Source organism: Idiotropiscis lumnitzeri, chromosome 12 (assembly GCF_059441095.1).
Source record: "Idiotropiscis lumnitzeri isolate Australia: NSW breed Sydney's pygmy pipehorse chromosome 12, RoL_Ilum_1.0, whole genome shotgun sequence".
NCBI classification, from domain to species: Eukaryota; Metazoa; Chordata; class Actinopteri; order Syngnathiformes; family Syngnathidae; genus Idiotropiscis; species Idiotropiscis lumnitzeri.
In genome coordinates this window covers 8,595,156-8,710,799 of record NC_142402.1, presented here as the reverse complement: position 1 = coordinate 8,710,799, position 115,644 = coordinate 8,595,156, and the positions used below count along the sequence as shown (strand labels likewise).

Here is a 115,644-nt window from a genome sequence, read left to right as displayed (position 1 = left end):
ACTACAACAACACCTAATTTAAGAATGCAGCTGAACTTTCCACGTTCTAAATCAAGACAGTATCTCAAGGCTGCTTCGAACAGAGAACAGAAATAAATCTCAATTCTAACCACTCTTTAGTTATTGTGGGGAAATTCTTGATGTATTAAATTAAATCAAATTACATTTCGATGAGGTCCAAAAAGCATTTGGCTGATTAAAGAGCTGTTGGGATTTTTGCCTTTACGTGCCACCACAATGGATGAGAACAAGCAGGATGGAATTGAACTGCAATCTACAATCTATAAATGCCAAGACGATTTACGACGAGTGTAAACCACTGGTTTCATTCAAGAGCAGGAAAACCAGAACACGTCACCACCAATGTGCTGGAATCAGATTCAAGCCTTTATGGGGCCGTAAGCAAAATTTGATTTTGTCTTTCATTGTCCAAATACTTAAACCAAGCTGCATTTGATGGGTGAACTGTACTGCCCAGCCGGAAAAAACGAGTGATGATTTCAAGCGACAGCTGTGGGAAAATGATTCAAACGTGGGCCGTAGACCACCCGGCTAGATTGCACAAAGTACATCTTGGCAGCTTGGCACCGAGTGAAAACATCCAGTGCAATGGTGGAACCCAAAGCTTTCCTTTCCCTGTGAGCATTTTGATAAATACTAAATTGTGGCAATGACAGAGATAGAGAATGTTTAAAAAAAAAGTGTTCACAACAATTAATTAATAATTTACCATCAGTGGCGACTGCTTTGCCACTGCCCACCAAACGTATCCAATCAGGGTGGTGAGTGATTTGCCATCCCTGTCTGCATGAGCAGCCCTCACTCAATATTGGTCACTTTCTTAACTGCTGGCACACTCTGTGTGTGTTTGTGTTATTTTCCTACAGACAGTCCTTCTACAAAACATTTGACTAGATGTACCAGAACAAAGGGTGCTGAATTCCAAGCAATATTTTTGAAGCGACACTGTAGCAATAAACATATTCAGTGTTTTTTTTTTTCTTTCATTGAAAAGATGAGGTAGTGGAAAAAAGTCTACACCTCTGACTTAGTCAGCAGCCCGAAGAGCGCATTAAATATAACTACACTTCCTCTTGTTCCTTCTCTTAAAGATGATATTTTCACAGCTGCAGCAAAACTCAACTCTTTTCCGTGGATTCTGGCTTGCCCCGTATTTTGATTCACGTTTCAAAGGTGAAGCACTCTTTTGTCCATTTGAACCCATTCTAATGCATTCATTGGAATCAATCTCAGAAGTTTTTTACAAGTAACATTGATTTGACAAATCTTTGGAATCATTATATCCTGTTTGTTATGATGACAGTATAGCGCATTTTAAAATGTCTATTTGATGATAACATTTTCATGATTACATTATATTTCAAACTAATGTATCGACTTTTTGAGGGCCTAAATATTCCCCAATTTTTGCAAACATGCATACGAGTGGCTTCTAGATCAAGACTCCCCAAACTAACTCAGTAAAATCTCATGGAAGCGATTGTGGAGCGATCGTGGAGTTAAAAAGAGTTAGGCCCGCACAGCTTTCACCAAACGACACAAAATCGGGTGGACATGTCTATCTATGACACCATAACCATCTTTGAGCGGGAAGTTGGGCGTTTTCGTGAAAGTTCAATGTTAAGGGAAATTGGAACGAGCCCCAACTTGAATTTTGTATATTAAACAGATGGGCAAAAGTAAATTGCAAAAATGTTTTGCCCACGTCATGTTGGAGCATTTTGTCTGAGATCATTTGGAAGATTTGCCATTAAAAAGGCTGTGTGAGAGCCAGTTCACTGCTAAAGCATTTATTCATTTTAGCGCCATTCGTAGCTTATTAGTTCACATTGCTGACTTTTGTAAAAGTGGCTCATAATTCTCAGTCAATTATTCCCACGGTCTTGAGAGACTCATTCACTGACATCCCAGTGACTTCTTCTACTGTGTATATAAAGAAAGTGCCATTTTGATGTATTGATAAGTAGTCAGCTGCAGCCTCTCGATGAGTTTTTGTCAAGAATGCTGACCCCCATTTTTCGCGGAAAACATTTAGCTCTTAGTAAGGGAATTTTGAGCTGTTGTGACGAGAAAAGTTTGGCGATCATTTGCGACATTGAATGAACCCTGATCAACTCCGTGGTGAAGGCACATTTTTCTACCTTTGCCACCAGTCGTAAATGGTCGCCACTCAGTGGGATAGGGGTTTAAAAACTCGGTCATTCGGTTTTAATCGACTCAGTCGTCAATTTTAAATTTAGACTCGACTTGGTTCGGTACTCATGAGAGTACAATACTTGAACATGAATGCGTTACAATGACCTGACAAGACTTGTCTGGTCTTGTCTTTGAAAAAGTGCTTTTTCCAAGTATTGTATCACAGGTTTTGTTTTTGAAAAATGTTATTTATTGTGGAGTGTGTGCAAACTTGCCACCCACCGATGGCAGAGCGCACTTTATGAAGCAAGCTTCATGGCGAGAGTTCTGAAAATTATTGAATTTGGATTCAAGATTGGATTCTGTCAGGCTGCCGCCTCAGCACCCTGAGGTGTGCGTGTGTGAGTGTGTGTGTGTGTGTGTGTGTTCCTTGATATGTTGCAGGTTTGGTCTGTTGGTGTTGCCAGCAGCTAAATTCCATCTTTCTAACCACTGCAACTTTTTAAGACAACACATCGCCAGATTGTCTATGCTCGTTACCAAATCCGTTGTTGCCATCACTGAGTCCATGAACCTTGACTGACTGACTGACTGAACTGCCTGCCTCTTTACTTGATCCTCCCTCCTGTGACCCGCTTGCCGCCTCTGTTGTACTGGACTTCCAAATAAACATTGTTTTGACCGCCAACCCACACTTCTCAGTTTCTGCATTTGGGTTCTCGCTCAATCACAAAAAATACCTGACAACATTCAAGGATTATAATTGTGATAAAATTGGTAAAATTAGAACTGCAACATTGCAATCATCTTATGTCCAAACCCAGAAGACAAGTGAGCAGTGATGTTCACAATGGCTCTTTGACGTCAATTTCTGTGGACAGCAGGTGGCAGTAGAATGTCAAAAGAGCTGCCTTTAATTGAGGAAAATCGGTGGATGATTCTGATTAATTCTTAATCCACCAATGCAATATTAATCAGTTCACTGAAAACCTTTTACTAGTGGGGGCACATAGAACATACTGAAAATATTATCTTTCCCTTTTCACCCAAAGCGTCATCTGAATCCCAACAATGCTACTGTGGCAAAAGTCAAGCAACACGCGCACATTTTATTGAAAGTATTTTTGCACTTCAAACCTATTGTAGGTACACTTTTGACTTGCACATGTGAAAAAGCCCAACCGTTGCAATACACGCAATATGTTGTATTTGTTCTTCCCAAAAGGCAAGCAGAAGGGTCTTGTTAAAGGTCTAAGTAAAGTCTCACACACCCACACACACACGCGCACGCACACACGCCCACGCACTCTCTCTCTCTCTATGCGTCCCACCCCCACTGGCCTCAGTGTAACCAGATATAAGCAGAGGCCATCGAGCTGAAGGACACACGGCTAACGCACAACTTCAGCTAGAAGGAGAACCGTCGTGGTGCCGAAAGTACCAGTGACCATTCGATCTGTTTTAAAGACAAGGTAGGATTTTTATCGATAGAGCTTATGAAGTAAGAATTTAGTCAATAATATGGGTCAAAATAACGGGCATAAACTGCTAGTTTAGGTTGTATCACTATATATTAGGTGTACCGCATATATTGACATTTCGTATTTAATGCCGATAAATGATATCGTAGTAATGTCCTGTTTCTTCGCACACCTGTCTACGAGCGCACCGACGCTCAAGTCTAAACGCACAAATTCAGATGATTCGAGAACTTTGTTATTGAAATGTGAACAATAGGTAGTATCCGCGCATGACGTTGCCGAAGCAACTAAACTGCCATCGCGTGCAAGCCCGGTTGTCATGTTCCCGACGAACTACGACTTGGGCGAATCTGGGTGCCTGCCCGTTAGCGACCCTCGTGCGACCTTCCAGCTTCTAGGTAACTGTGTCACTGGGGAAAGCCATTACACTATCAATTGGATGTCTCCTGACCTTGCTGCTAGATAAGATATCTTCACTATCTTTCCTTTAGTAACTTGCAGACCATAAGCAAGAAGGCAAAGCAGGTGTTTGTTTTCTCAACTTGGCCATGTGAAGGAGACTGGGGGTGCTTTAGTCGGAGGTCGTTGTTCAGACAAGCAGCAGGTGAACTTGACGAGTTTGTTGTGGTAAAATATGGAGAGGAGGAACTAGACTGGGCTTCATGTCATGTGGAGTGTAAAGAGCAGACTTGAGGAGAATCAATAATTATTTGCATTGTCCCAATTGTGCTATGTCCTCCAAGGTCATTGGTGTCTCTGACACCCCAAAAGGGGCCCTCAGGTCATTGCCCGAGCCTTCTGTCCACTAATTTCAGCTTGGACCATTCCCCAAAGATGGGATTTGCCTGCCTCACTGTCTTACTTTTTTTCTTGTTACTTTCTCATGCTTTCCCCCAATGTGACTCTCACATGATTTACCCCTGCACAATGACTGCATCTCCCCTAACCCCCATTCCCACCGTGCTCTTCGGCTTCTTCTGTAATTGCTGTTTTCTCAACATCTCTGTCACTTCAACACCACATTTTTCATACAGTCAAACTTGGATTCACAAATGATCCTGTTCACAAAACTGATCATGTGGGTATTTATGCATTATGTCTTCATAATCAAATGGTTTCATTTATTTCTATACCATTCTCGATAGCATTCTCTATCTATTTACTAAACCCATAAAAATAAGGTAAATGACTTTGTTCTGGGGCTGGAACTTGTTATTCCTATTCATTTTCAAGGTGGGGAATTTAAGTTAAAAAAAACAAACTTTTAGGAATCTTGGAGTGAATTAAGTGCGTAATCAGAGGTTCCACTGAAGTTCTATTTCTACAGTGCCACTTATATTATTGCTTGGAAGAAATATATCAGGGACTGATTCCATTTTTGTTACGATTCAAGATGATTATATTTAAAGAAAACAAAACAAAACAACTAATGTTACAATTGACAAAACATTTTCGTTAGCGAAATAAAATCTAGCATAAAAAAAGAAAATGCTTTTATAAAGAAACTAATTCAAATTACAGCTCATGTTTTTAAAACTAACACAACAAACTATAATTAGAATAAAAATGTTCTTTGTTTTCATCTTTGTCAATCCTTGTCACGCATGATTTTCAGGATTTATTTTAAAATGATTAGAAATTACAGAAGAAGGAATGTCAAACAGTCATTCAAGGATTGTACTAGTTTACATTGTTATGCAATGCTTGGCTAGAATAAAAACTCAACTAAAACAACATAAATAGATAAATAAATGATATAACTGCTCTAAAAACGAATCAAAGATTTGGTTCTGACTTGTAATGTTTTGAGGTGTTGAAATGGCATCCATTAAAGTAGCTGACATGGCAACACAGATAATAGCGACTGATCTGGATAATCGCAAAAAAAACAAAACTAAATCGGTTATGATCACGTCTATATTGGTAATTCAATATTATGGATGGTAACAAGTTTAGAAAAAAAAACTTTTTTTTTTGTTTTAACATAAAAACACCAAAATACAGCTTGATCTTGTTTCTTACCTGCAACAAAGGGAAGTTTTATCGACAATTTTTATTTCTAAAACTTAAATAGTATAGGCACTAAACAGCAATGAACAAAACATGAGCCTATATTTGTTTTGGATTATTTTACTCTAATTAAAAGAACACGGTTCTGCTGGAATCGTTTGGACAGTGAAGTTCGGTCGGGGGAGCTCTGCAACTGCAGGTCTTTGGCTCATTTGTTGCAGCCGGTGGTCCATTGGGTGAAGGGTCGGTCGGTTGTTCAAATCCCGGCTCCAAATGTCTCTTGTCGAATGACCCTTGGGCAAGACACTGAACCGGATATTAGTTCTCGGGGCGCATGGCAGCACCTGCTGGTTATGTGAATGTGTACTTCTGTAAAGCATTTGGCCTCCATGATGTAGTTCATTTTTAATGATATACAGTAAGTTTGACTTTGCCATTTTAATGCCTCAACAAACTTGCTGTATTGTTGGTTTTCTGAAAAGTAATAGTTTTGGAGATGTTCCCCAGAGTGGGTGGTGTTTCTATCTTTTTTTTTTAAAACTCTCCCCGGCTTGCTTTTTCATCCTCTGCTACAGTGCATATGAAATTATAAATATAGTTAAGCATTATTGTAAAATACAATATAGAGTCCACTTTATTAGTCTGGTTTGAGAATGGCGGTTGGCTAAATCGTGCTTACACCCAGAAAAGTTTATTTTGGCTGAAAGTTTACATAAGTGGTTCTCAAACTTTTTAGTAAGTATGAAGTGAAAAATGCATCACGTGATGACCAAAGTTATAATACAGGAGCGTAGTAAGCCCAAGTCTTCATTTAAAATGTGACAGAGGCTCTGATGTTACGATGCCAGAATCAGAACCAATTTGAGTCATATTAGGGCAACAAGCACCTGAAGCAAAAAGAACATTAAGGATGGTACGTAACACAGTGGTCCCCAACCATAGGGGTGTGGGCCACTTTGGACCAGGCTTCAGCGGGCTGCACAGATGAAAGAAAAAAAAAACTTGCAGCGCATTGTGAAAGTTTTTGTTTACTGCTATTGTGAAACGCGCTGTTTAAATAAAGTTGTATTGTATTGATGATTTGAGGCTGAAAAATATTTTATTTTGAAAAGTGACCAACTTCTCTCTCACGAACTGTTGAGGCATGTCAATATGCAAATTCCCTCGGTCTCATTACAATAATATCAAAACCACAAGCTAGCAAAATGTATACAAAACCACGTACGAAGCCTGCTCTGCACAAGATGCGGCCAGCACCGGCAAATGTATAAGGAAGAATCTTTTGAACTTGATGGTCGAAACGAGACGCATTCCCCCCCCTTTTTTTTTTTTTTAATTCTGGGCATCCTCCGAATAGGTCACAGTGAACCTGTTGTGCACTCTGACCACCCCTAAGAGTATTTATTTATTTATTTATTTTTTGGCCGGACTTCATTCACTGTTTGTTGTGTCTTTGTCAGTTGTTTGGTATGTTTCTGATGCTCCTTAGTATTTTTTTGTTTCACTACCGAATATTGACATAAATGTTCCTTAAGTTTAATCTCAGGGCCTGGTTGTGTACCAAGAACATTACACTTGTTCCTGGAAACATTCAAACTGTCTTCTGAGGTGAGCTCGATGAAGAGCAGCAACGAATACTTTGTAATGTAACTTACAAAAGATGGTACGAATGTAACGTGGGCTCACCGTGCTTGGTGACAGTTTTCAAACGGCCCCGTTTGCCCAATAGCCCAACTAATGTACAGCCTGCTTCTAGTTTGACCAACCTACAAGTTTTGCTCCCACAAGGGCGTGACACAATTTGGCCTACTATCTCCGATTGACACACGTGAGTTGAAAACTCACTAAACATAGATACAGCGCCTGCCTCACCAGACTGAAGCGGTCTGATGATTACGTCAATGGGCAGCTCATGAGAGGAGACTTTAAGCGCTGGGTTGAAAGTAGTTTGTGCCCGTTATTTTCATTTCTTTGTCTGTTTATAGTGTTTATTAGCAATGGCAGCATGCCTGTCAACTGAAAGTGAAAGAACAGCTTATCTGATTAAAGTATTAGCTTGGTTAAAGCGCGGTATGTTTGGCACGTAAGATTAAAGACATTTCTCAACCCACCAAAAAGTGACCAATTAGCTTTATAAAGCAGGTGGTTTTTCTTTAATGCCACTTTTTAAAGTGCGTAGATTCCAAATTCATTGCTCTGAATGGCAAAGGGGAGTATTTGTTGACATTTATTCCGTGTGATGTTTTTAATGGCTTTGTGTGACAAGTCAAGGTTCGAGTCAAGGGACTACTATGGCAATGATCTAAATTTAACAAAATGTCGCAGCAGGTCAAAATGTTCTCTAAACAATTGTGTGGTACAAGAAAATTGCTTGTGTGCCCCTTTGACTTGATTTATTATATTAGAGCAATATGCATGTAAATAAATGTTTGGTCTTGGAAACACACAGTTGGAGTTTGCGCAGTCATTCGTGGCCCCTTGGCATTTGCCCACACAAGCTCTCCTCACGCAATGTCCAGTTTCCAGTGGAGCTCGTAAATTGGACTGTAGAGGTCATTAAGTCTCTGTGCCATTTAGCTTTGGAGCACACACACCTCACCGGGCCACTTTGAATTCAGAAATGTCGTTTGAAGCGCTTTGTTGAGACGAAATGTCATGTACTGTGAGTCTCACGTCCAAGGTTTTGATTAGTCCAAGGCTCTTGGCTAGGTTTTGGCTTTTCCTCAGGGTCAGATCAGGGCAATGTCTATTCTACTCACTACAAGTCAGAATCAAAGTTCAACTGTTGGTTAACCACTGACTTTAGGGAGAGATTCAAAAAAGCGAGAAACAAGCAAATTTTCATTGAGCTACTGTATATGAGAGGAAATGTTTGGAAATTCTTTGAAATCATTGATCGATTTTGGGAATAGTGTCACGGTGACGGAATTAATCAACTATTCACGGGGCTCGACACTAACTTTTCAACTGGTAGATCAACTTTCTTGGCACATGATTTCTTCGCATGTTCATGCTGATGACATTGTTGGTACACCCAGTTTAAGTGAAGCAAACAAAGACTGACAGTGACTCAAGTTATAGCTGCAAAATATTTGATTGTGAATATTGTATTTTCTGTTTCAACAATCAGCGGCTGACAAAATAGGTAATTTATTTGACGTAATTTCTGAAGAAAACAACAAAAGTAAAAGCAATGACATGACACCACGTGCGTGTTAATATGTATTTCTGTTTAAAAAAACTAAATCAACAAACTTTTCATAATTAAAGGAACTTTCTAATTAATAGCATTTTTTTTTTGCCGGTTAACCAAGTACCCGAAGCAAGTATTTTCACGAAACAATAACAATATGACAATGAACTGGGTTAGTAGAAGGAAACAAAACCCGCAGCTATTGAATATCACAGTGTTGGAGTATGAACTATATTTTTACTTAATACATTTCACTTTAACAATTATTTCGCTTTTTTATATAAGCAACAGTTTTCTTTCATAAATTCAAATTGTGCAATGTAGTAAACTGCATTTTCTTGTTCAGAAGTATTTTCAGTGAGACAATTTCAAACACAAATATCAATTGATGTTCACACTTAACATTTCTAATATCCAAAAATAAGGCATCACATAAAAAAGGCATTTTTCGTTTTTTATAATACAGTCGGTTCACAGGCATAGCTATTTACAGAATTATTACTGTGCCTACACTGAGGAAAACATCCTGTGTGACTCTTCATCACCAATATGGGAATATAAAAGCAGTTGAAAAAACCTATATGTCTTGTATATGTAATGGTTTTATGTTTATTCTTTACATCAATTCCAGAAACGCGTTTAAATGATTTACTGGTTATATATTCCCCATGAAGGGTTTTAAGGAGGCGGCGAGGTGGTAGACTGTTTAGCACGATGGCCTCACAGTTCAGATGAGCAGGGTTCGATTCCGGTTCCAGCCTTCCTGTGTGGTGTTTGCATGTTCTCCCCGTACTCCGGTTTCCTCCCACATTCCAAAAACATGCATGGCAAGTTGATTGGACACTCTAAATTGCCCCTAGGTATGAGTGTAAGAACGGATGATTGTTCGTCTTTGTGTGCCGTGCTATTGGCTGGCAACCTGTCCAGGGTGTGCCCTGCCGACTTCCCGAAGACAGCTGGGATAGGCTCCAGCCCGCGACATTTGTGAGGAAAAGTGGCTCAGTTGATGGATGGATTTAAAGGGCTTTATCTAGTTCAGGAAATGTATTTTTTCTCAAATTCAAACATTTTAGTCCATGATAAACATTAATATTTAAAAAAGTACTTATTATCTTTGGATTTAGAAAAAAATAATGCAAATGAAAATCATGTATTCCAAATTGCCACAATCTTAAAACATTTTGGAACGCTGGCAGTATTCTATGCCACATCTTTCTCAACAATCAAACAAGTAAAAAAAAAAAATACATAAAATGAAAAGAGAACTAACTACAGTGATGAATCACAATCACTCTACATAAAAGAAATAGATAAAAAAAAAATAAAGTCATGCTTTACTGATTGTGCTATTTAGCTCTTTGGCCGCATGTTGAAGGGCTTGTTCGAATGTACAGATCTGTTCTCATTGGATGAGCAAGTGGGGGATCTATTAAAAGCGATCTTTAAAACTGGGACTGGCTTTATTTTGGTTACGTTCCACTTCCTCATTTTGTGTCTTTGCCACTGGCTTGATAAGGACTGACAGCTGGTACTCCCTTTTTTTTTTTTTTTGGTGAACAAAAAAACTTTTATTTGGGTCTAATTTGAATGTAAGGCACATCTGTTGGTAACAACTTAGACACATTGAATAGAGCTCCTCGCTGCTATATTAGCTTCTCCCATTAGCATCTAGCTAACCAGCCACCGACTGATTGACTGCTGATAAGCTGCCATATGCCTGTCACTTGTCAGAAAAAATGTTTTGTAAGTGCAGTTACTGTCGTTAATAATAATTAAAAAGTTCAAATGTTACTTCAAAACATTATAATTGAACTCTATGTTTAAAAATAATGAGCAAATCTAACAACAACCCACTCTGTAATTCTGGTGGCGTTCTCACAGTTATTACAGTTACCTCTAAAGGGCTGCAGTCTGCATTTAAGAATTAGCTTTGCTTTCATATGACTGTTCTGAGAAAATCATTTCCTGGGAGAAGCACCTACTCCTCTCAGGTGATCACTGGCAAGTCCGTTATTTCATTGGTGTGCAACTGGGAAATAAGTGTAAATATACATACGTGTTGCATTTCAATTCTTGCTGTTTTGTTAAATTTGAACCTTTCTTTGCGTGGCTTCTAGTGAGCGGGGAGCCGGTGATTGAGCTGTTGTATCATTCTGGCTTTGTAGTTCCCATGGAGCCTGTGGTGAACAATGTTCAAAACCCACTGTCGTCTTTTGTGTGCTGACACAACTCATCCTTTTTAGTAAGCTGCAGAGGAAACTGAAAGATTTCTTTGGGGAGGTGGGATGTGAGTGCCAGAAATGAAAAAGTTACAGCGTACTACACTTACATACTGTATTTGAAGTTAGATTTCACATGTAATATATTTGAATTATTAAATGTTGTATTTCACGTTTAAAAACCATGAGCCATTCTTGTCCCTTTACTTGCAACTGTCGTTGTGACTCCTTCGTGAGAAGTTGTTTACTCAAGGGGTCTTGGTCTTGCCCTTGTATTCTTACAAAGCGCAGTTTTTCTCCTGTATGCACAAATGTATGCCGTATTCGATTTGCTAACCCATTTGTTGTCCATAGTTTTGGACACTCTGGTTTATTATTAATATTATTCTATGTTAGCTAATACCTTTTTTGTTGTCTAAGCCAAGCTTTTACTGGGAAATGAATGTTTATTTTACTTTTTTTAGGGTTCTGTCAAGGAACAATGGACCAGGCGAGGTCGACAATAACAAAAATTGTGAGTATTTGTGCATTCATTGTTATTCATTGTTTTTGTTGTTGTTCATTTTCCTATGTATGGAAACCTGTGGCCCACCCTGTAGAACATGAAGATCACAGTTGATCCCTAATCAAGTCCACAAATGTTTTATTCATAATCCTGATCTAAATTGTGCAAGATTGCATACCCCCCAAAATGATTGTATAAAATACCAATGCTCAAATGTAACACTAATTCTTATACTAGTCTGTTGTGTTTTTTCCTTTACAGCCAGAAAATATCCATCAAAGAATAAATTATCACTAACTCAAAATTTGGCCTGGTTATGATTAATGTTGATCCTTAATATATTTCTGTTCATCTGTTTAATTTATCTGGCTGTAGTTAAATGAAATAGAATCTATAGATTGACTATATATCAAACGCAAATCTACATTTGTTGTCGTGTGAATTGGATACACTAAGACAAGAATACTTGTTGACACGTGACTCGGATCAACAAAGGGTAGGTGTCATAGTGTCGATCACATCACTAACCCATCAGACTTCAAAGAATTATCTGAAATCATCGGCTTTAGTACAGTGAATGTACCAGTTGGCTAATTTATATTCTTCTCCTTCTGCTGTAGTTTAATGGAGAACCACATTCGTACACGCGTTTCAACTTGACGCAGAACATGGAAGGTGACAACAGTCACGTGGAGATGAAGCTTTCGTCTGACATGGATGAAGAAGTCGGCGGAAATGGAGTGGGGGCCCACCTCAATCATAACTCCAACCACAAATCCTGCATGACTTCCAAATTTGGACGCACACCGAAGAACCTTTGCTTTATGGTTGCTACTATCCTCCTCATTTTTATCATCGGTAAGATGGGATTGGTGACGAGATCAGGTTTTTTTTTTTTTGAACATTTTGAAAAATCTGTGATGCATTATGCAGCACAAAATTTTGAGCAACTTAAGTCATACATCAGACATGTATGGAAAAGAAATCCACTTACAAAGCTACAACAACTGTCCTCAGTTTCCAAACATTTATGAGTGTTGTTAAATGGAAAGTTGCAAATGAAAATCACTGTATTTGTATTCTATTTCTATTTACGTTTTACACACCAACTTATTTGAAATTGGGATTTGTTCACAATTTCCCCAATTGTTAGTTTGTAATCACAAATATGCAAAACTCATGCGCTATTTCTTCTTATTTGAATTATTTATTGAAGCAATCTTTTTACAATGAGGTGTTTGGTTTTTTTTATTGAAATGTAATGCAGTACTTGCAATTTTTAAAGTCCCGATGTGGTCTGCATGGCAAACTATTGTACTGACTGCAGTTTGTAATTCAGTGCTGAGATTCAGTTTTCTAATTTTCAACTACTGGAACTTTCAGGGTACTTGTTTGGATACTTGGTCCATCGCAAAAGAGATTTGCCGTCCATCTGTGAAGCCTCTGTGCAATTGCCTGATAATCCCGTCGTGCACGAAACGGGAGCTGCTCCCATCATGGCCTGGAGTGATGTCAAGGACGCATTTGCCCAAAAATTGAGTACATCTAATTTCCAAATTGCCTTCAGGTGAATTTAAACCTCATAACTTACTCATGAGAGTTGCTGCAAGATGGTTCCCAATAATGGCAAAATCTATATCAGAAATTCACACACCTATGAATGCACGCATGCACCATATATATATATATATATATATATATATATATATATATATATATTTATAAAAGCTCAGCTCAGTTTGTTTTTCTTCAAAAATCACCACTGGGCCTTGCAAACTAACACTGCTGGAGTGTGGTGCTTGTGGGCAGCTTTGAGAAATCGTATCCAAAAAGCAAAAAAAGCCATTTTTTAAATTAAATATACTGGTAAATTTGCATTAATTCCAATTTATTATTCAAGTAAATAATATGTTACAAGCTTCAAGAAAAATGGTCGTTGAAAAACTTTATTAATTGCAATTAATCATGGAAATTCTTTTGGGATTAATTTGTTAAAAAAAATGTAATCACTTGACAGCACTAATATACACATACACAAACAAATATTTTCTTCCTGTCAGTTTTCTAAACAATTGTTGTCCATTTCTTAGTGATGTGTCAAGTGGCAGCCATCGAGCTGGTTCCTCAGGTGATGATGCTTTGGCAGACAAGGTGATCAAGAAGTTTAAACAGTACGGCATGAAAACCTGGACCGACGAGCACTTCATTAAAGTTCAGGATCGCCAACTGTCTGACTCCAACAAAGTTAATTTCAAGAATAGCACAAGAGAGAATCCAGAAGGTTTTCTGTCCTATAGTGCTAATGGAAATGTAAAGGTAATAAAAAAACTTGAAAGCTACTGTAGTTAATGTAATGTCTGTAATGCAACCAAAGATGAATGTATTTTTGTCTCACCCAGGGAGCTGTCCTGTTTGCCTACTATGGACAAGAAAGTGACTTCAGATTGCTTCGGTTCAGAAAAATCGACATGATCGGCAGAGTTATGTTGATCCGAGCTGGAAAGATCAGCTTTGCGGAAAAGGTGGGTTGGTGCTAGTTTTTTTTTTTTTGTAAACGCTCTTCAAACCTTGAAATTGTGTTTTATGATTGACTGTCATCCTGTAGCGTGTCACTAACTGCTTTCATTTCCATTCCCAGGTAGCCAATGCTGCCAAAATGAAGGCATCTGCCGTACTGATCTACCAAGATCCTGCTGATTATCCTTCTGAAGCGACCACTCAGCTCTTTGGACATGTGAGTTAGGCGTGTCCCCGTCACACTTTTTTGGCACCCGAGTCCAAGTCCAAGTCTTTGGTTTTAAGGATCTGCGGATATCGTGTCCCGATCCGATACCTTGGTAATACACTTAAAAAGTAAGAGAGCACCTACAAATGGTTTCAAATTAATATAGAAATGTGTGTACATAGATACATGTATATACATACATTTTTATGTTATTTATATATATTTAAATTTACATTTTATGGGCCAACCACCGAATCAGCACCAATTGCTTTCACTCTCTTTACTCTTTTTTTTAAGCTCTTAATTTGATGATACACATATTGCGCAAAATTTCAGACAATATCACACTTACATGAAACACAAGCTTGATGGCAAAACCTTGTATCTCCAAAATAGCCTCTTTCAAGAAACCCCAAAAATGGCACATTTTATCAATTACCCATGAATATTGCATTTTCAACACTTTAGACTGGTAAATAATTTGTAAAAATAAAACTCATTCATGTGGAATGACCTTTAAAAAAAAATTGAAATTCACTAAATTGTGACTCGTTTCATCCCGACATCAGCGAATTGCAACTGTGCCACACTATCACGTGCACACATTGCGTCTACTTGTGAAGTTCAGTGCTTGCAAAAAATAATGACAAGTCAAAGGTGTATATGAAGCTATGTGATGTCTTAACCTTGTTTACTCTCTCAGGTCCATTTGGGTTCTGGGGATCCCTATACACCCGGCTTCCCCTCGTTTAATCACACCCAATTTCCACCTGCCGAGTCGTCAGGTCTGCCAAGTATCTTGGCTCAAACCATTACAGCAAGCACAGCCATCAGCATTCTTGGGTAAGGTTTACAAAGCTGCTGGCAAATATAATTAGAACAATAAAGCATCCATAATTTATTATTACTATTTTTTATTTTGCCACTTGCTCTCCACTGGAAATGACATCACAGAGCCGAATTGTCTTGACGATGGGAAATGTTGTTTTAATATATTAACTGTGAATTGTAAAGTTTTTGCTTGTCTTGAAAAGCTAAAAAAAGCAATGTATTATTTTTAGTAGTCGTACTTGTGTTTGGGTATTGCGACAACTCCACTTTTTCGACACCCACACTTTTTTTTGAATAGCATGAAACTACGTCAAATGTTATCTTGAGTACAGCTCAGAGGCTACTATAAATTGGACAGCGGATCACACTTTGGATCTACTATCCCATTGATGATTAGTGTACATTGTACGAACAAATCCATTTTCTTCTTTCCCACAGACAGTTGGGGGGTGAGAATGCACCAGAAGAATGGGGAGTTTACAACAAACTCGGTAATGACAGTGATATCATCACTGTGGAGGTGAACAACGTTCTTTCTGAGAAAAAGATCAACAATGTCTTTGGTGTCATCGAGGGCTTTGTGGATGCAGGTGTTCATGACATTTTCTTCACCAAGAGAGAGAGAAATACTGAACATAATTCTGAGAGCTAATGTCTTCACATTTGCATATTCCAAATTAATCACACGCCTGTGTTTTGACGATAGATCGATATTTGGTTATCGGTGCCCAGAGGGATGCTTGGGGTCCAGGTTTTGCTGCATCAACTGTCGGTACCGGTGTTTTGTTGGAAATAGCTCGTTCAATCTCAGACATGCTAAAGAAGGGTAAGATGTTTGCGACTGCTGCCTTTTAGTTCACTTTAATGTATTACTGCTGAAACCCTTGTGCCATATTAGTCACACTATCTGTCTCCCGTTTTATTCTCAGACGGGTTCAAGCCAAGGAGGAGCATCGTGTTTGCAAGTTGGAGTGCTGGAGAATATGGAAGCATTGGTGCCACTGAGTGGCTAGAGGTGGGTATTACGCAATAACTATTCCTTCTCCAGCAACGTCTCTGTCACGATAATGAAACAGTTGTACAGAGCTCATGAATGTGTATTCGATGATCTGTTTCTTGTTGGCAGGGCTATCTTTCGTCTCTTAGTACAAAAGCCTTCTCTTACATCAACCTTGATGGCATTGTAGCTGGTATGTACCATTTGAATTTTTATCACAAACATTCCTTTCAAATCTTTCATTTGGTTTATGAATACTGGATATTTACATTTTTCCGAATGAATGAATGAATAAATAAACCCCTTTGCAGGTCACAATGCTTTTAAAGTAGCAGCAAGTCCCATGATGTACAGCTTGATTGAACGCACTCTCAAAGAGGTAAATCATTAATTGCAGTATATTTTAGTAGTGGTCAACATAATATTAAAATTGTGTCTGTTTAGTGTCGGTCTCTTCTTCATTTTATTCATTTCTTATTTTAGGTGGGCCTCCAGAATCATGCTGGTTCCCTCTTTTCGGAATTTGGAAAGGGCAGCTGGGAATCTAACGTGTATGTTTCTTTCCTTTATGGACAGTACATCTGTGTACTATCACAGTATTACTTGCAATATGTCTGTCTTGATCTCCAATTTGAAAAAAAAATCTTTGTCTATTTAGGTTGGAACCTCTGCAGCTAGATAATGCTGCTTATCCTTTCATTGCTTTTACTGGCATTCCGTCCCTGTCATTTCGGTTCACTTCCGGCAAGTTAGTAAGTAATCTCGTGCTTTAACGTACAGTCACTATATCTACTCTACTGCAATATCTAAAAAGTCCAAGGCATCCTTTCTTATTTTATTTTCTCAATTTGGCTGGTTCGCTAGGATTATCCATATTTTGGCACATTGCTGGATACACAGGAAAAGTTGATTGTTGCCACGTCCAACCAGCACCTGCAACTGGCTGAAGCAGCTGCCAAGTTTGCAGGTCACATCGTGCTGAGGTTGGTCCATGACCATCTGCTGCAGATGGACCTGTTAAAGTATGACAAGATTATTCGCACTCATGTGGCTCAGATTAACAAGAAAGTCAACACTGTACAGAGGGTAGGTGTCCATTTGATCAGTTTCCTAATTGGAATGAAGTTGTTCTAGTATATGAATACAGTCGACCCATACTACTAGCAGGGGATAGGGTTTGAATTGTGAAAATCCGACAATGGAAATGCATTAGTGGGAGGGGAAAAAAAAGTTTTCTTTTTTGCAAAGCCTAAAAATTATTTAACAAAAACTGATAAACATTCAAAACTTGAAAATGGGGATACTGTGAAAAAAATAAAGCAAAAATATTTTAGAATATATGCAAATCGGCACGTGCTGAACCACGACAATGCAGGGTCGACTGTAATATACCATTTACGTTTAATAGTAACTTTTGGCTCCATGATGACTTCTTCTGGCCATTTGAAATCTACATTTTTAATTCCTTGATTACCCGCACTGTAAAAAATGGGAGTGATATTTACTTGAAAAATCCTGTGAACATTTTTTGCACTCAGAAATTCTAAGTAAATTTTACAAGAAGAGTTTTTGAGTTCATTAAATTTAAAAAGCCACTCCAAGGTTGAACCCAGTTTAGGTTTTTGTACCCACATTTCATACATCAAGGAGCTCGACGCCATAACCGCGACATTGGGAGACGGCCACTCTACACTTGAGCAATGCCACTGCTACGGTCTGTTAGTATATTATTGGTGTCAGGTGCAAACCACGAAATCCTACCAAAGCGTTTTGGAGAATATACTTGTGAGAGTATGTAAATAGTTTGTGTATTTTTAATCATGTTTTTTATACACTATTTGTATCAATGATAATTACTCACACACTCACAGACACGCACATCATTGCTTCAGCACACATGCGCACACCCACACGCTTGTTTGGGTTTCACTTTCCATAGGTTTCGTTTTTCTTTGAATAAAGTCCAGAGGGATGGGCGAAGAAGTCAGTGAGAGTGCGGGAGAGTGAACTGGCAAGACGTAGACTTCACTTCCTGGCTTCTCCTCCCATCCGCGATGGAGAAAAGACAAAACCTTCCCTGGTTATTCCTCTGGTTCTCTGCATTTAATTCAGTCTAATGAAGGCGTCAGGACCTTTTAAACCTGACAATACTCACCCCAAGTCGCAGAGCCTTTTCTCTGGTGCGGAGCAGGCCCCTCCAAATCTGGAGGCTGTATGTTCGGTCCTCAATCACAATAACCTTGTGTATGAAATGAGCTATGTGAAAAAGTAAAAGCTAACTTCCCTTTTTGGCTTTTTTAAATTCAATAAACGAGTGAAATTTACTCCAAAACTCTTCTTGTACAATTTACTTAGATTGTCAGAGTGAAAAAAAACAACTAGATTTTGTTCAAGTAAATATCACTCGTCATTTTTTACAGTGTGGAAAGAATCATACAATTTCGGTAAAATGTGATTCATTGCAGACTCACCACTTGTTTTTTTAATTGTAGATTTATTTTTCTTAAACTTTCTGCAAGAATACATAATTGATCATTGTTTCAGAAAGAGGCGTTTCATGCAATTCTTTATTTACCTTCTACATTTGAAACATGTCTATGAATAAAAATATAAGTGCACAGTGACTTTGTGAACACCTTTTAGAAACCTAACCGAGTGCTGTGCATCCCATGTATCCAGATGCACCCTAATCTGGTCCCCACATCAGTGCAGTGGTTGATGTCAGCCTCTGGCTCTTACAGTCGAGCCTCTCGTAACCTGATGAAGGACATCCAAAACAGTGACTTGAGTGACATTGAGATGTGCCGCATCTACAATGACCGCATCATGTCGGTAAGACATGCTGGGTTTCAGCTCTTTCCTGAAGTCTCGCTTGTTAAAGTGAACACATGAATAAGAAAAATGGCCACATAACAAAACTCATTCATCCTGCGTCTATTTGCTATTTACAGGTGGAGAGGAACTTACTGTCAGCATATGTGTCTGCTAGAGAAAGTCCATTCCGTCACATTCTGCTCGGATCTGGTCCACACACACTCAAAGGGCTGTCCAACCATCTTGATACCCTCAGGACAGATAGCCCAAAATCTGATGTCGACCAGTTCCGCAACCAGTTTGCCTTGGCGACCTGGACAATTCAGGGTTGTGCCACTGCATTATCAGGGGACATGTGGTCGTTTGATAATGAAATCTAAATTATTTTCACCCTGTGGTCTTCCCTTAGTAATGATCATAATATTATGAATAATAATAATAATAATAATACATTTATAATTACAGTAAAAATAATAATATTTAGTAATAAATACCAGTTAGAAGCCGCCTCATCTCCCTCAGGCTTTCTTTTAAAATCACACATTTTTCACATCAACACAGTACATTTTCGCAGTCATAGATCTTGTTCTGTTGAAAGAGCGTTCCAAAAATGTGGTGCTTAATCAATCACATTTGATTACTTTGGTGCTATCGTAGCCACCTTCAAATGCTGATATTACTTGGTGCTACCAAAAGTTGAAAAATTGAGTGTGACTCATAACACAGATACTCAGACTCAGACTTAATAATATTGCCTTTATTAGTCCCACAATGGGGAAATTCGAGATTCGAACCCAGGCCTCCTGGGGAGACTGGGTCCTGAACGCGGCGCCTTAGACCACTCGGCCATCCTGGCAGCCAAAAACAAATATGGGCATTTTTATTTTCAATCTCGTTTTTGCATTTTTAATACCACATCTGAAAGCCAGTAAGATTCTGTTCAAACCTATAAGTCACTATATTTACTGTATTTTTTTTTTTTTACTGTGCAGAAATTTCATAATTACAGGCTTTCTTGAGCGGTCATGTACAATGAAGAACAGGTTGTATGTTAGGTCTGTAGATCGCAATAAGAATATACTGTGAATGGCATCTTTTGATACATTTGTCACACAGATCATTCATAATAAACTTAAACAACATAAAACTATTTTGAAAAGTCACAAAAGTTAAATTTGGAAACAGCAAAAAAACAAAAAAACAGGGAGAAGGTATTTTACCAGGTGGCACTGAAACTGAACTCTATTTATTGTGTTATTTAGTAACCAGTGACAGGGTTCACTATAAATATTTTTTAATTGCCTTTCATATAATATGTGTAATTATCGGGAGCAGTGCCTTCCATAATTATGACAGTTATACTGTCGAAATGACAAAAGCAGCATCTGCTAAAAGAAGTGTACATGCATCAACAACTAGCACTGAGCGCACTCGAGAGTTCTCAATCATGAATCAAAGCTGCTCATCAAAACTCGGGCTCACATGTGCACTTCTCATCCTAGCACCATTATCGGAAGCAGCGTCTTCCATAATGTGGAAACGAAAAAGGTAGTTTTTGCCTACCAGCGTGTGTCTGTATCGGAGGCAGTGCCCTCCATATTTCACTGTAGGGGTGGATGTTCATGTTATCGGGGGCAGTGTTTCCCATAATTTTTTGTATATATTAAATAAATGACATCAACAGCGCAATTCATCCTCTTGCTCTACTTCACATCTTTTCTTTTATGTCCATGTGCAGTATGTGTACTCTGTTCGCATATCCAATGTGTTTAGGCCCACAGTTTTTCTAAACTGTTTTAAGAATCTGATTTGGATTTTGGTGAGGGATCTGAATGGACAAGTTGCACTCTGGGTTCCTTATGGGGGCAATTTGAAATCAAACACTGACAGTATGTTGATTTTTTTTTCCTTGATATGTAAGCGGGAGTGATGTGATTCACCCCGTCCGCCCTCTGGAGGAAGTGTAAATCGTTTTGGGTGCGTTTGTGTTTGTTAAAGAAAGTCACTTATCCCGTTTGCTTCACGAATGCATTGCATCTTCTTCTACCAGTGGTTTTCCGGGAGTGTTGGATGTTGGTTTTATTCATTTTTAAATGTATGTGAATGTGTCTTTGGTTCCCCATTGAAAGACATTAATTTCTGCCAAAGTCAAAATTACAGATGCAAATTGTCATCACGCGTTTTTACAATTGGGAATGGCGTTGGTGTCATCAAGAGAAGAACTGAAATGATAGTGATATACCTACACACAATTTACGTAGAAATTGTGCCATTGTTTTTAGCTCACTAACCTTAAAATAATTTGGTGTTCAGTGCTTAAGTATTCATCACTTGGCCAGTAGCTAATGTGCTGATTAAATGGATGAAGTGATCATTCGAAAAACTAAAGAATGTGTTTTGAAGATATTTTTTTCCACAATAGGCAATGTTCCAAATGTATGCAAGTTTGTGTGGCAATTTTTCATTTCTGCTCTGCAATAAACAATCACATCGCTCTATGTTTTTGTAGTTTTTTCATTCACATTGAATAAGGGGTTGGGGGAATACACGTTTTCATTTGAACAACGAGCCTCTTGTGAGCTAGTCAATTCTTCATTTACAGTAGCCAACTTCCGACTTTATGAAAAGGGAGTTCCTCCGCATAAAGCCGCTGTAATTCTTAAACGTTAATTGCAAATGATTGTGAAACTTCTTAATTCACTTCCAGTTTCCATTTCAAACATGGTGCAGCATAAAAGGAAAATCCTACAAAAACCCTACAAAAAAAGACCAATACATTTGAAGTGCACATATATGCTCCCCTCCAAAAGTATTGGAGCGTTTTTGTTGTATACTGAAGATGTATGTCACAGGTTCAGAATTCCAGAATTTTATTCAGGGGTATTTACATCTAGATGTGTTAAATAAAATCACTGATGGTGTAATGGTACACTTACCTGACTTGTGTGTGGGCAACTGGATGGCGACCAGTTCACGGTGTAGTGTGCCTTTCGCCCGTACTCAGCCGGGATAGGCTCCAGCATGACCCGGTGTCGTGCCAAAGTACTTACCCCTGCCAAAATCTGTATCCCCTGTCGCGGGAGCGCGCACGCATAGACTGAAGGCGGCGCGATGTTACTACGTTTGTTTTCATTGAAAGGCACGAAGAATGTATGATTTTGTGTGTTTGATTTGCTGTAATTTAAACCAGGGTTTCCATAAAAGTGGTAGTCTTCGTCGGTGTGGGTTTCAGCACACCATTCGCTACAATTTAACACGTAAAGTAAGCGTTTGACTCCTCCGAAATCGGGGGGAAATTCCCTGCATTTGCATTAGTTAGACCAAAGAAATTTTGCAATCAATGAAGCTACCATAAGGGAATTTCAGTGATCAAAACACGATGGAAAGGGGAGAGGATGAGTGATTCCAGCGAGATCAAATTAAGTGGCAAAATACAGATAGGTGGTATCCTGTTAGAGAACACGTAATTGTATTCCAATTGACTGATTTGTTTATTTTTTTTATAACCACTGATAGCCGCGACAAGAGTAGCAAAAGAATAAAAAAATAAATAAAGTCACTCACGTGCTGCGTCGGACTCGAGGTGCATTCACAGACCACTTAGGCAGTAGGATAGTTACCAGGGGGGACTGATTCTGGCAGCACCTCCCAGAATAGGTACCCCCCTCTAATCACAAAAATATTCACCCCAACCATCAAGTGACTTATTCTGTGTACTTATTGGATCATTTTGAGTATGTGTGGCAAGTTTGAGCAGGATCGCTCTTTTCTAAGCAAAGTTACCAGGGGGGACCTATCCTGGCAGCCCCTGCCACAATAAGTACCCCACCTCTAATCACAAAAATATTCACCCCAACCATCAAGTGACTTATTCTGTGTACTTATTGGATCATTTTGAGTATGTGTGGCAAGTTTATGCAGGATCGCTCTTTTCTAAGCAAAGTTACCAGGGGGGACCTATCCTGGCAGGTACAAGATAAGCAGGTGCTGATGACACATCCATTAAACAACTCAGGACAGAGGACCTTTTGCTCAAAGCATTATTAAAGAAACTTTAAGTGAATAACATTTGATATTTGGTGGTCGCCTTTCACTTTTTCCCCTGATGAAGTCCTTTGATGTGTTGGCAGTGTGTTTTCATTCCCTTGTTACGTGATGAAGCGTCTCACTATTAGTTTGGATGCATGTTTCTGTAAATTGCCAGACTAAATGTTTTTGTCGATTTAAGAATTCCTTCTGCTGCTACCATCGTGAGTTATTCAATTATTGTGGCACGGGAATCTAGATACAAGAGTTCATATTAGAAGTTGGAAAATGGTTGAATCCCATTATGTAGATAAACGTGTGAATCTCAAAGATATTCTCCAATGTCATGCTTAAATAACAATTTTCATCGTGAGGCTTCTTTATTTTTAATCTAGATGTCGGCCTCAATGTCAGTAATTGATACTTATTTTTTAGCAGTGAAATATTCAAGTCAATGAAAGAAATATCGTATTTGGCCAGATGATGGAGACAAAGTAAACGATATTATATGAAATGAATTAAGCGCGACTCTTGCAGGGATTAGCGGTATAAAAAATGGTAAATAAAATGTCCTTAATCAGTTACAGACGACAAATAATCATTCACACTCACATCACATATATGTGCCATATGCATGTTTTTGAACGAGAAAGGGAAGCCTACGCAATTATTATTATTATTATTATTATTATTATTATTATTATTATTATTATTCACCCAAATTACAGTATCACAACCTTTAGGCCAACCTAATATTTTTAGACTCTTGGATAGCCACTTTTATATCAAGTAAAACTCAAATTTCACTCCTTGTTTCCAATCACGTCAAGACATGTTGTGAATACCTGATATATAAAAATAAATACAAATGAATACAGAGAAAAACTAAAAATGATTAATGCATTCACTATAATTCAGCTGCATTCAGTAAATAAAAAAATAATAAATCTGTTTTGTCCCTTTAAGAGTGGGACGAAAACGCGAATACAAATCAAAGATGATTTATAATTCAGAAGTCCCACTTTGTCCTGTTCTAAATTGAATAAGAGAATAAAAATAACATAACTCCAAAGGGAAAATACAACTGGGTGCGCTTTGCAGTCCCTATGGCATATTTGGAACGATACGTATTCGTATCTATTTTATTTATTTTATTTTAAATTGAGCGCCCTATGAAGGTTCATGAATCTTTCACGTTATGTTACGTCTCAACTTTGAACGACGATCTTCGAACGGTACAAAGACGCCAGTAAACGGACGTTAGCGGCTTCAAACGCTGTCTTTTGGGACACCACCACTACCGAACAATTCATTATATTGAGTCGCGAATATATTTGGGCATTGTCTAAACGCAAAAAGCGTCCAATGCGTCAGTCGTCGTCAGTTTGGAGCAGGCGTGCTGGGCTGTCAGGCACACCGGAACAGGGACTGAGAACAAGTGACACGAGCGTGATTGACAGGTACGTGCACGCGACCAAAATACCAACGGGCATTCAACGAGTTTACAACTTGTACCTGCATTTGATCAGTCCTGCAATGCAGGGCATCTTCGGAAAAGTAATTTTCTTTGGAAGAAACCCACGTGTGTGTAGTTAAGCAACCTTTTAAACGGGAATAGTCAACAGGTAGTTCAGTGAGTGGTGCCGTCAGGACCTGAACGGCAGAACTCTGTCACACATTAGCGATCACGCATACTTCTTTATTATGTTAGCAACTTTTAAAAAACGAAATATGGAAGAATCTATTTGCATTTCAGAGTTGCACGAGAGTGTTCAACATGAGCGAATCTACTTTAACATGGGGGCGGTTGTGCATGCTGGAACAGATACATTTTAGGTGAGGTACACGCATGTAGATTTCCATCCAAATTAGAGGTGCAACCAGTAATGGTTTACGTAATTAACCTGAGGGTTATAACGTTCTTTGATAATCGGGATTTTTTTCAATGATTAAAAAAATCACAGAATCTTCTGAATTCACCCCATCAACGGGATTGGCACAGTTACCATGAACAATTAACTTAGTTACTTTGCTGATTACTTGGTTTTAAACGTATTAGGATTACACGTTATTTGATTGGTTACTCTCAGCTCATGCCAACAATTCCTCTAAATAGTGCCAATATTTTTATTGGAATTGCATTTCTAACAGTAATGTTTAAGGATGGCGGCAAGGTGGCCCGACTGGTTAGCGCGATGGCCTCAGAGTGAGAAACAGCATTGGTCGTTTGTTCAATCCTGGCTCCTGTGTGGAGTTTGCATGTTCTCCCCGTGCCTGCGTGGGTTTCCTCCGGGTACTCCGGTTTCCTCCCACATTCCTAAAACATGCATGGCAGGTTGATTGGACACTCTAAATTGCCCCTAGGTATGAGTGTGAGCACGAATAGTTGTTCGTCATTGTGTGCCCTCAGAGTGGCTGGCAACCAGTTCAGGGTGAACCCTGCCGACTACCCGAAGACAGCTGGGATAGGCTCCAGCCCCCCCTCCCTACCCCCCCTTAACTAATTATTATTTAGTTAAGAAATGTAATCAATTGACAATATATATATATATATATATATATATATATATATATATTATACTATACTATACTGCATGCTTTAGATGGTTCCCTCCTACAACACATCTAATCAGTGACTACATTTGAGTATTAGCAAGGCTGAGTTGGAAGAAAGAGTAAGTGGTTTGGATGGACTTTTTTTTAATTCAGTTTCCAGTGTGTACAACCATTTTGTACATGGAAATACAACAGACAGTTTGGACTGGGATGTTTTCTTTTTGCTACTTGCTGTAATGTATCTCACTTTCTCCATTTACTCTGACATCCTAATATGACACACGCATACACTCAGTATTAAATACAATGCCGGAGGGCAATTCAACAAAAGTCTCTACTTCCGGCCCTCTATGGTTCTTCTCAGCTCAGCCTAATTATTGTAAATCGCATACACACAAACACACGCACGCACATACACGGTCAGTTGTCATTGCTTCTTTGTCACAGGTTGACACACATCGAGCGTATTTCAAAGTTGTGATAATGGTTCCCGTTGTCAATAAAAGTAATAATTATGTTTTTTGCATCATTGGCTTGCTTTCTGTTAGCTATTTTTGGGTAATGGTCATTTTTATTGGTATTGTGAAACCATAAAGTTTGCTTGTGTCAGACTGTAAAAATCCAATTGCCCCACTGATTTATGACAGGGCAAATCCAGTTTATCCCCGTAGCACAGTCAGAAGGTGCATCAGTTCAATAGACAGCAGATTGTTGTCATTCCTCAGTTTAGATTGCTTCAATGAGCATAAACGTTCACTAATTGTTTGTTAGGAGCTCTGCCAATTGTGTGGAGGTGATTTTTTTTTTCTTCTTCTGAATCTGTGAAAGGTTCCCATTTCCGATTTCTTTTGTTAAAGTCGATCTATTTATGTCGTCATTCACATTCAAATGTAGCTTCCATTATGAATGAAATGTGCATGTGAACTTTAGTGCATGCGCACAAAACATGACATGGATGCGCATGAAACACGATGGCATGTGGTACAGTGTTTACGGAAGTAAATGTGGTCCCTCGTGTAGGGACTCATCTCAATTCTGCGTTTGCCCCTTCCTGAGTCCTCACTCCCGTCTTTACACTCCATTTCCTCGCATCGGAAATTCCTCTGAGGACATGAGGCGATTGAGAAAGGAGCAAGGCAGGAGGAGGTAGAAATATTTGGTGGAAATAAAGGAATGTTTCTCAATGACCTAATTTTTTTTTTTACCTCACAATGAAATTAGGATCTGAACATATACAAATGTATGGAGACAATTAATATGATACTGGATAAAGATTATTTTTAGAGAAAATACATATTAAATATTTTTTGAAGAGCAAAGAGGTAAAAGGCACAATCAACTCTTTATTTCAAGGTCTATTAATAATAAATCACTATGGTGTTGAAGCATACACATTTTTCTTATTCTTTGTTTTATAGTATTTGTGCATAGATTAAATTCTACGAGAAATATTTGAGAAGTCTGAAGGGAATTGGAAATCTTCATTTTGTGTAAATACATTTTGCCCATTAGTAAGCTTGATCACAAAGGACTTTAAGACTTAACGTTGCATACAAACCTTGTAAATCGTTTATTTTTCATACGCATATGTTTCAAAATCCCTCCAAAAATTAAATGATACTGGGCAAATGCCAAATTAACGTGCAACTGTTCCTGATCCAGTCCCAAAGAAGATACATTACTTACATAATCTCCTTATTTCATGGAGACGTGCTAAAGATGTCACGTCAGTAACACTCGTGTAAAAAAACAAACAAAAAACTCTCTGCGTGGCTGAATTATTACGATCACCATATATGTCCACTTTATGCATTGTTTCAAGGACTAGATTCAAATCAAATAGAAAATATATATAAATGTAAAACACTGTTACTCTTGACAATTAAAAATATCAGATACATGTCACAGGCCAATACGAATTTGGAAATTGACCTGCACTGAGGTAATTTCAGTGAGGTAATTTCATTGCTTAGGCTGGCGTGTTTTTTTCTTCCAGGTCTTTTCATTTACAAGACATTCCATTAGTTACTGATATAGGACGGGCAAGACTGACCATCATGGGACACAAATGTAGTTAAATACAATGACTGGCGCAAAGTCACTCATTTTCCTCAATTTCCTCACTGAGGGTTGATTTAATCATGGACAGACAGGATCCGCATTCATTTGGTTGTCACATGATGGCTATAGCAAATGCACCCGTGTCTTGTTTCAAATTATTCAGTGTATGACAAAGACCGCTAGATGAGTGACTGATTGAGTACCCTCCAATCTAATCGACACTCATCTTTATATAGAAAGAATGAGATTTGTATTTGAAGATGTTCCGTATACAGTATAAGGGAATTGCTCAGTCATCAATGGATATTCTTAAATGCAGTTTCTTTACAATAAAATGTTCTATGCAGTCCCATTAAGTCGATACTCCTGCATTCTGGTTACTGAAGCGGTTATGGAATATGAGTTGAGGTGTAAAATCCACCTGTTTGTGTCCATTTCAGGAGGCGGCCATTTTGCCACGTGCAGTTGACTGAAAATGACATCACACTTGCTCAGGGCTCAGGTAAAATCAAGGATCACAGGTTTGTGAAGCTGAGCCAAGATTGGTTATTACTTGAGTACTGAGAAACTGTGATGTCATTTTCAGCCGACAGAACGTGAGAAAATGGCGGACCCCTGAGTGCTAGATAAACGGGTGGATTTTTTAACTCATATTTCTCAAATGCAATATCAATCAGAATGTCATGTTTTGACTTGTAAAGGTGCATAGAACATATAATTGCAATTTTTTTTTTGGGAGGGGGGGGCTGACTTCCCCTTAAAATGTGTAATATATGCAGAACTGTTTGGTAATGGAGGAACTGAAACAACTGTTTAAGACCGCAGAAGTATTGCGCTTCCTTCCTAAAGGGGTGAAACATTCTGTTGAAGTATACAGTCTACTGAGTAGCGAAGAGTTGAAAACATTCCTGCTGTAAAACTTTATAAATCACCTGTGCCACAATCATACTTGACATGCGACTGATGTTACTCGGAAACACTAGACTGAAAATGCTCTATTTTGTAAGAAAAATGCATGATCTTGAACATGAATTTTAAAGAGTCTCTCTGATCTTGTTGATGCCATATTATTTTTCAAACTCAGTTTATAGGGCATTGAAAAAAGATAATCCTCATGTCATTATTAGAGTCTCATCCGTTAGGAAAGGCAAGGCAGTTTTATTTATATCGGACATTTCATACACGAGGTAACTCAATGTACTTCACACAAGCAGACACACAACACCTACAAGCAATTAACACATTCACAGAAAAAACCCATTAAAAATAAAGTAAAAACATAAAAGTGGTTACTAAAATATCTAAAAGGAAAAAAATATTTAAAATTGTTTGGAGGATCTAAATCTAAATTGTTAACCCGGATTTAAAAGTATTTACACTCGTGGTTGACTTCACTTCTGTTGGCATCTTATTCCATTTGTGTGCAGCATAACGGCTAAATGCAGCTTCACCATGTTTACTTTAAACTCTGGGCTCCACTAACTGACCTGAGTCTGCAGACTTCAGAGCCTTACTGGGTTTTGTATTCAATCAACATTTCGTGAATGTATTCAGGACCCAAACCATTCAGTGATTTATAGACCATTAGCAGAATTTTCAAATCTATTCTCCGGCTAATTGGGAGTCAATGTAAAACCTTTAAAACTGGAGGAATATGTTCAGATCTTTTAGTTCTGGTTCTAGTACATACTTAGGCTAACTTTAAATGATAGCATGCTTTCTTCCTTGGTGCGTGTAACAGTAATAGAGGCTTCAGGACTCCCTGCAGTTGAGGCTTTCACAAAGCGGATAATATTCACCTCTCCCACAGTGTATCATCTTTAGCTTCGAGCACCAGTCTTCTCTGCGTCTATAACAGTGCCAGCTTTTCTTTGCTTTTGAGAGTATTTGTAGTTCTTCTGTTCTTCATCTATTGCACGTCATTTCTATTTCTCGCTGACAATGGAGGGACTCGACAGTGACCGCAATGAATAGAACAAAACCGGAGAGGTAGGCACGTCATTCTTGGGTTGCCGCTATGTAGGTAGCGGTCTTGCGTCATTGGTGACTCAAGAATGAACTTTGAATTCCACTCAGAGCTCTAAATGTTGTCACTTAAAGTGTTTTATTGTAGTAACAGAACTCAGAACAGTAACACTTCTTGTACATTTGTGGTTTATGCGCCTGTTTTTGTTTGCATCCGTTTCCTGTTTTTGGTCTTTTAGTTGTGGAACTCTGTATTTGTGTGTGTTATGTGTCAGAGTTGGGACTATACGATATATTAAGTCATAAACGACCTACTTCCTGCCCAGCCCACTGACGTAATAGCATAAAAGAGCTGTCTTTTACGACATGATTGCAGCTGACTGTTTTTGACTCACGCTTGTTGTGTTACTAAAAGGTTGATGTGGCCATTTTCACTTTGTGAATACTAGATTGAGAATCGCTATTTATTCACGAAGTACAGCATGTGGAGAGTGTCGACTTAGGCCCCGTGTCAATGAATACACAATTAGGTGTGTGTTTTCCTGCAAACAAAGACTTCATTTGTCGAGCCAACATGGTGAAGAAGAAAAGCTTGGTATTTCAACTGCTCGTGGGATTCTTTAGTCATCTACTTTATTTGACGGTGGTTGAATGTGTCCTAGTTTGTATGTCTGAATCGGATAAATTCATTCATTCACCACCCCTCTGGTATTTCTAACCCAGCCCACAAAGCTGACTTGGAACAATGTCAACTCAATTCATAGCCAGCACTGGAAATTGTTCCCACTAACGTGTTATCGGCAATGATGTGGTCATGCTGAGCAAATAACTGCTGTTGTCAACACTCTGATGTCACCGTGTGCATACAGTATGAGTGGGTGGATCTTGGTGGACGCTTCGCTTTCTGTATGCACAGTTGCACACCCACCAGGAAATGTTCAAAAAATGTTCAACAAAAACATATGACTCCGTGTTCAGACTGGGCTTTTACTGTATGTGCTTATAATTGCTTGAAGGTTACGATGTAATCGTAGTTTGACGTGTGTAAATTCACCTATTTGAGGAGTTTTTGGGGGACTTATCCTCCGTTATAAGACTCGCTGATTGTTTGTGTGCTCACGAAAACATTACTTTGGCACCGTGTCGTGGAACCTCTTTTTTTTTTTTGTCATTGTGTTAAATTTATTGATGGTGTCTGGTTTTGTTCTCTGTCCTTGAATGCATCTCATACAACAGCTGTTTATTTTCCTTGTACTACCTGCACTGGGCTCCGTTTCTTTGGGGACACTCCGAATAACCTAACGCCACATTTAAAAAATGTTCTGAGGGAAGCAGCGCACGTAGCGTTTTTCCAACGCCCTCATGATGAGCCAATGGGAATTTTTGGGGGCGTGTTTGGAAACAGGCAGTTTTTGGTCCCTATGCCCTACACCAGGGGTGTCAAACTCATTTTTGTGGACGGGCCACATCATAGTTGTGGTTTCCCTCAGAGGGCCGGTATGACTGTGAACCCATATAACTTGATTGGAAAGCCAGTTTTGAAATCGGAAGCTAGTAAGTAATTGTTCAACAATTTTTCAATTTATTTTAAAAGGGGAGGATTGGTAACAAATAAATGGCAATATCTCATATCTCAGTGTTGTTCAAAGTGAAGAAAATATGCTAGAAACAGGAAGTTGATGCAGATGATTTGCCCTTTTGCCGGCCACATAAAATGAGGTAGCGGGCCAGATCTGGCCCCCGGGCCTTGAGTTTGACACCTGTGCCCTACACATAGCAGGGGTTCACTGTGTTGGTTTCATAACTTTTGTAATTGGAACATACTTCATTCGTAAGATGCTTTACAATCCCCTAAGAAAATGATTGATCGAGTTAATTTCTTTGGCGTATATTAGAGACTTGTCTGATTTTGTATGACCCATCAGTGTTATTTTTATTTTCAGGAAATGCATACCTGGATCAGTTTTAACCAATGAGTGAAGATGAACTCACCATATCATGGTCTTGTAGCTGGACAAATGGACTGGGGGCCTTGTCTAAGGTTGTCTGACCTTGTGTCCTCAACCTGAGAACAACATCTGTCGAAGACAACTGCATTTCTTGGGCCATCAACGTCGCAGGTAAGAATGCTTTGTTCTTCACAATCTCTGGATCTGTATAATTTGTGTGGTTGGATCGGATGTGTGCAATGTGTACAAAAAGGGCCCTTTTGATTGATACCACTTTGTTGGATGGTCATGTTCACTCGGCACAATAATTGTGAAATGAAGTGCGAGTCATGGTGGCTGTGACCCACACACAGTATGCTGGCCAGACAGACACTCTTGGAAAAAAAAAAAAGACTTTACAGACTTAGTGTGATTTGTGCGATTGTAAGATCATGCCTCTGTGTGTATCAACTGATTTTTGTCAAATGACATACAAATAGCGGAACACGGCTGCTGTGCTTCATGTCTACTAATCAGGGGCAGTGTATCAGTGTCTCTGTTTCAAAATGTCTCCAAGCATTGCGCAAGCATGAGTGGCGGCTCTTGTCACAGATGCTTATCGTTGTCCTAAACGTACCTGTTTTTAGCCCAGCACTTTTTCTTCTGCCGTTTTAACATTATTTTAATCAAATTAATTCATTAATTTTCCTACTAACATTTCAGCACAAATAATTGTCTTGTCGGCAACATCAATATTTTAATGGTTAACTTAGTTTTACGCTTTTATAGCCCTTAATTACAGTTAATTAAAAAAAAAAAAGTTGGACAATCTGTGGGCTGAGTAGCATCCCACAACAGATTTTTTTTTACCTTTTAAAGGTATAATGGAATTATTTTCCAATGCCAATAAACACAATTCTGAAAAATAACTTTTAAGGCGAACTTTTGCGCTGTTTAAAGCAGTAATGAATGACAGGAACTAAAGCAGTAAACTAATGGCGAAAAGATGAACACGGAAGGATGTGGACATCATAGCATGGACTGAAACCTCCTAAAATAGCAGTACCATTGAGTGAGCTTTTTGTGGCGAGTGTCTCTGAATGCTTGGAGGGCCTTGGGGGCTCAGACTGACAGAGTAGACAGAGGAGGAAAGGGAGCCTCCCTGAGTCCAAGTGTGTGTGTGTCTGTGTTGGGGTGGGTGTGGGTGCGTGCGTGTGTTTGTGTGTGGAGGCATGTAAGAAGCAGGACAGTGTTATTTTAACCCTGATCCGGCTGTCACACCATACCACCTAGTCCTACTCTCATCATCTCTTCCTGTACTAAATATGTGCACCATTTTTTTTAACCTATACAGTTTTCCATTGTCATTCAGTTTTTTTTATTTTTTTATAAATATATTCAAAACCTCTGTAGTATCTTCATTGACAAGTGCATTCTTAAGGGCACAGTTGTGTTGTTGTCTTTCTTATCTTCGACTATGTTCAGTCACTTACTTCTGGGTAGCAGGGCCCGGAAGTGCAGATTACATATTGACCATGCGCGCATACACACGCGCACAAACAAACAGTAGAGCGATGATGCAATTCTGTAGTGGCCATGAATGAGACCATGTTTGTGTGTGTGCGCGCAAGAACACACAGAGAAAGTGTTTGTACGAAGCAGCAATATTTAATATTAGCAATATTATTATTATTATTATTATTATTATATTAGTTGTTAGTGCTGCAATTGGCTGGCAACCAGTTCAGGGTGTCCCCCGCCTACTGCCCGAAGATAGCTGGGATAGGCTCCAGCACCCCGGCGACCCTAGTGAGGAGAAGCGGTACAGATAATGGATGGATGGATAGTTTCTAGTGATTGATAGATAATAATTAAACCTATTAGTGATATTAGATTAAATCAGATTGCTGTCACGTGATCACAACAACCATTATCTAAATGACTGCTTCACTCATGATGTGCCACTTTCTTAACGTTGCTTAACGCCGCCCTCTTGTGGCCGGAGAAGATAATGTCGTTCCTGTATTTATTATACAGTCCTTGATTTACAGTGAACCCACGCATAGTCGCTCTTCAGCACTCGGAAATTCACAGGTTCACAGCGGCTTGGTAATTCATGGTAGTTAATATATAATATATGATTATAATAATTATGATTAATAATAATAATACTAAATAATTAATAATATGTTATTTTTTTTTTTTAATATTATTACGTTTGCAAATCTAATATTTGAAAACAAAAGCTAAGGTTGTAGATGAAAATTATGTCTATAAATAAATTACACAGTGAGTCATAAAATATGACTAGGTCACATAATAGGTTAAGGCAATGAAACGCATTCTGCTCTTGTGATTTGAAGGCTGAATGCATTAATAGTGATATTATTACCACAGAGAGACTTTAAACCCTCTGCATGACATGGATGACCAGGCACTCGGATGGCAGTGAAACACTGAGAGCTTTACCTCCTGATGACTTGCAAAGCTCATCACCTGCGACCTTGGCATCAACACACATAGCTGAGGCTTTGGGGCCCTCCTGTCATACTTGTGCTTCCCTCATCCTGCCCTCCGCTGCCTTCCGCTGGTCAGCGTGCTTTAGCTCGCCTGTTAAATCCCACCTGTTTAGCTTGAAGGGACTCGGGAAAGCCAACACCTCCCACACTCATGCGTGCCTTCAACATTTCTTAGAAAGACAGTATGAGATCTGAGAATTATGTAGCATGTATCATACACACTCACACTGAGCCAAAGTGGAAATCCTTCTGGGAAAGGGACGATAAAGATTGATTCGTTAAGGATAATATTTCTCCCAGCAACTCATATTGTGTTCTGCCTTGTGAATGGAAGTCATTAGAATGCTGAACTTGTCAAAGCCAGTTTGATTTAAACTGAGCGCGCCGAGTGGGGTGCAGGCTATCGTTCAACAATGCATTTTCCATTAGCTTGACACTTGTGATTGCACGACTTTGAAATCGGTGCACGGTCTTTTTCACATTGTAACCGCTGCAATGCAACTAGCAGTATGGCTCGTTTCCAAATATTAGAACTTTATATTTTAATTTCTTCGCCCAAGAGCATGGTTCCAGGCAATTAAGACATGCTTGTCACAGGACTTAAATTCAAACTTTTTTGCAGTTTTTTTTGTTGATCATATTTCCACCCATGCAAGCACCTCGCTCATATAGACTTCAGGGATTTCAACCTACTCCTGTTCAACAGTATATCACTACCCCATAAGGCTGTGGTCTTCCCCCAGCAATCGTAAAGAGACGGCAGGACTGTGGAGTCGTGGCCCTTCACGTCGCTAAGGACTCTCACTGGTCTGTTTGGTCTGAGCGTTCTATACCTTTACACCCACAGCCTGTCTGATCCACCTCTCCCAATGATCCATCATATGGAAAGAGAAGGCGTTTTAACAGGCTCAGCTTTACTTTCCCTCGACTCAAGTTGCCTGACAAATAAAGCTGTTGGGGCCCTGGCGTTTTTTTGTTAAAGAATTTTTCCAGGGTTTGTAAAGACATTTTTTCAAGTCTGGGGATCAGTAGTGATTGTCAGTTAAACTTTGACTTCAACATTTGCTTTTCTTGCTGATCAGATTTGTGGCTGATTGTCATATTTCTCAGCATATTTTTGGTTTGTGTACCTCCTGACCTTTTGTCAAATCATGAGTATCCCGTGACTCATACATTCTCCAAAAGTAGAACGTCGTGTTGTGTTGATTCTTTGAAAAGTACTACATGCCATAACCGAATACAATACTAATATGTCATGGTATTGACACTGCAGTGTGCGTGCTAGCAGCGTCCACCGCATGCACTCAGCATGCAGCAGCGCGGACGAGTTGGCAGACAGCCTCCGGCAGTCATGAAAGCCCTCACTGGGACCCTGTTTGCAGTTCTACTTTTTACTGCCGGCCGCCAAGTATGGCCAGTGTGGTGGCAGCAATAGGACCAAACCATCCAGTCTTGTTCATGTTCATAAAAATATATTTTTCTGCCTTTTTAAAAGTATTTTGTCATTTTTTTTTTTTTATGTTTTATCACCACAGTATCAAAAATGTTATTTGATTTTTTTTTTTTTTCCTTGGGTATCGATATCGAGTTTGAAATTTTAATATTGTGACAACCCATGAAGAAAATAACACAACTGGTTATTAAATTAATTATATTTAATTAATTAAATTTTAAATTAATAAAATGTTCCATATTCATTACATTGCAATTAATAAAATGTAATTAATTAAATGTATTTACATTATTTTTTAATTAATACTTTAAATTATTGAATACAATTGCCATGACAATACATAACAAAGGAAAAAAATAGGACTCAAAACAAAGAAAAAAAATGCCTTTTGAATGTAACTCATAACATTTACATAAAAAACTGGAGCTTCTTTGAATAACTCACCTTTAAACAGACTTTTAACCTTTAAATAAATATTACAACAAAATAATCTTCAGACCCACTATAGCAGTTTTCTGTGATTTTGGCATGTTTATGTCACAACTTATTTATCTTGGAATTAAAATATTAAATGTTTTCAGTTCCACCCTGCAATATGCTGATGTGCCCCTGGTCGGGAAAAACTGAGAGTAAATTCAAACCATGAAGAAGTGCATTTTGTAGAAATATGATGAAATGGATGCAGTGGTGGTGTTGCGGATCAGAGATGTTGCTTTAGAAGCTGATGTAGGCTCAGCGAGGTTGTAAGCCTTTGACACCAATTCTGATTGGCTACTCCACAGCTGCAAGCTTGACCAATAAGAAGGACCCATGTAGATTTTCAGCAGCATGCCGTTAAAACCGGAAAACAAAGATGTAAAAATAAAGTCTAATAAAAAAAGCAATGAAAACTTGCATTTTGCAAATTCTACTGTTCATTTTATACATTTCGTGTGTGACACTAACACATCTTGAAGAGAGGCAGAGTCATGAGAGGAAATGAGAGGAAAAAAAGCTAATTCTGCCCAGTGTGTTGCAAATCACCAGCCGAGGATATCAACAAAACTGGAATGGACACGAGATTGGGAGAGGAGTCGGCCACAATTGGTGAAGGTGAGGCAAGTGATTTGGAAAGGAGAAATAATAAAAATGGTGAATGTGGTTTCAAATAAGTTCCATGTAAGCAGTAAGATGTTATTTCAACTACAATTTAGGAAAGACCAGGAGGCACAGTCATGTCCAAACACATGCACTTGCACACACACACACATACTGTTCTTTTATTCTATTTTCTTCTACATCCAGATGTCCATTCAGTTTGGAGCCAGATGGTCTGGATACCTTCCCAGTAGTGGGAGAGGTGCTTTTGACACACGCACACACAAAGCATCATGGCATTTTTTTTTTTTTTTTTAATCTCTCTCAGATGGAAGATTAACTCTCTTCATTAGGGCTCCCCCTCCTGTTACCCTTGCCCCTCCTACTACTCCCTCACACACAACTTCCCTTGCCGCCATTGGCTGCCTTTATCAGGACCACCATAAACTGGCTCAATGCTGACTTCGGGACACAGGACAGTGAGGGTGGATTTTGCTACGGCAATAGAGGAAGCGACCACCCGGATCAAGAGGGGGTGTGGAAAGCAGTTTAAAGGGGTTCAGATTCACACGAGGAAGGGAGGGTCCGGCAGTAACAACAACAACATGGGATTAGGCATCAACCGAGCAATCAGGAAGACGGTTTAAGTCAAAGCAGCATTAAATATCCCCTAAGACTATATTTGCGGCAGACATCCGCTTCTGAAAGACAGGAAGGATGAAATAATTAAAAAAAAAAAAATCAATGTTGATGGACTGGTAATATTAATGACCGGAGCACAGCGAGAGAAACGGAGAGCGCAGCATCGCTGGATATGAAAGAAGAGCATGCATCAGCACTAAAACTGTGCAAAGGATGAGTCAGAGAGACGGTGATGCAATTTTGGTAGTGGTCTGAAGGAAGAATGGAAATGGAGTCTTTCGGATCCCGAACTTTCAGTGCCCCACGTTGCTTGCTTATGTCAGCTCTCCTTGCCATCTGCAGCAGCTCTGCTGAGGACCAAAGTAAGTGATTTCCATGTCTGGGCTGAACAATGACCACCAGATGAATGTGATGTGATCAGCTTTGAACTATCCAGGACGGAGATCACCAACTCACATTGTGTTGGGAGCTAACTTTCCATTATTCTTCCGATATTCTCCAGCTTGGAGAACATCGAATATGTGGCTAATTTGTGTATTGGTAAAGGATTACTTTTCCAGAGCTCACCAGAATGCTCCATCAAATCAGTTATTGCAAAGACCAGCACCTGGGCAGTGAGCGCAGCCATTATCAGTGAACCGTGACCTCTTTGTCTAAGCTGACTCAACCAAAATGAGGACTACAATGTAGGTGGGAGTATTGCTCAGTGGAATATAAATGAACTCTAAGCTACGCACCAGCAGTGAATTTTGGTCTGTGGATGACGAGCAGAAGGAAGGAAAAAACGTCGAACGAAGCCGACTTGAACCTTTTGACTGACTACGTGACTTAAGCTGGACTTGGAAGCAAGTATACTTCTGATGTGGAAGTGCTGCAATGGGGGAGACGGCAGAATACCAGAGGCTGCAAGAGACTTCAGAACCTGACTGCCACTGCGTAACCAGTGATGATGACGAGGTAGATCTCTCCTTTTCATGTCATCGTTATTTGTCACACACACCAGCAAAGCAATATTCCATGGATTAACGATTGACGTTTCTCAGTGTTCTTACATATTCCAAAAACGTGTTAGGTTAATGGAAGACTCTAAATCGGCCCCAAGTACGAATGCGAGTGTGAATGCTTGAATGTTTGTTCGTCAAATGATTAAACAAAGACAGTATAAAGAATTTATTTAAAGTAACGATCACATCACCCTGTGTTTATAGCACACGTATCAGGTTATACAATCTCTTAACTACACGATAGTAAACCCAAGTAGTGACAATCTAAAATAATTGCACCGTAACTGCATTTTGATTTTTAAGTACATCTTTGGAGTCATTTTCTTTGAATCCTACCAAACTCCTTTGCTACTGTAGTTCTACCTCTACCGGCTGCTGATACGTGCTGCATTGCTCAAAGCGCATTTTGATTCCATGACTTCTCATCGACAACACTTGATCGTTGAAATATGAGAGAGCAGCAGAGGGCAAATGTGAAGGTAGGATTCAGATGGGATGTGAAAGCCAGACTTATTTTTTCTCTTTATTTTACTTCCTGTGTGATCTAACAGAGTCATGCATTCCCCTGAGGCCATTTTAATTTCCCATTTTGCGCGATTGAACTCATGTGATGCGAGTGTGTCTCGACTTTGCAAAATGAGTGTTTGTATGATTTTTTTTTTTTTTTTTTTTTTTTCCCTGATGTAATGCATGACTGATCCTTGTTTGAGTCTCTGTAATCTTATTTGCTCATTAGATAATTTGATGTCAGTTTATAACAAAGTTAACATTGTCAAGGCATGTTGGATTCTATTAAGTGTTTGAGCATTTAATTTGCCACGTGTAGTAATTTTTTGCTGGATTCCAAAAGTCCTACATTGAGCAACATGGCTACAACTGACTCAACTAACTTACTGTGTGCGTTGTGTGGTTTGGCTACTAGTTTTCCTGATTGGCCGCTGTTAGGCCACTGATTTTGCTGTGATTTAAAATTTGATTCGCCGCTGTAAGGTATTGTAACATCACAGATGCATTGCTTCCAATTGTCATGGATTGTCTGTGTTCAATTAAATTAAATTACGTTTTATAAAAGGCTTTCGTGAGCAGCTATCGTTTTTTATAATGCAACGTAATACAGTAGGTTCGTGGCTTTTGAGCTGAGAGCCGCTCAACTAAAATGAACACCTAGAGAGGAAACCGATGAAATGGTAAACTATATTAAATGATGATTCATATTTTCATCATTTTCAGTGAAAGTATTTCGATGATTCATTCGTTTGATGATAATAATCCTCATGAATGATTTTAAGGACTTTTATCAATCTCAGCAAATAAAAAGTTCTCCACTTTCTCAAATTCACACTATTGAGTTGGTAAGAGACATTAATATTAAAAGCCTTTGGTAAATAGTTGTAGGCCAACTTATGCCGTCAGATAATTGTAACTAATTTCAAAACAGGACAAAGTGGTCTAAATCAGTGGTCTCCAACCACTGGGCTGCGGACCAGTAAGGGGCCGCTGGACGCACAGATGAGTGAAAAAAGGCAGTGCACTACTTCCGATTTATTTATTATTCAAGGCTGATAAATATTTTATTTTGAAAAGTGACCCGCTTTTCTGCGGGACATCCATTTATGAATGACTCTTGACGCATGTCAAGATGCTAATTGTCTCCGTCGCATTAAGCTAATATAAAACACAAGTTAGCAAAATGAGTACAAAATCAGACCACTCTGCACAATATGTGGCGAGCGGTACTTAATAAAGCGTAATGGTAAGTTATGTATATCCATGCACTTGTTCTGTGGTACCTTATGTTGGTACATTTCAGGTGGACGCTGCTAATAAAAATGTGGCTTCACGTTTATTGTAGTATCTACAAAATATCCAAGTTTTTCTGTTGCTCTTTCATGCACCTGTTGTTGTAGCATTTTATTAGTCGGCCAACGCCACCTTCCCACCCCAGCCTCGTGGTTGCTGGTCCGCAAAAGTTATGGACCGGTCCGCGATGGAAAAAAGGTTGGGGACCACTGGGCTTAATTATGTAACTCACCTTTTGTCAAAATAAAATTAAATTACTGGTGGGTGTGGTAGTGGTGAATGTTGAGCCCCAAATGATTAGCTCCGTCCCTGCATTGAGCCAGTGACGTCACAAGCCGGCTGACGTAGCCCAAGTGTAATTAGCGTGATTAGAATTGATAAAGAAGGCAGCTGGTAGCAACGAGAACTAATGTGAATGGCATAAAGACATGTTCACACAGGAGTGGAAACTCTTTTCCTCGATCAGTTATGAGTGACCCACAAGGAGGGGGCGGAGGCAAAACAAGTATACAGTAGCAGCAATTCAATTTTGCATTGAGGCTGCAACATAACAAAATGTGGAAAAAGTGAAGCGCTGTGAATACTTTATGGACGTACTGTATGATTATCCTTATTTATTTCGAGAACTTTTTTTTTTTCTTTTGGATTTTTTTTTGCTAACCAAAGTTAAATAATCCAACCAAGGAAACTATAAATACGAGCCTCCAACTGTGTGCGGCAGACTGCGTGTGTGTGATATGGGAGTGCATGTGCATGCATGGCATTGATTGACACGCTTTAGTTACGCGTTTTGGCACAACTGTCTCAGACAGTGTCGCAGCGTGACGGGTTTTAAAATAATCATTTTAAATGACGGCATTTTTTTTTCTTTTAATGAAACATTGGAAACTACTTTGCTAAGATTTTGTCTCGAGACAAAAACAAAAAGAGGTAGGGAAACCCTTTAGGTCACTGTAGGTCTGCCTTAATTCTAATGTACATGCCTTAACAATTCCTTAAAAAAAAAACCCTCAGTATTTTTACATCAGAAAACATAATTTCCTGGTCATCCCTTTTCCAGTCGGAATGACATTAATTGATATTTATTTTCTATACCTATTCGATATGTTAACTAATAGGACAAATTAAGTAACTGGACACTCACAAAACAGCATATAACATGAAGGCAAATGTGAAGGCAAATTCCAATATTTGGTGATTCCGTAATTAAATGTTACATTTAAAATAGGTCAACACTAATAACACACTGGTTGATGCTTAATTGTGAAGCTTTATTTAAATTGTCAAAATAGGTGTCTATTCAGTAGAGCTCAAGTCAGAATAAAATAATAACATGTAGTCATGCAAGCTCTTCCACCGAGTGGCATTATATTTGGTGCCACCTAGTGCCATGAGTTTGCAGCAGCAGGTTGACATACTGACCATTCCGGTAATCCTATTGGTCCAATCTCCTTAGCGATGAGGCAGCTGGCACCATTGTGATGCATTCCATGCACTGATATTTAAGCTGGAACCCGCAGACATAAATCAGAGTCATGATCCACACATGCATACTTTTCACCACAGCACTACATGCACTACATCTTGCTTTGTCACCGGCAAATGTGTGGATTGCTGTGTTGCGTTGCCTTGGCAACTTTTGTCATACACAATACAGTAGCCTACAGTAGGTTTCTTTTTACAGATGGTTTAAGAGCAACATTTACGTCGAATGTCATCTATTTGTTTTTCTGACATGCATGTTTGCGCTGATGAGTGTTATGAACTTTCAGTGAACTTTTTTTTTCCAATGGTGGACCTTAACCTAGATTAAAAATAGCATGTTTTGCTATAAATGCAACATGTGACCTAAAAGAGTAAGGTTCTTTGGCGTAATAGGTCACACACACACACACACGCATATACACTCTCGCACACACAACAGCGACATTGATTGCGATCTATCCCAAGCATGTTCCTATTTGTCCTGGTTACTGAGGTTGCCTTACTGTCATACATTCCATGAACCAACTTAATGAAATTACTCACATGAGGAAGTGAGGGTATCTTACAGAAAGGAAGCTGTAGAAGGGAAGGCTCTTTGCTATTTTCTTGTTGTCCGGTCAAATCCTGCGTAATGAACAAATTTGAATTACCTAAAAGCTGTATAATGAGACCCAGATTTGGTTCTCAAAGTGAAGCAAGGAGCCACTTACCTTTTTGCTAAACACTTGGATCCCAATGGCTTGGCTGTTTGTGTTTGTCTAATTCATTTTCTGAATTTCATCAGATCTCTTTATGATGAGTTTTATGAGATGTTTTAGTGACAAAATATACAACCAAAATTAACACAAACATGCCGCATTAAGCCAATTTAGGCAACTTAGCTTTTACCTCAGATATACACCTTAAACTTAGGTGCCTAATCATGACAGTTTTAACCCCCCATTTAGTGAAACAAAAAAAAATAAGAGAAACCTAGATTTATGCTGAGAAAAGTAAGCTGTGAAATTGGAAAGCCATACGCGAGGGTATCTTCAGCAAAGTGAATTGAAACAAGCATTGCTGCTGTTAAAAAGCAGCTGGTAAGGGTTTGCTTTTAGTCAGCCAAGCAAGTGGGAGAGAGCGATAACATTTTTGGAGGATTAGTGGCAGGAAATAAAAGGCAGCGCCAAATAAAGAAGCAAATGCCATGGGTCAAGTTAGACCCTGGGGAGAGAGGGGAACTTGCGAGTGGGGTGAAAAAGTGGATGGAGGTGAGATGAGTTGGCAAAAATCGTACACCAATAGGAGTACTTTATGACAATATGACTATAGTCTTCCAAATAATAACTTGAGCAAGAGTATTTGCTGAAAGTAAATTTTTGAGTACTACTAAGTAACTGGTAATTAAATTCTGATTTGTTTTCTAATGTGCACATGAATGTAACACGCACATTCAGATATTGTCCAACATCCCTTTAACTAACTGTATATGTATATGTGTATATGTACACTTTGGCATGTTTAGGGTTAGGGTTAATTTCAATTAAGGGGAGTGTGTGCGTGTACATGTTGGTGTGTTTTTGGGGAGGGTGGTGGTGATTGCATCACAGGAAACAAGCTCTCCATCCTGCAATTGAATGTGACCCTTTGGCACTGGATCAAATGCTTCTCTGGGGCTGAATACCATGACTCCTCTGTCTTCTGCGCCGTGTGCTGCTCTATATTACACTGGCTGGCTGACTGCAGAGGAGGAGGGTGGGAGCAAGGACTGGGTAACAAGTACTGAGAAAAGTTGTGGCTCAAGGCGTTAAACAAGAAGACACCATTGTGCAAAGTCAAAAGAAGGATAGAATAGTAATGATACTCAATTACAATTTATATGGGAAAATACAGTAAAAGTTGGATCCACAGTGATTTAGAAACTGACTTTGTGTGTCAACATTGATGTCGCAGATGGGCAGCAACAGGCCCACTATCATCCAAAAGTACCATCAAGTGGAATCCAGTAGGTCCAAGAGCAACGAAATCTGCTCCATGTTCTATTTTAAGATTACGAGGAGGTCAATGGGAGATGTTTGTTTGTGATGTGTGTACCGAGCCACGTGAGAAGGGCCGAATAAGAGGAAACATTAGTTATTTTTTTTTTTTCCATTTCTTCAGACACACGGAGGTTCTTTTTTACCTCCTTTAAGAGAAGACATTTCATCACAAGCAAAGAGGGGGTGCTGTCCCTGAAACCATCCAGATACTCATCTTGTTGCACTTTATGAAAAAAAAATGATGACGAAACCAGAGACTGGCTGCATATCTCCAGTCTGTCTGGCTGACTCAAGGGTGATTGACCAAGGGAGAAGAAACGCCTATTTTTAGCCCCACGCTGGATGGAAGAATGAAAAAGCAAACAGACAGTAGCTACGCATGCAGTCAGACTGCGAGTGAGACGGCGAGTAAGAGGGATTCTGTGAGACTAAAGAAAGGGAGGGGAGAGGGAGGAGTGATTCATTTGTGAAGTTCTGCAAAGTTTGGATCCCTGGCTCACTCCTGTTTAGGGAGAACACATTGTAGGACTGGCTGTTTAGCGTCACTCACTCTTTTTGCAGACTGAAATGCCTCTCTGCCTATGTTGGTGAGTCAAAACTGAAGAACGGACTTTCAGAGGGATTGGCCTGCCATGGAATGTTGTAGATTTAAACACAGTTTTGTGAGACGCCGTTTGCACCCCTCCTGGCTTCAAAGCTCCAGATCTGGATCCAGGGAGTTGGTCTACCCATTGTTTGAGACGCTAGGAAGCTTAGAATGGGAGCAGAGTGGTTCTTCTAATGGTTTGGAGGACAAGCCGAAACCACAAAGCACATTTGTTGCCTCCTCCACTCTTAAGGACTGAGGAATTCAGGATGCGACGCTTTGACAAGCTGAGAAAGTCATTCCCCTTCCTGGCGCACTTTCATGTATATCGAGTAAGTTTGTTTGGCTTCTGTGTAGTCAGAAAGAATTATGTGTGTGGGTGCAGCTGGACCAAGGCTGTCCGCTGGGAGAGCTGTTATTGCAGCAGGATGTAAGAGCAGATACGGGTCATGACTTTTGCCATTGGTACTTGTGTGTTTGTGTGTGTCTGTGTGCGAATGTGATCTGCAAATCTGTCATCTGGAAGTCTACATTCTTAGGAAGTAATTAAACTGCGGTTTTCTCGCTGTGTATCTATAAATAAAGCTGCGGACAAACAGCTTCCGAGCACTTACTGATGGTGTACTGGTACATTTGCCTGTCTTTGGTTCAGGCTGCGTGAGTTTTGTTCTCTTTCAGTAATGGTGGGAGTGAATTGTTGTCCATCTCTACCTGTACATGTGACCTGCGACCTCTGGCGACCAGTCCAGGGTGTAGATCAACTTCTGGCGATCAGCTCCCTGCTACCTTGAATCAGATTCACAGCATAGATAACAGATTGATGGATGGATGCATCCATGTTTATGTTGTCTAAAACGGAGCTTGATTTATTTATGGTTTATGGTAGGTTGTGATCTGCATAATAATCAGTTTAATAATTGGTCATTAGGATTTGTTTGAGTTGATTATAGTTTGACCATATTTTTGAGGCAATCAAGACACACTGGCATGCGCTACTTGTCTGTAAAGAGCAGAGGCACTTTGATTTGCTATTCTACATGGCATCTACAGTGGGAAGCTGAGTCACCGTCCTTCCATGTAAACCTCTTATTTGACATTATTATTATGATCAAAATAGAACTATAAAATATGCGAATTCCTTGAACAAAATTGATTAATCAATCGTAAATCTTCCCTATTTATTGATCTAGACATATAGTGAAATTGTACTGGTAAAGATGCACATGAGACATCTTGGCAGCAACAACCTCAACTAAATGTTTTCTATTGTTGCTGATGAATACTGCACGACGGTTGTTGATTTTACGAATGTCCTTTGGGCTGTTGTGCTGTTGCATCTGTTGATTTTTCATTTGGCATGCAAATACAATTGGCACTCTCTTGCATGTATTTCATAAACTTCATAAAATCCATTTTCTCAATCACAAAATTGTCACTGTCTCTCCGTCGTACTTCACAGTTAGGATGAGGTTTTAATATGATGATGTTGTACCGGAACTTTTTCTCCTGGTTAGCACGATGGCCTCACAACCAGTTCAGGGTGTCCCCCGCCTACTGCCCGTAGATAGCTGGGATAGGCTCCAGCGCCCCCCCGCGAACCTCGTGAGGAGAAGCGGTCCAGATAATGGATGGATGGAAAATCCTCCTATCTCTGTAGTCCCTGTGAAAGTAGACTGATTTGCTTTGTATGTGTTCCTTTTTTTCAAATACATTTTTTGCAAACATATGCTTTTACGTTGCCAAATGTTTTTGTTTTGATTTTTGTTTGTTTTTGTTTTTTTTATTTTCTGACTCATTACAGTCCAAACCAGAAGCTGAATCATAATTGTCAGTGCATTTTCTCCTCTGTCAATTTGATATAACGTCCTTTTTTGGTAATAAAATGATAAAAACATGCCCCCCCGTCCAATTCATCGATTAATTGACAGATGAATCAGTTGTCAAAATAAACTTAAGTTGCAGCCCTAGTCTTCTCACCAATATGTTATGTCTACCACAACAGTTATTTTAGTCCAGAGTCTATGGTCTATAGCTCAGATTTGACACTGCTGTGCAAAGAGGCCAGACAGGAAACTGAGTTGCCTCATCTTCCCTGCGTGGTAAACTAACACGTATGTGTTGCCTGCGTAGGACGATCAGGCTTGCCTTGTGGAGGTGAAGGGCAATAACTCATACTGCAGCATCAGTACAGACCCTCAGTGTTGTTTGAGTCCAGAAAAAAAACAAATATACAAATTCATTCCAAAATGAATGTTTTCTAAATCATAATCAGGTCAAGATAATTTAAACAGTTTTACATTAATTTCTGCCAACTGTGCAGACACAATTTAGCATGAAACTTAGTCTGGCATTACAGCTATGAACCCAGCATACAAAAAAAAGACACTGCCATTTTTTTTCAACTATTATAATTGATGAGGATTGGTGATTCTTAAAAATTGGAATGGATTGGAAACATCTCTGGGAAGAATACATATCCAGTGTTCTGCTGTGATTTGTGCATATAACTTGTGGGCCTGTAGTATTCCCTCGGATACCCGTTCATTATTAGGGTTGTTTGTTTTTTAACCTCGCATGTATTTCTGCATAACACCATCGTAACTGTATATAAAATGTGTTTGGATATTTTTATTAGTGACACGGGAACTATTCCCTTTACGGCCTTTTCTATCAACAGATGTTTAAGCATATTGAACTGACAATCATTAAACTTGGAATAGGGAAATTCTGAGGAAACTTCACCCATTATGCATTCCTGCAAATGTTTATCAATCTTGCCGATGGCAGTGGAGCTCAACCGAGTCAACTTTGGGCCAGTGATGTTTTTTTTTTTTCTTTATTGCCGACCACAATGAGGCCACCATTACAAATGAACCACTACAAGTTCTGTTATTGTGGCAGACTTCTTATTCATCTTGTGTTTCTATTTAAGAAACAAACCAACAAACATATTATAAACATTTGCTACATGTTACAGTACAGTTTAATATTCAAAGTCCTTCCAGGGAAACCCTAGACTTTAAAGTCTTAATGTCAGACTGTCAACTATTTCAATCTGACACTCTGCCTGGAAAATTGTGTATGATGAACAGCTATCCTGGAAGGAAGTTGACCTTTCACCATGCCCATTAATAATGGTTAAATGACAGAGGGGAAGCCATGACCCCACTGAGACTGTCGCGTGACCTTCGTAACACCGCTTAGAAAGTTTCTCATTCTTATACTCTTAATTGCTACATTGTCGAATGACCCTTGAAGACTCCACTCTTATGTCCCACCAGTCATTTTCTTCAGATTATACCCTCATGTCTTGTTTTCAATCATTAGCGTTTCACTCCCCTGGAGTGTATAATGACTGTTACTGTAGCGGCGGATCGTTTTCTCACAAACAACTACATCATCATTCACTCAGTTGTCAAATTATTAGGGGCACCTGCCCCATTCTGCCGACTATATACTTTTGACCAGTGGAGCCGAAATTTTGGTGGTTGGAGACCTCTGCTATGAACACCAACCAGTTCAACAACTAGTTTTACGTTTATTGTGAGGTATTAGTTTGCAGTATTGTGGGTGCTCTGAGAGGGGCAATTAGAAGCAGCTCCGCATACGATGCAGTGCAGTATTCATCGTATCTTACAAACTTGGAGTTTGGAGAGTTGGACATAATCAACTGCTTACCTGTATAACATTGATGGGAAAATGAAGCTTCAAATTTGCCTCATGGAACAGTTGTGGTTTTTAACTCCTCTAGATGGTACTCTCTGTTCAACATTGGGCTGAAAGCACACCACCTTGCAAGTTCTTAAAACCCTTTTATTTAACACAACAGTGCCATCTAGAGGACTCAAAAAATACAACTCGTTCATGAAGCAAATTTGAAGTTTCATTTTCCCGACAGCAGTGTATCAAAAGTTGCAGATTATTTGGGTCTCTTAAAGTCGAGCAAACATGGAGCAGGTACACTTCATCAGCATGAAAGGAGCACTTTAGATTTCCCAGGACACATGTCGGGATTCACCTTCATGGCTAGACAATGCACAGCCATGACTAAAATGTTGTAGCTTGGCAGAATGTAGCATGTTGTCGGAACGTTCAATAATCATCTTGTATATTCTCATCATCATGTATTTGTTTACTGCAAGAGTGAACATATGGAGCCACTCTCCTCTTTGGCTGATATTTGTTCAACCTATATTCGGATGTCATTCTTCTTACAGACACTACTCAAACACACTTATGTGTTTGACTGTTGGTTGCATTGTTTGCACGTTTGATTGAAACAATGTCCTGCTAACAAAGTAGAAAAGCAAAAAACAAAACACCATATAATGAGCAGCTTCCTGTGTTCTGTTTGCAGAAACTGGGCAATAATATGCAGTGTGAGGAAGGCACTGAATGGCTGCTGGAGCTGCTGATAGAAGTACAATTGCAGCAGTACTTCCTGCGAATCAGAGATGACCTAAACGTCACACGGCTCTCCCATTTTGACTATGTCAAGAATGATGACCTGGAAAAGATTGGCATGGGTCGACCTGGTGAGAAACTAGCCATTCTCCTTTGTGCATTTCTACAGAAGTTTTGCATTTCTGGATGTATGTTACTTGAGAACTATTTAAAGGTTGTTCAAGTTATGTGCAGTGCTATTCTTACCACATTTTTATGTAACGTTTTTATTGTTCTGATCTAACTGTAGAGCAGTATTTAGTAATAGTAAAAAGTATGCTCCCAATACTTTTACTAATTCTCTGATGATTCTCTCAATTTAAATAGGGCAGAGACGACTGTGGGAGGTTGTAAAGAGGAGGAAAGCAATGTGCAAGCGCAAGTCCTGGATGAGCAAGGTGAACACAAATCACAAACGCTTGCACACACATGTACTGCTGGATACATTTTAGCAAATGAATAAATAACCAATATTAATTGATTAATGCATACTGACAAATTTCACGTTAGTCATTTATGTTACCATTAAGGAAATGAAAAGTATTTCAAATTACTGATTGCAAAGAAACTTCCATTTCACGGTAAAATATTTAGCAAATGTAATAACTCGAATGACTGTCAATCGATGTCAATTAAGGCAACTATTCATCAGCATGCTTGGTTTTGCTGTATCTAAAAAAAAAATCAATCAAAGTGCGGCCAAATCATTCTGTGCAACCGACTGAGAACGTTGTTACCACGAGTGCTGCCGATTGAAAAGTTTGTGTAGTGTCCTGCTCAAAATACTAAATGTCTAAAGTGTACTGTTTGTAATTGATGTTGTTAATACTGTACTTCAAATCCTGCTCCAATGAGACCAAAACACTTTAATGCAGGGGTGGGCAAAGTTTTTGATTGGCGGGCCACAATGGGTTCTAAAATTTGACAGAGGGGCCGGACCAGAAGCAGATGGATGAAGTGTTTTGGTAACCTCACCTCATCGTTGAAAAAAAACCCCATTTAATTCTAAATGAAAGTGAACAAAAGTGTTCCAACAATATATATATGTCTTTGAAAAACCATGGTATTTAGAAAATAAAACATTGACTAAGTTTATTCATTTAATTTTTTTCTAGTTTGGCGGGCCGAATTAAAACGTTTAACGGGCCGCATGTGGGCCCCGGGCCGTAGTATGCCCACGTCTGCTTTAATGTAATCTCTAACTTCATTTATAATGTTACCCTTGCAAAATCATTTAATTGCAAGTAGGTGAGTTTTCCATCTATTTCTCCAGAAAAATTCATGACTCAGCAACTTGTGAATAGTAATTTGCGAATCGTCAGCGGGTTACTGTTGAGCAGTAGAGAGTCACAATTAGTTTGCATCATGTTCATGTGGACGTGGTTGTTCACGTGGCTTTACAGTGTTTGAAACAAAACAGATTATTACTAACAGCTTCCTTTTTTCTTCATTGGCTTATTTCCAGTCATCGTCAGAATATTTTGAATGTTGAGCCTCCTATTAGAAATTACACAGTGTCACGGTGGTGGTTTTAAAAAGGGAACGGCATTATGTCATGTCTGGTACGGCATGAAAGTGACACCATACACCGCCTGTGACTGTTTATATTTGGTCAGTCAAACATGTTGGGCACCAAGGATTCATTGACTCATCTTTCTAATCGTCTAATTGCTGTGTACAGAGTTTTTTGTGCATGTCATTCCGCCGAACGTGCATGCTTGAGAGAAATATCAGTTTGTACTGCATCTGACGTGGGCTAACTATGGGATTTACTGTATTTAAAAAAAAATAAAAAATTATGAATGGCAGCTTTCACGAGTTCCTTTCTTTGAGCCTCTAAACAAAGAGTCTCTGCTGAGCAGGCACGTTGTACACGAGGGGAACTAAAAACCCTACTCATGCTCACATTCACCTTACTTAATCTCATATTGCTTGGCCCGATGAGCACTTCGTTGCAGCTAAGTAATTTCCTGTTGAGTCCTTCATGATCGCTGCATGTCTGTGCGCAAGCTGCTGCATTTGCATAGCTGCTCGCTCAAAAAACACTCATACAAAATTGTTGGTACACTACTGTTCAAGGAAAAATAAATAAATAAATATAATGGTCACTGAAATAAGTTGAAACGGACCAAATTAATGAGAGGTATATTTGATGGAAACTAACCAGTGAAAATCAGGTACCTATTTTTTCTTTATTTGTAGTCCACCAACAGAATTATAAAATGATTAAAAAAAAAAAGGATTGTACCCTAAAGTTAATATTTTCTTGCAATCACAGCAATCAAATGATTTACTGTAACTCTGTCCTTGTCGACAGGTATGTGCAACTGCTGTAACTGTCTGGTTTAAATTATAATCTTGGCAAGTTTTATTTATAAAAATAATAATAATAATTCGAACAAAGCACAAAAAACAAAGCTATACCAGATTTTGATTGTCATCATTTATATATATATTTTTTTTCCTTTCTTTTCTCACAAAATGATAGTGTTTATGATAGTTTTTCTCTAAAATATCCCCCCCTATAAAAAGTTACTGATTTGAGGTGAATGAGTGCTGCCAACAATTGGAACAAGATCAACTTAGTGTCTTTTGGGTTTTTACCATCTGATCGAACATTCCTGTGGAATCATTGTTTAATTTCTAAGCGAGTAGATATGGCCTCTATAAAATTTATCGTTATTTTCCTAAATATTTTGGCAAGGTCTGTCTGATCTAAAAAATTGTAGTTTCCGGCTTGATGTTTTGCTCATTATAGTTGAATATTTTTTAGAGTTATCCGTACAGAAGTTTATTGGAATTGTTCAATTTCACAATTTTGTTCACTGACGCAATTGCGGCGCTGATAAAAAAAAAAGTGAACAATTGCTTATTATTATCAATTATTAAATCAGGGGTGGGCACACTTTTTGATTGGCGGACGAAAGCATTACAACAATATCTATGTCTTTGAAAAACCACAGTATTTAGAAAATAAAACATTAACAAGGTTTATTCATTTAAATTTTTTTCAAATTCGGCGGCCGGATTAAAACGTTTAACGGGCCGCATGTGGCCCCTGGGCCGCAGTTTGCCCGCACTTGCATTAAATCATAGTAGACACTGCTCAGTTTCCTTTTGCTCTTTTCTTTATACTCTTTAGATTTCCAGATTTACTTTGTTGTTTTCTCCCTTAATTCCTCTGTAGGTGTTCAGTGGGAAGCGTCCGGATGGAGGCGACTTTCCCCAGCAGGGCCAGCCCACCTCCTCCTTCCGCAAGATGTCTCCCACACCTCCCTTGGGCCTGGTGGAGGGAGTCCTGACCACACATCTCACTGGAGATGTTCCGCTTGATGGCCAACAGCAGGCGCTGACCTGCCTTATCCCAGAGAAGGATCTGACTCTCTTTGAAAAGCTAGGGGATGGATCTTTTGGCGTCGTGAAGAGAGGAGAGTGGCTGACTCCTGCAGGAAAGATGGTGAGGTCGCTTCTAGTTGCTGCATGACGGTGCGTATGCAACAAAATGTTAGCTGGGTGATGCTATTAATGTTTTGCTTTGCAGATTAACGTTGCTGTGAAGTGTTTGAAGACAGATGTGCTCAGCCAGCCCGAAGCTCTGGAGGATTTCACCTGTGAGGTCAACGCCATGCACTCGCTGGATCACCAGAACCTCATTCGCCTCTACGGTGTGGTGCTAACACACCCAATGAAGATGGTAGTGCAAACACAGAACGGCACCTACAGAGCAGTGTTGTTTTCGTCAATGTTGGCGATGACGAAATGTTTTGTTAACGCCCCTTTTTTCCCATGACGATGACGAGACGAGCTAAACTTGGCTCTTCGGAAAACATGACATGACACGTGAATTTTCGGTGACGAGGCGAGACAGAACGGAATTGTGAGCACGTGATCCGTCAGACGTTCAAAATTGATGACATCCCTTCCTATTTTACATGTAATCTGTCTTTCAAAATTTGCAATGCTTCTAAGACCTATCCTCATTTGGGCACCCCCACCACCGGGACAGGGCGCACGCGTCGCACACATCGCACTCACACCGGCACATCAAAACTGAACGCTTCTGCAGTCATTTGTCTCGACTCACAGACACTGGCACGTTTTCCTTTGACGGACCATGACGAAAGTGACACTCGGTAGGCTTCTTGGTTCTGATAACAACAAGCTGTTACAAGTAAAGAAGACATATGTTTGATAGAGTTTATATTTGTACGACTGTACTATAGAAAGAGTCTACTACAAGTCTATGTTGTAAAACGTTTTTATTTTCTTTATTTATGTTGCTTTGAGTGAAATTAAGCCAGTTGCTAAATAAAATGTTTTGGTTCCTGGCTTATTTGGTGCAAGGAGCGTTGATTCCATTGTAATGAATAATCTTTAATAGGCGGTCAGAAAGTCTTTGCTATTGGGTGGAAACCTTGTACGCCTATTTTGAACTAAAACCTTTTAGAATTTTCGTCGACTAAATTTACTAAAACCAGACTGAAACCTTTTTGAGTTTTCGTCGACCAAATCTATCACAAATAGAAATGACTAAATATAATGAAAATTAATAATCTTTTTAATCCAAAAGACAAAGGCTAAGCCTCAATCTAAAATGCCTGCCCAAAACAACACTGCTACAGAGGGAGGACGATGCAAACGTAAAGCGACACATTTACCTGTGTGCATACATGGCAGACTCACATGACCTTCAAGTCCATCAGAATCTGCTTTGGCATCTGATGGCCTTTGTGTGAGAGATGATGAAAGGTTGGAGGAAAGCAGGGAGAAACAGGAAGGGAGGAGAGCAAGTGTACTCGTGGCGAAAATAGCCGCTGGCATTTCTGCCTTTTCAGCTCAGCGCTACCTTCAAGTGCCAAATAGTTGGTGAGCTATGTCAGTACTTTTAGCCTTCCTGTTTTTGTCACATTACTTTGTCAACATAAGCTCTCATGCTCTTCCTCTAATATCCCAATGTGCTTTAGTTTTAAACTGACTTTCCTTCTCATTCATCTCTTTCTCATTCTCTCTTTCTCGTTCCCTCTGTGCTCTAGGTGACCGAGCTTGCGCCTCTCGGTTCTCTGCTGGATCGCTTGCGGTGCGTCCATCCACAGGGCCCCGTGTTGATCCACACTCTGTGTCACTATGCTGTGCAGGTGGCCTGTGGCATGGCCTATCTGGAGCAGAGGCGGTTCATACACAGAGATCTGGCGGCCAGGTACGGTAGAAACTTGCAAGATTCAGTATGGAGCCTTAGACAGGCGGGGTGTGCGGCTCATAATCTTTTTTGGGGTGGTGTTCCATCTACTGTGTACTTTATTGCTAGTCGGTTCCCTTTAAAATATTTTTATGGCATCTGACGTTATTTTATGGATGTAGACTTTGCTTCTCCACCCTGACATTTGTAAACTATTACCGAGTAACTTGCCCCAAGGGCTAAATTAGTCATTTCCTGGCTGCCAAATGTTGTCACGTATACATCCTTAATAGGTACTCGGTTAATTTACACATACAGATGACATTTTTTTGCATATTTATTAAGTTTATTGTACATGTGCAATACATTATAACCTACACCACAGTAATGTTATTGAAAAAAAGAACAGTGCTAGTACCTACTGAAATATTGTCAAATAATGCCTTGTGAGGATAAGCGGATTGGAAAATTGATGAATGGATGCAACTTTTAGAATATGCCAATGACTCAAGAAATGGTCACAGTATTGTATGACTTCATACTGCACATTTGTTGTTATTTAAGTCACAAAGTTCTTAAGGTTAAATGTGTTACTTTCTTCAGGAACATCCTTCTGGCATCAGCCCACAGAGTGAAGATTGGCGATTTTGGCCTGATGAGGGCGCTACCGAACAATCATGAGCATTACGTCATGCAGGAACACCGGAAGGTTCCCTTTGCGTGGTGAGTCAACTGATGTGAGAAAGTAAAAACTTCATTTAGTTTATTTTTTTTTCTTAATTTGTATTTACCAGTCTGTTTGCATTCCACTGGAAATAAATATTTTTTTCTGAACTTTAGGTGCGCCCCCGAGAGCCTGAAGACCAGAACCTTCTCTCATGCTACTGACACGTGGATGTTTGGCGTGACCCTATGGGAGATGTTCACACACGGTCAAGAGCCTTGGTTAGGACTCAATGGCAGCCAGGTAGATACACCTATTTTGGAGCATTTCAGTTAAGTTGTAAATATGATTAGCGGATAAGTGTTGGAGAAATGATATTCTTTCATAATATGAATGAAATTGTGGATCAAAATAACCAGTACCTAAATACTGCAAGACATTTGCAAATTTAATCAAGAAAGTTATTTTTTTTATCCTCCAGATCCTGCACAAAATTGATAAAGAAAGTGAACGCCTCCCAAAGCCAGATGACTGTCCACAAGATATTTACAATGTCATGTTGCAGTGCTGGGCACAAAAATCCGATGACAGACCAACTTTTGGAGCTTTGCGGGAGTTCCTACTTGAGGTAAAGCACCCACATTATTTATATTCTTGGGAGATCTATACCTTCAGCAATATTAGAGAAAAGCTACGTGAATGTCAATCTGGATGACTCTCATTGCGTAAATTTACCTTTATCGACACCTAGCGGACATTTGCAGAAAGCGCATTCTGAGTGCAGACCTCTGCCAACATTATCACAGGAAAGAAAGTAGTGAATGGCTCCAAGAAAGCATCCAACTAAAAATGGAAGCGCTCAAGTTTGTACAATGCTCACATAATTTAAAAACACACACGCATACAAAAAAGAGAAATTATAGATTTGTTATAGTTCTGAATCTGGATTAATTACTTAATAGGAATTAGATTTCATTCACATTTTGCTTTCTGGATTGGCCTAATTTTTTTCTCCCACTACATTAACCCCATTTTAATGGTTGGATTTTTTTTTGTTATAAGATGTTATGTATTATATTTACATATAATTATTCAGTGTTTTGACTCTCACCAAAATGTAGCCAGTGGAAAAGCCCATTTGCAACAAATCCACGTCTCTTTAGTCGCTAAAATTCATACATACAAATGAAGCAATAAATGACCAATAACAAATAAATAAAACCCACCCAAATAAAACTTTAGACAAAGGAATCATTATACACATATTGTTCATTACTGCCATACCTGACCTATTGCTTGGCGATATGGGGAAATACATATAAAACAAATACACAGCCTCTCTATTGTCTTCAAAAAAGAGCTATACAAATTATCCACCATCCAAGTGATCTAGAACCAACCAATCCTTTATTCATCAAATTACACACTCTTAAATTTCACGACTTAGTTGGATCTAAAACAGCTCAAATACTGTACAAAGCATACAATAACCAACTCTGCCACAGTAATCCGAAACCGCTCAAAATGAAAGAGGGTTGCTGTTATAACGTAAGAGGCACAAGTGGCTTTAAAAAAAATTAAAGATACAAACTAACACAAAGCAAATGTCTCTGGTAAAGGTGTTCCATCTATGGAATCTGTGGTGTTCAAATGTAGGTTTTACAAAATTATATATATCAAGTATAAATATGAATAACATTTAGTTATCATGTGAACCTTGTACGGAAGTTATATTCTACAATGGCATAATGCTTTGTAACTACACAATTAACCAGTGTAATCATTTGATATGTTTGTTAAGGGGACGACTCAATAAGTGTTGTTCAAAGGGAGTAGGAAGGAGTACATGTAAACCGAGTTGATCCGTGACATGAACTGATTATTTGTGTTTTCTTTCTTTCTGCCAATTTTTGTATTTATGTTGTAATGTTCATATGTGCAATAAAACAAAGTGATTTTACACTGTGATTCGCTCATTAGGTGATGCCCCAATGTGCTTCTAAAGTCCATATGTGTGTGTTTCAGACCATGCCAACGGACATGTGTGCGCTGCAGGACTTTGATGACCAAGATAAGCTCCTGATCCAGACTGATGATGTCATCACAATCATTGAGGGCAGGTGAGAATCATTTGGGTGTTTTAGGTGCTGATAGTGGAGATCTGTGAATGTGATTTGTGCACTTGAATTTATTTATCTTTATCATTACTGGTAACGTCTTCTAGCATCTCACAGGAACACTCTACTCTGAATTAGAAATAAAATATTGGTGATGGTTCTTTTAGCTTCACACTGATTCATTTTTTCATATTTCAGAGCCGAGAACTATTGGTGGCAAGGTCAAAATAAACGTACCCGGAAAGTGGGATCGTTTCCCAGGCATGTGGTGACATCAGTGGCGGGTTTGTCAGCTCATGACATCAGCCGACCACTTAAGAACAGCTTCATCCACACAGGCCATGGAGATGCCAACCCTCATCGTTGCTGGGGCTTCCCTGACAGGATTGATGAGTAAGGCCCCTTGATTGCTTTATTACAAATCAGTTAACAAGTCACTTGAATTAGGTCACGTGAAGATGTTTGATGTTCAATACGTAAGCGATGCTCTTATTTCAGACGGTATAGAGCAGGATATTGACGAATAGATTTACAGTGTGACACTATGGCCAGTAGATGGCAGTAGTTCATTACATTTCTTTTTAACGGCCTTGCTCAATTAATCCTCCAAGTATGCCCCTCCTGTCTCTACTAGTTTGTATCTTGGGAATCCTATGGATCCTCCTGATGTTCTTGGTTTGGACCTCAGTGGAGCTCGGCCCACTCAACTACCAGGGCGAGCTAAAAGTGAGTATATGATTACGTAACGTGACCATCACCTTTTGAGGATAATTTCCCTCCCTTTTTTCTAAAGCTTGCGTGGCAGGTTAAGATTCTAAATTCTCTAAAGGTTTGAATGGAACCCTAATTAGAATGAGCGGTATTTAAAAAAACAAAACAAAAAAAAAACGGTTGGACGGATATTTTATTTTGTTTTAACAATATGACCTGCTAAAGGCCTAATACATGATACTGGTACATCTATTACTTAAGCTTTAGGTCATGCTCAGCCCTCCGTTAGGTAATTTATGTTCTTGCAAAGTAAATTTTGTTTTATCATTTATTTACTACAGAACATAATTAATTTTCCTGCTGTACTGTATTTTCAAGTATAAGGTCCTCTTATTGATATTCATGTCCAGGTGTCCTGTCAAATTGTTGCTTTTCATTTGACTCATGAATGTCCTTTTTTCTTGACTTTGAAATGCCCACAGAAAAATCTTTTTATTTTTTCTTGACTTGCTTGAATGGTGTCTTTTCTGACCTACTTGTGGTCCTTTTTCCCTTCCCGTTCTTTGCACGACGGTGGCTACATTTTGTTTCCAGAAGAGCCTCCTCCTCGCCCTCCTCAACCAACAGTGTTAATCAAGAGTAAGTTTAGTTTCTCTCAGCAGCTCCTCACCCATTGCTCCTGCCCTCTCTGTTCCCTTCTAGCTCCACTCTTCAAAGGTACCACTCATGTATTTTTTTCTCTTTTTTGCTTGTTGTGCTGTGACTCTAACTTGACTTTTATTTTCCATTCCATAACTATTTCTCCCACACTGAACCATGCTATCAGGTGCCCTTGCTGTGCGTTATACATTTTGACGGTTTGAATTCATCCTCCCCTCTCACAAAAGTAGTGAATTATGTTTTGCACGTTTCTCCTTAGAGCCTTGTTACGATGCAGTGTATCAGGATGAGGACTTGACATCCGCTGGATTGAAGAAACTGCCGCTTTGGAAAACAAGCTCTGTCAAAGGCCTCAAACTTAGACCGACGGCCTGGGTCTCTTCTTCCAAACTGGGGACTGACAAAACCTCAGAGTCAAGCCATTACCCCTGGAGAGAAGTGTCCCTCATTGACTTTGAGGAAGAGTTTGCCTCACCCACACAATCCCCCTCACCTGTGGTTGAAATTCCAATCCTCAGTCTCGCGAAGCTGGCTTTGGAAGCAGAGAATCTCTTGGACCGGACACCCCCTCAGAGTCCCTCCAAGTCGTTACCCCGCCCTCTTCACCCCACACCAGTTGTAGACTGGGATGCTCGGCCTTTACCTCGTCCCCCGGCGTATGACGATGTAGCTCAAGATGAAGACGATATGGAGGTGCGGTAGGACATGTCGGCACAATCCGTATGAGTGACACTCAAGTGCATGTCGACTGTTATTTTTTTAAATAATGCTAATAACAACCCCTTAAAATCAGAGTCATAATCCAAAATCTGTCAATAAGCCGCCAATACGCACTCAACATAGGTTAGATATTACTACAAATGTTTGTGCTTTTACAGAGCGGTACAGCTTATCAGAATCTGAAAATTATGCATGACGACGCCAGCATTTGGTGCAATGTCAGCTGTCATTGTAATGTCAATGACAAAAAAAAAAAAGAACAGAAGCTTTGCGCACAGCATGTTGCGAGATGCAAGTTTTGAGTGTGGATGTCACAGTCACTATGTACAGTGGTGCGTAATTTTCCTGTCGAGTGTGCCGGCAGCGAGTGTTCCGTTTCTACTTAGTGAAATAAAAAAAGGGATGTCGGCGAAATTTCAGGATCAAACTGAAAAGCATTATATTCTTTAGAGCTACAGCTTTTAACTTTTGAACACTTTTGAACAAAAACTCCCTGTCCTCTACAAAGGAGTTGAAAGGCAAAATTCATTTTTTGATACATGAATGCGACCAATGCATTTGCTCTTTCATTTATGATTGCCTTGTGCAATTGAACAGTCTGGATAATTATTTGATCTTATTACACAATGTGCTCCAATTACCATCACGTGGTCATGTTCTTGAGTAATGTTTGAAAATATGGAAATCCTGACAAATCATTATAGAAGTGAAGTTGTGTAGGTTGGCAGCTCTGAAAACGACAGCTACCTATTGATCAAAAACACTTTGTAATTGCAAGGTTCAAACAGGATGTTCTCAGAGGGAATTGGGTTAATGTGTCATAAAGCTAATTGCAACAGAGATACGGACAGACTGGAAGAGTCACAGAAAGGCATCGATGGATGTCCTTGGACATTTTATTCGTTGATTCATGGAAAGTTTGCAAGTTGTGCACAACTATTGAAAGGTTTCGAAGTTTTGTTTGCTTTCCCAACATTTAGAGAAGGTCAAATTGAGTTCACCTTTAAGAGTTATAGTGGATTATATACTCATCTTTAAATTTCACCTGAAAGTCCAACTTTGTACAAATGATATATGTCAAATCCAGGATGTAGTTTGCCCACAGTGAGCTTGGATCGGTTGCTGCACAGCGCAAGCGATATAGAAAATGAATGAATGTGCTTCACAGCACTCTATCGGCATTCTGCCATTCCCTTTCACATAGTTTCCAACTTTGTCACACCATTTCCTGACACTTAAATTTAAACAGCACCTTAGAAAAAGGTGAATAAAACACGGCATTCAAAGGCACTTTGGATCGGCATCAGTCATTCTGCACATAACCACTAAGCTCGATGGAGGCTCGATGCTCAGCCTTTACTGGTTGTTGAAGAACGTCAGTTTGCTTCCTGTGCACTGCTGAGGTGCCCTTGAGGGGGAAAAAAATCCCCTAACTGGTACTGCTGTGCAGCCACTCTATTGAAACCCTCTCTTGATACATGCAGTGCCGAAGTTCCATTTCTTGATGCATGTTTGTCGGGCGGTGTTTGTTACAGTCTGTAGCGGTAATGCAGATAATACAAATAGGTGTCATTGGAAGTTTCTCCTGACTGGAATAACATACAACATACATAATAACATCCATACATTTTCTTTTTCCTCATAGGTGAGCTCCATCAATAGCATGGAGCAGCGGCACAGTGAGGAGCAGAAGAATCTCCATATCCCACAGGAGCATCTCTCCTGTGGACAGGAAGTGGAGGGTGTGACCCGTTTCTGTAGAGTTCCAGACAAACCAGGCCTCGAAGATAACCTCTTTCTCCCCAGCGAACACAGCCAGGGCCCAACTACCTCATTCTCTCAGTCTGCAGAAATATTCCAGGAACTCCAGCAGGAGTGCATGAGGAGGCTCAATGTCCCGACATCTCAGAGTTCCACCTCATGTCTGCAGGCACACCTGTCTTCCCCGGAGGACAAACCCCAAATCCCTCCTCGTGTCCCTATTCCCCCTCGCCCAATTAAAAGGGGCGACTACTCCTCTGCTCGTTGGTCGAGGGACCTCTCTCTGTCCCCAACCACGGCCGACGTCACCGAAGACATTTCAAGCTCTGAGCAGCACCGGCCGCCTCAAATCCCTCCGAGGGAACCTTTGTCGCAGCCTGGCTCCAGGACACCCAGCCCCAAACTCCTGGAGGTGGGCTCCCCACAGCAGAGAGTCTACTCTGTCAGTCCCACCACCATGCCAGTTGCCCTTACCACCTCCTACCTCTCAACCTCTCCAGGTAAATTCATGCCTACTACGCACAGCTTTGCCTCAGATCCCAAATATGCTGCACCCAAAGTGATCCAGGCACAGGGGAAGGACTTTGTAAACAAGGGCCCCTGCATCCTCCCCATAGTTCGTGACGGACGAAAAGTCAGTAACACTCACTATTACCTTCTGCCAGAGAGGCCGCCCTACCTTGACAAATACGACCGCTTCTTTAGGGAGGCCGAGAGCCTGACTGTCAGCACTGTGGAGGACAGACTCATACGGCAAGCTAATACCGCTACGGTCCGACCGATGGTGCTCAACACTTTGCAGGGGCAGGCCCAGGGACAGGGGATCGTCCCACTGGGTGAGCTGAAGACTAATTTCTCCTCCAACAATAACAGCACTCTTGGACCACGGACAGGAATGAAGACATCAGTTAGTCTCTCTGGTATTTGTGCAGAAGGTTTGACAGCACCAGCAGGCACCGCTCACTGTCCCGGATTGGAAAACTCGGCTGACAGAGTCAAAGTGGTAATGTTATTAAAGATGTGTTTGCTTGATGTTTAAAATGACAAATCCAATAACGAACTGCTGTATTATCGAATACCTGTCTGACCATCAAACCTGAGCTTTGTTTTTGTACGGGCAAAATATCCAGTACGATACAGTGTTGTAAGTACAGTACTGCATCTCATATTGTCTAAGTAGTCATGTTATTTATGCTCAATACATCATATTCTAGTAATCTATGTACTGTAAATTCATAGTCTTACTGCTGGGGTCAAAGATCACATGGTGCTTATGGTTGTTCAGTGCACAGTGATCCATACAGCTCTCTATTTATAATACTATACATTTGATACACAAAGTAATAATTATAGTTAGTAATTAATGATTAATTAATTAAAACAATTCACAATATAGTTTTACAGTCTGAAACATGAAATGACTGTTTGGTCATGTGACTTCAGCAAGCTGAGCTGCGTGTCATCACCTGAGCAACTTTTATGTCATTTTCAGTTGACAGCAAGAGGCGAAATAGAAAAAAATTGGTTGATTTTGCTGCCTAATTCATTTTCCACAATCACAATATTAATCATAATGCCATGTTTTGAGTCGTGGGGCCAATTAGACGTATCATTATCAAGAACGTCTTTGACGTGACTCCCCTTTTATACGGTGGCCGAGAAAGTTCAGAACAATTGCAAACTCCACAACACAACAACACTGAACCTCGGCACGGCTGCAAAAGCCACAACACAACAACAGTCGTCTACAATGCGATTGACAAACATTTGGAGCACTTTTGCTGCATCCTCCAACCGCTGGTATTTCGAAATTATGGTATTTTTGTCAACATGCCGCAGTCATTTTTGCCACATAAAATGATTGATACAGTACTTGGTGTACCAGATTTTTTATTAATCATTGATTGTGTAAAAAGTGTGTTGATGTGATTTGATTAATGGATATATTTTTTTCCTTCTTGATTTGCCTGTGTGATTGTGTCACAAAGGTGCAGGAGGCAGTTCACGGCGTGACGATAGAGGAGTGCCAAACTGCCCTCCATAACCACAATTGGAATATTGAAAAAGCTGTGCATTACCTGAAGGTAAGAACAAAAAGCTTTTTGCTTAAGTTGTTGGCAATCATTTGGCTGAAATGAACAAAACTTTTTTTTTTCAAACTTTTTTGCAATATAAATCACCTGTCTTGTACATTCACAAGGCAACATGACCAGTCATATTCATGATGTTGTGTCATAATGTGTGTGTTTGTGTGTGTGTGTGTGTGGGGGGGGGTTGTGTTGTCCCGATATGTCCTTGACAGCGAATGATGCATGCTTCTATCGTTTTCTTCTTTTCTTCAAGAGCATGGCTGCCATGATTCAAGTCAATTTAATGTTTTTCTCTGCATCAATTCACATGATTGACTGTTGCATTGTCAGAAAACCACGGGAAATATCATCAAACGTTTAGACTTAAATTATTGGTGATATCTATGGAGTTAAAGTTCCCACATAAAAAACAAAAGATTTTAAAACTTTTTAACAACCCCCCCCCCCAAGTATATTGTAGTTTTGTAATATAGGTAATATTTGTGATGCAGTGAGGGAACTGCAGTGCTTTGCTGCTCCGCAAAGATCCCGTTTGGTGCATTCCAGGTCAACCCTCGCGCCATTCTGAGTAATAACAATTTTATGTGCAGCAACTGTAACTGCAAACAAGTAGTCATTGAAAGCTGATGTTTGCCATTTTTTTTCAAAGTGGATTCCTCCTAGGCTATAACGGGGCTTTGTTGATCCTTCCGGGGAAATTAGGCCATTGCGGCTGTGATGAACAGGTTGTAAATATTTCTACTGCTCCCTCCTCTCATGCTGTGTCTGCGCCTGCTGCGTAGTTTATTTCCTGTAAATGAAAAGTATGTGTGGCTGGTAAAAGACTCAAGGGAGCAATTAAATGTTTCTTAATAACCAGCAAAAAGTTTAGAAGATAGAGAAAAAGGCCATCAAGAGGTTTCGGTTTCAATCTAAGCAATGGTCGTGTATTTGGACTTACGAAGTTTAAAGGTGCTTGTGAGTGCTGCAAACAAAATAATTCTTCCAATGTCATGTCTTCCAATCAAAAGTGTCCTCTCTTCCTCCCCCAATTTCTGTTCCCCTCCCTTAGGTGGAGCAGTTGTTTTGTTTGGGTGTGAGGAGCCGGCCCGAGTGTCTCAAGCTGCTGGAGATGTGTGACTGGAACCTGCAGGTGGCCGGCACTCAAATGTTGGACGACTATCGATCCACAACACAACAGAGGTGCCGCTCATTTTGATCATTGCAAGTTGAGCTAAATATGCGTCACCAGTACAAATTTCTGGTTCTCCAATTGCAAATTCACATCTTTTTTTGGTTTGTCTTTGGTGTGTTGAAATCGAGCCTCTATTGGTCTGCACAACTGAAAAAAAAAAACAATTTTCTGTTTTGGGTACATGCCCAAACCGTGTCTAATACAAAAAGCATGGCTTTTTGGTATAATGTTGTGGCGTCATAGGTTTTTGTTATTCATAGCTGGGCTCAGTCCATATCCCTTTTGTTGAGGATATTGCCCTTATACTCTCATAATGCAAACTTCAACCACCGAAGGACAACAATTATAGTGGCCCGAACCACCTCGACATTGTCGCTTCACGGAGCGGTTTGTCTGGAAAAAAAAAAAAAGCCCCTTTTCTAAGCGATCATAAGCCACCATTGCATTGACAAATATTTTGCACGGCTCGGGAACTTGTTGCGCTGTTGGCGGTTGTACTAACAAGCAGAACAAGTTGAATCTGTAACTACAAGAGCAATGTTTTGAACTAGCTGCCCAGACGAAGACAAGAGAATGTTGTTGCCTTAAACGCCTGTTTCCAGCTCCTTCCCGGGGATGTGGATCATAGAAACAAAAAATTGTCTGAGAGTCTTTGACCACCACCTCAAGGTTGTACCGGTGCTCCCTTTCATTTTGTGGGGAAAGAGAACTTTGTGCGAATGTGCTGGCACCTTGCATTGTGACAAGCCCACAAGCTTCGCCAGGTGCCACAGGAACATCAGATATTGTTTTTACCACACTTTAATCGCCTTCTAAAATGATTAGATCACGACAATATTTTGGATTTTATGGCCAGTAAACCGCTGTAGTGAGCGGCTATAGCAAGGAAGATGTTATGCTCGTAAAATCCAAACAATTAGGGCGGTTGTTGTTGCGCACGGAAATTTGGGTGGAGATTGATGGCAGTTTTATGACATCGAGCCACGCGCAGTTTGTTTACATTAAGCATCCCGGTCATGTGGGAAGAAGAAGTTTTACCCGGCTCCCTACAGCTGCTTGAAGCTAAATAGGAATGTGTCCAGCCTCTTTTAACAAAATGCGACCAACTTTCTGATACGCCTCGGGGCTTTTGAGATTTCTCATTGCTTTGCCATCTGAAGTGACAAAGTTCAGAATTATTAAACAAGAGTCTGTACATTGTTGCAGGCCTTTTTTTTTTTTTTACGTCATCCTCTTAGCTTTCTACGTTAGCGGGAAGAAGGATTTAAATATTTTCTCTTCTAAACTGCAACACGTGATGTTCCCACATGGTCAAAGTCTGTGAAATGTCTCGTACAGTTTCCTTGTAAACAAAATGGCGGTTTCTCTATAACAAAAGGAAGTCACGCACTTTCACACAAAGGCTTATTGTCATTTTATTTTGTTGAATCAAATAAGATTCTATGTGTTCCATTGTAGTCTTAAAATGTTTGTGGCGGTTCGAAAGTGAAGTTTGAAGTTTCTTGTTCGAGGTGATATAACTTCCGTTGAAGTGATCTGCAGGTTGTGTTTTTCATTTCATTCCCCCTAATCTAATTCAAAGCTTCCTCAATTTTTGCAGGCTGTAAGGAAACATCTCCGGCTGCAGAGCTGCGATTGGAACTTCATCCTCAATAAAACATCTCTGGACCATCCGGTGTGAACCTGCAGACTGTTCAACCGGAGTATGAAAGCACAGTTCACTCAAATACAAACCTCACTTTCAATAAAGTTGGGACCTTATCTAAAACGTGAATTAAAAACAGATTACCATGATTTGCTAATCCTTTTCAACATATAATATAATGCACTGCAAAGACAATGTTCAAACCGATACAATTGATTTAGCCTTTTTTTTTTTCAAAATCTTCACAAATTTGGCATTTTTTGACTGCAAGATATTCTTATATAAAATGTGAAAGTCACCACTCTTTTTTAAAACACTGCTCAACAATCCAGGGTCTTTAGCGAATTTTGTGCTTCATAATGCGCCAAACATTTTCAATGGGTCTGAACCTCTGCGAGGCCAGTCGAGCAGCACTTTTACGACAAAGCCGTGCTGTTATAATGTCCCAAATATGCCTTGGCATTGTCTTGTTAAAATAAGACGTCCCTGAAAAAGACATCGCTTGGATGGCTGTGTAAAAAATATTCACCATTAATTAGCGGTGCTTTCACAGATGTGCGAGTGACCCATGCCAAGGATAAAATGGAGAATAAAAAAAAAACAACATTTTCACCAGTTAGAATTTTACTTTGTAGTGTTTAATTTAAATTAAGTTGAAAAGAATTTGCAAATCATTGTCTTCTGTTTTTCATTGCCGTTTTACCCAACGTCCAAACTTCATCGGAATTAGTGTCGCACAAAATTCCAGCTCCCCCTGAAAAAGTGATATTTGGACCGCTCAGAAATGGTTTCATTTATTAAGAATTTGTATGAGTTGTCCAAAGCAGACATGACTACAACGCTATTTTTCTGAGTCTGTTAGGTTTGTGTGTCAAAAACTTGTCAGACTCATTACCGGAGGGACATTCTGTGGTCTTTTCTTCAAGTCATTAAAATATCCAGTTGGAAGGTGATAATGAATTGGACAGCACACATGCACAGAACTTTTCTCACACCTTCCCGCTTTGCCAAAAGGTCATCAAAAAATACAATTTGTTTTGCCTCGATTGAACTAAAAAAAGTTGAAAGTGACCGCCAGCATAGTTTAAATGCCAACCTCCTAAACTGGATATGCATTGGCACCTACAAGCATTTTGGTCTTGGACCAAACTGTACCTCTCAATCATCGAATATTTATTTCTGTGCGCTGACCACGCTGTACAAGAAATATATCCCCATGGTTAGTGTTATAAAAAGGAAAAGGAACACCATTATGAGCACTGACTGCTGAACTCCTGCCCAGGAAAGTAAAGTTAAGCAAAAAAAAAAAATACAAAGAAAGAAATGAGCATTATACACCTCAATCAAAACAAGGAGCTTAACTGCTGCCAGGGCACTTTTATATGAGTGCATTGGTTTCGATTTCAAGTTACGACCAGTGGCCATTGTCGTCAAAGAATTCTCTTCTTATCATGAGTTCCCAAAAGTTGATTCTAAATGTTTTTAACCACCAAGTCTGCTGCAACTATGCACACCAAATAATACGAGACTAGTAATGCTGATGTAGCGTCATTTATACCCTCCCACTTCAAACCACAACTGATGCACACCTCAGTTCAAATGCTCAAAACTCAACTCAACTCGGACAACAATAGTCAATCAAATTTTAAATTGGGCATTTCAACAAGTTTGGTTTGTGAAAAATTGTCTTCCCCCATTTTTAACAAAGGAATGAGTTTACACGACTAAATTGTCCCCAACTTAGAGGCAAAATCATCTCAACATCTAACAAGTTGCTTGTTTTGTTGTGTCCATAAATGTAAATCATTTCCATTTTCAATTTGTTTAGTGTTTACAGTTTTTTCGTGACACTCCCAAGATGTATAATTTTAAAACCTTTTCCCCGTGAATCTGACCTTTAACCAATTCAATGGAGATAATGTGGTTGCAAAAATGTACACACCCTCATAAATGGGATAAGGCTGTGTTCAGAATTACTGTTAACCCATCACAGTCAGTCAGCACACCTTGCACCATGTTGAGTTTATCTGATTACCCCCCCCAAAAAACTAATTAAAAAAAAAATTATATATATATATATATATATATATATATATTTAAAATTCTCTTTAATTTTATTTTTAGTTTTTTAAGATTTGTGGTCACATCTTACAACACAAGCCAACCAACACATAGTGGAAGTTTATCAGTTTTTTTTTTTTTTTTTTTTTATATAATTTTGGGGGTTTAAATATATTTCAATGTGAGTCAATTAGACACGGATTTTGGCTATCCACGGGCCAGCCTGGTCGCTGGCCTTCGCGAGGAGCGGGGATCCACTATACTTTAAATGGTGGCAGGTGTTAAAAGTTATCTTTGTTTTCTGTTTTTGGAGTTGTACCGGTTATAGGTCACATTACTGGTGGAAAAAGTTTTGAAAGGATTTATCTTGGCCTCGTGGCATTTGAATTGGGGTGTGTCAACTTTTTATATCCACTCTACAGTCCGGCCGTCATCAATTTATATGATGAAACCTCTGATTTATTTTTCAATCAAATCCCTCAACAATGAATTATCCAAACTCAATCCGCATGATAAATAAATATTTGGGCCTTTTGTTCAAAGAGAAAAGGAAATAAAAAAGATTCTAGAGTACTTGGGAATTCTAAAATTCACTTTCATGTGGTCAACAAAACACAAGTCATATGCCTGCATGATCCTTTCTCAAAGAAAGCCCTCAACGTGTTGCCATTAGGGGCGTTCCGATCAGGGTTTCATGCTGATCACATGGTTTACCTGCACATCTTTCAATTTTACTCACAATTATTTAATCGATTAATCGGTCAATTTTTTTTTTCTATGAATTGCTGAATCAGATATAGAAGGAAGAAAAAACATTCTATCCAAATTTCCATCCCTTCATTATACAAAAACAGGAAATTAGTTGAAAACATACAGTAAATTAGGATTCACTTAATTGGTTTGCTCTGTAATGTGCAGTGTTTAGGAAAGGAGGAGAGGATGCTACATTGCACACAGGCTGGTCTCTAATTGGCTGCAGTCTGCAAGGTATGAGTTGCGGGTGACTGTTTTTTTATGTTGACTTCAAAATGGAACCACGAGGAGCATGCAATGGCAACCAAGCTTCAAGATGTGTTCAATATGCTTATTTTGGATGACAAAAGTCTATACAGACATTTTCTCATGTGCAATAAGGCTGCTGTAGAAACCGGATACTCGAACATGCGCCTTCTTTTGCGTCACGTGAGGAACCTCGAGCTTACATCGTTAGCTCTTTTGGAACGCATGGGAAGGAGGACTCAAAATGTTGGATACCATTTTCATACTCAAACGTTTGTTTCTATTTTTGAAAAGAAGGAAGTTGTCCTTTTTTTGCACGCAGATTTCGCACCTGCCTGATTGTTTTGGTGGTCTCCGCAGTATATTGATAATTTTGTTTGTCTTGAAACCGAGCTGCTGTAGACGTGTTTGAAGGACTGAGATGAACCTCGAGGTGTGATGATCCACCCGACGTCACACTGTTTGACAACTTTATGTAAATGATGTTATGCATATTTTTAATGTCTTTGATATTGTTTTAGCTATTTTTATTTCTGCTCTCCCCTCACACTTGCCATTTCTGCCTCATTTTTAGCCGTATGTATTTGCTCCCCAGTTTTTTTTTTCCTCTTTGCCAACTGTACAGATGGTTTTGTTTTTTTTTCTCCTGGGCTGATGGAAATGTTCATGGGAAGTTATTGCTGCCGAATCTATGCATTTTTTACTAAAGAATTAATTATTTTCCACCTCTTTTCCTGCATTTTATGAATCTTTGTTTCCTTCCTCTGAGTCATTTTTGAGCTGTGTGTCACATGAATTTACTGATTAATTGAGATATGCTGTCTGCATTATGAGTTTGTTTTAAATTTTAATTTAATTTGATATTTTTACAAAATCTTGTTTTTCACTCCATCACTCATGGCGCTCATTGTTAAAATTAGACAACAGCACAGCTGCTGGTGCCTAACAGTTTCAAATGAATCTGCAGTGAGTCTAAAAACGATTAGCGCATCTTGAAGCATACTGGTGAGTATTTGATGCGACTGAATATTTACTACAAACATTTTTACTCAACAGTAAATTAAATTCATTGAAGGGGGTTAGTCAACCCCCCCAATATTCTTTCTAGTCGAAACGTAGCATTCTGATGAATATTGTGTTTGCGGAATATGAGTTAAACAGTAAAATCCACCCATTTTTAACCGTCTCAGGGGGCGGCCATTTTGTCACGTCTGTCGACTGAAAATTATGTCACAGTTACTCAGGGTTCAGATAACGACCAATCAGGGTTCACTTGTTTTCTGAAGCTGAGCCATGATTGGGCGTCACCTGATCCCTGAGCAACTGTGATGTCATTTTCAAAATGGCTGCCCCCTGAGATGCATATCGCGCAAATGCTTGCTTTAGCAAGGGAATCCTTATTTTTTTTGCAATTCATAACATTTAAAAGAATATGACCTATAAAACCAATAGCAACTCTGAAAACATCATTTCAAAAGTGAGAGTATCTGATTCTGATAAAGTGTAGAAAACACTATAGATCAGGGGTGGCCAAACATTTTGATTGGTGGGCCTCAATGAGTTCTAAAATTTGACAGAGGGCCCGGACCAGGAGCAGATGGATGGAGTGTTTTGGTAACCTCACCTCATCAGAGAAAATAAATACATTTAATTTTAAATGAAAATGAACAAAAGCATGACAACAAAATATGTATTTGACACACCACAGTATTTAGAAAATAAAACAAGGTTTATTCATTTAATTTTTTTCAAATTCAGTGGGCCGGATTAAAACGTTTAACGGGCCGCATTTGGCCCCCGGGCCGTATTTTGCCCATGACTGCTTTAGGTAGTTGAACTCTGAAGCACTTGCCCACCCATCAAGTGAGTGATTAAACAACCAAGTCAATATTTTATCAGCGTCCTACAAATGGGTCCGTAAGCAAGTGATGGGAGACCATCGACTCCTCTGGAACATAACACCATAAAAAGTCACTATAGATTTGTTTTTTTGTTTATTTATTTTTTTTTTTTGGCATAAAAAGTCACTATAGATTTGTTTTTTTGTTTATTTTTTTTTTGGGGGGGGGGTTGGCAACATTAATTACAATGCTCAAACTCCATCTTGGCTGTCATGGTGACGAAAAAAACATACTTGGCTTTAACATGAGACAATCACCCCTTCAAATGGTGTGATTGTAACGTGAACTTTCACAAATACAATACAATTTTATTTATATAGCCATTACAATTCTTTGTGTGTAATTTGATGGATGACTGTCATATCTTTTATTTAGACTCCTGAGAGCTATTTAAAATTGTGTGGTCAGGGGATGCACAAAATCTTTTTTTTTTCCCATTCCCCTTCTTTTCAAGAAGACATTAAACATTAAGATTTCTGATGATTTCATCACACAATACATCACATTATGTGATGTTTTACGTGATGGATGCTTCAAAAGGACAACGTTGTCTACGGGTTACACACCCATTTGTTTAATGTTTTACCATCTGAGATTAGTGTAAAACCTCTTTATATATTGCCTGCTGCAGTATTAGACACTAGGAGATTCACCTTTTCTTTTTTTTTTTGTTGTTATTTTTAAAAATACACTTAATTTTTTTCCCGCTCTCTCTTTTGTTTTGCTTGTTAGAGGTTTATCACACATTTTTAGATATTTTTCCCAGTGCAATTATATTGTGCCTCTGTAATATGGGAATTTTCCCTATTTGCGTCCCGGCCCTGTCCCTATCCCCACAAATAGTTGGTGTCCACTCTATCATAAAAAATATTCCGGTAACAAAGAAAAGTCACACACTCATTTGATAAATTCAATTTGCGCTGAATATCCATTTCTAAACAATTTATAATAGTATCCTGATTTTTGGACTGTATGCAGAGCTGATGTACGGTATTTCAAGCAAAATGGATTAGTGAGGTTACGTAACGATTCCTACAAATCAAGCTGCCTCAGAGGTTAAACCATGCACTCGACCAGAAATGTTTTGGAAAACCCAATTGGGAGCAAAACATGGGTGGAAAAAGATATAAAAGCAAAGCGGCAATGGTGGGAGTAAAACAACCATGCTATAAAAAAGCGAAGGTTTTATGTGGAAAAAATATGCACAGAAACAATGAAGGCTTTTGTGGACGTAACTTAAATTGATCCTGCCATAAATTTTTTCCATTCCAAATTGCTCTTGTCATGGTTATCACACCAAAAACTTGGCCCCATAATTAATCATTCCGATGGATGTCGGCGGGTCAGGGGGACATTTTTGGAACTCCCGTATCTTAACGGTTGTCATCGTGGGGGGCAAAGGTGAACCGAGGCCTACAACGAGCTGACTTTGGGTGAGAGGTGCAGTACAACCTGGACTGGCTGACAGGCAACATATAAACAACTAGTAACACGTTCTTACAAAAGGACCCATTAAAGTCCGAGACCATACATGTAATGTAATTCTGAAAATCATGCCGGCACGTAGAAAACATGCCAACTCCAGACTCGAACCCAAAACCTTAGAACTATTTGGCACATGTGCTCACAACTAAAATACTGCACTGCCATCTTGCATAACATGTCAAACTAAACCAATTTGTGTTTGTGTTGGTCATCAATGTTTCCGCAACATACAGTATGGTAATGCCGCCAGAAGACTCTGTGCTGTGGATGGCAAAAACCGATAAACAGTGGTGAGGAGGGCCCTTTGAGAAATGGTTTGAAATTCTAGGTGGCAGAAATGTGTGCGACTGAAGCTGAACTTAGCTTGGACTCGTACTCAACTTATGTGCCGCTGGAGATGGTCTGGGCTGGATTAAGTATTCCACCCAAAAACGTTGGAGTATCAAAAAAATAAAAAATAAATCACAACTGTAATCGAATGTTCTCAATTTTTATTAGTAACAGCTCAGACCCAGTCGTGCGACTTTGCATTCTCCTTAAATGTCTGGTTGAGTAATGACATCGAATTTCTTCAGCACTGCAACTTTCATTGTGCATTCAAAACATGTCAATGGTGTCAGGGTGTCCCTGTGCTTAACCCCCCCCAAAAAAACAGCCCGTCTCTTGTTTTTCTTGAAATTGGCTATTCTCGTTGCCAACCTTTCTCTTCACTGTGGGTTTTGAAAAAGTCATGACGGGGACAGATTGACAGGACTTCAGTCTTAAAACATGCATGCTAGCTTTGTTGTAAGACTTTAAATAGTCCAGAAGTGTAAAGGTGAATTGTTGCTTCTCTCCTTGGATTGGCTGGCGATCAGTCCAGTAGTTTCTTCCCTCTCTCCAAAAGTCAGCTGAGATTGGCTGCAACTCACCTTTATTAGTCCCACAATGGGGAAATTCGAGATTCGAACCCAGGCCTCCTGGGGAGACTGGGTCCTGAACGCGGCGCCTTAGACCACTCGGCCATCCCACCTGCAACCCTAATGAGGGCAAGCGCCACATGAAATGGATGTATTGGGCAATTCATTGGCCTGACGTATCCCCTGAGTCGTAATTACGTAATGCTTCCAATTGTGTGAGAACAGACTGAAGAAGGCCCTTTTCGGTTCCAGCATCACTGTCTCCCAGTGCACAAAGCAGATTTTGCTGCGGAACAACCCAGACTTAAACCCCATCGAACATCAATGACCCTGGCACTTGAACACAATGCCAAACAAAAACGTTACTTGGACCAGTTAAAGATCGTTTGGAATTTCACAGGGTAGTAATCGAATTTCCAAACTACCTTTCACTGTACTCATCCGCATCAATTTTGGTGTTATGAGCCCACTATTAAAACCTATATAAAGATACAACACAACTTTCCAAACTTCACCTACTCCCTTTAATTAATTCTGATTTAAAGATGATCCAAAAACGACCGTCAGCAAAATTCACAGTGCCACCACTCAACACGATGCATAAATTGTTTCACAAAGACATCCGAGAGAGATTTGACTCAAGTGCAATTTGGTTTGCTGATCCATCGGATTGGAAACACCAAACGCCTCACCCAAAGTTACTGTTGTTACTAATGGGATCATCTCGTTAAGTTTTACTCTACAGCAGAAGATCCGATGAGGATGACCCTTCGACCCCTTTTATTTTCAATATGTATTGCAACTTTAGCAACAGTAATACAATACAACTTTATAGCACATTTCACAACAGCTGGAGCTGTAACACAACAAAATGATTGCATAAAAACCTTCTGGGGTTATAAATGAAGTCAATCTCGATGCAGATGATTTATTACTGTACTTACCTAACCCTCCAATTCACAAGAGGATTTCTTCAAAACTTCTCTGCAGTCTTTGACTATATAATGAACTGGAATAAATCCAATATTCTGCCAGTGACAAACGAACCCTGGCATTCGGAAGCACAGTAAGCCTTTATCCCTATTGGCACCGGCAACATAAAATATCCGGGCATTAATATTTCCCCAAGGCTAGCTGACCTATTTAGTCTCCATTATACCACACCTGTTGAAGATATAGAAGACCACTTGAATTGCTGAAATGGTGTACCTCTCTAATTGGTCTCATTGCAGCTGTCAAAGAGAAAACGTGTTGACTACCGGTACCTATTTTCTAGTCCCGCAGATAAATGCTTCCCAACACACAATGTATCCACAACGATATTTTACTGGAAGAAATATCAGACTTTTTGGATGTAGTCTGATAAAAATCCGATACTGTTTTTTTTTTTTTTTTTTTTTTTTTTGGGATGATATCAGAATCCGATCTGATACTCACAGAGCTGGGCACTTGACCCTTTTTTACCTATCAGTCCCCTGCGCATCCGGCCTTATTCATAAAAATTGTTGGCCCCTGAGCCCATTTAGGCCTCCAAAAAAAAAAGAAAAAGTGTCCATGCATGATGCCGCTGCGGGAGAAATTTATTTAAAGATCATTGTTTGTGTAAGAAGAGACGTGAGACTGCAGCGTGTGTTCGAGGTGCGGGTTACGTCATGTCAGAATAGACATACAGACACGCTTGAATGCACACCGCTGTCTCACGTTTCTTCAAGCACAAACAGTTGTTAGTGGCGCTTTTGACGCGTTCTGAGGCAATTTTTGTCATTTGCCCATTTTGCGAGTACGTTCATAACACGCATGGGGGCCGATTCGTGGGCTGGACTAAAATTATAATGCCTTTATTAGTCCCACAATGGGGAAATTCGAGATTCGAACCCAGGCCTCCTGGGGAGAATGGGTCCTGAACGCGGCGCCTTAGACCACTCGGCCATCCTGGCAGCCACGAGATTCGAACCCAGGCCTCCTGGGGAGACTGGGTCCGGAACGCAGCGCCTTAGACCACTCGGCCATCCTGGCAGCCAGGATCCTTTGTTAATTGGACCCTTTTTTTTTAAAAAATTTGTCTCCCGCCGCCTCTCGCCCCAGAAATGGGCGTCCAGCCAGGCCGGGGGGTCGGATTGTTCCGCTCCAGGGATGGATTGCACAGCTCTGGATACACATTTTCGGATCAGGACGCCCCTAATTATTAGTCCAATGACATTAACGTGTCTTTGACTGTGTACTCATCTTACTAAAATAAAGACATTTTTTTCCGACTTTTCTGGAAGCATGCATGCCTACTGTTTTGCTTAATACGTCTGTCTCACAGAATAGCTACTCAGCCCAAGTCGTATGTATTCCCCACGCATGCATTGATTTTTCTCGCGGTACTCCGGCCTGTTCTCTCATCCCCAAAGTATGCATCTGATGTTGGTGTAAATGCTCGTCTCTATGTTCCCTGTGATTGACTAGGGTGACATGCTGGAATAGGACCAAGCTCACCCATGACCCTAATTAGGACCAATGGTCGGGGAAATTATAGTCCTACTCATTCTCATGTACTCTTCTGTATGAGCCTTCCTTCCATTTGAGAATTTTACACTGCAGTGCTTTACATGGCATCAGCGGGAGGGATCTATAGATCAATGATGTGCAGGGAAGCATGTATCACCATCAGCACAAGAGCACTTGTTTTGCTGAGGGAGACGGGAGGAGGGTGCCAGTGTGAATTTGGTCATTAAGAGGGCTGAAACACAAATTAACCCTCCGGTCGGAAAACATCAATTAATCATTGCACTGAGGCTTTACCTAACTAAATCTCCTCTTATACACACGTATTTGTCTTGTGAGACCACCTCTGTGTTCCACATGCATTGTAGGCTTGGTTGCACAAGGCATGTAGTAGCGGTGCAGCGAAATGTAGTACAACCCAACCCCCCCCCTCCCCCCTCTCAGGTCTTTTTCTCTAATTGTACAAACATTGAGTGAAAGAGTGCAGAGCGACATCGACATTTGATATTCATGTTGCTCCCACTTCTTCACAAATTCTGCCCCGTCAAAATAGCTCCCCCAGGAGACACCATTTTGATACATACCGAGTTCCATTTGGACCAGCCAGCTGGAGGAGTGAATAAAGAAAAATAAATGAAATGCTTGACTCCATCAGTGAGTCTGATGTATCAATAAAAAAGAAAGTAACATTGCAAACCTTTAAAAAAAAATAAATAAAAAAATGCACACCTCTTTTGCGAATATTCTCGGAATACATTTGGAACCACAACTCTAAGATTGTCATACATTTGAAATGATTAAAAGTGGTTTGTGAAGGCAGCAAAACAGTTTGATTCAAAACAATAATAGGATCACGTTGGGATTTTAAGACATTGTAATTAATTTGATCTCTCATTTCATTCATATTTTTAATTGAGATTGCCTCAGTTCCTGTGTTATGATGACAAACCGCATCTAAGGGCCACCACCTTCAACTTTTGAGCCTTCCGAATGTAGCTTGCAGATATCTTTTGGCTTTTACGCTTACCAAGGTTTAAAGGTTTACAGAACAGATTAGACTTCTGCATTTAAGGTAAACAATCAACAAATGCATATCTATGATGTAAACAGGCATTTACAACCTGGGGTGTAAATTTTCATTTTCAGAAGCTGGAGCCTCACATCCTGCTGTTAATCCATAACAAATATTTGTAATAGTACAGTTTAAGATACATCATCAGCTCAGAAGAAAGCTGTGACGGAAATAAGAGGGTTGTTTGGCATTGCCGGACTTAGATGAGATGTGATAAAGAAAATAAAACAGCTGTTATAAAACCATACTTTATAAACCAAATCTAATTCACATTCATTCTTGGGACACTTGATTGGATGCATCCGCACAATCAGCTACAATGCAATAAATTGTGATTTATAAAGATGGTAATTTGTTATTTTGATTCATAATTAGTTGTTTATTAATGTGGCTTTACTGCGTTGAGTTGCACAATCATTTTTTTATGAAACAATATTAAAAAGTGGGTGAAGAAATGATCAAAAGCTCCAATGAACCCTAATTAGACACACGATCATATTAACTTTTGAAATGTGAATTTTACCTCACCATGTATGCACTCTTATTGAAATATGGTGTGGCTCAAAACACTTGAGAAACGTGTTCTAGTTGGTTGAAGCGTTGTTTATTCATTACTATCATTACTATAACATGCATCCTAGGTTTTGTTAGCCCCTCTCTTGCATTTTGCATGTTATGTTAGCATTAAGCTAGCAGTTTTTTGGAAGACTTAGACTATGTAGTTTAGTTGAACATTTTATAGCCAATTTTTATGCACCAGTTTTGCAGTTCACATCTTCACCCGTGTAGTGACAAATAAAGAGCTTGAAGTAGGCACATTCTGCATCTTATTTGGAGAACTTTGCGAGTGAGAATGAGAACAGGCGCTAAACAAAAACTACCCATAATAACCAGATGGCCATTGCAAACTAGAATATGTTCTCAATGCCTTAAACATGTAAACAAAGGATGAATAGAAATACTTTATAAAGTGTGTTTTAATAAGTTTAAGTATGTTTTAATAAAATGTATTACCCACGATAAATGAGGCTCACTATTTGGCAAGAGAATGTTACAGCATTTCTCTCTAGCTAAAGCAAGTCCAAAAAAAAAAAACACCACATTGTCAAAACCAAATTTTCAGTGTCCTAAAACTTTTTTTGGAATTGGTCATCCTTTTGGAAGCACCTGAATCACTTTTTACCAAGTTTGAGATGACTTATTTTCAACCACTAAAACGCATTTTACCGTATGATGCACGTGCGTTTCATAACAGTAAACATTGGAAACAAAAGTGAAACTCAATTCAAGTACAAGCATCTTTCCATAACTACAGCAGCTCATGGCTAGCGATGTGAAGAAAACAATATAATGCGGTTCAGGCAGCCTCGGAAGTTTCAATATGGATAGAGACAATCTTCGAAATGTGGCTCTGCTGTTCCATTTCGAAACAAATTGAATCTTAATCACATTGTTTTTTGCTTATTATTACCCTGCTGTGTGTCTCCGAATACATGCGAATGATTTGACAGATTTTCATGGAATTTGACAGGTTGGGTCTTAAATTTGATTTTGCAACCTAACCTTAAAAATAGATGGAATGACAGCGAAAAGGAGAAAATTCCAACTGTGGATTCATTAAGAAGCGCTTGTCATGCAGACACACAGAAGCTGGCGTGACATTCATATCCAGACCATCATTTCCATGTGTTCGCTTCATTGTCTGCATAGCTGCTGTGCAGGAACGATACTTTTGGAGCAGCCTCAAGCTGGCTTTTACACTCCCTTGTATTTCCTGGATACACTCTTGTGTACATTTGGTCTGTGAGTGTGCTGGTGATATGCTCCTCTCTCATTGGTGGCTTTGTGGCTGACTTGACTCGCCAATCGGTGTCAAGGAAATAGGCCTAATCACCAAGTGAATCGCGGGAACAGTACCAGCTGTACTGATTCACACCACTGGGTTTAAAAGAATCCTTGTATAGGGGGAGTTATGTACGCAAACAACAAATATTTAGTTTTACTTAATACATTTTCTTGAAAGAAGAGACAAAAAAAAAAAGATTACCCTTGAGGTTTGTAAAGAGCAATCCATCACGTGCTGAAAGGATTTGGGCAGTAGTTAGAGTGTTGCTCATTTTTACAACATGCCCCTCTTGTCAGGATGCTTGCCATTTCATTATTTTCAGCCAGGGGGAGATGCAGATGGCGGATCAAATTAAAAAGTAAAATTATCAGAAAGAGGAGAGAACAGTTTGCAATATAATGACTACGATTGACAAAATAATCCCATCCCAGTAGGGAGGACATTTGTCTGTCTTGGCCTCTTACCTTAACATTTAACTAAGATGGTCAATCAATAATTACGCAAAAGGCACCAATCCCTCCTACGATTCTAATCTATACATACTTCATGTACAGTCCCAATAGTGTTAACGGCAGCAGCTCTATGAATATTATTGATTTTAGTGTGACAATTACACACATCCTTTGTGGTATAAATGCAAAGAGGAACTTTGTAATGTATCCAAATCATATTCAGAGATATAAAATCTTTATACCCTTGACACCCACTGTGTCCTCACAAGGCATCTGATGTTGTTTCTTACACACACACTAGAGTGAGCAAAATATCAGATTGAGAAGAAAATTTGCATTCACTGTCATCTGCCGAAAGTTGAACAAAACTATCCGATTAGATCACTGAATGTGCATGCACGGTGTGCGTGCCCGCGTGTGTGTGTGCACTTTGTCGTTCTTTATTTTATATTAAACTTTCATAATACCCTCGCACATACACACCATGTAAGCATGTCTCCATTTCCTCCCTCTGGACATGTTGACTCAAGGAGAATAACTATTCCTTATTTAATCCATGAAGGCGCCATTTTGAGGTTTAAAGGAAGGTTACGTGCAGCAGTCTTGGATGGCAGCTTTGACTTGTAGGAGTTCTGGACTGTTGCTGATAGCCGGATTTTGCTACCACAGCCAAGATCCCCCCCCACCACCTCACACACACACACACTCTTAGACTCCTCCACATTTCCATCCACTGTGCTGCTAAACTAACCAACTGATTGCTCAGTGGCAGCTTCCTAATGATACTTTGCAATTACCAAAACTTTGTTTAATCCCTCCCTTGTTTTATTGACATAATAGAGGAAGTTGTCTATTTGCTCACCTACACGTTACATTTGGCTGGCTTCAGGAGGTTTAAGAGCCTTCAAACTATGTCCTGTAATTAAACCTGATCCTTTGCTAATGAAACTGCATCCTGCAAACAACAGCTTGAGCTGCCACATTAAACTGCATTAAATGCTAAAATGGTTTCATTTACTCTGAGGCCTATTGCAATGAACTTGACTTCACTCCACTTAAATGGAATCACAACAACGCCGCTTTCCATGGTTCCCCATTTATTAAGGCACATTTCTTGTTTGCTCTTTGAGGGCAAGATTTTAATGAACCGTGTCAGTGACTTGCAGTGTGACCGCAAGTCTATTTTAAAATTTGTTTTAAAAAAAAAAAATTATAATATTCATTCAGCTGCGCCGCCAAGTAATAGGTAAGACATGTTTCTCTCGTTTTGCTGTCTGCATCGCACGCAAATTAACAGCACGGTGATTTTTATGACATGAGCAGTGTTTTTGTTATGAATGCAAGGCAAATGATGACACCATGCTTTTTTTTCCATTGGCAGAAACAGCCTTCTTTTCGCCCTAAATGCCTAAAATCTGTGACTTACGAAGTAAATGTTCAATGATCAAACATGCCATGCTGATAAGTGAATCTAGAATAGTGTGCGCTCATAACAATAATAAGACATGACTTGAGTATTTGACCACTTTTCCAATCAAAGGTTAAGTCCCAAATATCAGATGTCGAAAACCGATAATCCAAGTTGATTATCTTGTGGTTTGGACATAATAACCAATTGCTCCTCTCCGTCATGACAAAAGAACTAAATCCCCAAACTGTCAAACTCTGGCCGCATTAAAACACAATAAAAGTAAAGCAGATAAATGCTGTAAATGCACAATGGAGACACTGAATGCAACAATTCCTTACAACATGGTTTTCTTGCCAGCAAGCTTAAATAAAATGGAAAGGAAGTGAAAAGGATTGGAATGGCTTTGTATTGTTATTTTTAAAAGTTTATAAACTCCAATTTCAGCCTATTAAATGTCATTATTGTACTTTCTGATTGCCTTAGTCCTCCATCAAAGCAGACAACGGAGATTATCATTGCATCGTTAGGGAAACCAAATATTCATGGACATCAGCTAAATTTATCTATCCATCTATCTGTCTGTTTGTCTGTCTGTCTGTCTCTCTATCTATCTATCTATATTCACTTCTGTGTTTCTCTCTCTCTGTCTCACTCTCTCTATCTATCTTTCAGTTGAACTCAGTTAAAGGGCCAGTACACGCAATGGCATTACGTGCTTTCCTTTTTCCCCAAGTGCAAATATTTTAATTCAACACTTGACCCGTTGAGGAATAATTAAAGGGATGGACGAAAGCCCACTTCCAGCCTTGCTTGGTCCGTCAAAATAATGGGTGTCTGTCTGGGACATGTACAAGCCCATCAAAAAAAAGTTGTCATTTGTTAGTGATTTGTTAAAAGCTTTACACAAGATTAATGGGGTATGATATTTCACAAGGTCACGAATCTTATGTTTGGTGGAATACATTTTTGGTGGACTCTTAGTATGTTCTAGAAAATTCAGCCATATGTATGATCCTTACTGCTCCTTTTTGTGATATAAATAATGGATGTTTTTCCATACTTAGACACTCCAACAACTGAATAATTTGGAACTAGTGTACAGGTACAGTATAGTTACTTGGTGTGCCACTAAAAATGAGGAAAAAATTAGAATAGCTCATTAAGTCCGAACTCCATTTATCATTGATTGTAAAAAAATAAAATAGTAAAAATATATTAACAGAGATAAGTGGGTTAACCTATTTCGCCTGCATAGTATAGAAAAGTTGAAAAAATAATCAGTAAATCCAATATTCATAAATTTTTCTACACAGAGACAAAGGTTGATGACAGTACATATTTTCTGGAAGTGATGGCCACAACAGCAGAGGCAAATGATTTATGGCCTTCTCTGACGACACGACTTTTTGGACGTTCACGACAGTCGTGCTGTCAAAGTACAAGATAATATCGTTTTGTGTCTTGTTCTGGGCGAGGTGTCACACTGCAAGTCCGTCTCCAACCAGACTCCACACAATCATTGCATGCTACCGTCAAGATTTAGTCCATCGATGCAGGTCCGTCGGGGAGCGGGACGAGCAGCTGTCAAAGTCATGTCGACAGAGGCATTATGGGGATGTGCGTTGTTTCTCTACAAGGAAAAGGAGAAAAATAAGGAAAAAAGGAGAATATGGATGCTTTCCTAGATGGAGAGGAGAGAGCAGTCTGGATTGTCTATTCTCCAAAAAGAACTTAAGGTATCAAATTTGTTTAGTGACGGCTTTGTGGTTAGAAAACGTACCATGAGTTGAAATGCTGTGTACACTTTAAAATATTTCCTCCCTACTGACCATTGCCCCCCCCCCTTTTTTTTGTTATTTTGATTCTTTGTATGTGCTGTCACTAGGAGGTCACTGTCTTCCTATTGGTCAATGCCGAACAAACAATCGAAGGACAAAGTATTTAGCAAGACCTGCAATATTTGTGATATGCCGGATGATATGATGTGTGTTGGGGCGGGCACGCCCCCATATGGGACTCGGCTTGTGATTTTTTTCTGCCTCAGCTGTCTACGTCACAGCAAGGGGCCAAGCATTGTAATATTGCTTACTTAGTCAGTTCTGTTGTCTGAAACGGCAACCAATCACCACTAAAATTCAAATGCACATAACTACGCTTCTCCATTGCAACCTGTGAAAATATAAAATCGATCTGATCAATTTTTGGATTTATTGACATGAAATGTGAATTTATATGATCCCCTCCACAAAATCAAAAATACAGTGCCCATCTCTTCTTCACTTACACTAAAGCAAAGAAGAGCAAGAATGCGCACACGAATCCCGACTGGTTATATTTTGGTCACTAAAGTGGCGGGAAAGAAAATGGACCATCCGGGCTGGATGATCCCTTTAATTTGGATATTGGATCCCAATAATTGAAAACATCCAACATGAGGCCCAAGTTACTGAAAGATCTTTCATTTCTGCTGTCAAATAATGACATGTATATATGTGTAATAAGTGTTGTTTCACTTGGAATTGAAGTACAAAAAAGTATGATCACAGAGCATTGCTTTTATGGCTTTTTATTGGACTCAAAGTATTACTGAATGTGCTGTAAGGACAACAGTGCAATTCGTCTTCACTCCGTGGCTGAAATAGTAAGCGAAAGCCAATCAAGACGGTCATTGTGACAAATACAATGTGAGGCTAAATTGATAAAAGAGTAAGAGAAAACTTGTCGGATGAGCACAACTGTCATCCCAAAACACTCACATAAGTTTAATGATGTGTTTTGGCCAGCCTCTTGTGGTGGCTGCCAAAGTGCAGACATAAGAGAGAATGCTGATAATTCGTTTGGCCCATAGCGCTCAATGGCGCTATTTCGCTGAATAATTTCAGACATTCAGGAGTCACGTGACCCCCGCCTAATACTTTGTATTGCCCCACATTCCCCTCAAGTGCTATCTTTATGTGAAGAGTTTGGCAGTTTTTCTTCTATATGGCAACTCAGTTTGCTGAGCTTCCTGTAAATTTTCATTATGGGGATTTGAGACTAATTTCGTCGAGTTACGCTTCTTTAGGGCAGTACCAATAGCAATTTATCGTGGATAAGTACACAGCAATGATAGGCCACTGTGATTTAGAGTTTTACCGATAATTGGAATCACATTAGCATTTAAGTAAGAGTTCACAACACATTTAGAGATTCCTTCCTTGATATAAAAAGTCTACACACCCCTATTCTAATGCTCGGTATTTGTTTGGGGGACTACGAGACATCATTTCAAAACATTTTCCATCATTCATACGATCTCTGCCCTGGACAACTTAACTGTTCTTTTTTTAACAGTGGAAGTAAAAATAAACAAGTACAGCGTTCTAACAATGTTCAACTCATGAAATTGGAGTCAGCAAACGAGTGCCACCATTTAAAGTGACTCTTATTAACATCAAATAAAGTCCATACCTCTGAACAAAGAGATCCCTCTGACCCTGTGGACGCTTTCTGTGGACCATAGATTGCGCAATAAGGTGTGACAACAAAAAGTTAGGAAAACCTACTAACAGATAAACTTTATCTGAGGTTAATCAGAGGCACTTTCAATCGTGGTTAGTGCTCACTTCCATTTAGCATGGGTTTGAAAGCGATTGAATGGGAGATAGTTGACCAAAAACATTTTAAACACTTCCACCTAGATTGAATCTTGAATCGGATATGATTTGTTGAACAGTGTTGAGGAGAGAGCAGGAAACAATTTAATTAACCTCTGTCAGAGTTGTTGTCGGCGTGAATGATGAGCTTGCGGAGATGAAAGCGGGGTAAGATGGATAGAAATGGAACTGCACCAACCTGAGGGCACACTAGTGTAAAGCAGGGTACTCACATAGCAATTTCTAACATATCAGTGGTGGGAGGTCAAGGCCTTCCCTGCAGGCCTAACATAATCAAGAAATCACAATCATATTATTCACATTAATGTCATATTATATCCTAGTGTTACATTTTTATCTTATCAGAATTCAGCTTGTCCGTGTTGCCAGGCAGCTTTCATAATCCCAGTAAGACGCACTATTCGTCCTAGGCCTTCAGATTCAATCACGCGTTCGTCTGTTCTGTGAGTGAGGGGGCTTTTACAGTGGCTAGATAGTTGCAATAGCCAATCAAATCACGAGTTGATGACAGCAAGGCCTTCTCGCTGGCCTAATGGTGAAGGTGATGAATGCAGCTTGTGATCGGATACTCACTCGTTAGGGGCCAGCTCTATCCGCTCGAAAATCGAAAATATATTCTTGCTTTTTTAAACCACACTGGCCGAATGTGTGAAAAGTGTGGATTTAATTGCAGGTACACTTGCAAGACCATTTTCAAGACGGACCTTTCAAGAGAAGCTAGGTCGTTCAACACGCACTCAGTATTGTGTAATTGTGTTTCTGTATATTATTTGTCCAGTCGTGGTGTCATAAATGATGGTATTATGAGGAGGATTTATTCAAGTCAGACTAGGTAGGACTCACTGAAGGCATAGGTGTGAAATGCACCACTGTAACATCTAAACCAGGAGTGGGCAAACTTTTTGATTGGCGGGCCACAATGGGTTCAAAAATTTGACAGAGGGGCCGGACCAGGTGCAGATGGAGGGAGTGTTTTGGTAACTTCACCTCATCGGAGAAAAAAAAAAACATTTAATTTTAAAGGAAAGTGAACAAAAGCATTACAACAATATATATGTCTTTGAAAAACCAGAGTATTTTGAAAAGAAAACATGAACAAGGTTTTTTTTTTTCTTTTCAAGTTCGGCGAGCCATATTAAAACGTTTAACAGGCCGCAAGTGGCCCCCGGGCCGTAGTTTGCTCACGCCTGATATAAAACAATATTTAAAATGGGAAAGATCCCACATATGACAAGGAAAGAATTAGCATGTGTTACTGCTCCGTTAGTTAGAGGTGACAAATATAGATCCAGAAAGGAAAAACCTTGCCAAAGTTTGTCTTTGGCCATAGGTGCTTCTACTCAACTTGCAGGTAAATGAGCTCCCTGAGTAGAAGCACCGGTGGCTGAAGCCAAACTCTGGCAGGGCTTTTGCTGTCTGTACCTGGATTTACCACCTGTGCTGATAGTGTGTGATTTGCTCAGGATGACACACGTACCGATATCTCCACCGACATTCCTTGTCAAACCAGACAGACCAAACAGCAGAGTGCCAAAAGGCATACAGACTACTGCAAATTACCAAGAATAAATCACATTTGAGGAAATAAAAGTAGCATGGCTAACTGTTTGCTTATCTGGCAATTATCGCCGTTTTAAACAATTTTCCTTGTCATTTTTATCGTGGTGAACTATAATAGCAACTATTAGTTTCTATGTGTTCGGAAGCATTGCGAGTTTCAATTGACTGTCATTTCACGTCCGACAGGTTTAACATTTACCTTTATCGGCCCGACCATTTATCTAGCAGATCGGAAAAATCACTCTTTAACATGAAGCGAGATTCACGTCTTGACCAGAAATGGCGATGAACAACTAGCCACTCAAGGCTCACTGTTAGGCTGAAGGAAACCTTGACAGATGTACAGCAAGCGGCATAGATTAAAGCACCAGTCCAGAGATACCGGCGCAGTCGTGATGAAGCTTCTGTCTTATATCTATCTGATCCATGTGTAAAATTGAATGTTTCAGTGCAATCTTACCGAATGCTGACGAGAACAAGCAGGTCAATCAAGAGATCGACATGCGCTCAGGAAGACGTTTTAACACATACCACCTGCTTTGGGTCCATGGGGGTCTGCTATCGATTAGCGCCTCGTTTCCAACGAGGTTGCCCTCACACCTCATCACACCGTTTCTTTTAATGCATTTCTGTCTGTCTGAACACCACCCCCCTCTCTCTCTCTCTCTCTCGGTCTATCGCTCTCCCTCTCTGTGTCTGTCTGTCTGTCTCTCTGCTCCATTAGTCTTGTGAACAGCTGTCAGGGATGCCCGGGGCTGCTGGGCAAAACAGTGAACACAGCTGACGGCAGAGAGGTAGCAGAGAACAGGAACAGGAATGTAGCGGAATGATGAGAAGCATGAGAGGAGTCAGGCCAACTTCTCTCTCTGTAAAAAGAGTTTCGTAAGAATAAATCAGGATGAACTCAAGCATGCTGCATTGGTAAAGATAAGTGTTTCCAAGGACTTTGTCAATTTGCATGTGTTCTTTTATAATTCACCCTTTAAATTGTTATGGTGCACTGTGATGAACCGGCAACCACTCCCGGGTGGACCCGCTTTTGTGCACAACATCAGCCAGAATAGGCGCCGACCCACTTGTGACACTAATGAGGAAAAGCACAACAGAAAGATCATGAAAATGATCATGTGTGTTTGTAAAAGACATTTTTTTTTTTTTTTTGCAATTTACCCACTTCCCTGCTTGTTACAAAAATGACACTCGAATTGTGATTTTGCTCTTTTGCGTTTAAAAATGCATAAGGAAAAAGAACAGAGTTCCGGTGCTGTCGCTGTGGTCATTTCATTTCCTACCATACAGTCTCCTCGTAGAAAATATTTAACGAACAAGTTGGACTGTTTGGTTAACGAATGTGCCTCAAAGCATGGATGTTCAAGGTTTGAACCTGAACTTTCACCTTTATATGTGGCGATTCCATGTTCTCTCCATGCTTGCATAGGTTTTCTCTGTGTACTTATGTGTCATTTCACATCCCAAAACATTTATTGAATGAACTCCAAACTGCCCGTGAATGTGTAGAATTGAGAGTGAATTCTTATCTTTTCTGTTTTTTTGCCCCAAAAAATGCTGCCCTGTATATGGCACAAAACAGAAATGAGTGATCCCCTCGGTTTAATGTGCTGCTCCTCGCTGTTGATGCCAGCGTTAAAAAGCAGCAGCGCAATGCCGTCTTGTTTTATAGGCTGGAAACTAACCAACAGCATTAGTGTACAAAATATCGCGCTATAATGTAAGGAATTGTGTGATCACTTTTTTGCTGACCTTCACAGACTGGCATTAGAGAAAACAAATGACTTTCCTTTTTTTTTTTTTGGCTTGTTTTGCTTTGCTTTTACTTTTCATCCATTCCTTTTATGCATTTAGAGTGCCTCCCATCTCACTTAGTGAGACACAAGGTACACCTCGGTACAACCGCGTTACTGTCTTGTGGGAAAGACACCGGCACAGAATACGGGTCAGTTGGAGTCGATGGGGAAGGATGGTGACAACGTGTAAGAAAATAGCAGAATATTAAGTTCCAAACGTGAGAATAAACTCTTGCGAAACATGGACTTTAATGGAGTCAAGCCAACAGTAGTGCTTGTGCAATTGATTAGTCAATACAGATGAGTAAAATCCAATCTGATGTGTGTGAGTCAAACAGCTGTTTGTGGCGATTACAACTCTCCAGGTGGTGGACACGCACACACACGCACACACACACCAACACACACACACGTCACAAGGATTGATTCATTTGACAGCATAATGTGGCAAGATTTTTTATCAAAACAGTGTTTGTTTTATTTTTGCATAGTAGATTTGAACAATCAGACTATTTCTGGTCGACATTGCTAATCTAATGATTTATGAGATTGGATTCAGAATTAAGGATTAGTAATAATGTTCCTCGCTGATTTGTCACAGCTCTTATGTGTTCTCTCATGGGCGGGTGTACCCGATGTTCTTTCTGGTGAGTATATTTTGTAATCATGCTTGAACAGTTGTATTTGCTGCTGCTACTAAGTATCACGCGAACTGTTCGTACACAGCCGATACACTACGATAAAGGTTTAGGCTATAAACCAGTATGAACCAAAAAGCAAGACTGAGCAAAACCATACAAGTCATTCAACTTGTATATTACAGAAAGTGTTAAGAGGAGAATCCTTCACATGCTTCACCGAAGTGGAGGCTTGTGCTCCTAAGAGGACACAAGAAATGAATTCGATGTGGCGACAGGTTAATGAATGTCTCGAAGAGGTTCACTCACAGCTGTTTATTTCGTGACACTTCTTTAAAAGCAACCAAGTGTAACACAAGGTGATGATGTACTACGGCACTGGCTGAGGCAAGCGGGTGTTCAGGAGGAGACACTAAAAGGCAGACAGTTGGATATTTTGGACCTAAGTTCTCAGTGGGTGGCAAGGAAGGAAAGGTGGTGGTCTGCAATCCAAAGCCAGCAATCAAGTGTCCATGGTCAACTCAAATTGTCCAGGACCCAAATACCAAATTCAGATTTCAATTTCCTCGCAAATCAGGTGGGATTTCCAGAGCAGATCAGGCAGCAGGCTGGGAGAACAGGTTCGGATTCAGAAAAAAACACTGGAGAGTACTGCAAAGACAAGTGAAAAGCTCGCCCTGACGTTGTTGTCTTCTTTTATTTGTTGGTAGATTGCAAACCTTTAGGATGCTAAACAAGTGTGAGTAACACTTATGTCTTCTTCTTGGTTGTGTTTAACGGCGGTTTGCAAACTGAAATAGTTTATTACCAACACATTGTGATCTGTAATCATTACTGCTTCGTCTTACATCTAATTTGCAACTGATAAGAAAATTAGATCGCCTATGTCGCAAAGGTAACATTTAATAATATATATATTTCCCTATAGTTTACAGTGGAAAGCTTTACATGGCATGATATGGCTCCTTTAAGTTACATCGGCCAGCACTACTAGTTCTGAAGACCCTGGCAAGATAATAACGAAATATCAGCACTTGCAAACTAAAATCTGATTGGATAAAACGATTCAATACAAAACAGCATAATTCCTTAATCTAATGCCTGATCACAATCTGTACTGGATGATATCCACAAGCTATGAGGTCCCCTTTAACGACTTAGCTCGACAATAAGTGCTGCAGTCACCATATTTAAGAAAGCACCCATCGACCCTTGTTTAAGTTTTTGCTTCAATATCAACTTGAATTCAGCCTGTACACTGTTAATGGCCTTCATGAAATATTGGTGGTGGAAAATCGCCTCATATGTCTTAGGCTGTGTGTTTATTGAACCATACAACTGATGTCTGAGCATCCATGGCAAATGAAGACCACTCCTTTGATACGTCCTCAGGAAAAACAATCATCCAAGTGATCACGGTTTAGGAAGATGATGAGGTCCTTATGACCTCTTCACACATCACACGGTCACACCACTCAACATCTTTCTCATCCTTCAAGTATTGGAAACGGACCTTGTCAATATTAGCTCTCGCCAAGCGGTGTCCTTCCACCATAGTTAGGTTGTCTTTGAAAAGAAAGGCAGAGCTCTCCCATCGCCTTGAAAACATATTTCCGAGCGGCGAGGGTAACCTTGAACTATGAATCAATCAGCTTTTTCTACTATTCGCCAAGAACAGTTCTGACAAGAGTTTCAAGGCATCTCTCTATGGGCCACGCCATGTTTAGTTAGGTGCGGTATTTGCCGCTTTAATAAGACTGCAACTCCAATGTGATTTCCTAGCATTACCGTGGCCCCATCAGAAGTGAGCATCAACATTCTCTGCAAGTCTAGACCAAGCTCGGAGTAAAACTCAGTGATTAGCTGCGCAATAACATTAGCAGTGCATACTGGCAGCTGGAAGATGACGCCAAACACAGTTTTATCGGCGAGTGCATTTTCCTCCCGGTATTAAATATACACGGCAAGCATTTTGTGCGCTCTCATCTTCTATCAGCGTATCATCTCTTGTTCTTCAGTTTTCACACAATCTGAGAGTAATTCCATCTTAAAAGAATTGTGGTTGGCTGGACACGCTGTCCCTCTCTTGGGGGGCAGTTGGGGCACTTCTTTGGAGCTGGCTTTCTGGATGTAGGTGCTGTTCACTCAACCAGGTACTTATGAGATGGGCAGCCTGGTCAACAATTCCCCCTTTTCCTCGTGGGTGACGCCAGGTCATCCCATCCTCATTGTGCCGGCACAGCAACTCCGGAAAACGAGATGACGGACATGACTGTGTGACTCTGGCCAAGTGAACACACTGTCTCCGAGGGTCCTCTAGTTTGCATGCACTTCAAAAAAGACATCTACTAAAGATAACGTCGCATTATTGACACGTGTCACAAATACACCGTCACAGTGTATCAGAATTATTGCCATCACCATGAATGTCAATTTTATGCTTTATGTTTCAAGTGGAATAAATTAAAGTCAAATATCAACACTGTTTACATTTCACACCTTTGCAGTTGCGCTGACGCCACCTTTGATTGGTTGTCATGTCAACAGAAATCTACATTTCTTTGAGTCAAACATTTTACAAATGTGGATTTATTTGCTTATAAGCATTTATGATTATGTTTTATGGTTAAATCTTGGTGAAGTTATATATTTTGATGATATTTTATGAACATTCAGCTGGAGTGAGAGAGTGAGACAGACTAAACGTAATATCGTTTTATTATCTTCAATTTATGTGGAACTGTTTTACGAGGCACACACCATATTTTTGTTTATTTATTGACTGTTTGAATCAAAGAAATTATTGTACATATTGATCGATTGGTGTTCCATAATGGAAGAGTCGGAACGAGTGGTCAGCATGATGGCCTCACAGTTAACAGGTGCAGGCTGGAACCAAACCCTGCAATTATTTTGCTATTTGCAAGCCACATACTGTAAAAAACAACCATTGATGCATTGACAATGGGGTACATGTGGGGAAAAAACAGACCCGAGTAGTGGAAGAACTGAGCTGAAAAAGGAACGAAGTAGCGGGAGAACTGAGCTCAACGTGAAACTCACGACCTCTCGACTGTGAGGCGAACTTTTAGTTCATTGTGCTGCCAGGTTTGAGACATGACAGAGTGAAATGATCCTGTGGTCCTTTGGAACGTTTGCAGGAGCAGACAATTTCTTTCGAGTCAGAAAGATCTTAGAGTGTTATTAACACCTCCGTGTGTGCACATGCACAGATGTTAATAAGCAATGTTTGATGTATGAACCGCCCAGTGCAACTTTTACACCTTTGAATTTTTTAACTGATATTGATTAAAATGCAAATGTCGTTTTTATGTCTGACTGACTTTCAAATTAGGATAAAGAGATGGGAAAAGGTAACTCATTAAAAATAGCTTGTCTGGGAATGTAGTCTGACAGGTCTACGGTCCTTGCTGGGCCTTTTGCATCCTTGCTCCATGAAAGACTTTCATTTCACCCGTGAAAGATCAGCTATTTGATAGAGATAGCTGACTTATTTTCCATAGACGGTTCAATATGCAGTGAAGGTAGCTAACCTTTCCCATCAAAGGGGAGTGGAGGAAGCACCTTTGATAACAGTCTAGGAAGTAATGAATTCATATAAGCGCAGACTGAACTCTATTTGCACGCTTTAATGTCTAACCAAGAAGTCGCGACTTACAGTACATCCATTGCTGAATAAGACCAGCTCGTGTTATTAAATATTTATTTCCTGTCTGTGACATAAATTGTGAATTAGAGTCAAATGGTTGAGATGCAATACAATAAACGATCTAATTAAATGATCATATCTGAAAATATTTCCGGAAGATTATACTCTACGCACATGTTTATCACCACAGTTAAAGTTTGTGGGCTCGATATTCACAGACAGCGCATCCATGCCGATGCGAGCCTTGATACGCTTGATTGGGAATTTGGTACATCTCTCTGCACCATATTGGAAATTCTGGCATAACATAGGCATTTCCTTTCGGTTGTTGTCTCCATCCTCCACTTTTTTTGTAAACGCCAAGTGAAGACTTTTACTTCATTTTGCTCACCGTGTGTTTGACAACAAGCCTTCTCGTCACGGCCTGACTGGGGAGACTCTCTTGGACGTTCCACTGTACTTTCATAGCGCTCCAAAATGCATGATTTAGTCCACTCATTGTCTGAGCCGCATATTAACAATACTTTTATCTACACAACCTTTAAATTCTTGACTTTCCTTGGATGGCCTTTATGAACGCTGATTGCTCCAATGGGAAACTTCGAAATGTCACCATAGCAATGGTTCTTTTCAGGGAAACTGACCTTTGGGCGTGAAGACAACCTCAAATTTTCAGGTGGCAAACAACGAGAACTTGTGCACATTCTGTAGCTGTTCAAGTCACATTTTCGTACCAGTATTAACGCAAGTAATCGAAATCTAATATTTCATTTGGTAATCGTAATCATTGGTGTGCAAATCCCGAGTTTAATAGCGGCGGAGCAATTAAACGATAAATCTTTTTAAAGTAAAGCACACAGCTTTACAAGTACAAGCAGCACTCCCATATGTGTACCTTGCATGCAGAGCTTGTTTGGTATGGTGTGCCCTGATGCTTAAATAGGGAGTGTGGGACACATTATGAAGCCGTGCATGTGCTGAACCACACGGGGAGCTCCGGTGCATTTGTCCTTGTGACAGAGAGGTGGGATTATTCTCAAGCAGTCAGGTCTGCAGGGAAGACAGAAAAATATAAAAAGCAACCACGGCGATAGCGGGGAAAAGAAAAAAGGGGACAGATGAAGTGGAAGACAAATACCTTCTGCAAGTGGATACATTCCCTTGGGCGGCAAGAGTTTAACATTTGCTATAGTTCTACTTTTTAACTTGACGAATAGCGTTCCTTTATTTCACTGTCAATTCAGAGACAAACGGCATCAAATAATGATACAATTAGAGGACACAATTGATGCACTGCAATCACTTACAGTTTAGGACCAAATTGACTTAGACTAGTTATAGACGGCAACAAAGAGGTGGCCCATGGTTGATGTTTTTGGAATGTGGGAGGAAGCCGGCATACCTGGCGAATACCCATGCAAGCGCTGGGATAACATGCAAACTCCACACAGGAAGGCCTGAGCCAAATTCAAATTCAGAACTGTGAAGCAGATGTACAAACCAACATTCTAGAGTGGTGCTCTGAATGGAAAAAATTATGAATCTTTATCCATATTTTTCCCGTGAGTGTCTAATATACTTTTGTCAACGATCCCTGGAAGGAACACAATGGTCAAAATCGAAGAATTGCTCTTTCAAACCGGGATGATAGGATCTCATTTCTGTACTAATACTTGAATAGCTGATGTTTAGTTCTTATCATGTGAGACGTAATTGAAAACCAAAGATCATTCCGAAGAACGATGGTAACAGTGCATGTTAATAATCCCTTGTGTACTTTCATATATAATTCTGCTGCATGTGTGATTGGCAACCATCACACCACTTACAAGGGAAGGCTTGCTCACTATAAGGCAGTTTATTCTGGATCGTTTTCTTCTTTGTTTTTGAGCGTACTTCCGGGAGGAGGAGCAGCACTCTATGGAGGCTGGAAAAAACGCAGAGGGAAGCGCAACGGACGACGTATTAGTGAAGCTTTGTGAACGGGGGATTTACAACTCGATCCATCTGTTTTTCACGAGTAAACCGCTCTCCTCAAGCATGGGTTCTCCTACTTCATCCTCGCTGGTGTTTACATTCCATCTCAGGCTAATTTAAACGGCGTGCTGCAAGCTCTCGCTGATCAGCTAACCATGTTGGACCGAAAACATCCAGGCTCAGTCCTAATTATTCTTGGGGATTTCAACAGTGCAAAACTCCACCATGAACTTCCAAAATACAGTCTACACAAGTGAATGCCCATTCAGGGGCAAAAACATTCTAGACAACTGTTATACCACGCTGAAATTGACATATCGCTCTCTTTCTTGTGAAGCTTTGGGTTCGCCTGGTCACTGTTTAATCAACCAACATACAAGCACAAAATGAAATCTGCAAATTCTATCGTGAAATTATGAAGATGTGGTCCAGTGAAGCAAAGCTGGAATTACAAAGGGTACAGGGTTGTTTGGACTGCACACATGGGAGTGGCTTTGAAATTTCAGCTGGCACTTTGGAGGAATTAACAGACACCGTCATCCTACATTAGTGAAGACGTGTGTGTTCCAACCAAATCATTCCACATGTTCAAATTGGAGCTAAGATTTTAATTGTAGAATATAAAGAGGCTGAACCGTGGCAACTGCAGCCTATTGGGACTACATTCCCCTTGATTCTCCGACATGAAAGCAGGAAGTAGTAGTTCTAGTCCTTGTATGACGAAAGCAGACACCTGCTAACGATTAGCTATGGATGCTAACGGGAATAAGAAGGAATTTCACTTCATGTTTACCTCTCAATCTGGTCCCACATTGTAACAATGGGAACGCGCCAACAGAAATAGCTCGCATTAGGCTAGTAGAACAACATTTCCCATGATTCTTAGACACAGAAGTGGGAAATGGTCCTAGTTCCGGTATGATGAAAACATAGAGGGCAGCCCGTGATTAGTTGCGGATGAGAATGACAACGCAAATGTATGAGGAAGGAATTTGAAACTGAGAAGCCGACATTTATCAGTTTATAAGGCGCAGTGCATTACAAGGCAAAATGTCGATTTCTGAGAGAATTAAAGGATTTTAAGTGCTCTTTGTGGTCCACAAAATATGGAACTTCCCTGTGACTGCTGAGGAAGCACAGCCTGCCACAAAAGCTGTTAAGACAGTTCTCTTCGGCGGTTATTGAATTATGTCTGGACTCATCCATCACGGTCTGGTTTGGTGCTGCTATCAAAAAGGACAAAATCACTCTGTGACCAATTTTTTCAGGGCTGCAAAAACTAAGAAAACGAAAGACAAAATTCTCACGGTTTGACATCTTCCAGCTCCTTCCTACTGGTAGGTGCTATCAAATTAATTATTTATCTCTCCATACTTTGATAATTCAGGTTCGGCAATTGAGAGCAGATTTTTATTTGCAATGCCAAGCTAGCGCAATGCACCAAAAACTTCTTTGTCTTTGCCATTAATGTCTTAAACAGTTAATTCATAATTTCACAGTGTCACTTTGCCAGTTTTGAACTCCCCGCATTGTAACTTTGGTGTATAATGCTGAATGAATCTGCACTTTTGTGTTTGTGTCCTAAATGTGACAACCTGAGATCCTTGTGTGTATTAAAATACTTGATCAATAAAAATGATTCTGATTGTGATTGTTGTGATTGCCATCAAGCACTGGGTAAATTGATGAAGCGTAGACCCTGCACTGGTAAAAAACAAAAAATGGAATCCTAAACATGTTCCCCACCAGCACAAAGCACAGCCTCTTCATCACACTAGTGCAGATGTGCGCACGCACACTTAACCTGGGGATTTGAGTTTTTTTTTTCTCCTCTTAGCCAGCTCCACACTGACACCATGATGAATGACTCTCGCTGTGCTTGTCGATAGAAGTGTGTGTGTGTTTGAGTGCGTGTGCCTGCAAGGTTCAAGGCACAGAGGTTGTCACCCCTCAGAAAAAAAACATCCCTCTCTCCCATTAAGCTGCCTGAGGATAATTAAACCGAGTTTGAAGAGCAGCCGAGCTATCATTTATTTACTTGTTTGTCTCCAATGCTACACGACTAGATCAAATAAAAAGGTTGGGAAAAAAATGTTTGTTATAGAATCTGCCAGTTGCCTCATATTCAGGGCCATGCTCCACATTAATGGAATATGAGAATAACACGTTTTGCCATCTTGGATTTGTTTGCATTCCCATCTCCTTTACATGCTGTGGTTTATATGTAACAAGCATTGATTTCAGACCAGGATCAACAAATGTACAGTATCTGGCACACTATTCATTTACATAATTCAATTTTACATTAAGTGAGGAAAACAGGTCTTGGCACAATGCAGTAATGTATACATGTTCAGTAATGGCAGTTGTGGTTGCTGTCCCCGTGACCCGACCCCGGATAATCAGAAGAACATTTATGGATGGATGCAACGTTTCATGCACTTTTATTATGATGACCAAATGTATTCTAACTGTCTAAATCAGAATGTATTAGTCGTTAAAAAAACAAAAAATCTTCCGTTCTTAAAAAATTCAAATAGTGTTGAAATAAGTGCTGAAAGTGCATCACTGACCAAAATACAAGAATAGAATATGCTCCTTTGGCTTAGCACAGCCTTGCTTTGGCTCGTAGCTGAGATCACAGGTGTCAAACTCAAAGCCTGGTGGCCAAACCGGGCGCGCCATAGCCTGTTATGTGTCCCTTTTATGTACATTGAATTTGATCTGGTGTTGAGATTTTACAAGCTTTATATATATATATATATATATATATATATATATATATATATATATATATATATATATATATATGTATATATATGTATATATATATATGTATATATATAAAATGTATTTATTATATATAATAAATGTAATAATAGTTTAACTCAGTTTTTACTGTCTTCTGATTTCAAAACTACGTAGTTATTCATCAATTTGTTGCGTATTTGGCATGTGTCGGGCCTCATATGTCATAAACCTCATATCTCACAATATGAAATTTGTGGATTTTTTGGGGGGTATTTAAATTTTTTTTTATAACAAATCTACATTTTTGTAGGCCATACGTGCAAATGTTATCTTCATAAATTGACCAATTTTAAGAGTTGAAAATTGACTGCGCTCTTTGACCATACTAATAATTCAACAAACAGAACATTTCGCTTGGTCTCATAAAATGATTATTCCAATCGGTTATTTATTTATTTATTTATTTTCAAAGCAAAAAATAGGTCACCTTTAACATTTGGTAGCGCATGACCTACATGGCAGTACGTCGCCAGCTGTCAGCAGGAGCTTGAAGCCAGTGATTACAGCTGTTACAGTTTTTTTTCCTGACTGCTTAAACTCTAACAGTGCTTCTTATAGCACAATTTCTAAAACTATTAATATCTATCACAAAACCACTCACAAAGTTTGCAAAGCTAAAAGCACCAACACCGCTTTGCATTGAGTTTAAAACATACACTGAGAGAGCCCATCACTATTTTTGCTGAACTGTATACACAACTCACTTCTTAACTTTGTGGCCACATTGTCACAAGATAAAACTGTTTTAGATAATTATTAGTGTGCTGTATTATATTGCTTGAGCCGATAATGGTCAAACATATCTGAATGTTCCAGTTAATCATTCCAAATGTGTACGTGATTGGACACAATTCACAAAAGTTTTTATTGACAGGCAAAATTTATCACAGTAATTTTTTTTTAGATTAAAAATGAAATGAAGCAAACATGTTCACTAATGGCCTGGTGATTACCTTGTCAAACCAAAATTAATTATGTATTTTAGTCCTACATCTCTTTTGACCTTTTTATGACTTTTGTTGTTAATTAACATCTGAAAAAAAAAACTAAAAAAAACAAGGAATATAGCTTTTGTGTGCTCCCAACATAATTGTCCCTGAAGTACAGAATAAAAAAAAGAAATTCCCTCTTTGATTGATGCTACATCCTGCAAAACATGTTAACGATCAAAACCTGACCTTGACGAAGTTGGCCAGATATTTCACTGCTCTATACAGAATGTGTGCGACAGTGATGAGTCGTTTTAAATTGATGCACAATATGACAGTCATGCATCTAGCAAGAACCAAGGAAGTTAATAAACAGAGAAAATGATTCGCTAAATTAAAGATGAAAAAATAACTGATGGGGTGCATTCCTCCAAAACGCATGACAACAAAAAGCGTGTTAACATTAACAATATACTATTATTTTGTAAATCCAAGTATAGAGTCATGAACTTTACCGTGCATTACATTTTTGCCCAGTTGGGAATGACCACAGCAGATAATTCCATTATCCAATGAAAATGCTTCTCAGTACCATGCCCTCAGAGCAAAGGTCCTGGTGGGGAATGAATTTTTCCCCTCCACTACGTTTTTTTGCATTCAATAATGATCGTGAACCCAGCTCATTATCAAAGCAATTTCTGTACAGTCCTAAAAATGCTGTCAAGAGAGTTACTGTTATACAATCTCAGGAGATCGACTCATCGGTTTGTTTAAATTCTCCTGAACACTTATATTTCACCGCACTTCATACCAACCACGCTGTTAAAACCATTAATTAATGACATACAATATGAGACTGAGGGTGTTATGTAATTCCTTAGTGATGTCACTTCAGCGGGAATCAATAAGGGACACTTTGTGGATATATACATGTTCTCGAGTGACCATGTTTTGTTTAATGCGCAGCTCCCAAGGCAAACCATTACGGTGTCTGCTGTTCCACACCGCTCACACCTTAGGGAAACCTACGACCAATTAAAAGAAATCTGAAATGTGTAGCCCCCTGGCAGGACGATGTACGCCAGTGCTGACAGATACAGTAGTTCCGCATATGTATGTTCTGTTTTTATGCAAGAAAGCTATTATGGTCGAGGTCGTATTTTTGTATGTGTACGCTTGGGATCTTTTTACTTTATTCGTGCCAGCTGTGTAGGGAAAAGCACGCAATTGTAGCGAGAGAGCGAGGTAAGAAAGACATGAAATGGGGTGTCAACCTATAGCTCCTTACGCTGTTTTTTCTAAATAGTCCTCTGTGTGCGTTTTCACAGCTTATGTTTCTGTCATTCACCCTGTGACAGTGAGTAATGAGCTCCACTCACCTCTGCATATCATTTGCTTGTCGGGGCCTAGTTCATTTTGCCGTTGCAGTTAGAAATCGGTGAAATAGAGGTTGTGAAACTCAGGGGCAGAGCCAAAGACTTTTCACTGAGTCATTTTGGGGTGGCACATTACAGGCATCTGAAAAAAAGACATTGCCTTGTGAATATATGAAATTCAAGCCTCCCGCATTTGCATTCTCCTACATCCAACCTTTGATGCCTTTGCATCTTTGCACATATTGAATCATTATCCATGTGTTGTTATTTTCACAATTCTTAGGACTTACTGGGCTAACAGGGCATCTCAGGGATTGTGTTTTATGCCATGTCATATTGAAATGTGAGTTGGGATGCCAGAAAAAGTCAGTGGATATTTGGATACTTAAATTTTGAGAAAATGGAAATTTAAAAGAAAGTAAAATAATAATATACTAAAACGACAACAATTTAAAAAGAAAACAGTGTAAACAAATACCAGCTTCTCCTGCGTGTTTTGGCATCTTGTCGGAAGTGGTGCTATGCAAGGATCACTTAGAATGAGACCAGAAGAAAGTTTTTAACGCTAAGTGATGCAACTCTATTAAAAAAAAAAATACTTATTTTCACAGATTGGCAAGAATCTGTGCCTTTGAGTTGAGTTTATTTATTTTATTAGTATGTATATGACGTACAATCACTCAATTCAATGCAATTTTTCCGTTAGAATTTGAATTGGATTCTCCAGTGACTTTAGCATTAAAAAAACAAAGCATGTGGTGTATTTAAAGACATAGTGTGTGTAACTGTTAAATTATATAGTAAACTCCAACTGGGGTGAACTGAAACGGCTTAAAGGACGCGTCGGGTCGGCAGAACGACATACGCTGCACGCATGCGCTGCAAGCAACATGGTGCATTCAGGTTACTTTCACAATATTGGGAAGTTTTAAAGGCTCCGAGTTGAACTGAAATTGTTGAAGTTGTTCTTGAATTCTAATGTTTTAAATATCGAGAGAAGCCAAAATCAAAATCATGATTGAAATTTCGATGAATCGTCCAGCGTTACATTCAAGGTTGACAAGGCTCTGGTGCTATTCCTCTTGAGAGGGGTTGGACTCTCCTTTGTTCTTCTCACGGTGAGAGGCGCCGAAACTGTGACATATCATTTGCGGTTAAAGTTAAGTGCCTGCATATTGGGGTTGGCCTCAGTAAATGAGAAGGTATCCTCTGGCCGCCTTCAGTTGGAAAATGTGTCCTGACTGTTGTTTGTGCCTATGCACCAAACAGCAGTTCAGAGAGCCCACCTTTCCTCAGAATCAGAAGAAGAATGGAATCATAATCAACTTTATTGGCCAAGACTGTGATGCATTCACTATAAGTTCATACACTTTCTGAATCGCTTGTCCTCAATATTATCCATTCATCTAATATCTGATCTTATATAAAAATAGTGGCTATAAATTATGAAACCCATGGATGCTTATTTCTTTTTTTTGGGGGGGGGGGGTCGGTCTGGTGAAATGCAAGGACGGAAGCGCTTAAAAAGGACACAGGGCGGACGGGGATGCAGGGCGATTATTTTCATGAAAAAGGACGGAGGGACAATAACGTAAGGGTGTCCAGGTGTCCGGACGGAGGACCGACGGCAAACTGGGTAACGTGCCCATCTCTGGCTCCTGCTACTCTCCTCAACGTTGTTTAGTACCAGGATAAGTGATGCAAACCCCATAAGACCACGACAAACAAACCATTCAAGCAGTCTTAAGTACATACTTCATCAGAAGAGTTCCGAAAAGATTTTATGAAGATTGAAAATGTTAGTGTTGCTTTAACATTCAGTTCCAAAGACGAATATTAACACAATTTATGTATACATTTTACACTGCCTGTTGACATAACACACTGAGAGTCTTCAACAAAACGTTTCAGTCTCGTTAATTGCGTGGTGGTTCAGTGGAGGTTGTTGTGAGAGATACACACTCGCACGGTAAATACTAATTGAGGTGATAAGGTCCTGAAGAAAGATGATTCACACTTCTGCGAAAGGAGTGAGTTTGATGAGGTTCGGTCATAATTAGACTTTGATGATGCGATTTTCTTCAGTGGGAAATTCTTTCATCTCAGTCACCTGAACATTAATGCGGATTCACTGGATTTTATACAAATTACAAGAAAGACCACACAATTTTAAAACACACTTTAAAATGTGTTTAATTATTCATAAAGCATAATACTTAATGGAAGCATTAAGTAGGCGTTCGTGCAATCAGTTAAAGACCCACTTGCATACAAATGTGTTTCATCAAGAGTAGTCATGTCAATTGTCAAGTTCTTTAAAGCAACACACACTCAAAATGCATTTCAGATGTGATAGTAGGCAGCCTATAATTGCCATGAAGATTTGTGAGTGGCGAGAGAGTGAGATTGCGAGAGATGAAGTGACAGGAACCAGCCTCTCATTCAAACTGACAGCAAGTGTGCACAGGAAGTGGCTCTTCCCCCACGCTTAATGTCATCGTCACACAATCTCGTGAATGTGTCACTTGTCGGCACACAGTGACGCCATTGTGAATTTTGTCTGAGGAATGTCATGTATTAATATTTCAACAATCTAGTCCAACTCCTGGCTCTGCTCTCAGCAGCGCATATAGGTGCGAGAAAAGTGATCATCAGTGCTTTGGTTTTCTTATACTTTTGTCCCCACTTTTCCAATCATTCTTCTTTGTGCAATAAGTGTCATCGAGGCTTTGTGCTTGTCATGGTGGATGGTTATCCTTGATTAATAAAGCATTTGCTTGCTACAACTTAACCTTGCCTGGCAGGCGACGAGCCTTGTTGTCTTTGAATCTGTTTTAAAGAGAAATATTTTGATATTCAAACAAAACTTTTTCGTCATCATTGTAGTCTGTGCACAAGTGGGGTATATAGCTACAAACAGAAAAAAAACTTATTTTTGCCCCTTAATTAATTTTTTATGAAGCGTTGCTCACTCACCCTTGGATTTTGTAATGCTCTATAAAGCGTCCCATAAGCCCTGAAGCCTGCAAGCTAAATTTATTGAAAAAAAAAAAGACACAATTTTCTCTTAAGTGAAAGCCGGAGAGAGACGTTTGAGGTTTTATTTCCAAGGATAGATACACGAGTTTCACCTTTTGTAGCGATAGCAAAATATTGACATAATATTTGGGTTGCATTTGATATTTTATTTCATTTTGTCTGAACTCACACACTCGGAAATGATGAATTAAAAGGAATACGATTTGTGTCATGGGGGGGATTTAGAGGTGGGCAAAATGATATTGAGAAAAGAATGGAAGAGAATTAAACTTTATTGTCATTTCCAACAACGCAAGTAGAGAGCAACAAAATAAAGTTGCATCCATTTAGAAGAGCTTTAGCAAAACAAATATACGATGTACACAGTATGAGGACTATAAACATTTATATTGTTATGAATATACTGGTTAAGAACAGGTGATTATAATATGATGTAATTAAACTTGTGATTGCAATATGAGGCCTTAATAGCATAAATTTAAGTAAAGGCATATGATAGGTAACAGGTCATAACAGACTATAACTATAGGTGCAATAATGACCATATAGCAAAAAAAAAAAAAACATGTACAAAACAGTAATTTCATGCAACAGTAAATTAATGAATGTCAGTGCTTAGTAAATGTACACGAAATGCTTCTGGGCTAGAAGTCACCAGCAGCTAATATCTGCACCTCCCATGCTTTTAGTCTATCTCAGATCACCAACGTGAAATGGGTACTTTGAGATCTCCCACCATCCCGATAGTATGGGATCCATGTGTGACACCCATCTTCCCTGCCGCCACATAGCTGTGCTGCAATTAAGTTGTTTTTTTTTAATAAATATATTAAAGATGATAATGTGTTCAATGAAACATTTCTACAATAATCATAGGATTTGATGCTTGAATCAGAGCAAATCGCAAAAGCAGTAGATAAAAAAGATTATATATTTGGGGTCTTCCTTGACTTTAAACAGGCCTTTTGATCACACTATACTAACAAGGAAAAGCTTCTGGTCCTGATAGCATCCCAGCTGAGCTCAGAGACGAATCCATCTCCTGTTCCTGTTGATGTGTGAATCTGGGTATATCCCCCAAGACCTACGGGATGCAACCATGGTGACCATCTTCAAGAAAGGCGACCGCTCTACCTGTGGAAATTACCGTGACATCTCAATGCTCTCCACCACTGGGAAGATTTTTGCCAGGCTCCTCCACAAACGCCTTCTTGTCCTGAGTGAGTCTGTTCTCCCAGAGTCCCAGTACGGTTTTTGACCAGGCCGTGGAACCACTGAGATGACTTTCTGCGCTCGCCAGCTGCTCGAAAAAGCCAGGGAACAACAGCAACCCATGTCAATGATTTTCTTTGACCTGCATAAGGCCTTTGACTCCGTCCCTCGTACTACCCTTTGGAGACTGCTTGAGAAGTTTGGCTGCCCCCATAACTTTGTCCAACTAGTGCGGGGCCTACACGATGGAATGATGGGCTCTGTCATACATGGTGCCTCTCTTTCACCATCCTTCCCCATTGCCACCGGGGTCAAGCAGGGATGTGTGCTCGCGCCGACACTTTTCTCTCTCTACCTGACAGCTGTTCTGCTACGTGTCAATACGTCTAACCCTCACCTTGGAGTGCGTATCAGATACCGGATGGATGGTGGTCTTTTTAACCTGCGACATCTGAAAGCACGGTCGAAGACATCGGAAGTGAGTGTCTCAGAACTCCAGTACGCTGACGACTGCTGTGTCCCAGACTCGTCTCCCGCTGACCTACAGGAGTCTACTAACGCCTTTGTGGAAGCATATGACAGTGCAGGCCTGGAAGTCAATGTTGGAAAAACAAAAGTCCTGCCACAATTCCATCCTGCCCACCCTCTCCATCCTTTTGACATATCCATCCACGGCGATACAGTCGAATAGGTCCCCAGATTTTGCTATCTCGGGTCTATGGTCAATGACACCAATGATCCAAGCGAAGACATAAACAACAGGATTCGCCTTGCCCATCAAGCATTTGGTAAGCTCTATCACCGTGTGTTCTCACAACATGGTTTGTCAGCACAGACCAAGATTAATGTCTACAGAGCTTTTGTGATTCCAACCCTTACCTACGGGTCGGAGAGCTGGACTCTCTCTCGGAAAAAAACATCAGGACCTTGGAGAGATTTCATCAGCAAAAGCTGCGGGCAATCCTGGGAATTGACTGGAAAGCATGCATCACCAACAACGACGTACTAACCCGTGCCGGCCTCCCAAGCGTAGAAGCGATCATCTCAAAGAACCAGCTGCGCTTCTTTGGGCATTTATGTCGCAGGAAGGACTCCTCCCTACCCAAACAGATGTTATTTTGTGCACTGGCTCATGGCTCTAGACTGGTAGGGGGCCCAAAGAGACGACTGAAAGACCAGTTCAAACAGCTACTCCTAAAGAGCATCATTCCCGTGGACAACTGGGAGGCTCTGGCCGCAGACCGCGCAGAATGGAGAGACACAATAGCCAATGGTGTCATAAAGTTTGAAGAAGGCCGGGCACGAGCAGCTGAAGAAAAAAGACGACAAAAACACCAACGCCTCTTGTTACCCGTCTACCTCCGACAATTCCGTGTCCAGACTGTCCTCGAGTTTTCCACTCACACCTTGGACTCTATAGTCACCAACAGGCACACAGACGGAGATATCAAAAAGGAAAGTAAACGAACAGATGAGGAGGACTGATCCTCGCTCTACGAGGCTGCCATGATGATGATGCTGACTAACAAGGAAATTGGAAAGATATGGAATCGGAGGAAACGTGTAATCATGGCTCGATAACTCTTGCAAATAGAAAAGACGTGCACTTAATATAAGTCAAATCTGAATTAATGAAGGTGGCACGGTGGGCGACTGGTTAGTATGATGGCCTCACAGTGCAGTGGCTGTGGGTTCGATTCCGGCACCGGCTTTCCCGTGTGGAGTTTGGATGCTCTTCTGGGTTTTCTCCGGGTACTCCGGTTTCCTCCCACATTCCCAAAACATGCATGGGTTGATTGGACACTCTGGATTGCCCTTGGGCGTGAGTGTAAGCACGGCTGGTTGTTCGTCTATGTGTGCCCGGCAATTTGCTGGCAACCAGTTCTGGGTGAACCAGAAGATAGCTGGGATAGGCTCCAGCAGGTGGACAGGGCGGCATAATAGCGCCTTCTGTTGTCGAGCAGACGCTGGTAGTGCAGGACCATTCATTTTGCATCCACACTCACGAGCATGAGCACGCATTCACGGGCACAGGCACACACACATTTCAGGTCATAGTGGTTTTATGGTCGTCTTATCCAGTTCATGCATTGAAGATGATCCTCTTTGTCTTACGAGTAGAGCATTATGGCCTATTACTATCTTGTGATCCTGTTCCGCATGTGCTGAAGCGCGGCATTCTGGGGGAAATTATAAGTTTGTATCTGAGTGTGTCAGGGGGGCAGATGTTTTATTGACTCTCATCACATTTCTTTCTATTGTCACTTGCACTCTTCCTAAACCTCTTTCCTAAACACTTTCTTTAGTTATTGGTGAAATAGGCTTTTGCCACAATGACAATATCACTGAAAGAGCGTTACAGTGAACCAAGCATTTATCTGAGCATGAGAGTTGCAATATGCTTGCATCATCTACTCAAGAGTAATGCACATCCATTATCTCAGGTACTCTGATGTATATGATAAAAACCTTTGTATTTTATTTTGGAGCTTTGACCATAAAAAGAGCCCGGATTTGGTAAAAAAAAAAAAAAAAACATAATTAGCGTAGTACATTAAAGTTGGACTACAAAAACAATATATCAACATTGATTTGATTTGCCTTTCATCCATTATCTGTGCCGCTTTTCCTCACAAGGGTCGCGGGGGTGCTGGTGCCTATTCCACCATGTACCAAATGTGCCAAAGTACCCCGGCTGTTTGACTTCATCCACTGTCGACAAAAAACTCTCTTGAGTCACTTCCTTAAATAATTAATGAGGATGGGTAGAAAACATTATGTCACTGATGTACCAAAACACGAGAACTCCCACAGCCCAGCCATTTTGATTTTCATATGGAGGATTCCAAAATCTTACATGTCCCGAGATCGTGTCGTGTCCTTCTTTTCCAGGGTTCCAATGTGTCCTGGGAAAACCTGAAAAATGCTTGAGCAATTGTCCAGTAATAGAAAACACATTGGAAATGAAAATTTCTGCAAAAGGGTTCAACAAACATGCATGTCTATTTTCAGCTGCTTTCAATGGGCAAAATTGAGCTGTTGTGCTTTCCGCTTTGAGCAGGCATTGCACCCCATATATATATATATATATATATATATATATATATATATATACATATATATATATATATACATATATATATATATATATATGTATGGACGTGTGGCTCGGCTGGGAATCAGAATACCCCAAAAGTAAAAAATACAAAAATACAAATCCATATATGCAGTATTATAAATATTTATATAATAAATGCATTGAGTTTTAAAGTGTGCATCTGAAGGCAGGAGGTATCAAATAATCCATGACCCTGTACAGGAATAATAAAAATTCTTGGGTCAACATTTGACTGGCATTGAAGCTGATGTGATCCCATCGCCACTTTTGTTCCTTGTTGATGGCTCACTGGCAGCTCATTAAAATCCGAGGTCGGACAGTAGCTGGCGAACTGGGAAATTATTCTTCTTTTGTGTGCTGCACTGTTGCGGAGGGACCAACACGGCCTTGGAAAAAAAAAAAAAATCTAAACTCAGGCCATTTTCATTTCATTTCCTCTTGTGGTGGTCTTATTGAGCCGCTTTCACCGGTATGTAAAATAACTATTTCGCTTTTGACAAGATGAATGTATTGTATACCCACAAAGTCTCATCCCAATCAAGAAGCAATCAATGATATCAAGCAGCATGGATAAACACGGGGAGAAGAACAAGAAACCAATCAATTGAACATAAGCCTGATTAAAAAGGAATGCAAGCCACAAGAGAATGTGAGAGCAATGACCATGATCACACTCAATTGTCTGATCCAGACTGTCATTTGGAAATGTCACCGTTTTCTTATATTGTTCATCTCGTGGTTCATGTGAGAGCAATTATGTTTTTTCAGATTTTAGATTTATTTACTGTGTATGTATTTTATGATCACCAATTTTATTGGGGGTTTTTCATGCTGGAATTATGTTAACCTTTAACCCAATTTCTAGGGATTTTTTTTTTTTATGGGGAATTCATTCATGTAGTAGAAAGCAACTTTTGAATATCTGTCCACTGTGGTGATCACTATCCCGGAAGGGGCTACCTACTGTATTTCATGCGACTGATCATGTGCATCTGCGGATTTATGTGGCTGTCATAGTGACTACAGTTAATACACTTGGTAATTACACATTATTTCACACACCTGTGAATTTTTTTTTTAAATCAACCCAGTTACTCACGATCAGTGTGGTGAAACAATGATTAGCAGTCGCTCTCACAATTTCTTCCTGCCGTGCCCTGCAGATGCCCAGCATTGCTGTACTTTGACACGTCATCTATAATCCAAGACCAAGTAGTGCGCCTGAGCTAGGTAGAGGTCACGTACCTCCGGCAGGTCAGCACAGACACTGTCGACTCAAGATTATGTTGATGTTGTGTGTGTGTGAGAGAGTGTGTGAGACCACCTCACTTACTGTATTGAACTTCCGTTATATGGAAATTGGACAATATAAGTAACCTGAAAAATAAGACGGCATGTGTTTTTTGAACTGCTTAATTTCAGCAGCACATACAGTAGGATGCGTGATTTAAAAAAAAATGGATGCTTTAAAATGATTGTACTTTGCAGCTCGGTATGTGTAGTTTAAGTATTTGAAATTCCACGTGAGCCTGAAGTTATTCATTGCGTCCTTTTGCTGTGTGTTGTTTAGAAATCACGTTGTCAATCACTCTTTGCATGCTTGTAATTCAATTGCACACCACATCCCAGTAATGAGGTCTCAGTGGTTACCAGAAATCCATTGACTTAGTGTGCTGGGTGGCGTGAGCAAAGGCTGGGTACTACTTACAAGACTGCAACTAGATTATTTAGGCTGTGTACTGGCTGGAAAAAAAAAACATGGTGAACCTACTTTAGTTAGGTTTAATGAGTTTGATGGACCTCCTTTCATGTTAGTTGCTAACATGATTTATTCTTCTTCTGCAACCTAGAGAATGTTATTATTATCTCTTATTGGGGTCATGAGTTACTATAGCCTATCGTTGCTGACTTTGAAGCAAGCGGTGGGGTGCACGCTGGAATGTTAGCCAACCAAACGCAGGACACATAAAAACAACCAGAGATGCACGTTCTACAACATTTTGCCGGTCCGTCATCCGTCATTTTTCATGATGAACCAAATTGAGATCATCAGTCCGTTAGTCCACCAGTTAATTCTGTCTGTTATTCCATCAGAAGTCTGTTGGTATTAAAAAAAATAAAATTAAAATAAAAAAAAAAAAAATAGCAAAACAGACACCGTTCAGTGACGGACTGACAGACGCGGTTAGTGACGATTAAACTGATGGATGGAAAGCACTTCCGTCATTCGTCAGTCATTTTTCAAAAGGGACGGGAATGACTGAGCTATCCAACAGTCTGCAAACGACCATTCCCATTAATGATACCCTGCACTCTTGAATAAAAATCAACTGCCTTCACAGACACACGAATGAAAAACCTGGCAAAAGTGACGGGTGGTGGTAACGGCGTCACACATTTGGTGGGCTGCGTGTGTTAATGTCCAGCATAAATTATTATTATTTTCATTATTACAATAACATATGCATCAAACGTTCACCCTATTGTATCTACAAGAAGTGATGTCAAAATTATTGGAGAGTCACTGCCTTGCTTAAGGAAATCTCGACAGGAGTCAGGAAGCAGTCATGCATCAGGATTTTAACTATGAGCCTGTAGAACAAAAGCTCAAGTCTTTACTGAATGAGCTACACTCACAGAGGGGAGAATAGAATTATCCGGAATTGGGAAATGTAATAGTGGATTGAAATGTAATCTGCACATCAGCTCTAGCAGCAGACCTGACACAAAACTCTGTGGACCCACGGAAGCCAAAACCTGGCCTGAGAGGTGCCATCATTAGTTCTGCATGAGCACCAATTTTCATCAATCAAGAAGAGCCTATGAGACAAAGTAATCATCAGAATCACGAGACAAACATTTGGATTTCTCTCTCCCTGCATCTGTTCGATCCATTTCCTGACCCAAAGTGATTTGCTAGTGCTTGCGTCTTTTCATAGTCTCACAGTATTGTGATGTAAATCTGGTATATCAAATCACACTAAAACTGAGCCCTTGATGATACAATTGGCAAATGTACACAGGATAGAGATTACATTTCAGACTGCTTGCTCATACGGAACACATTATAATAAGACTGCAATACTGTAGTATAGACAGAGTTGATCGCTCACACCTGTGCTTTGACCTCGTTATGTCCCACTGTGTCTGCAGTGTTGTGGACGGATGATAATAACCTCCGTGCATCATTATAATATTCCCCTTTGGAGTGGCGCACACAAGAATTATTTTCTTTCTCAAACATTTCTTTTCTTTTCTCTCTAAAAGTACTTCAAGTTTAACAAAATAAGTCCTGTCTTTTCTTCCCCTTTTAATGACCAATGCATTTACTTGCCTGACTTTTCTACATCCGATCACTTGGCAGCTTCTATAACGATGGTTCTTTCAACACACGGATGCAAAGCTTGAGCCTGTCACTGTGTATACTGGTTCGAGTGTGGTAGAACAATATACTGTCGGTATAGTTGTTAATATGTCGTATTTGGCAACAGTGTTTCCCTACATCATTTATTTGCAGCCTGTTTGCAATGGACCCTGACTCGCTCTGTCCTCCCTCCTTCCTTGCCCTGCCCCGCTCGTCGTGTATCGAGCCGAACGGCACCGGCAGGTGGGCCCCACCCCCGACAGATATTGGTCTACAAAACGACACAAAGTTATTGTGATGACACTTACCATATTGATATGAATGGCAATCACACTGAAAGGAGTCAAATCATTCCACCAGAAAATGTGCCGTTCTTGTAATGTATCGTAACCCGTGTATTGAGGTATGTACTCGATGTATATATGCGCCCATTCTCTTAGCCGTTGAGCCTCACAAGGGTTCACGGGTATGTTGGAGCCTATACCAACTCTCATTGGCCAAAGGTAGTATTTATTTATAAGCAGAAAATGCTTATAAATGCAGTATTCAGTATACTGATTGTTCTCATTGGGTAAGCAGGTGAGGTGGAACGATTCCCTGCTGACTGTGGACGAGAGGCGAGACGCACCCTTTACTGGTCACCAACTAATCACATAAAATCAGTACACTGCAATTATTTCCGGTCAGTATGCTATACCGAGCTAGTCGCTCCTATCCCTCATCAAAGCTTTCCGACAGGTACCACATGAACATGCACTATCACTATCAATCCATCTCTTCACCTGAATTCTCTTAATTAGAAAGGACACTGCGTCGACTTAATGGGGACATAGGTCTTCGTAAAACGACTACATTATGACAGGGGAGGTCGCCTTCCTCTTCGATCAAAGTAAAATGACACACTCGCCATATACATTGGAAAGAAAACATGCACATTCTCCTGCATTCCATCATAAACCGCAGAGGGTTCATGTATGGAGGGAGCAGAAATAAAACTTCTAATTCCAGTGTGTCATCTGTCATGGCAACACCTATTGGCAATGCAATTAAAGTTGAGCTCACGTAGTTCTTAATACATACCAAATGAGACATCGCGCAGCTGGCGCTCTCAACTCTTTTCTGCCCAACAAACCATCAAATAGGGGCGGCTGCTTTAGAAGTCCAAGTTGAATTCTCCAAGGTGATACTCCGGTTCCCGTAGATTTATTCATCGGGCAAACAACATACATCCCCTCAGTATACAGCCAATGACCTTGTACAACGGTTTGGTGAAGTACTCAGATTGACAATAAGACTGCCCCAGTTTAGCTACAGATTTATTAAATACAGTCCTCATGTGTATCATGCTACACCGTGTCGGAATAACTTTAGCATGCAAACATTTTCAGAACTCAAACACAGACTGCAATGCAACTCCCTCTTGAAGGACAAAATCAAATTTCCCACTCCTGATTAATTTAGTGGAATGATATCCAAATGTATTCCAGCTTGTGTCCCCACCTATTTATCTAATGGTCTTCTCACGTCTATGACTGCGCCACATGTCCATTATTCTTCACCGTCTCCCTATTTCCCGTTGTGTCCCTGAGGATGTGATTAGAAGTGTCTTTTCTCCCTGTGGGAAATCACTTGTGTTCCTTGCTAGTATGTCCACGGTGACAGATTTGGCCCAGGACACACTGGCGGCCAAATTACTCTGCAGAGTTGACTGGGCCTCCGCAATGGAATAGGTGAGATAAACATAAAGAGGAAGGAAGAAAGATGGATGAGGACGAAGAGGAAGCAAGAGGGCTGATGTGTGGAGCACAGAGAGAACAGGAGAGAAATGGAATTGTGACCGAAGATGGTGGAGAAAATTAAGTTAGGGAATGGTGATGATAAATGAATTGTGGTGTTTGGACAAGGAAGACACGTGCGGAATAATTTTACGACTGACAGTCAGTTGCACAAGGACTATGGATTTACGATTAATATACTCTTGATGAATTTGAGTCCAAGTTTTGCAAAAATATCTCCAAGGCTTTTGGGAGATCCATTACATTACAATCTGAAGTTGGAATGACCACATCTGTAAACATAACGTTTTGTCACCAATGGGAAAACATAAAACTCCAATAAAATTTTTGGAATGTGGGAGGAAACCGGAGTACCCGGAGGAAACCCACGCAGGCACGGGGAGAGCATGCAAACTCCACACAGAATGGCCGGAGCCGGAATTGAACCCAGGACCTCTGCACTGTGAGAGATAGATTGATTGATTGTAATTGGAACGTGTTACTGCCATAAAACTGAAGTTAATGTTTATTTGCTATAAATAAAAAGGTTTTAACAGAATGGCACCACAAACACATATTTAGTTTTTTAAATCTGATGATTATACCTGTTTGCGCCTATATTTAGCATATTTAAATATTCATCCGCATATTAGGTGTGTAGTATGAAAAAAATTAGATGTATTCTTCTACCTAAATAATTCAAGCGTAGACATTAATTTAAAACGTTAGGTTGTTTTTCATTTCATTTTTACTGAAGTAAATGTAATTTTCTGAGATAGTGTACTCTCTGATCAGCAGTTTTGTGTTTTGTTTTATTACGATGACGCCAACATATATTGTGACAGAGCAGAATTTGATGAATTGACTTGAATGAACCAAGTAAAAAATTTACATGCCTAAAATTCGCTCCCGACTCGATTCCCCCCCCCCCACAGTAACGTGGAAATTGCTTGATACTTGAATTTTGCAAGTTGCGACTTGCACATATGTGACTTTCTCCCACGTCTGAAATCTAATGCAGTCTTATGAAAGAGATCAGTTCCGCCGGGATTGGTTATTAGTGATGTGAAGTTTGCTCGGCTGAAAAGATTATCATCTTCAAAACATGAACGGACATTCAACCAATGACGTGATTTCATTTGGTTAATCAAAGGAACTGATGGTGGAATAATATATACAGTTGTAATTTGACTCTGGTGCAAAAATTGGATAGCTTTTCACTCACGGCTTGAATGACAGCATCTGGCTATTTGTTTCTGAATGAGTGCACAGAGTTGGTTAATTAAAAAGACATTAAAAAGGCCCCTCTGACAGATTTTGTTTATGGCCTTCCACCACAACATGGCTGGGTTCTACTGTGTTGTCTTATCATCGGACCGCTAATTTCGGTGCCCAGTTAGATTCACACCTCCCTTTGCAAATCCCTTCATTTCTTCCCTGCCAAATAACCGAGCAGTCCCCTCTGTTATTCCATGCTCTCCAATAACCGTCATGTTTATGGAGTGACAAAGGAGCTCCCTGAGGGAAAATGATGAATAACTGCATGGCATTGATACATGATTTCTGCTTCCTCAGCTTGTCACTTTGAAAACTGCTGTTGATGTTGATGTCTGATGGCACAAACAGAAAAAGCGTGTTTGTTCTTTCACACACTTGGCATCTCCGTTCAGATTGTCCATGACAAAGAGTAATGGCTGTCAAATGTCAATTGCCAGGAGGGACATTTGAGAAGGGATTTGAAAGACATGCTCCTGTGCGCAAGGTTTCCTGATGAGACGGAGATTTGCTCAAATTGCTCCCTTTGCATTTACACTTCAAAGTGCTCCATTTCAGTTGAATCAATATCAGTCTTTTATAATATGCCTTTTGTTGGCCCAAACCCTCAAGGCGATTCATTTGGCAAAACCACATCATGAAATCATTGTACTTACATCTCATTAATGTCATGTCTTAATGTCCCATTTGTGAGATTCACAGGATTATTTCCTCCCACTCAACAATGGATAATGCCACAAGGGCACAATTTACGAAAAGAAAGCCAATGGTTAAGCATGATTGTCCAACGTAGCAGCATCCAGCAAAAGTGATAAATCACTTTTAAACTTATGCATATTTGTGCATGTGCTGTCATTTTGTTTTAATAAAGCTTCCTAGCTTTTCTTCTTTATTTTGCATGCTCTGCACTATTTGCACACTAGATAGTATTAGTATTACCAGACTATGCATCACTTTATCTTGCCCAGTGACGCTTTGTATTTTTTGTGTTTGAGTCCGAAATGTAAATTTTGTTATAGTGGCTTGTTTGCTGTATTACTAGATTGACTGCAGGAATCACAGACAATTCCTTTGGTCTTTTAACATGAGAAATTTGGGAAAATACATGAAAATACCTAAAATGGTAGCAGCTCAGCAATGTTTCTGTACTTTTTATAAAAAAAAATAAAAAAAAAAAGTCACATCAGTAGGCTTGATGTGAAGAAAAACTGTTCAATGAAGCGGATGTTTCACAATAAGTAACCACTTCAAAAGTGTGTCATACACTGCATAAATGAGTCGAACACATGACTCTACCATTACCGCAATGTGGAATAATGAATGAGAGACTGGTCAGGAATTGATAGAACAGAAGACGTAATGATCATTTGTTGAATCTTATTTTCATTTGGGTTTCGCATAACTGTCTCTGCAGTTGAAACATGCTGAAGGTTACTGCTGCTTCTTTTCATTGTTTGGTGCAGCTTTAATGCTGATAATATTACTTCATTTGTAGTTTCATTGAAAAACAAACATTTTATGAGAGCCATTATTGAAGATGAAACGCTCAATGACATTAAATATGCAGTTTAAATGTTCTAAGAGTAACCTAGCAAAGAGTGCTGCACAGACAATTGTATAAGAAAGACAAAAATAATTTTGTACCATACAAATTAATCAAACATAATGGGCCATTGTCAGAGTATGTACACACAAATGTTTACTTTATTTGTGCAAAAATCGCCACCACTTAGCTCACCAGCTATCGAACTAGCTAGCAATGAGCTAGCAAGCTCGCTAGCCCACAAGCTCACAAGCTCTTGCGTATTGATAGGAGCCAAGAGAGGTAGCTCGGGCATCTTGTTTGGTTGGCTCATGGACGCCTGGCTGGTGAGGGACACACTTGAGAGACTATCTCTCCCCGTTGGTCTGGAAACGTCTCAGGAAGAGCTGGACGAAGTGGCTGGGTTTCACATAGTCTTGTTTTGATGCCTCAAACGGAGGCAGTCCAGTCTGTCATAAACAAGGTGGTGAGAAGAAAACTGGCATTAGTCATTAATCCGACAAGGTGATTTTCCCTGATCACTGAACTTGTGTGCAGTGTAAGCGCATTTCTACACGTTTATTACTGACTGAGACCCAAAGAAATGTGCTGCGATTAAAGGAGGATTAACACTGATTAATTATTAATGAGGATAAACTCCAACAAGAGGGGGAAGAGTCAACTCTGTTCTGATCCTTCAAAACACCATAATTAGGAGGATGTTCTTTTGGGGTGGGGGAAGTTTGGGTGCTTTACATTTGATTTTTATGCACCGATAAATAACACGGGGGCAGCCCAAGGAGGGATATAAAATTAAAGCAGATCTGACAACCTTGGAACAGCAACACACACACTTGGAAACTTTAGAGGTTATGACTGGAGCAGGTTGGTATTTTCATTGTGCTGTGATCTACTCACTCCTCATTATGATGACAAGCATGTTTGCTATAATATCCATGAAAAACATGCGCACCATGAAAATAATCTTTACCAGTCTGCGATAAACAGAATTTAACTTACTGTTGGTTTACATTCTTCCCTTGCTTAAGCTTAATTGCCCAGTAAATAGGTAAATATTAAGAGGTCAATGTTTATCATTTTCCCATGGTTTGAAAAGATCCAAAGCGTAATTTTACAAAAATAATTCAAAAGTTATTTACCAATTCAGCATGGTTCGGGAAATACAGTATTTGATATAACATTGCACCTTTTTGAATGTCAGGGAGAAGCAGAATATTTGACTCAGTGATTGTTATACAAGACTACATTGAGTACTGCTCATGTACAATTGCAAGCAGTAACTTTGAGCGACAAATCTTACTTTGTCCAAAATTGCACACTCACAATGGGACAATTTGAACATATCGTCTTTTGGCGGAGTCACCCACCCTTCCTCTTTCCTCCATTTTCCGAAACTCAGACTGACTGTACTGAACTCAAATGTGCCTCCGAGCGTTTATGTGCCCCATTACCACAACTTTCCAGGACTTAAATTATTCAAAAGATGATTTGAAATTGTTCTGTTTCTACTACTGTGCATGGTGCCAGCTGTCAATGCAATTAAGGCAACTGCATTAGGAACAGCTGCTTTGATCATACAATGAGCAGTTTGAAAAACTGTTCATGAGCTCAATTCTTCCAACTAAGGAATTGTGTGGAAAACTCAGGTACTCTCCAAATCCAAAAATATGGATCATACCATCTGAGTTTCTGAAAAATAAGACACAATAGAAGACAGAGTCCAACTTCGTCAAGACCTACTCAAATGGATATAAAAAAAAAGCACATCCCAAAAGTCCATAGTGTTTATTTTAAGATCATTTTCATGGTTGTATGCTTCATGGCAGTGGGATTCTGTCGACCTGAGCTTTCCAACAGTTCTGCAGGGACATAGAAGTCGTTTGACACATGTCAGTCTGGAACAAGATGATGTGCTGCATCATGAATCGACTCTCACTATGTGCTCACAGTCGCTTCCTCAGGAAGCCACCTCAACCATCCTCCAAGCTATATTCTCTGCTCATGTATCATGTCTTGACAGGCTGCGAGTCAAGCATTTAAAACATGGAGCTCAAGTGACACACATGA

The 115,644-nt window shown here is 39.8% G+C and overlaps 2 protein-coding genes across 6 annotated transcripts; both read left to right on the top strand.

Annotated features, from left to right (window-relative positions):
• Positions 1-3,489: 3,489 nt before the first annotated feature.
• On the top strand, positions 3,490-19,670 carry LOC148325740 (transferrin receptor protein 1-like). The gene is made up of 18 exons (XM_088311606.1): positions 3,490-3,629; positions 11,525-11,574; positions 12,186-12,423; positions 12,949-13,132; positions 13,656-13,881; positions 13,965-14,087; positions 14,204-14,299; positions 14,994-15,133; positions 15,560-15,711; positions 15,828-15,947; positions 16,051-16,136; positions 16,248-16,311; positions 16,430-16,497; positions 16,602-16,669; positions 16,777-16,870; positions 16,983-17,204; positions 18,798-18,950; positions 19,070-19,670. Exons 2-18 carry the CDS (start codon positions 11,542-11,544, stop codon positions 19,310-19,312), a joined length of 2,310 nt encoding a protein of 769 aa, XP_088167732.1. The 5' UTR covers positions 3,490-3,629; positions 11,525-11,541; the 3' UTR covers positions 19,313-19,670.
• Positions 19,671-24,216: 4,546 nt separating this feature from the next.
• tnk2b (tyrosine kinase, non-receptor, 2b) lies at positions 24,217-69,004 on the top strand. 5 transcript variants are annotated; one of them, XM_088311569.1, is made up of 19 exons: positions 24,217-24,418; positions 31,484-31,660; positions 48,410-48,587; positions 48,823-48,893; positions 51,683-51,952; positions 52,037-52,189; positions 53,529-53,692; positions 54,275-54,394; positions 54,512-54,638; positions 54,817-54,963; positions 56,316-56,455; positions 56,651-56,845; positions 57,087-57,178; positions 57,758-57,802; positions 58,083-58,516; positions 60,189-61,307; positions 62,293-62,388; positions 63,446-63,576; positions 65,169-69,004. In XM_088311569.1, the coding sequence occupies exons 3-19, from the start codon at positions 48,425-48,427 to the stop codon at positions 65,173-65,175; spliced, it is 3,474 nt and encodes a 1,157-aa protein (XP_088167695.1). In that variant the 5' UTR covers positions 24,217-24,418; positions 31,484-31,660; positions 48,410-48,424; the 3' UTR covers positions 65,176-69,004. The 5 variants fall into 5 exon arrangements, with proteins under 5 accessions (XP_088167695.1, XP_088167696.1, XP_088167693.1 ...); XM_088311570.1 differs by lacking the exons at positions 24,217-24,418; positions 31,484-31,660 and adding an exon at positions 36,790-38,116 and having other exon boundaries at positions 60,189-61,140; positions 61,237-61,307; XM_088311567.1 differs by lacking the exons at positions 24,217-24,418; positions 31,484-31,660 and adding an exon at positions 36,790-38,116 and having other exon boundaries at positions 56,361-56,455.
• Positions 69,005-115,644: the final 46,640 nt, after the last annotated feature.

Bases quoted from the DNA above. Each gene is read 5' to 3' on its own strand.
- tnk2b (XM_088311567.1), top strand. From the start codon at position 38,036: ATGGGGGAGACGGCAGAATACCAGAGGCTGCAAGAGACTTCAGAACCT. The intron at 48,588-48,822 runs GTGAGAAACTAG...CAATTTAAATAG, and splicing joins GATTGGCATGGGTCGACCTG to GGCAGAGACGACTGTGGGAG. The intron at 54,639-54,816 runs GTAGATACACCT...TTTATCCTCCAG, and splicing joins TAGGACTCAATGGCAGCCAG to ATCCTGCACAAAATTGATAA.
- LOC148325740 (XM_088311606.1), top strand. From the start codon at position 11,542: ATGGACCAGGCGAGGTCGACAATAACAAAAATT. The intron at 12,424-12,948 runs GTAAGATGGGAT...TGGAACTTTCAG, and splicing joins CCTCCTCATTTTTATCATCG to GGTACTTGTTTGGATACTTG. The intron at 16,670-16,776 runs GTATGTTTCTTT...TTGTCTATTTAG, and splicing joins GGCAGCTGGGAATCTAACGT to GTTGGAACCTCTGCAGCTAG.